The sequence below is a fragment of the Crinia signifera genome, chromosome 9, assembly GCF_055691185.1.
Source record: "Crinia signifera chromosome 9, ASM5569118v1, whole genome shotgun sequence".
Taxonomy (NCBI): Eukaryota; Metazoa; Chordata; class Amphibia; order Anura; family Myobatrachidae; genus Crinia; species Crinia signifera.
The window spans coordinates 44,864,266-44,999,362 of record NC_139225.1 but is presented as its reverse complement, the minus strand read 5'-3'; the positions used below and the strand labels follow the sequence as shown (position 1 = coordinate 44,999,362).

At 44.4% G+C, this 135,097-nt stretch overlaps 4 protein-coding genes across 4 annotated transcripts in view; 2 read left to right on the top strand and 2 right to left on the bottom strand.

The window, feature by feature from the left end:
* Positions 1-20,938: 20,938 nt before the first annotated feature.
* On the top strand, positions 20,939-63,823 carry GLA (galactosidase alpha). The gene is made up of 7 exons (XM_083159029.1): positions 20,939-21,282; positions 30,043-30,217; positions 32,333-32,510; positions 41,837-41,928; positions 53,636-53,797; positions 57,541-57,738; positions 63,250-63,823. The coding sequence occupies exons 1-7, from the start codon at positions 21,104-21,106 to the stop codon at positions 63,505-63,507; spliced, it is 1,242 nt and encodes a 413-aa protein (XP_083015155.1). The 5' UTR covers positions 20,939-21,103; the 3' UTR covers positions 63,508-63,823.
* Positions 63,824-93,197: 29,374 nt separating this feature from the next.
* RPL36A (ribosomal protein L36a) lies at positions 93,198-99,962 on the bottom strand. Its single transcript, XM_083159028.1, has 5 exons — positions 99,820-99,962; positions 99,329-99,434; positions 96,616-96,683; positions 93,404-93,526; positions 93,198-93,271 (listed from the first exon to the last, which is right to left on the bottom strand). Exons 1-5 carry the CDS (start codon positions 99,820-99,822, stop codon positions 93,251-93,253), a joined length of 321 nt encoding a protein of 106 aa, XP_083015154.1. The 5' UTR covers positions 99,823-99,962; the 3' UTR covers positions 93,198-93,250.
* A 22,004-nt stretch (positions 99,963-121,966) lies between these two features.
* On the bottom strand, positions 121,967-127,486 carry MARS2 (methionyl-tRNA synthetase 2, mitochondrial). The gene is made up of 4 exons (XM_083159027.1): positions 127,280-127,486; positions 126,899-127,186; positions 126,011-126,345; positions 121,967-124,439 (listed from the first exon to the last, which is right to left on the bottom strand). Exons 2-4 carry the CDS (start codon positions 127,128-127,130, stop codon positions 123,315-123,317), a joined length of 1,692 nt encoding a protein of 563 aa, XP_083015153.1. The 5' UTR covers positions 127,131-127,186; positions 127,280-127,486; the 3' UTR covers positions 121,967-123,314.
* The window catches only part of AIFM1 (apoptosis inducing factor mitochondria associated 1), a 130,413-nt gene continuing 122,271 nt past the window's right edge, over positions 126,956-135,097 (top strand). The window contains exon 1 of the mRNA XM_083159026.1: positions 126,956-127,618. Within this exon, the coding sequence (XP_083015152.1) occupies positions 127,534-127,618 (85 nt within the window). The 5' untranslated portion in view covers positions 126,956-127,533. The remainder of the gene's footprint in view (positions 127,619-135,097) is intronic.

Here is a 135,097-nt window from a genome sequence, read left to right as displayed (position 1 = left end):
CTTGCTAGATGCCAGGGGTTGCATGCACAGTGCCAGGGCCACATAATACCATCCCTAATTAAAATCATACAAATTAACTCAACTATATGGGACAGCAAACATTTAGGGCATGGCTTTGTGGAACAGGGGATTATGCACATCAAAATTAGAATTACACATTATGCCACACACCATAGTGCCCATTACACATTATGCCACACACCTTAATGCCCATTACATATTATGCCTCATACATGCCACTTACCTACATGCCAGGAGTTTCTTGCTAGATGCCAGGGGTTGCATGCACAGTGCCAGGGGTTTCATGCACAGTGCTAGGGGAGAGAAAGACGGAGGGAGAGTTATTGGGAGAAAGAGTGGGTGAGAGCAATGGGGAGAGATATTAATAAAGGGGATGAAAACAGCAGGCATTTGAGTAAAAGAAAGGGTTTGCTTTAATATCAAGGCACCAGCAGCATGGAGGGAACTCCAATACTCAGGTCAGTGGACTTGCAGCAGTCCACTGACTGCAGGTCCTGTGGTTAATGGAGGGGGCCTCTAAAGATGAGCGATGGATTCCCGTCCGCGCTGCTGCACTAAAATTTCAAATTACCTGCACTTCTGCTGCTCACCCGCTCCAGGCTTCCTCTCCTCCCGCTCTCCCAACCCACTCCACTCACCCTCATCTTTTGGCTCCTCTTGTGGGGGATGTGGTGCAGCCCCCATGCTGCTCATTATTTGTATCCCCTACTGTCGGGACCGAGCAGTGGCGGGGGGGGGGGATGCGGAGCTTGTCATTTCTTTCCCTGGCTGCAGGGAGCGAGCAGTGGCAGGGCGGGGGGTGCGTGCAGCTGCCGGGCCGCTCGTTATTTATTTCCCTGGCTGCAGGGAGTGAGCAGCAGCGGGGGTGGAGGGGGGAGGAAACAGCCTCCAGACAGTTTATAATATCTATGGGAGGGGTTTGCGGCTACTAGGGCTCCAGACATGAATTCCAGTGTCCAGAGGGGAGCAGCTGTGCTGCTGTTGGTGGGCAGATGGAGGCGAAACCGTTCCGCCTCAGATCTGAACTGATGGAACTCAGTTCCGCCCCGTTCCCGGCCCACTTTAACCCCTGCAGCAAATATTTGCAAACAAATAATTCAATGTTGCAGGCAGCAATGTTATTATTAGAGACAGGATTATATGCAACAAAAAAAGCTCGAAATATGCATGCAAATATGCATGAAAAATACTTAAAATCTGCATGAAAATCTTCAAAATATGCAAAATAAAAAATACAAAATATATAGTAATTTATGGTTTTTTATTTAAATCAGCATACAATTAGTAAGCAGTATATGACCAGCAGTAAAATATATATTTATAATGCCCCCAGCAGTAAAATGGATATAATACCCCCAGCAGTAAAATGGATATAATGCCCCCAGCAGTAAAATGGATATAATGCCCCCAGCACATAAACGGATATAATGCCCCCAGCAGATAAATTGATATAATGCCCCAGCAGATAAATTGATATAATGCCCCCAGCAGATAAATTGATATAATGCCCCCAGCAGATAAATTGATATAATGCCCCCAGCAGATAAACTGATATAATGCCCCCAGCAGATAAACGGATATAATGCCCCCAGCAGATAAATTGATACAATGCCCCCAGCAGATAAATTGATATAAGGCCCCCAGCAGATAAATTGATATAATGCCCCCAGCAGATAAATTGATATAATGCCCCCAGCAGATAAATTGATATAATGCCCCCAGCAGTGACACAAATACTCTACTGCACTGTAAGTGCCAGTAACACTCACCGTTGGCCCACTCTCACTCTTGTGTGGTTGAGAACACTGAGAACACTAGTGTACACGGCTCCGGCTTCCAGCACCCGGCTTCCAGCACCCGCACGGCGCGCAATGCTTTCCCGCGTGTCAGCAGAGGCGGGCAGCCTGTCAGCGCGGCGGGTGTGGGATGAAGCTGGAAGAGCTTACACACTGCACTGTTTAGCAGCGTATCAGCTCTTCCACCCACATCCCACCCCCCCGTCGCGCTGACATGCCGCTCGCTCAATCCTTTCCTCTGATAGGCGCTTCTGTCAGCCTATCAGAGGACTCGGCTTACAGATAGCAGAAAAGCGGGCAGGAAGCTAGGGTAAATGCTAGGGGAATGGAGCCGACGATCAGCGTTCCACCGGCAACCTGTCAAAATATGCACAGGACATTTAGGTGAAATATGCAATTACTACAGAAAATCGGACAAATATGCAAATGCATATGCAAATGCATATAATCCGGTCTCTAGTTATTATCAATACTTGCTACATTTCCCAAAGTGTATAGTTACTAATGTTATCTATAAATATCTCTTATCAAGCATTTAAGCACATACACGCCCATATATGGAACTAGCCATGTCCTTTGGGTGGAGCATAACACACCCCCTTAATGGGGCACTGTGCAAAATTCTACTGACAACTACAGTATAAATTACCTGAAACTAGTTTTCAAAAGTAGGCAAGTATGCCCTAGGCATAGCCAAACTAAGCAGATGCCTAGGGCATTTGGGATGCCTAGGAGCAAGCATGCTGAGCCTAGGGCAGGCTCAAAGTGCCTTTGCATGGAACAATGTGTTTTTAAAAAAAATGTGGGCGTGGCCACAGATGGTCTGTGATTAGACCACGGCCTTGTCTTCGCCTGGGCCCATACACTTGCCCTGACTACTTTCAGCACATCATTATGGTGCTGCTGCATTGCCTCTCAGTTCTCAGCTTCCACTATCAGTTTTGTTTTATTACAATAAAGCTTTGTTTATACCTGGGGGTGTGCTGAATTTGAGGAGATGAGTCAGGCAATGTCAGAATTAATGTCAATATATTACAGTATATTTGGACATAATTGTAGTTAATAAATCTATATGTACAGTATTAAGATCCATGTCATTTTTAGATATAAAGGGCTAGATGTAATAGCTTACGACTTTTAGGGGTTTATTCTAGTTCATTCTTTCTGACAAAATCCTTCTTAGATGGACAAAACCATGGGCACTGCAGGGGGGCAGATGTAACATGTGCAGAGAGAATGAGGTTTGAGATATATATAGTTTGCCCCTTTCCCCGGGGCGACAATGCCCCAGCGCATGCACCGTGTCATCTGTTCACCGGCAACCAAGTCCCGAATGTTGCTATAGCACACGCAATGCAGTTTTCCGGACGCCAGTCACTTAAGGCTAATGCTGGAGGCTATTTATACCCCTTCCTGTCCTGGTCACCTCATCTCTAACCCCTGATGAAGTCCCATTCTATGGATTAAAGGGACGAAACCGGTTGGGCTAACACCTCTCCATCCCCGCTGGCATCACAACCAGATAAGCTATTGAATAATATTTTCAATGTACGGGTCCACCCATACTGTTTTCCATACATATTTTTTATAAGTATTTTTTATTATCATTTATCTATACTGTTCTAAATAAATACATTTTTTTTATATAAAACAATATTACGCTATGAGTTCTTCCCACTTTGGGAGAATTTTTTGGTTTTAAGGGCCTTGGAGGATACCTGCTGGAAACATCACCTGGTCACACATAATCCCAGTGTGAGTTTCATGATATTTAAACCTTTTTACTTTTCTCGCAAGGTGACCACTATGTGCATTTTAACCTAACCACAAGGTGGCGTTGTTCACCAACTAATTTCTTATGCACAAGCACTTATAATATTAATAATTTGTCCACAAAGTCACTTCATTTATCTCTCTCGGGGCAAATGGTAACCTACTCTCCGTATCACTTCCCTCATGTCTGAAATACATTACTGAGACGGACAGAGAGGAACGAGGGAGACTCCTTCAAGAGAGAGATACTGCTACATGCAAATTTCTTGCTATTTACTGGAATACGCAGAATATAAAATCATTTTAAGGATTGTTGTAGCATCAACTGTTTGCATTTGAAAAAAACACTGAAGGCGCAGAGGACATAACACTTTGCACATGTACTTTTCTGTCCTACGGAAATTAGGACAACTTTGATGACCTCTGGCGACACAGCACAAATTCTGGAGTGTTTTTATTATAACATTATCAAATTATTGTTAATGTCACGAATTTACATACTGCACCATTGTCAAATTTATCACTACACACTGGTATAACACTAAGTGAGTGAAAGCGCTAACTGTGCACCATAGACCACATATATATATATATATATATATATATATATATATATATATATATATAGATAGATAGATAGATAGATAGATAGATAGATAAGATGTCGAGCGCCCCACACTCGTCGGGCTTAGCTTTTAAGTAAAAATAATCACATAGACGCCATGGGCTTTAGCAATGTTTTGGTGGTTTATTCCTGTCCACAGGCTTTTTACAAAACAAATGCAACATACAGCTCACCTTAATACCTTCACCGTTTGGTGCACCCACCTCCCTCCATTCACCTGTATCTTCCGGGAACGCCTCCCTCTCCTTCCCTCAGCTGACCCGGGTGAGGTCAGGCAGAGTCAGCGGCTGCATCAAACTGTGTTACAAACAAGACATACTATGAAAAAACAAGTGAAACAAGACAAACTACATGTAATAAAAGAGCAATAAATGATGTTAGCTGTTGAATACTAAAACACGACAGTATATTGCACGATAATAAAAAGAGTAAACAAAATCTCCCAAACAAATCTATAAAAAAATGTTAATGTTCAAATGGTCATTTAACCCCTTAGGTTTTAAAGTATCAAGAGTATGGATCCATTTGGCTTCATATCTGAGTAATTTAAAATGCCTGTCTCCACCTCTATTGTCGTCAGGAATATGATCGATGATCATACAGTATGTGGAAGATTGGCTAGATTGTGCCTAGCCTCTACAAAATGTTTGGCAATCGGTTGGTCCACCGTTTTGCCATTGATCGCGGCTCTAATAGAGGATCTGTGCATCCCCATGCGCTCTTTAAATGTGCGCATGGTTTTGCCCACATAATTAAGCCCACAAGGGCATTTTATCAAATATACCACATATGATGTGGAGCATGTTACATTATATTTGATATAAATTTTTTGATCTGTGTAGGGATGGCAGAAAAATTTACCAACTATCATATGGCTGCAGATAACAAAGCCCACACATTTATGGCACCCCACAAATTTCCTGGAAGGTATGTATAGTCGTTGAGTGACATCGGTATTGACTAGCCAATCACGAATGTTCTTGACTCTTTGATAACAATTTCAAAATTTTAGAATGTTTCAAACTCTTGAACTCATCTTGTATCACTGCCCAATTATGGTTCGTGATATTTCTTGTGGATGTGGAGATGGTTTAACCCAATTGATAGAATCTACCTTGGTTTGTTGGGCTTTTTTAGTTTTTTTTTTTTTTTAAATATTTTTATTAAGGCACTGTGCAATAAAGTACAATTTTTAGACACGCAGGTCATGTTTCGTTATTCATCTCAGTCAAACAAGGTTAATGTCATTATACATTTGTTAACATGGTCTGATGCTTTACCATCTTGTGGCAGAGTATTTTTCAGATTTTTACAATAACAGGTCAGGTGATCAGCATGACAGTACTAATTATATGTAACAGTTGAGATAGGCTATATCGTTCTGTGACAACCGCCTGTGTCTATAATACAAACATATCGAACTTGTATTTAGTATAACATATTTCCAAAAATAGATACAGTTTTGTAGTAGTTAACTGAAATTAATGTGCTACTCTCTCCCCTCTCCCTCCAAATCCCCCCCCCCAGGTCCCCACCCCTGAACGACAAGAGATTTGGTCACATCCCTTCAATTACAATGGGAGGGTCATTGGCTGCTAGGCGTAATAAGTACCAGGATGTGTTTTGTAAACTTTGGTGGATTTGTTGTCTCATATTTGCTGATAGTGTGGTAATGTAGCTTTCCCACACTGCAAAGAATGCGTTAATTTTGTGTTCCTTGTCCAGGCTGACTTCTATCCAATCCATCCTGAACAAGTGAAACAGTTTACATTTAAATAAAGAGAACGTTGGAGGTGCTTGAGAAATCCACTCATGAAGAATGGTTTTCCGGGCAGCTGCGCTAATTGCCAGTAGTAGACGTTTACTTCCCCTCGAAGTCCTCAGAGAGGGCGGGACAATGCCAAGAATTGCCCAGTCTGGTGTAAATGGGATGTAGTTGACTAGTGATGCTTCCGCGTACTGTTTGATCTGTAGCCAAAATGTTCGGACTACTGCACATGACCAAAAACTATGGTATAAATCTGCGTATGGTTCCCCGCATCTATAGCATGTATGGGATGTGGTACGACCCATCAGGAAGCTTCTATGTGGGGATAAATATGCACCATGGAAGATGTTTAAAAACATTTCTGTGTAAGTGGTAGAGGATAAAATTTTGCAGGATTTTACAAGTGCTTTAAGTAGATCTTCAATTTCATAGTCCGGGAATTTGGACAACCATTTTGACATTCCGCTATTTAGTTTTGTGTAGTCTAAGTCTGTTCTAAAGTATCTATAATAAAGGGAAATGGCTTTTTGTAAAATGGGGGGTTTATTTAATAGTGCGTCTATTGGGTTTATCCAGTCTTTGTTAGAAAAGGATCTGATTACCGATGATATGTAGTGCCGCGCCTGCAGAAAGGCCAGGGGATACGCCTCTAAGGTGCCAAATTTCTCAACTGCGGATGTAAAGGTTAAAGCCTGTTGTGAGTCCTTGTCAACTAAGCAGCCCAGATTAGCTATTCCTCCCACTCTCCATATCGTGAAGGGGTATGAGGCTAGCCCATTTTGGAATTCAGGGTTGTCAATAAAGGGAAGCAGGAGGGATTTGTGAGAGTTCAGGCCTGCTTTATGTCTAACCCAATGCCAGGTTCTCTTGACATTCCATAGTAGAGGGTTGCTTTGTAAATGTGTTGGGACTTCTTGGTCATGGAGATGTAAAAAAGACACCAGACTGCCGTCTTCTAGGAACTCCTTTTCTAATGTGGTGTTTGCGTAATTGTTTTGTCCAGAGACCCAGTCTGCGAGGTATCGAAACATTGCAGCATTGTTGTAAAGCTGGATGTTTGGGAAACCCATCCCTCCATTTTCCTTCGTTTGCTGCAACTTTACCAGACTGGGCTTTAGTTTTTAAAGAATCTTCCCTGGAGATTGCATCAACTCACACCCTTGCTGTTTGAATTATCCCTTCATTATAGCCTCTATAATGGACATATCATCAAGTATAGACTCAAGCACATCTGGATTACTTGTAATTCTTGTAATTAATTTTGCTCTCAGAAATTGAGAGAATGGGAGACTACGGATTGTGGAGGATGGATGAAAGCTATCAGCTCTTAAAAGTGTGTTTTTATCGGTAGATTTAGTGAATAAACTAGTGATTATTTTAGTGTCCTCTAAGGTGATTTTTACATCCAAATAATTAATAGTTTCCAAGCTCATAGATGACATGAACTTAATTGGACAGTCTAATTGATTGATGTGGTCTAATAAACTCATAAAATCATCATATTGATCTGTCCAAAACAAGATCACATCATCTATATAGCGCTTATAATACAACACTTTATCTCTCACATCTCTGTTCAGGAAAAATTCTTTATCGATGTGTGACAAAGCCATTAGCATATGTTGGGGATACATTAGATCCCATAGAGACCCCAGTTAATTGCAGGTAATATTTACCATTAAAATAAAAAAAGTTCCTTTGCAAAACTAGTTCCAATAATTCTAAAAAGAACTTGGGCTCTGGACCTTCATAAATGGGATTGTCAGTAATTAATCTTTCTATGGCTAAAAGGCCATCTATATGTGGTATATTGGTATAGAGGCTGGTGATGTCCAGCGTAACCAGCCAGGTATTAGCTGAAACATCACCAAGCTCTTGTAACGATAGTAGAAGATAAGTGGTGTCACGTAGATATGTTTCACCCGCCTGGACACATGGCTGCAAAAAATGGTCCAAGTTTTTGGAGATGTTGCTATACAAAGAGTCCCGTGCAGAGACTATAGGGCGTCCAGCGTCACCATATCCTTGTGAATCTTCGGGATGCTCTAGTCTAGTAGACTGTTTTAAAAAGTCTAAGTGAATACAAGGACATTTGCATTAGACCGGCTGATAAAGGTGGCGCCGTCGTTGTGATGGACATTGATAAGTACTGTGAAGAAATTTACAGACAATTGAATGACACCAAAGTGTACTCTCTATTACAAGGCAACCCTTCAAAATCCTTTAAAAATTGAATTGATATTGTTTTGACTAGAGCATATGAAAATAAAATTATTGATCAGGATACTCTAGATTTTCTAAAAGTTGATACTCCCAGGGTACCTTTAATATATAAGCAAAAATTAGTAAACTGTGCTGTGCTCTGTGCCCTTACTAACAAGGAATGTATAGTGGCGAGGTGTGCAGCACTCAGCGCAAGAAATCACCAGCATTCAAATGTCATAAGTCATCAACGTTTTATTCAGTATTTTTTATTTATTTATGAACAGTTTCTTATATAGCGCATACTGTACATATTCCGCATCGCTTTACAGAGAATATTTAAACATTCACATCAGTCCCTGTCAGGGGTTAAAGTGAGGGGGAACTGGGTGTAACTAAGTTGAACCACCTCTAATGGTGAGGTGGAACATTTTATCCTCCACATTGGCCCTGCACAGTAAATCTCACAGAAACGCATTCTAGTTTACAAGGGGGAGCCAAAAACCCTACCACTGGCCCAGTCTCTGCCTAATGAGGGGAGGGGGTTTAATTAGGTGGCATAGAGAAATGAGTTCCCCCACCTCTGCATGACCACTTTATGCCCTGGTCCCTGTACCAGTCGAGTATATAATCTATATTCCATACCACATATACATGCACACACAGACATTCTAGGGTTAATATGTTGGTAGCAATATTTTTTTGGGGTCTGTGGGAGGAAACCAGAGTACCTGGAGGAAACCCACACGGGGAGAATATACAAACTCTGCACATAGCCATGGCGGGAATCGAACCCATGACCTCAGTGCTGTTCTGCCAGTATATATACACAGTGTAGTTGTAACTGGGTACTAACAGGCAGCGGCACTCAATGGGTTTTCAAAAAGGTGTATTTGTAACTCTCCAACGTTTCGGGGACTAGCCCCTTTGTCAAGGTGCAGGAACAACAACTCAAGTGAATAAACATCAAACTTATATAGGGTGACATTACCGTGAGGCGAGTTCAGTCTGACGCCGGGGAGCCCGCTGCCGGAAGCCGCTACACCAGGAAGGCGGAAGCCGGCTGTCAGATGGTCTGAGCTTTGCGTGTCAGTGTCATAGTGCTGGACCGCAAGCTGTCAGCTCTGTAAGCGGTTCAACGGAAGCGTATGTCTGGCGCCATAGAACAGCCTGGTTTGATACAAACAAACAAAGTGGAAAAAACTGTCATATATAGTATCACATAAAAACATGTTCTATCACAGCTGTGTCATTAAGCAAATCTTATTTAAAAACATTTATTATAAAAGCCCGTGGTGTTTGTGGTCTGAAGTTAATTTAAGACAGCCGATTGGCTGATGTATCAATCGTGTATTTGTCGTGCAAATCCTGGTTTCTAAAACAGCCCCATTGAGCGTTTATGTTTGAGTTAAGAGTGTCTGAATAAATTCAGAGTGCCATGGATGGCTAGGTCCGGATCCGTGTGCATATCCTGATGTATAATGTCTAGCTATTGTATGTGTAGTGTGTTCAAATGTTATGAGGATCACAGATGAAATTACAGAGCTTCACTACTAGTTGTGCCTCTAGGATCATATTTTAAATCGTGAAGCAAGTACTCAAGTATAGAGGATTGGTATCTATGTCTATATCCGATGGATGTGATATAAATCTACATGTCAATGTCATTTATGTCTGTGTGTCTGTTCTGTAATCTTTATGTGACTCTGGGCACATGATCAGTCAAGATTTACTGATAAAATGAGTCCACCCAGATGGATCGACACATCTATGTGTCGACAGTCGCACTTTTCACTTTGGATATAGGCGACAGATTTGACTGTCGATATAAAGGAATGCGAACGGCAACTGAGTGATATTGAGGTCTATGAGAAACTCAGCAAAGACCCGACCGACGTATACAAGAAAGCACTTGACGTACGTCTGACGAGAGCACTAAGAGAAGGACATATCAATGAGCAACTTCAAAAGGCACTTACTCAAGAAAACCCTACTGTACCAGTATTATTTACCCTTCCTAAAATTCATAAGAGCATGCACAATCCTCCTGGGCATCCTATAATTTTCGCACAGAACTCAATATTCCAACCCATATCACAGTTTTTGGACAGTATACTTCAGCCCCTCATCTGCAAGCAGTCCACATACATCAAGGATACGACCGACTTCTTGAACACCTTGAAACAAATTCCTAAGGTGACAGAAGATGCCCTACTCTGTGTTATGGATAGCCTCTACACAAGTATCCCCCATGATGAAGGCTTGAAGGCTATGGAAGATTTCCTTACTGACAATCACATGCATGCACTGAACTTGGAACTCTTCCTTGACCTATTGCGGATGACACTTACGAAAAACGACTTCCTTTTTAACGGATGTTATTATAAACAACTTGCTGGATGCTCTATGGGGAGTAATGTGTTGCCATCTTTTGCGAACATTTTTATGTTCAGGGAAGAAAGACTGATGTTCCTGGAAAACCAAAGGGCAGAGGGAAGAATTCTGACATTTACTCGCTACATAGATGATTTATTTATGGTATGGAGAGGTAGTGAGGAGGAACCTCATGGCAGAGGTCAATGGGAGAGAATCCCCAATCAAGTTCACCTACCAACATTCCAGGCATGAAATCAGCTACCTAGATGTCTGTGTAAGCATAAGTGATGGGAAGATCGAGACGAGCTTATACACTAAGCCAACCGATAAAAATAACATCCTAAAAGCTAATAGCTTTCATCCCATGCCTTTGAAGAAAGCCCTTCCCAAGTCCCAAATGCTACGTATGGCGAGAATTGTCAGTGATGCAGAAAAATTACCGGACGCCCTTGACACAATGGTCGACAAATTCGCCCAAAGAGGCTATGATAAAAAAACCTTATTAAGGCAGAAGGAGGAAGTCATTAAGATCCCCAGGGAAACCCTACTGATACCCAAGGAGAGGTCAGCGGTTGAAGATCACAAGAGTGCACATGCCCTTCCATTTGTATCCAAATACAACACTGCCAGCTATGTATTGCCGAGAGCATCTAGAGCCCTATGGCCGATTGTTAAAACGGATGAGAGCCTGCCCGCTCTGAAAGATAAGACCCCCCTCATATGTCACACTCGGGGAAGGAACCTAAAAGACATTCTGGTACATAATGACATAACGGGCTTCATGTCCAATACAGGAACAAGCACAAATAACTTTTTGAAGAAGGCTGTTACAAGTGTATAAACTGTACAACTTGTCAACATATGCTGACGGGTCCAAAATTCATCCATCCTGATGATGGCAGGACGTTCCCCATCAGACATGTAGTAACATGCACCACTACACACGTGGTGTATGTAATACAATGTCCGTGCAAACTTCTATATGTTGGCAAGACGGTGAGATCACTCAGGACAAGAATGGCTCTACACAGGTCAGCGATCGGAACAGCTCTGGCTGGAAAAGAGAATGACCAACCAGTTGTGAAGCATTTCGCTCAGAAGTCGCACAAACTGACCGATTTAAAACACATGATCCTAGACCATATCCCGGAAACCTTGAGAAGGGGAGACAGAGATGGGGCTTTACTCAGGAGAGAAACCACCTGGATCCATCGCCTGAATACAATCAAACCCCATGGCCTTAATGACAAACTCTCTCTCAATGTCTTCCTCTAAAGGAGAGAACATCTCCCCCTTGATAAGACTCATATTTCCACCAAAGACGATCCACCTTGACCATTGACTATTTGGACTTATCCCACTTAGTTATTACATCAGAGTATTCCTACTCTTTTTCATCTTTTCTCCTTAGACCTATGCTCAATGAGATTTAATCTTGCAAATGCTGTGTCCCAATGGGCCGATCTTGGTGTGCTTTGTTTTCTTCTTCCATCTTTCTCGCTATCCTGTATTTCTCCATTTGAGTGTCCATTGATATATATACCCATGTTGAAGTTCCCAGGCCGGTGTCTAACAAATGGGCCTACAGTAGGTAGGCCAATCGCAGTGTGCTTTGATTTCCTCTTGATCTTTCTCGCTATCCTTTATTCTTCTATTTGAGTGTTTATTTGATACATACATGTCCAATTGCTTGTACCAATTCCAGTTGAAGGCCTAAGAAAACGGGCCCGGACAGGCCTATCATAGTGTGCTTTGTTTTCTTCTTAATCTTTCTCGCTATCCTTTATTCTTCCATTTGAGTGTTTGGTACTTATGTATTATCTGGGCTCCCGATTTTTTTCATTGCATGCCACTACTTAAGGCATGCAATGCAATGCGATTTTTCATTGTAAAGCATACAATGCAATGCAATGCAATGCGATTTTTCATTGTAAAGACCTGATTTTTAATTGTATAGTCAACCATGAGTGATTTCATACCCCCACTATCCAACTACGCATGGAGTTGACTTTATATAGTGTGGCGAGCACAGCGAGCCATCGAGCCCGAAGCGTGGCGAGCGCAGTGAGCCCCGCGAGGGGACGTGGATAACTTTACATGTATTCTGCGTCCGCTTGCCACGCTTCGGGCTCGGTGGCTCGCTGCGCTCGCCACACTATATAAAATCAACCCCATGCGTAGTTGGATAGTGGGGGTATGAAATCAGCCATGGTTGACTATACAATTAAAAATTGGGTCTTTACAATGAAAGATCGCATTGCATTGAATTGTATGCCACTATATTGCATGCGATGCGATGCATTTAAAAAATCGGACGCCCAGATAATACATAAGTACAGAGTGTTTTTTGACAGATATATGTCTAATTGTATGAAATATGTATACCAGTCTAATCTGGAAGGATTATATCAAAGTCTATTTTGATAGGTGTTCACAGAGACAGGCCTAAATAGGCCAAACGTAGTGTGCTTTGTTTTTCTCTCTGCCTTTCTCGCTATCCTTTGTCTTCTAATTTGAGTGTTGATCATAGGTGTGCGCACATTGAGTCTTATGGGTGCACAGGCACCCCCTAATGCTGTGCCCACCCTTATGAACACCTCCCTACCAGCAATACCTTTTACCAAAGACTTTTGCTTTTTAGAACTGTATTCCATTGAAAGAAGCACCCATCAGTCAGTTATGTGTGTTTTGCATTGTTACTTGTACCAGCCCATTGACATATCACTACATATCATCCATATATATTTTTTACTTTATTTGCATGTATTATTATACTGAGAGCCATTTTATATTGTAGTGAGTACCAATAGATGATGGTAGACATGCCTGATTGACACTGTTAGACACACCCAATGGGCGGTGTTATACATGCCCAATATGTGGTGCTTGGACGGTGCACTCCCTAATAAAATGTGCTGCGCACGCCTATGGTGTTGATAAGATATATACGCCCACAAATATGTGATATATATGCACCTTCAAGTACATACACATTTCCCTGTGCATACAATATTGTTGAAGCCCCGTAACATGGGCCCACTGCATAAACTGGTCCTGACAGATCATCTGTAGTGTGCTTTATTTTCTCCTCTGCTCTTTCTTGCTATACTTTACATTTTCCCATTTTATGTGCACAATAACATTCTCTCATTGATAACTCACACCCATAGCAATATTGAGGGGTTAACAATGACATACCGTACCTGTCGCCTATATCCAAAGTGAAAAGTGCGACTGTCGACACACAGATGTGTCGATCCATCTGGGTGGACTCATTTTATCAGTAAATCTTGACTGATCATGTGCCCTGTTAGACCCAACGTTATGTGTTGGGTGTGCTATTTCAACACATGAAGGCAGAGTCACATAAAAATTACAGAACAGACACACAGACATAGATGACATTGACATGTAGATTTATATCACATCCATCGGATATAGACATAGACACCAATCCTCTATACTTGAGTACTTGCTTCACGATTTAAAAGATGATCCTAGTGGTGAAGCTCTATAATTTCATCTGTGATCCTCATAACATTTGAACACACTACACATACAATAGCTAGACATTATACATCAGGATATGCACACGGATGCGGACCTAGCCATCCATGGCACTCTGAATTTATTGAGACACTCTTAACTCAAAGATACACGCTCAATGGGGCTGTTTTAGAAACCAGGATTTGCACGACACATACACGATTGATACATCAGCCAATCGGCTGTCTTCAATTCACTTCAGACCACAAACACCATGGGCTTTTATCATAAATGTTTTAAAATAAGATTTGCTTAATGACACAGATGTGATAGAACATGTTTTTATGTGATACTATATATGACAGTTTTTTCCACTTTGCTTGTTTGTATCAAACCAGGCTGTTCTATGGCGCCGGACAGACGCTTCCTTTGAACCGCTTACAGAGCTGACAGCTTGCGGTCCAGCACTATGACACTGACACGCAAAGCTCAGACCATCTGACAGCCGGCTTCCGCCTTCCTGGTGTAGCGGCTTCCGGCAGCGGGCTCCCCGGCGTCAGACTGAACTCGCCTCACGGTAATGTCACCCTATATAAGTTTGATGTTTATTCACTTGAGTTGTTGTTCCTGCACCTTGACAAAGGGGCTAGTCCCCGAAACGTTGGAGAGTTACAAATACACCTTTTTGAAAACCCAATGAGTGCCGCTGCCTGTTTGTACCCGGTTACAACTACACTGCCTATTGGACCCGGAAGATACCTGGGAATCTGCCACCTCGAGTTGGAGTGCCGAGCCTGAAACAAAGTTTATATATATACACACACACACATATATAGATATATATACAAAAGACAAAGGTACCCAAAAATCCGCGCCCCGGTAGAGAACAGCAGCAACTCTGAGAGTCCCCCGTTAGCTGAGACCCAGAACAATAGAAATACAGAACAGGAACAGAGTGCGCTAAGAGTGAAAGTACACAACTTTTTCCACAATATAAAAATTTAATAAAAGCCAACAATACGGCTCATACAAGATACAGAGTTTAAACGGTCATATATTGGAATCAATTGACAAAATCTGTGATGGTTCAGTACAACAGCAGGCCCTACCATCTACTAGGGCATGGTGGGAGAATAAAATAGTGTGCCGAGAGTGGCAAGACACTGTGCCCCGAAGCGAGCGATGCAAGGGGATGCGGTGTACTTCAAACTGTGTCCATGTTGACTGTGTTGACACTCGGGGCAAAAAACAGTAAAAAAAACCATGTCGACCTTTTGACTGGCGACCTTTCCCATGTCAACCTAATGCTTGTGTCGACCTAATATCCTGTCGACATAGACCCATGACAACCTAGACACATGTCGACCTTGACCCATGTTGACCTAACCCCATGTCGACCTTGCTGCCTGTCGACCTAGTGGTGTCGACCCAATGCTTGTCGACCTAGTTGGTGTAGACCTAACAACCCACACCCTACTATATGTATGGATCTGAGCCCTCAAACATCGCAATTGATCAGAGAGTACAGTAGCTGCCTGGAGGAAGAGACAGGAACCTTACCATGAAGTGGGAGATTGTGAGCTTAGAAGTACAATACTGTTTCTATTATGTCTGTGTATTTATTTATTATATGTTTAACCTTTTCCTGACCACTAATCTTATTTAAATGTTTGAAAGAGCCTATACTATAGACCATCTGTACTGTTAAATATCAATACTGTGTTCCATACAGTATCCAGTGTATAAAAAGACCAATTTTCAGGGCTATTACCGCTCACGTACTTTAGGCCTTTATTCAGATCTGAACGCAGTACTAATTTGTTTTCAAAACGGGTAAGACCATGTGCACTGCAGGTGGGGCAGACGTAACACGTGCAGACAGAGTTAAATTTGGGTGGGGTGTGTTGAAACTAAAATCTACTGTAAATTGCAGTGTAAAAATAATGTAGCCAGTATTTACCCTGCACAGAAACAAAATAACTCACACAAATCTAACTCTCTCTATACATGTTACATTTGTCCCACCTGCCAGGGGCAAACGCAGGATATTCAGAAGGGGGTTTCCAGTGGGGCGGACCAAAGCACGGAGACGGACACTTAGGTGACCCAGTATATGCCGGGTCAGTTTAAGGATTATAGATAGACCAAATGTATATAAATAATAATATATATATATATATATATATATATATATATATATATACATACATACAGGGGCATCAACAGCAGTGATGCCCAATGTATTGGGGCCCCTACCGATTCTCCAGCGTTAGGGGTGGGGGAAGCTTTGATGTCCCGCAGGTGGTAGGGTGTATTATATCAACCGTTCAGCATGTAGGGTCTGAATCAGTAATTTCCACTAATTACCCCTTAACTGCACAGATGGTGGGAGATGGGGTGGGAGAAGGGGGCATTGGGCTGAATGAAGGGGCCCTGATACATAACTTCCAGGGTGGTAGAGGACGTTTAATATGCAGAGGAGGGGTGTATAGTGGAGTGGGCTTATTATTCATAATTTTCTGGTGGGAGGACAGCTTGCTTGACTGCAGATATCTCCAGTTCCCGGAACTGGATTTATTAGCTTTTAATGGAATTAGAATCCCACCTACCAAATGGTATTGGGGACTAGGGGATCAGAGTTCAGCAGGCAGAGCAATCTGCCAATGAGAATATAAAACTACATACCAGGTGTGTGGAGCTGGAGCAGATGCCGGAAGGCTGATATCTCTGGTTCTGGGAACAGTAGAGACAAGCTACTAGTGTCTGTCAAAGGCAGAGAGTCCCAGCTTTTTTAATATACCCTCAGAAAAACTCTATGTCAGACGGAACCTGAAATATCTGACTGGGAAGAGCAATTAACAGTCTTGGATGGGGACCACTGCTTTGAAGTCAGATATCTCCGGTTCCCAAAGGCCGATTTTTAAAATTCTTGTACCCATGTAAAGAGGGGATCCTCAGCTTTCAGCCTAGGGCCCTTAGACTCCTAGGGGGGGTTCTAGGTACTCAGAAACCCCCCCTGCGTGCGCTACTGCCTGCAGTGCACATGGTTTATCCCATTTTGAGAACAAATTTGCACTGCGATCAGATCTGAATAAGGGCCTTACTCCAATGCCCTGGAAAATTTTGGGTTACATTTGGAAACCCCCTATAAAAATCATGTGTTTGACACTGAAAGCTGTGACCAATTTAAATTGCCCAAAAGTTACGTGGTCTCATCTCAATTATTGATGGAGTAACAAGGGGCACCGGTAAGTCGGCCTCTCCATCCGTACCGCAATGCCTTCTAGCCTTGTCTCCCAGCAAAATAATTGCACTGATTACAGCTGGTACCAGGGCTGCCAAGAGAAATCCTGGGCCCCGGCACAAAAGCTTCACAGGGCCCCCCTGGAGGGGCGAGCTAGAGAAAAGGGGTGTGGCCATATACCCTTTAAGGAACACAATAGTAAACCCCTTATACTTGCTCCTTACACATTATGCTACATGGAGTGAGACAAAATTCACATTATAATACACGGAATGACACAAAATTCAAATTATGCTACACGGACAGAGACAAAATTCACATTATTCCACATGGATTGTGGGGACGCAGGGAAAGAGATAGTGGGGACAAAGGTGCATAGAGAGGGAAGGCGGGGCGCAGGGACAGAGATGGCGAGGGCGCAGGGACAGAGACAAAGTAGGCTAGAAGGTAATTTCTATGTAAGGGATGGCAACAGAAATGTTGGGGCTGGTACTCCGTACACCAATATCACAGGAGCCCCCTTAGCCCAATTCGACCCCCCCCCCCTTTAAAGCAGAGGGTGGATTTGAAGGGAATAATAAAATGTAATATATATATATATACTTATATATATATATATATATACACACGTATATATATGTATATATAAAATCTATCCAGTTATCCAGTCACAAACTAACTGCAGCACAGGGGTGAATAAAAGAACAACACCTCCCCCCGCCCATTGAACCTTCAACATCCAACTCCAGTGCCCCTCCCCCCACCACCCCCAGCACCTTCAATAAATTCAATTTGCGATTGTACACTCTTTGCTGTCTGCAGCCTGAGGAGGAGCGCTCATAGAGTTGGAGCTGATGGAGCTGCCCGGGTGCTCCGATTGTATGTATATAGCCTAGTGGCAGCAGTCGTTTTGTATGGCTCCTGCCCCTGTACCATCTCCGGTCCAGTCACAGGTAAAATGTACCTGTTTCCCCCCCTTTAGGCGTCTGTGGCTGGTACAAAGCTCGTATGTAGAAGTACACCCCGGCGCAGGGACGGTTTCCACTGCACCGGAGTGAAAGGAACGGTTAGGTGGTGCCGCCCCCTGCAGCCGGGACCAGTGTACTCGTGCGGTCACTGGCCCTGCTGCTGGTGGCCCCCAGACACAGCGGTCGACAGCGGGCGTGGAGGCAGCGGCAAATCCCCACTGCTGCTCCACGCAGAAAATGGCGGAGGACCTGCTTCCTCCAGGATACAGGCCTCGCCAATCACATTGCGGCAATTTGAATTTGGCGCCAAGGGGGAGCCAATCACAGCTCCCGCTCTGGCGGCCAATGGGAAGTGGCGTCGGCTAGCCAATCCCTGCTCGCCACGTCATAGCCCCGCCCCCAGTGCTGGTTTGAACTAACCAGAACCTGGAGCGTGCAGGGAGTTGGGCAGCCGGAACCAGAGCAGCAGGAGCTGCCGCTGGAGAGGAGAAGACGGCGGAAGCCCCGGAAGGAGGCAGGCATGTGTGGAGTACTGCTACATGCTGCCGCCCGCCGGGTGAAGTGCATAGCGGCGGACGCCAGAAGCCGGGCACAGTGGGGTGCAACGCAAAAGAGCTTGCCCCGGCACACGCTGCTCCGGTGAAGACTCCAGGAAGCCCGAAGGTGGTGAGAGACACCCCACCTCCGGTGAAGACGGCCCAGCACGTGTAGCTGGACCAGGCCACTCCAGGACACGCAAGTCCACACGTGGCCCCACTAGACCACCAGGTGTTTGGGCAGTAGGCCCAATTCAGGCACTAGGCCTGTGGTGCTGGTAGTCAGGCAGTAGGCCCGCGGGCCATTAAAGGGTGTTGAAATTGGGCATTAGGCCCATATAGTCAGGCATTAGGCCCAATGGGGGTTGGTTGCATTAGGCCTGCATAATCGGGCACTAGGCCCATGGGTAATGTTATTGTTTGTCTGGCCCCTTCCAGGTTAGGTGACGCCTTCAGGGCCATTGGTGTCTTAGGCCCAGACCCTCCTAGGTCTGAGGCCTCTCTCACAAAATCAACACAGGGCTATTGTGGCGCGGCTGGGAGCAGCCAGAGGGAGGTAAGCCCTCACCAGTGTGCTGGGGCAGTGTTGTCTTGTTTGCATTGTACTGTTTTATTTGGCACTGTGTATTGTATGCTGTACTTGGGTTCATGCAAGTGTGTCCCTGGGCAAATCGCGTTCTGTCCAGGTTGCGCGACGTTGGGCCGTGGCATCGGAAGATCCGGCGCTGGGTCGCAGGTTGCGCGGACATTAGGCACCAGGTTGCACGAGGCTAGGCCGTGGCATCAGAAGATCTGGCGCTAGGTCGCCGGTTGCGTAAGAAGGCTTCAGGCCGCAGGCTGCACGGGCATTAAGGCGCAGGCGCGTTTACGTATTTCCCTGCTCTAGGGAGCAGGAGGTTACTTGGGCTCGTTTCCAAGGTGCCGGGACCAGCGTCCGCTACGCATCGAAGGACAGGTAGACTGGTGAGTATAAATTGTGTTGCATCTGTGTTGTTTGTGCTCCTTCCCCTTCCCGGAGCGTTTCCCCACCCGATTTACACCCACCGTGTTCCGCAAGTGGGTGTAGCCAGTCTAAGGCCATTAGTGCCTGTGATGACCATCCCCTCCCCCCATAGTGGGATTCTCTACCCCCGTTTCGCCTGCAGGTAGCGTCACATCGGAGTCCAGCGGAGCAAGAGGGAAGTACCTGGACCATCGTCGTCCCAAAGGTAAGAGACGGGGGGGGTAGCGAGTTGCAGCGAATGTTGGCGCAGGATCCGCCCCCTGTGCCTCTTACAGGTACAAAGCCCTGTTAACCAACCTTGTTCTAGCTACATAACTCCCATTCTCTACTCCCTCAACTGGCTGCCTATAAGATCTTGAAAACCCCATGTCGACTTTTTGACTGTCGACCTAGACCATGTCGACCTAATGCTTGTGTCGACCTAAGGACCCTGTGCCATGTTGACCTAGACCCCTGTTGACCTTCCAGTATGTCGACCATCTTTAGGTCGACTAACCGACGGTACCCCTTCTATAATTTCCTTAAGTTTCTCCATGCTCTCTGAAGCTTCTGAAAAGCTTTTCTGTACTTCATTGATTCTGTACTGTATTACGTTCATTCTATTTGTTAAGCGCCTTAAATCCTAATGGATAAAGAGCCTATATAAATAAAATTATTATTATTATTAGTTTTATTATTATTATTGCTGAGGTGTAAAGTATATGCATTTTTTTTTCATTTGCTCCCAACTACTCTAAATCAACCCTTTTAAGTGGATTACAAAACATACATCACACACCGTTTGTGAATTTAAAAATCCATATCACACAATGCTATATATGGAGAGCATTCCATGCAAGTTTATGTATATACATTTTATATACAAGTACTGCTGAAATGTGTAAAGAAAAAGCCCCTTTGCACAAAAAAGTAATCGCATTCTAGAAGAGCAACTTTATACTAGAGTGAACGTGTTTCACATGGTTGAATTGCTTAATACTGTATACTCCTACCAGTCATGTCATGTGATAACAGTAAATAAGAGTCCTTTACCACTCTGAAAACTAGCGTCTACCTCCATTAGGTCACATGTTAGTATTTCTTCACTTCTTCCTGTCTTTTGGGCCACTCATTTGGGATTGGTTAGATACCGCTGCTGCTCATAGCTGGATGGATGTTAAATATGCAGTGGGTTGGTTCTATCCAGGAAGCTGTGAACTGATTAGCTGAGCTTCTCGACTCATACACTTGTAGTGTATAAGAAAGTAATAGGTTTCTTGCAGGACAGTCTATAGCCGTGCACGTTGCAGCCTGAAGGAAGGACAGATGGATTGTAAAGCACTGAAATCTACTTTGACTGTAATAATTTTCGGTGCTGCATTATGGCCTGGAGATTTACTTGCTCTTAAGAATGGTTTGGCACTTACACCTCCTATGGGCTGGTTACATTGGCAGAGATTCTTGTGCGAGACCAATTGTTATCTGAACCCTGTTAATTGTGTTAGGTAAGGAAACAACAGCTGATTGAATGTTTAAAGCAGGACAAATGAGGAAATAGATGCCAATTGTATTATGCAAAACTGTAAAAAACCTGATTGTTGCATGTTTACAGAAACTTTAGCGTTTTTAATACTTTACAATGAAATTAGGTGAACTCTAATTACTATAAAAAAAAAACTGTGAATCGTGTTTACTGTATATACATAAACATTATGGGTATATTTACTAAAGTGGTCAGAAGTGGAGCTGTTGTTTATGTAGAGAGAGAGCACGCCAAGGAGTAAGAGCGAACATACAGTATTTAATTTTTTTTTTAAATGAAAAGACAGTCTTTTTTTTCACAGTAAAAAGATCCTGGACTGCTTCATGAAGGTGTATTTAACCCAAACCCTACCGTCCATTGATGGATGTGATTAGGATACTGTGTTGAATTAAGGATAGGTGATTATATTTTTACCCCATATACAACTATCTGCATGTCCTGCTATATTAAGGCAAATCTATTTTTATCAATCTTTTTTATTGTGAAATAAAATACTTTTTTCATTAATTCGTGGTGTTCTGGCCCATATATGTATGCACTTGGGCCTTATTCAGACCCCTCTGCAAACCATTACTGGCATGCGCGAGCACTTAAACTGCGGTCTCGCTGGAACCACAGTTTAAGCAGCAATGGGGGTTGTAAGGCAGCGTTTTGTGGGAGCGGTCCGGACAATGGCTCAGGTGGAGAACCATGGCAGCTGCGTGAGGTTACACATAGCCGGCCATAGGGGCAAACGCAGGATTTTCAGAAGGGGGTTTCCAGAGAGGGGCGGAGCAAAGCACGGAGATGGACACTAACGTGACCCAGTATATGCCGGGTCAGTTAAAGTATTATGTATATAAATAAGAATAATTATATATATATATATATATATATATATATATATATATATATATATATATATATATATATACACACACACACATAACATCAGTGTAGACCCCTGGGCATAGCAATGTATTGGGGCCCCTACCTATCCTCCAGCGGTAGGGGTGGGGGTGCTATGAGCGGAAGCTTTGATGTCCCGCAGGTGGTAGGGGGTAATATATCAACCGCTCAGCATGTAGGGCTCAGTAATTTCCACTAATTACCCCTTTACTGCACAGATGGTGGGGGAAGGGGGCATTGGGCTGAATGAAGGGGCCCTGATACATAACTTCCAGGGTGGTAGAGGATGTTTAATATGCAGAGGAGGGGTGTATAGTGGAGTGGGCTTATTATTCATAATTTTCTGGTGGGAGGACAGCTTGCTTGACTGCAGATATCTCCAGTTCCTGGAACTAGATTTCTTAGCTTTTAACGAGAATCCCACCTACCAAATGGTACTAGGGACTAAAGGATCAGAGTTCAGGAAGCAGAGCAATCTGCCAACGAGAATATAAAACTACATACCAGGTGTGTGGAGCTGGAGCAGTAACCAGCTGCTGGAAGGCCAATATCTCTGGTTCTGGGAAGAGTAGAGACAAGCTTCTAGTGTCCATCAAAGGGGGAGAGTCCCAGCTTTTTGAATATACCCTCAGAAAAACTCTGTCAGACAGAAACTGAAATATCTGACTGGGGAGAGCAATTAACAGGCTTGGATGGGGACCACTGCTTTGAAGTCAGATATCTCCGGTTCCCCAGGGCCGATTTTTAAAAATCTTGTACCCATGGAAAGTGGGGACCCTCAGCTTTCAGACTAGGGCACTTAGATTCCTGGGGAGGGTTTCGGGGTACTCAGACCCCCCCCCCCCCGTGTGCTACTGGGAGCTGCTTTTACGATCCCTATACGCAAAAATGCATGTGGATCGTAAAAGCAGCTCTTTAGCACTTTGACAGATAGGAGGAAGCCGGTGTTTGGGGTGGAACCTGACATTTTCTGGGAGTGACATAAAAAAACGCAGGGGTTCTTAGGGTGGATCTATGATGTCAGTGCTGACCACTGTCAGCCTGATTCAGTCAGATGAGCAGAAGGTGATTGGAGAATAGATGCCATGCGCATGCATACAATGCAGGGAGGGAACTGGGGATTGCCCAACTGCAAGGGGAGTGCTGGGCATGCCCCAAAATTGATGCAAATGGGGGTTGCAGTGCTAAGTAAGTTTTATACATATAGTTATAGGAAAACGTCTCTTTAGATAACACTATACACTAAAAACTCTTGAAGGGGCAGGCTCTTACATCCTAGCAGCTGGGCAACTACTTTTCAGCATGAGAGATCCCTATGCATCGTGGTAAGCAGAAGTATGCAGCTCCTTAAATACTAATTTCAAAACCGGGATGTACTAAACCCACTCTCTCATCTTGTAATTGATGCATATGCAGAAGTAGGAGTGGCTATTCCTAAATACCCTGTTCTGCATTGCACTCTTCATATGACCTACCTATAAGATTGTACTGGATACAAATGATTGATTTTCTGAGCTAAATAGTAATTTCATGTACATGAGAGTACAGTATATATAAACAAAACCAAAATCACTGTTTAAAATGATTAAGATACCATGTTCTGCTTTGAATTCTCTCTATCTATCTCTCTCTATCCCTGAGACTGCACTGGGCCCAAATTATCGATATTCTGAGCTAAATATTTATTTTAGGTACATGGGAGAACATACAAACCCCACACATAAATTGCTGTTTAAAATGTTCCTTTTTTAGAATTTTTCAGTACATATGTACAACAGGGACCTTATTCGGTACTCTTTACCTAGCACGGCGCCCATCGCGGGCATTGAATGCACTAAAAAATCGGGTGCGATGCGACCGACGCGATGCCCGCGATTTCCCATAGGGAACAATGTTAAATGTCTCAATTGACCCGATTTTCCTGTTCAATGCCTCAATTGACCCGATTTTTCCATAGGAAACAATGTTAAATGGCCCACAGAGGCCAAATAGGCACCCTGAAGTGTGAAATGGCCCCCACAATTGTTAACGCCACCCCACGATCAACGTGAACCCGAAGCGTGGCGAGCGCAGCGAGGGGCGGTGGTACGCGTCCTACGACCTTTTCATACCCCCACTATCCACGTCGGTGTGGAGTTGAGAATAGAATAGTGTGGCGAGCGCAGCGAGGCCCGCGGATACCTGTGAAGCCTGCGAAGGGACGCGTTTACCTGTGAAGGTATCCGCGTCCCCTCGCCACGCTTCGGGCTCGGTGGCTCGATGCGCTCGCCACACTATTCTATTCTCAACTCCACGCCGACGTGGATAGTGGGGGTATGAAAAGGTCGTAGGACGCGTACCGCCGCCTCTTGCGGGCTCGCTGCGCTTGCCACGCTTCGGGTTCACGTTGATCGTGGGGTGGCGTTAACAATTGTGGGGGCCATTTCACACTTCAGGGTGGCTATTTGGCCTCTGTGGGCCATTTAACATTGTTTCCTATGGAAAATCGGGTCAATTGAGGCATTGAACAGGAAAATCGGGTCAATTCAGACATTTAACATTGTTCCCTATAGGAAATCACGGGCATCGCGTCGGTCGCATCGCACCCGATTTTTAGTGCATTCGATGCCCGCGATTTTTTTACCCGCGATGCCCACGATCAAAATCGTGGGCGCCGTGCTAGGTAAAGAGTACCCCTTATTCAGATCCGTTCGGCCCCTGTGCTTTCGCATGGAGGACCGATGTTTTGCGTCTGCGCATTTGTGTTTTTGTGCATGTGCAGACACCCATGGCGAATATTCGGTTTGCCTTGTGCACGCATCCTACACTGTGAGCGGGGAATGGAAAAGGGCGGGGGCACCAGGCAGCCCCATTAGCATATGGGAATGCCCAGTGTTTTATTGGTAACCAGCCCAATATTCCTGTACCATTGGTACCCAGCCCGATACTCCAGCACCATCGGTAACCATCCCGAAGCTCAGAAGGACAAACCAGCCCAATGTTCCAGCACCATCAGTAACCAGCCCGATGCTCCAGCACCATCAGTAACCAGCCCAATGCCCCAGCAGCATTGGTAACCAGCCGGAACCTCCAGCACCAATGGCAATCAGCCCAATACTCCTGTATGATTGGTTCCCAGCAAAATCTACCATTATTTGTGCATACACAACCTCAGAACCCACAGCCTGAAGAAGGGAGACTCTGGTAGAGGGTCGTGATCTGCCCATCGGGTACAGCAAAGCCCATAGTCCCTTGCTGGACTTCCTGGTCAAAACCACCAGCGGTTTTAGATTATGCACCTCATCTCTGGCATATGTACCATTAAATCAAGTTCCTTCAGATCTGTTATCCATCCCTTGTCTACAGACCCACTTAGGTCACAGCCGGGAACACAGCGCCCCCCTCAAACCTGACGGTATTGTTGCCTTTCATACTGTTTTTTTTTTATTAATCTTTGTAGACAAAAAAGAATGAGCATGAAAAGTGCCAGATTCTATGGAAGTTACAAACCATGCGCCACAACAATGGCAGCGAGATTGGAGTAGTACCACAAATTCCACAGAAAAATAATGAGAAGCTTCAAAAAGAAAATGTGAAGTCAAGGAACAATGCCAAGGCAAAGAACAATGGCCCTTATTTTGATCTGAGCGGTACGGCCCGCGTGCGGCCGTACCGCCGATGTTTACACTCTGCACATGCGCAGAGGTCACTCTGCGCATGTGCAGGGGAATTCGCCGAGTAAAAAATTTAGACGCCGCAAAGGGGGCGTATAGGGGTGTGAGGGGCTTAATAGCCTCATTACCCTATGTATACGCCCAGCGTTTCATGGGCGTTCCCATGCAAACGCGGGGCGTATGCATGGTAATGAGGCTATGACGCCAGTGATGGGGGCGGAAAGCTGACATCGCCGGATGTCAGCTGCCCGCCCCAATACAAGCTTTCACACGGACGATTGTCCGTGTGCTCTAAGCTTGCGTGAGCGGGGGGAGCGTGCGGCCCTGCCTTCGATGGTCATCGACCATCGAATGCAGGGGGCAGCTCCCAACATGGTGGAGGCGTACGCCCCGCCATTTTCATGCGGATCGGCAGCCGTCCGTGTACGGACGGCCGTGCCGATCCGTCTTGTAGGCGGGGATTCGTCTGGTGCGGTCGGAGCCGCATATGCGGCTCGACCGCACCAACCAGAATAAGGGCCAATGTTTTGGACATGAAGTATGGTTAGATACAGGTCCCACAAAATGTATCTGTTCCTTCTTTTGCATATCAAGAAGTTGAGCCATCATACATGGAGACTACAGTGGTCTTCCATGAAACCCTGGTGCTACAGGAGGTGACAAACACTGCTAATTTATTTATTTATTAACAGTTTCTTATATAGCGAACACATATTCTGCAGCGCTTTACAGAGCGTACAGTATGTGCCTATGCACATCCTTGCTGGCGGGTCGCCAGAACGTACGCGCTGGCGACCCACCAGCAGCCTCGCCAGCGAGGAGACTGAGACGCGCGTGCGTCTCACGCGCACGCGCGTCTCAGTCTCCGTCGCTAGCGTGGCGGAAACCCTGTCCGTCTCCGCCTCAGGGAGACGGGGGGGGTTAGGGGGGATGCGGGCAGGCGGCGGGGACCCCGGGTTACCGCCGGCAAGCCGGCGGGGACCCGGGGAAACGTTTGGAAGCGCCGTCGGAAGGGGGCGCGCGCGCCTCTCGTGCGCGCGCGTCCCCTTCTCACGATCGCCATGGCGCTGGCGGGGGATGGCGGCTGGCGACGCCAGCGCCATCCCCTGCAAAGATGGGAACAGACCCATCTGTATTTGAACATTCACATCAGTCCCTGCCCCAGTGGAGCTTACAATCTATATTCCCTACCACATTTACACACACAGTCATTCTAGGGTTAATTTTTGTTGGAAGCCAATTAAGCTACCAGTATATTTTTGGATTGTGGGAGGAAACCGGAGTACCCGGAGTAAACCCACACAAGCATGGGGAGAATGTACAAACTCTGCACAGTTAGGGCCATGGTGGGGATCGAACCATGACCTCAGCCCTGTGAGGCAGTAATGCTAACCATTACACCGTCCGTGCTGCCCCAATGAAGAATTTTTCATTTTGGATCTTGTTGCCACCCCAGGGCAACACATGGGAGCATTCTCCCAGAAGAAAGCTGGATTTCACCAATGTGGTTACAGAAGTGAAGGACTGCCAGTTTACCTGTGCAGGTTTGGTGAAAGTTCGGTAAAAAGCTGGATGTCACAATCCTGTCTGAATCCTGTGTATCTGGCCTGTCATTCTGCTATTCACTTCTGTGTATTCCAGCCATTAGACTGCAATCATGCTTCCTAGAGAGACTATGCTTGCTAGTAATTAACACCTGTGGTAGTCCTAGCTCTGTGTCAGATCTTCTGCTGCCAATCATGTGTAGTCTGGTTCCCTGTCATAATTGCCCAGCCAATCCCTGCTTCTCAGTGGGTACAGTGGGTATATGTATGCTGGAAAATCCAAGACACATTGATAGCAGTAGTTCATTGCCTAGCTCCAGTCGATGTTATAACCATCGTTCCTGCATTTGATGTTCCAGCCATTGTTCCTGTATCCAATGTTCTAACCATCACTCTCAAGCATCCGATGTTCTCAATGACATCTCTATTCATCTGTATTCCCAGGCAGCACCAAGTAACGTACTCTGCCCTCATCATGGTTACTGGCTTTTAGCCGCATCTTCAAACTGCATCAGTGCGCTGCACTGCACGTGCATACGTTACTATCTGCCAGTTGCCAAGTACAATGTTCTCTGTTATCATCTGCTGAGCTTTAATAAACGTGATTGTACTTTTACCATTGTCTTCTCCATGCTCATCCTGCCTCTGGGTGCATTACAGTGCAATTACGTGTGTACATGTCCAAAGGTCTAATCAAGCCTCCCCGATTCAAACATCGGTCCGAGCCTACGCCTGAGGCCTTCAGGGCTGACTCAGACCCCAGGCGTGACACTCCATTGACAGGAGCATGGCTCCAGAGTTTTCGGATGACGAACTCACTGTAGACAAATGGATCCTTTTTTTTCAGATTTTGCGTTGGGGGCAAGAGGTCATGTCCCTGTCGTGAGGGAGTCCCTAAAGCAACCTGATTGGTGAATGCATGGTGGGGCTGGGATCGTTTGGTCTACAACAACTAGGTCGACATGGGTCTAGGTCAACAGGACATTTAGGTTGACACAAGGTTGACAGTCAAATGGTCGACATGTTTTTTTTTTACAGTTTTTTTACCCGAATGTCGACCCTGTCACCATGGACACAGTTTGAAGTGCACTGCATCCCCTCGCATCGCTCTCTTTGCTCGCAATGCTTCAGGCACGGTGCCTCACTATGCTCAGAACACTATTTTATTCTCCCACCATGCCCTAGTGGATGATAGGGCATGAAATACCGACTGTCACCATATGTCGGCTCAAAACACAGTGAAAAATCAATGTCGACCTTTTGACTGTTGACCTTGCCCATGTCGCCCTAATGACCTGTCAACCTAGACCCATGTCAACTCATGTCGACCTTGCTGCCTGTCGACCTAGTGGTGTCGACCTAGTTGTTGTAGACCCAATGGCCATATCGCGCACGGTGCTAGGGGGGCAGAGAAAAGACCATGAGGGGAGAAGCAGGATGAGAACCAGCCGAGGAGAGCGGATGTGGCATAAACAGAAGACAGGGAAGAGCAGCCTGGAGCCATAGGGTGGAGGGCCTGCCAGTGAGAAGGAGAGCCCCATGTCAGCCGGAGACCTGCCCGCTCTTTCAGCGCAGTGCATTGCAGAGGAGACAGAGTTGCCTGGAGGCTGGAGGGGGGGAGCTGGTGGCACTGCAGGACGGTAGCGCAGCCAGGTGACGGCAGTGCTGTTCCTCAGGGTCAGAGCAAAGGAGAAGCAACCCGCTGGGAAGGATTGGGTGAACAAAGGACGGCCGCACCGCAGACGGGACTAAGACAGCCACAGAAGGGGAAATGCCACTCAACAAGACTAGGCCTGCCGCCTGATCAAGCAGCCATGGGGGACTGGAGCTGCGACCAGGAGCCAGAAGATGTGACTGGCAGGAGCAACAGAGGGAACAGGTAGTTGTCACTCTCTCACCAGGCATCCCTGGCCTACAACAACAGTGAGCCCCCTAGTAACCATCCCCAGCCATAGTCCCCTTAAAGTACCACAGTTTGCACCTAGCAGAACTGTAGCCCTCTTCAGTAAATCCTGTGATTTATGCCTGGTCATGGCACATTTGGGTGGGGGAAGAGGAGATTTTGGGTAGAGCTACTGAAATCAGACTGATTTACAATCACCTCTATGACAAGAAATCCTTTCTCCTTATTGTGCAACCTGTACTGCAGGACTTGAACCTCCATACATGGTACACAGTACCGCCTTGTGGACAGTGGTGGTATTATGCCAGTATAATACTAACTTACAGTTATTACTGTCACTTGCTGTGGTGTTTTAAAAGCGCGAGCCATGCAAGAGGACATGGTGCTATGTTTCAATGTCGACATTCAGGACAAAAAAAGTGAAACACCCCTTGTTGACCTTTTGACTGTCAACCTTCCCCAAGTCGACCTATTGCTTGTGTCGACTTAATGACCCTGTCGACCTAATCCAAGTCAACCTTCAGTCATGTCGACCTTCATGAATGGGTACCTTTAATCATGTCGCCTTTATGCATGTCGACCTAGTGGTGTTAACCTAATGCTTCTTGACCTAGTTTGGTGTCTATTCAATGATCCATACCCCAAATATAGGTAAGTATAAATCATTCCAAGAGCAAAAAGAAAATAGTTTTCAAAGCTATAATGCTCTTATCTTTTTTTTGTGTTTTTCACAGTGAACAGCTCTTCATGCAAATGGCAGATATGATGGTATCAAATGGATGGTTGAATGCTGGATATAAATATCTGTGTATTGATGACTGCTGGCTGTCTCCAAAAAGAGATGTCAATAACAGGCTACAAGCTGACCCCATTAGGTTTCCTGGAGGCATCAAAAAACTTGCAGATTATGTGAGTTTCTACAGTATCTTCATCTTCTACTTGTCTGTTTGAATATTTAACTGATCATATAGATAATGTGGGGACAGCGATTTATCTACTTATTTTTGCGAGGTCCTTATTACATACCTCCCATGATCGGGGGGAGTGCCCTATGATCATGGAACTCCTGATGTTTTCTATAGCAACCAGTCAGATTCTAGCTAGTATCCTCTAGAACAGTGGTTCCCAACCTTTTTTCTCTCCCGTACCCCTTGATTAGGCTTTTCATTGATAATTACCCCCTCCTCTCATTTTGAAATATGGACAGTACTTAGCGGTATGCATGTCCTTATATTAAGGAGGAGCGGAGGAGTAGTATACAGCAAGGAATCATGCCCTTCTGTGTCTAGACACTGGTTGTGTATTATCTCCAGCATTCCCGCTAACACCGGTAGGATTAATGCCGCTGCTTTCTCCACCTTTGTCAGTGCTAGGCGGATGACTGCTGACGTCTGAGGGCAGCATGGGAAGCTCCCAGTGGATTGCTGGTCAGGCATATGACACAACATGGTTTGTCTCCATTGCAATGGGTCTTCTTCAGCCATCAAAAGACCTTTTCATCGTCCGCCATTACCAATATTATTTTCAAGTACCCCTAACTGGTCTGCAGAGTACCCCCAGGGGTACTAGTACCCCAGGTTGGGAACCACTGCTCTAGAACAGGGGTGGGCAAATGGGCCCTCCAGCTGTTGAGGAACTACACATCCCAGCATGCCTTGCATCAGTTGCAGCATAATCAAATTGCCAAACTAAGGCAAGGCATGCTGGGATGTGTAGTTCCTCAACATCTGGGGGGCTTCTTATTGCCCACCCTTGCTCTAGAAGGTGCTAAATAAATGATGAGTATAATTTGATCGTTTCTCTCACTTCTAAAAACTCACTCAACAAATAGTGACTGTTCCGCGAAAATCATGACAGTTGGGAGGTATCTTCATCGAGTCCTGGTGATGTCACTGAACGATATTGTTTACCAATATCGTTTTGTGTGTATGCTAAATTTTATTTTTATTCTGGTTATTTTGCAAGGCTGCGAATTCACAGCCTTGCGAGTCTACCAAACCCTGCCTGGCCAATGCCAGGCTGGCCCCCGTGAAGCGTGTGTTTGCACGCACCGGCTGAAAATGGATGCTTATAACATAAACATCCATATGCAGGCTGCTGGGGAACACCCACATCATTCCATGGTCGCTGACCATTTAATGATGTGGAAGGCACACGCGCATCTAAGGTTGCTCTGAGGTAACCTTAGATGTGCGTGGGCATTCTGAAGGAAGTGGGCAGTCAGCTGACATCCAGTGATGTCAGCTGACTGCCCCAGGCGCCCACATCACTGGGCAATTTCCATGGGAATGCTCCCCGGCCTTCCCAGTTTGTTCGCCATGGCCGCACGCATCCTGCGTCTGCACATGTGAAGAAATGTATCTGCGCATGCGCAGAAGCAAAACATCGGCCCCATGTGGCCGATGCAAACAGACCAGAATCAGGGCCTTATTTTGGTTCATTCTTTCTGACAAAATCCTTCTTAGATGGACAAAACCATGTGCACTGCAGGGGGGCAGATGTAACATGTGCAGAGAGAATTAGATTTGGGTGAGTAATTTTGTTTCTGTGCAGGGAAAATACTGACTGCTTTATTTTTACACTGCAATATAGATCTCACTTTGAAGTAAAACCCCACCCAAATCTAATTCTCTCTGCACATGTTACATCTGCCCCACCTGCAGTGCACATGGTTTTGCCCATCTAAGAAGGATTTTGTCAGAAAGAATGAACCAAAATAAGGCCCTAAGGTCCTTTGTCCATTTGCTAAAAAGGTCTTTATAACTACCATGGTCCACAAAATACTGTAAGTATAATAGTTCATAAGGCATATTCATTCTTGTTTGCATATTGAAGCTTAATAAGCACTGACCCTCAGCTGTCACTATTAGAAAACAGAAAGAGAACCTAATAATATAACTACAATAACTAGAAGCACAGGAAAGACAAATACTACTGAGGCTTTAGAGATTATACTGTAATTTCACCTGAAATAGACAAACTACAACTCTGATTGCTAGTGCATTGTTTTGTCACCAAACACAGGTTCATGCTCGTGGGCTACTGCTTGGAATATATCAGGATGTGGGTACAAAAACATGTGCAGGATATCCAGGAAGCCAGGGTTTTTATGAGTTGGACGCACAAACCTTTGCCGAATGGGGAGTGGATCTACTAAAATTTGATGGTTGTAATTATGGGACTCTGGACCAGCTGAAAGATGGTGAGAGTCACATATTTTGCTTGGGTTATTATAGTGTATTACTGATGTCTAAAAATCAGTTGAAATAAATTCTTTATTAAAAATATTAATACTTTAATGGTTTATTACAGTGTTTTTCAACCACTGTGCCGTTGCACACTAGTGTGCCTTGAGCTGTTCTCAAGTGTGCCCCCAGATCTGGAGATGCCCAAACCAGTTTACAGCCATCACCAGTTCAACTGTTATTTACTGGTCTCTTCCTTTCATTTAAAGGGCCAATGTATTTTATTTGTGTTACCTGTGGGGACCAGTGTGATTGTTTTTTATATGTGGGGCAATAGGTTTTTTTTTTTCCTGTGGGGGTCAATGTGTTTTGCCCTGTGGGGATCTCATGGTGTGCCTTGGCAATTTTTAAAATCTTATTTAGTGTGCCGCAAGGTAAAAAGGTTGAAAATCACTGGTTTATTAGGTCGACATTATCTAGGTCAATCACTATTGGCTGATGGTAAAAAGGTCGACACATGAAAAAGGCCAACATTGATTTAGGTCGACACTGACAAAAGTTCGGCATAAGCAAAATTTTGACATAATTTTTTGGTGTCGAAATCTGCTGACATGGACACTGATATCTCACGTCCCCTTACATGGGTTGCAGCGCACGCCATGCTTCAGCATGGTTCCTCGCTGTGCTAAGCATAGTATTATAGTCTCTAAATCTATGCCCACAAGCAGGTTTAACCCCTTTCCGACATTTGACGTACATTTACGTCATGGTCGGGATGTACTTCCCGACACATGACGTAAATGTACGTCATGACTTCAAAGTGTCACCGCGTCTAGAGACGCGGTGACAGAGGGACGATGTCTGCTGTCCCTGACAGCAGACATCTTCCCTCATTGCCCAGGGGGGGCAGCGATGCCCCCCGCCATGGGCGATCGCTGCGATTGGCTGTTCAAACGTGAACAGCCAAAAGCAGCGTTTACTGTGTGATGTGCATAATTTTGACTCTGCTGTCCCCTAGTGTCCAAAAAAATTAAAAGCAGGTTGAAATAATGATGTAATAATAAAGTATAGATATGGTCTTTGTTAGTTATTAACTATTTTGAGTGGTATGATTATTTGTCTCACAAGCAGAAAATGTAACATTTTGCGGTACTTGTTTCCTAGCACGGCCACAATCTTGTGGATCGTGTACCTTTAAGTTAAGGTACACGATCCACACGATGGACCCGATTTCCTTTGAAATCAGGTTCATTTTGCCGGCAAAGGTACAAAATCGGGGGCATCGCGTCGGTCGAAACCATTAACATTGGTCCCGACGCGACCGACGCGATGCCCCCGATTTCCCCATAGGCTTCAATGTAAAAATATTTTTTAACATTGAAATCGTGAGGATCGCGTCGGTCTTGTGCCATTATAATGGCACAAGATGAGATGGACTTGATCAAGTCCATCTCACCTTTAAAAAAATGTGAAAAATGTGAAATGGGCCAATATGACCCATTTCACATTATAGATGTCCCCGTCGTCACCCCACGATAGACGCCAACCCGAAGCGTGGCGAGCACAGCGAGCCCGCGAGGGGCGGCGGTGCGCGTCCTCCGACCTTTTCATTCCCCTACTATCCACGTCGGCGTGGAGTTGAGAATAGAATAGTGTGGCGAGCGCAGCGAGCCACCGAGCCCGAAGCGTGGCGAGCGCAGCGAGCCCTGCGAGGGGACGCGTATAACTTCACAGGTATACGCGTCCCCTCGCGGGGCTCGCTGCGCTCGCCACACTATTCTATTCTCAACTCCACGCCGACGTGGATAGTAGGGGAATGAAAAGGTCGGAGGACGCGCACCGCCGCCCCTCGCGGGCTCGCTGCGCTCGCCACGCTTCGGGTTGGCGTCTATCGTGGGGTGGGGTTTACGTCGTTAAATTTGGGGGTCTAGGGAATATTTTACATTGAATCCAATGTAAAATCGGGTCCCAGGGACCCGATTTACATTTCATTCAATCAAAAAATCGGGTCGAAAATCGGGTCGGTCGCGCCGATCGCATCGCATGCGACCAAATCGCATGCGATGCGATCGACCCGATTTTTCCGACACGACCACCCCGATGTAAATCGGTGTGGCCGTGCTAGGAAACAAGTACCCATTTTGCAAATTGCAAAATGTTCAATTTTTATACGACATTTTGGTATTTTTCACACAAAAAAAAAACTGTATCGACCAAAATTTATCACTAATGTGTCACGGGAAAACAATCTCAAAATCACTGGGATAAGTTAAAGCAAAAAAAAGGGTACTCTTTACCTAGCACGGCGCCCATCGCGACCATCGCGACCATCGCATGCACTAAAAAACGGGTGCGATGCGATGCCCGCGATTTCCCATAGGGACCAATGTTAAAAATCAGATTGGTCGCGATTTTAGTGTTAAAAGTCAGATTGGTCGCGATTTTTACATAGGAATCAATGTTAAATGGGCCACAGAGCCCTAATAGTCCCCCTGAAGTGTGAAATGGCCCCCACAATTTTTAACGCCACCCCACGATCAACGTGAACCCGAAGCGTGGCGAGCGCAGCGAGCCCGCGAGGGGCGGCGGTACGCGTCCTCCGACCTTTTCATACCCCCACTATCCACGTCGGCGTGGAGTTGAGAATAGAATAGTGTGGCGAGCGCAGCGAGCCACCGAGCCCGAAGTGTGGCGAGCGCACGCGGATACCTTCACAGGTAAACGCGTCCCCTCGCGGGCTTCACAGGTGTCCGCGTCGCCACGGACACCTGTGAAGCCCGTGAGGGGACGCGTATAACTGTGAAGGTATCCGCGTCCCCTCGCGGGGCTCGCTGCGCTCGCCACGCTTCGGGCACGGTGGCTCGCTGCGCTCGCCACACTATTCTATTCTCAACTCCACGCCGACGTGGATAGTGGGGGTATGAAAAGGTCGGAGGACGCGTACCGCCGCCCCTCGCGGGCTCGCTGCGCTCGCCACGCTTCGGGTTCACGTTGATCGTGGGGTGGCGTTAATAATTGTGGGGGCCATTTCACACTTCAGGGGGACTATTAGGGCTCTGTGGCCCATTTAACATTGTTTCCTATGTAAAAATCGCGGGCATTGAGCCAATTAACGCTAAAATCGCGACCAATCTGACTTTTAACATTGATCCCTATGGGAAAATCGCGGGCATCGCGTCGCACCCGTTTTTGATTTACCCGCGATGCCCGCGATTTTTTACCCCCGACGCCCGCGATTGTAATCGCGGGCGCCGTGCTAGGTAAAGAGTACCAAAAAAAGTTATCCCCACTTAAGTGATACCTGTCAGATTTGAAAAAAAGGCCTCTGTCAGGAAGGCAAAAACATGCTGCGTCGGTAAGGGGTTAAAAAAAAAGGTCATGAAAAACTGATGTTCTCCTTTTTCTATATTGACTGTTTTCATGTCAATCTCGACCTTTGTCAATGTTGGCCTTTTTCATATGTCGATCTTTTTATTGTCGACCAATAGCAGTCGACCTTTTGGCTTTCGACCTAGACACTGTCGACCTAATGAATAGAAAATGATTAATACAAGCACCATTCTCTCAGCATTGCCCTAAATTCTAGTAGCTCAAATTTTTTTTTTTCATTTTCTTTTGCCCTTATCATCATTTATTTTTGAATTTTTTTTTTTTATTTTTTTTTTTTTATTGAATCATTAGCATCATTACATAGTTAACATTTGGTCAATACACATTGAAAAGAGCTCTGGCATGATATATTTCAAAATGTATACAACCCAGTACTGTATTTATACATACATTCAAATTATAATTTAGTGATTTATGACTCAGATGTGTGCCAAATAACATGCTATGTATATATGGAGCCACCCTTGTTCATCCCCAGCGTTCGCCATATTTCACTAGCTGCCGAATGCTGGCACTGGGTGGGCTGACGGATGGGGACGTGTTCGCCATATTTCACTAGCTGCCGAATGCTGGCACTGGGCGGCGGTGGGTGGGCTGACGGATGGGGACGTGTTCACCATATTTCACTAGCTGCTGAATGCTGGCACTGGGCGGCGGTGCTGTGGGCTGGCAGCTGGCGGACATCACACCGGGAGCCGCTCTAACGAGAGCGGCTCCATCTATATTACAGAAGTGTCTATCTTGTAAAACAAGGTAAAAAAAGTAGGAATAAAATACCTGTGCATCGGCTGAAAAAGATGCATTGCTTCCAACAACTTAATTTTCTGATTTACCTAACCAACAGCCCGCATCCTAAGACTAAACTATAAGTATTCAAACCAAAAACTCCCCCCTAACCCCCTCAAGGTGAAATATACAGATGTATGCATTATAATAGTGCTGTTAAATAACAAAGGGTATGATTATTAGTAGGATGATCCATCCAGTAAGAACAAAGGCTAGAAGGTGGGGGGAGGCATTTTATTGTTGAGGTCCCCACTCCCCCAGGAACCTCAGAGTTGGGGGACCTTTTATAAAGTGTCCCCCGGCTGTGGTATTACGCCACTGCTGGCTGTTAGAGGGTTGGAGGAGATTTTAAACTAGGCAATGGGGGGGGGGGGGGGGAGGGGGTAGCTAGATACTATGGGACCTGTAGTGAGAATAGTGGGATTGTGGGTAAGAATCAATTTGGGGGAGGGCAGCGTTACAGGCAATGTTCGGGGTACTAATAAGGGTAATATTGAGGGTAATTCTCAGGGTGCCTCAGGAAAGTCATGTAATAACTGTTATGTTAGGTACTGTACAGATGATCTTAGAGTATGGGAAAGCGTGGACTATTGGGAGGGCTGTAGAGAGTCTTTGAGGGGGAGGTGGGTACGAGGAAGTTAGTAAGGAATACAAATAAGTCTAGGGGAGAAATTAAACACAATGTTAGGGACGTTACTAAAAATAAACATAAACTAAAATGCTTACTGGCTAATGCAAGAAGCTTAGCAGGTAAAATCGGGGAACTAGAAACTGTGGTCACTAGGAACGATTATGACATTATTGGTATTAGAGAAACCTGAATCGCACAACTGGGCATTAAACATGAAAAGACAGGGAAAACTAGAAGGGGCAGGGGTATGTGCCTATATGTAAAAAATGCCTATATGTAAATAATAACTTAACATCTTGTGAGAAAGAAATGAGCACAAGCACAGAGGAAGAGAACACTGAGGCCATGTGGGCAGAGATAACCGACATAAACAAAAAACCTAATAACAAAATTTGGTACTTATGTAGTATCTGGGCTGCTGATTTTCTGATTGTATGCCTTACCTTAAGGCATACAATCAGATGCGATTTGGCGCGATTTTTCGGCAAAATCGCATCCGATATCGCATTTGATGCGATTCGATGCGATTTTGCATAGGATCCAATGTTAACAAGGTTATGTTCATTTCCCCACTATCCAAGTGGGCATAGAGTTGATTTTATAAAGCGTGGCGAGCGCAGCGGAAAACATTTTACGTAATCCGTGGCCACTCGCCACGCTTCAGGCTCGGCTTTATAAAATCAACTCTATGCCCACTTGGATAGTGGGGAAATGAACAGGACTATGTTAACATTGAATCCTATGGAAAATTGCATCAAATCGCATGCGATATCAGATGCGATTCGATGCAATATTTCCGACCCGATTTTAAAATCGGGCGCCCAGATACTACATAAGTACCCAAAATTCTAATAGGGGTATGCTATGGACTGCCGAACTTAAACGAAAGGGAAGAGTTTCTTCTTTTAACCCAAATCAAACAATCATCAGATCAGGGGCAGGTACTAATTATGGGGGATTTTAATTTACTGGACATTAATTGGAAAAACAAAACCTGTAAAACTGAAAGAAGCAGTGGGTTCCTAAGCTTATTCAAAGATCAGTTTATCGCACAAATGGTAGAAGCTACAAATCGTAATAAGGCACTATTGGACTTCGTATTAACAAATAACATAAATTCAGGGCCTTATTCTAGTTCACTCTTTCTGACAAAATCCTTCTTACTGTAGGTAGACAAAACCATGTGCACTGCAGGGGGCAGATGTAAAATGTGCAGAGAGAATTAGATTTGGGTCAGTTATTTTGTTTCTGTGCAGGGTAAATACTGGCTTTATTTTTACACTGCAGTATAGATCTCACTTTGAAGTAAAACCCCACCCAAATGTAATTCTCTCTGCACAAGTAACATCTGCCCCACCTGCAGTGCACATGGTTGTGGTTCCCAACCTTTTTTTCTCTCCCGTACCCCTTGATTAGGCTTTTCATTTATAAGTACCCCTCCTCTCAATTTGAAATTTCCACAGTACTTATGAGTGGAAGTGAGCAGTATGCGTGTCCTAATATTAAGGAGTAGCCGTGGACTAGTATATGGTCAGGAATCAGGTCCGTCTTTGTCTGGCCGCTGGCTGTGTTTTGTCTCCAGAGTTCCCACTAACGCCTGTAGGATTAATGCTTCTTCCACCCATATCAGTGCGGGGCAACTGGTCACACAGTGGCTCTCAGTGAATTGCTGGTTGGGCAAAAGCACGAGTAGACGCTGATGACGCTGCAGATGGAACTGGAAATGACACAACGTGGCTTGTTTTCATGTCAATGGTAGACTTCTTTTGCCATTGGGAGACTTTTTCTTCTTCCGCCATTACCAATATTATTTCCAAGTACCTCCAACTGGTCTGCAGAGTACCCCCACGGGTACTAGTACCCCAGATTGGGAACCACTGAACTAGAATAAGGCTTTTAGTCTCAAACACCAAAGTAATTGAACATCTATTTTTACATTTACATACTTTTGTGGACAGAACCATGCTCAAATTCCCCTACCAGAAGCAGGTCTATTTTTTTGGTGATTTCGTAGTCATGATAGGTGTGCGATTTGAAAACATGCACCCTATTACATTTGCTCAGGGCTGGCGCCACCACTAGGCAGGACTAGGCATTTGCCTAGGGCGCCGGCCACTGGAGGGCGGTACCGAGCCGCCGAGGTACCAGAAAGCATCCCTTCCTGCCCGGCGTCAATCAACGCTGCCCCCCGCACGCCGCCCACTCCCTGCTGCGGGGATTTCAGTGAGGACGGAGAGGACTCGCAGCACCCGGAAGCTGTACATCGCAGCAGGTACAGCGCTCCGGGGGGTGCGGACGCCCGCCGCAGTATCGGCCGCAACCCCCACCCCCCCACCGTGCCGCAGTAAGTATTGTCCGCAAACTCCCCCCCCCCCCTCCGGGCGGGCGGCGCAGGGGGGTTTTGCCTGGGGCGGGCGGGGGGCTTGCACTGGACCTGCATTTGCTAGTTTGATGTTTTGTATGGGAAAAAATCTGGATGCAATTTTTGGTACTTGTTTCCTAGAACGGCGCCCATCGCGGGCATCGCATGTACATCGCATGCCATTATAATGTCATGCGATGCCCGCGAATACGAGCCCGAAGCGTGGCGAGCGGACGCGGAATACATGTTAAGTAATCCGTGTCCGCTCGCCACGCTTCGGGAGCGTGTTCCGCGTCCCCTCGCGGGGCTTGCTACACTCGCCACGCTTCGGGCTCGCTGCGCTCGCCACACTTTCTATTCTCAACTCCACACCGATGTGGATAGTGGGGGTATGAAAAGGTCGCTTCAGGTTGACGTTGATCGTGGGGTGGCGTTAACAATTGTGGGGGCCATTTCACACTTCAGGGTGGGTATTTGGGGTCTGTGGGCCATTTAACATTGTTCCCTATGTGAAATTGGGTCAATTGGGCCATTTAACATTGTTCCCTATGTAAAATCGCGGTAATCGCGTCGGTCGCATTGCATGCGTTTTTTTGGCCGCATGCGATGCGACCGACGCAATTTTTTCCTTGCATTGCCTAAGATCAAAATCGTGGGCGCCGTTCTAGGAAACAAGTACCCAATTTTTTAACTGCCAATCTTCGGTCATGGCAAAATATGTGATTTATACCACAATTCGCACCCTATTACATTTGCAATTTTTGGTAAATGTGGGAATTCTACGCAGAAGCGCCGGGAAAGGGAGGGAGGAGGGAGCCGCCGGGACCTGATGGATCCCAACGATTCACCGCAAAGGACAACTCTTAACGCAAGAGCTGTCCTTTGCCATAATTATCGCATATGTTAGAGCATATGCGATAAATATGTATGCAAAGGGAGGCGGAGCTGGGGTGCAGGTGTTAGAACATCCTGCCCAGGGTATGCTATCACACGCTGTGATCAAATTCAGATTCAGAACTCTCACTGTTAATCTTTCTTCTACTTTACACCTCAGTGCTGTTGTCTTCCCCAATCCTTACTACTGTGCATTCTCCCATTTGTGCTAGTCTGTATTTCCTTATATGCACATGTCTCTCTTTCCAAGGGATGTGTGATAAGGTGGCTGGGTATGGCTAAGATCAGAGCCACATTTACGCACAAATACATGAACTCAAGTATTCATTGTATACATCATACAACAATGCAGCAGTTTATACTAGGGATGAGCAGGTTCCGGTCTCTGAGAGCTGAACCCCAACCAAAATTTCCCGATCCTACCAGACTTGGATCCCATAGCGAGGAAAAATGTAATCATCCCTCTGGCAGATTCTTAAATGCACAGGAGTGCTTGTACAATTTAATATCGCATAGGATCGCATGCCAGCAAATGGCATGCGATGCGATATTTCATTGTACAAGCACCCATGCCATGACATGTGATGGGTGCTCACAATGAGATGTAACCCCCAGTATCCACGCCATCCCGAAGCGTTGCGAGCGTACCTGCAACCTTTTCATACCCCCACTATCCACGTCGGTGTGGAGTTGATTTTAGATAGTGTGGCGAGCGCAAATCTTGGCGTGCGGGCGTGGAATACATGTAAAGTAATCAGTGTCCGCTCGCCACGCTTCGGGCTCGTCTTGCGCGTCCGCTCGCCACGCGATGCGCTAGGTGGCTCGCTGCGCTCGCCACACTATATAAAATCAACTCCACGCCGACGTGAAAAGTGGGTATGAAAAGGTCGGAGGAGGCGTACCGCTGCGCTTGCCACGCTTCAGGTTGGCGTTGATAGTGCGGGTGGCGTTGACACTTGGGGTGACACTATGGAATTACATTGCAAGCACCCATCTGTGTGCTTGTACAATTAAAAATTGAATCGCATTGCATGCCGCAATATTGCGTGCGATGTGATGAGTTGTCGTACGATGGAATCGTGGGCGCCGTGCTAGGAAACAAGTACCCAAAAAAAGTGTTTGGAAATTATTTTGCACTGAATGAAATAGTTTATCATTATGTTTCCCTTTTCTTGTTATACTGTATGTTGAAAATGCCTTCTAACATTTTAAATCATACAATAATTAAGTGTTTACCACATCCAGCAAGCCCTACATTCTTTTTTTTTTTCCCTTTGTAGGTTACCGTCGTATGTCTATAGCACTGAACCATACAGGTAGAAATATAGTGTATTCCTGTGAGTGGCCATTGTATGCCCAACATTTAGAAAAGGTGAGAAGAAATAGTGATAATAATTATTTTTGTATTATTTTACTTATATAGTACCAACATTTGCCATTGGGTTTTAAAAATATTACTTTTAACATATGGCTTAGATGGCACTGCATATGGTGACACCGGGACGCTTCCGGCAGATACCCACAATTCGTAGTAATACATCAGAGCCTGATGTTATATTTTCCCCATCCACATATATTTGTGCATTTATTGCTAAATCAGTATCTCTATCTATTGTATTTTAGAATGGACCCTGAGTTACACTATCTACATAGAATAGCTTAACCCGGAACTGATTACCCTGAAGTAACATCAAAAGTCACCATTTTTATTATTAATTCATAGTGGTTTAGCTATTTGGTTTATCATTTTTAAATTATTTATGTATGAATCGTGTTTTTGAATCTATTATTTACAACAGACAAGGGAATTGATTTTCTAATGAGTTTATTGCACACGAATTGAATAGGGTATTTATACCTGAGACTTGGCTTCAACAAGTCGCCTTGCTAAAACTGCCTCTTGATCGTAGCGAAACGCGTTGGTGTTTACTTGGGACCTGTATACAGTGATTTGGACATTTACCTGCTTATTATTCTGGACCTGTGCTACATTTCCTAATTTGGAGTACCATCTTTACCTGGATGTCAGCCATATACTAAAGAAGCATATAAACAAGATGGGACACCCAAATCATTTGCTGCATATAAAGAATGTAATAAGAAATGTAAAAATACAATCAAGATGGCTAAATTAGAGACTGAATGTAAAATAGCTTCAGATAGCAAATCTAATCCCAAAAAAGTCTACAGTTTATATAAAAGGAAAACGTTAAAGAAGGAAAATATTGGCCCACTAAAAAATAAGCAGGGTACCCTGGTAATAGAAGGAAAAGAGAAAGCAGAATTATTCAATTAATTTTTTTGCTTTGGTATTTTCAAGGGAAGAACCTTCACAGATTAAATGCTCGGCTCTTTGATTGCTACCAAACTACATATTTGATTGAGGAAATAGTCAAAAATAGATTACAGAACCTAAATAGTAACAAATCTCCTGGCCCGGAGGAAATGCACCTTAGTATACTAAAATAATTGAGTTCTGTCATAGCACTACCATTATATCTGATATTCGAGGAATCAATAAACTCGGGGACGTATCAAGGGACTGGCGCATAGCTAACGTAGTATCCATATGGAAGAAAGGTAGCAAAACAAACCCTGCAAATTACAGCCTTACATCCATTGTGGAGAAAATTATTAGAAGGAATAATAAGAGATAGTATCCAAAATTTCTTAGAACAGGAGAAAGTGATAAGTAAGGCTCAGCATGGGTTCGTCAAAAATAGATCATGTCCGACTAATTTTATTAGCTTCTATGAAAAAGTCAGCAGGGGGCTGATTTCGCTAAAGCTTTTGACACAGTGCCTCATAAAAGGTTATTAATGAAACTAGGTCATTTAGGGTTAGGAGATAAAATTTGTAATTGGATTAAAAACTGGTTGCACAATGGCTTACATTCCAGCTGGGGTAAAGTCCAAAGTGGAGTCCCGCAAGGTTCAATATTGGGACTCACCTTGTTTAATATATTAATTAATGATATTGGAAGTGATATAGTGAGTAAAATTGCAATATTTGCGGATGACAATATTGAGTAAGGAAATTAGCTCAGGAGAGGATGTGAAAACACTACAAAGGGACTTAAATAAACTGGAAAGGTAAAAAATGCAGTTTAACTTTGATAAATGTAAAGTAATTAATTATGGGAATAAAAATGAACAAGCTACTTCTAGGCTAAATGGAGTTATTATAGGGAATTCTGCTGTAGAGAAGGACTTAGGGGTCATCATGGATGAAAAATTGTCTAAATAGTGCACCGTGCAGCAGCAAAAGCAAACCAGACACTGGCATGCATTAAAAGGGGAATGGATTCAAGGGATGCCAATGTGACCATGCCTCTTTACAAGGCATTGGTGAAACCACACTTGGACAATTGTGTTCAGTTCTGGCACTGCATCATAAAAAGGACATAAATGAATTGGAACAGGTACAGAGAAGGACGACTAAGCTATTAAAAGGTCTCAAATCACTAGAATTCAAAGATAGGTTAAAAGGCAGGATATGTTATTACTGGAGAAATGGAGGTTGAGAGGTGATATGATTAGTATGTTCAAATACAGGATTGGGAATCATATGGAACTGGGAGATGATTTGATCACTAACAGGCCTATAATTAGGACACTCAAGCATGTACTGAGGTTTGAGGAAAAGATATTCCGAACTGAATTAAGAAGAGGATTCTTCACCATTAGAGCAGTAAAATTCTGGAACTCATTGCCGGTGGGGGTGATTACAGCAACTACTGTTAATGAATTAAATCAAAACTGGATGCCTTTTTGGCCACTAAGGGAATCCTATAGATATGACTTATTGAAGTCAGTAGTTACAAGTTAGATAGGTTGAACTCGATGGACTAACGTCTTTTTTCAGCCTTAATTACTACGTTACTATGACTTGCTTTAAATCAAATAAACCACCGTTTGGATTGCACACCACCTATGGCACTGTCGTGATTCAAGGTCTGAGAAATAGTTACTTGCATTCCAGGTGTTTCTCTAGGCTTGCTCAGAGACTGTCATCCAGGTCTGCGCTGTGGTGTTCCAGTGTCCAGCTGGTGCCTGGTGTGTGTGCGGTCAGCGTCTCCTGTGATTCCATCTCAGCGGGCACCGCTGAACACAGTCTGCAGCCTTGTTTTTCACACACTCTCAGCACTGGGCCTTCTCTCCATTACAGGCCTCAGGCCTTTCCACACGCACACCAAACATCACTTTAGTCTCCAACATGGGCACGGCCATCTTGGTTTGATTCACAGGAGTTCCTCAGCCAATCCTGAACTGGCCATTCTGACATCACTCTGCTACAACCAATCTACTGCACTCTCTACATATAAATATTCTGAAGCTGGGCCAAGCAAACAGTCAGTGCAATGATTTCCTTAGGTTAACAATGTCTCCTTTTACCTCTGAGTGTTTCCTGCTTTCCACAGCATCTTGGGCTTACCATCTTTCTGCAGCATGAATCCTTCCAGTGTCCATACTGTGAAATTGCCGTGGCTATACCTAGTCCAGCACAAACATCATTGTTTCCAATACCAGTGATCATTTATCATTCCTGCTACCTTCACTGCTTACTTGTACTATTACCTGCATGAATGTCAGTACCATCTCCATTATCAGCCACCACTCAGAGTCAGCATTGATACTGTCATGACCACTATCTCAGCTACCCTGGCTCCCTGTGCTGTCCCGGTCCTACAGACCTCTGATATGCTACCCTCTGTCTTGGTGCTCACCTCTGCTGCTGATACCCATGCTGGCTGTCTGTGTTCTGACGCTCTGTCACCACCAGGTGACAGCTGTGGTGTGCAGTCTCCTGCTGTGCAGGCTCTGGGTGGCGTGAGGCATGGGCCACCATGATGGTGTCCGTGTCATGTTAGGCCTCTGGCTGGGAAGCGCCGGCTGCAGCACCTTCGCGTTTATTCTCTGCCGGCTGATTTCTGTCACTGCATCTGGTGGCGGCCATCTTCTTGGTTGCTACAGCCTATGCTACGTGGCTCCAAAGTGTGAGGTCACATGTACAGCCAATCACCGCTCAGCTCTACCCTTAAAGTCTGACTAGCCGGGCCAGACCGGCAGTCAGTACAATGATGTCTACCCGCTAACATCATTGGTCACTCCTGGCTATCCCTGTAGTATCCACTACAGATCTCCTTCGCATCCTGGTGAAAGTCTTTGCTGATCTCCCTGCTGATCGTCCACTGCTCCACCATATCATCACAGAACCCTCTGCCGCCTATTAGGATAGGACAAGGTTAACCCCCAAAGGGTGTCATCTTTTTCCTTCATTCCTGATGGTTATTATCCGTGGTCGCATCTCTGGTCCTACAGCTATGATCTCACTCAACACAGATTCAGCTGGACTTTATCTTCTTTTTCACCCAATCATACAATCCTTCATACAATCATTCAACCATCCAATTCTTCATCCAATCTTTCTTCAATCATCCAATCCTGCAATCATTCAACTACCATCTTCAAGCTCTCCAATAAGTACTGTTTATTATTGCCTTCTTTCAGTTTATCAATATCTACAGTTCTTCTTTATGCCATCATTCATATCTTGTACTGCAGTATATTTATTAAAAAAGGTTTCATTTTATCCAATTGCTTCACTCCAATCTGTTGTTCATGCAACAGCCCTACATTAAAGCACCCAGCCTCTGTTACACTCCAGCTGGTGCTTCACGAAACGTGACAGTTTGTACTGACTCCATGGATTCAGCATTGGGACAGGAGCGAGGAGCTGCTCCAGTTCAACAACTGGCGGCCCGCCTGGATCAACAGAAGGCTGCTCAGGAGCAAGTCATTCATGCCCTCCAAGGTCTGTCCAAAAGACTGGATACAATTCAAGCAACACTGCAAAAGGGCCAAGGGTCAACAACCACACCGGCGCAACCGCCTAGACCCATATCTCCAATGACTGGAATTACAGCTCATCTTCAACTTGCTACTCCAACTAAATTCGATGGCAATCCAAAAAATTGTAGAGGCTTTATTAATCAATGTGAAATTCACTTCAAGCTTCAATCCTCATATTTCCCTACTGACCGTACCAAAGTGGCTTACGTAATATCTCTCCTCTCCGGTTCTGCTCTCAATTGGGCATCTCCCCTGTGGGAAAAAGCAGATCCACTCTTAGCTGACTACTCTCGTTTCATTTCCACCTTCAAAATCATCTTCGATGAACCAGGCCGACTCAGCTCAGCTGCAACTGAGATCCTTCGCTTACGTCAAGATTCTAGAACAGTAGGACAGTATCTAATACAATTCAAGATATTGGCAGCTGAATTGGCCTGGAATGAGGAAGCCTTTCTTGTGGCCTTTATGAATGGGCTCTCTGACAAAATCAAGGATGAGCTTGCGGCAAGAGATTTGCCTTCCAGATTAGAGGACCTGATCTCTCTTTGCACAAAAATTGATCTAAGACTCAGAGAGAGAACTCAAGAAAGGAATCGAACCACTCCCAGTTCATCTTTTCATGTTTCTAAACCTCCACCACCACCAGCGGAGGAACCTATGCAGGTTAACCGCTTCAAATTGACTCCAGATGAACGCAAACGTCATCACAATGAACGTCTCTGTCTCTACTGTGCCGATCCCCAGCACTCCGTTGATTCTTGTCCAAAGAAACCGGGAAACGCCAGAACCTAACCTGTAAGAGAGAGGGCAGGTTAGGGGTTGTTATCACCTCTTCAAAAAATAAAGACTGTATTCTTCAAGTATCGTTGCAAGTCCAGACAATTGCCGGTTCTCCTAGATTCTGGAGCAGCAGAAAGTTTCATCACCACTGATGTTGTTAAGCGTTGGCATCTACCTACCACCCCCCTCCAGCGTCCAGTTTATCTTACCGCTGTAGACGGAAGCCGTATACTAGGTGAGACTGTCACTCTGCAAACTCAACCACTAACTTTGCAAGTCGGACTGCTAAGTTTTGAAAAAATTCAGTTCTTTGTCATTCCCAAGTCCTCCTACCCAATCGTGTTGGGTCTCCCCTGGTTACGTGCCCATAATCAATTGAGTAACATCCCAGGTCCAAGCCTGGGGTGCCACTTGTACCAAGTCATGTCTCAAATCCGTGGTACCTACACGTCAAGTCTCCCTTCAAATTCCTGAAGTGTTACCTACTCCCTATCAAGACTTCTCTGATGTTTTCTGCAAAAAAGATACTGATAAATTACCTCCTCATCGTCCATGGGACTGTTCAATCGATCTAATACCAGGAAAGAACCCTCCTCCGGGTCGCACTTACCCTTTGTCTTTGCCTGAGTCGCAGGCTATGTCTGAGTATATACAGGAAAACCTAGCCAAAGGATTTATCCGCTCCTCTTCCTCTCCTGCTGGAGCCAGCTTCTTTTTTGTCAAGAAAAAGAGGGTTAAGACCGTGCATCGATTGAGGGTTAAACAAAATTACCATCAAAAACTGTTACCCATTGCCACTCATCACAGAACTTTTTGACAGGATCAGAGGGGCTACCATCTTCTCAAAATTAGATCTCCGAGGAGCTTACAACCTTATTCGCATTCGTGAAGGAGACGAATGGAAGACTGCTTTTAATACCAGAGATGGACATTATGTATACCTTGTTATGCCTTTCAGCCTGAGTAATGCACCGGCGGTTTTTCAATCTTACATGAATGAACTTTTTCGTGATCTTCTGTACAAGCATGTTGTGGTTTACCTCGACGATATCCTGATATTTGCCAATAGTCTTCAGAAACATCGAGAAATTGTCAAGGATGTGCTTTCTCGCCTCAGGAAGAACCTCATTTTCTGCAAATTAGAAAAATGTACAGTATCTTTGAGGTCTCATCCATACCCTTCTTTGGGTATATCGTATTAGGCTCCGGTCTGGAGATGGATCCAGCTAAAGTTGAAGCAATCCAGACGTGGCCTCATCCTCACACCCTCCGAGGGGTTCAGAGATTCCTCGGATTCTATAGCCAACTATTATAGAAAGTTCATCAAAGGCTTTTCTACTATTGTATCTCCAATAACTGCTCTTACTCGAAAGGGTGCCAAACCCTCCAACTGGGATTCAGAGGCTTCTAAAGCTTTTACCCTGCTCCAAAGAAAAGTTCATCTCAGCACCAGTTCTGGCCCAACCAGACGTCAGTTTACCTTTCACCCTGGAAGTCGACGCCTCTGCTATTGGCGTGGGGGCTGTGCTTTCCCAGACTAATACTGACGGACAGTTACATCCATGCAGTTTCTTTTCTAAGAAGTTTTCTCCAGCTGAACAGAACTATGCTATTGGGGATCAAGAACTGCTAGCTATCAAAATGGCCTTAGAGGAGTGGCGGTATCTACTCGAGGGGGCAGCCCATATCATTAACATTATCACTGATCATAAGAACTTGCTATACTTGAAAAATGCTCAGTGTCTCAATCCTCGACAAGCCAGATGGGCGTTATTCTTTTCCAGATTTCATTTTAAACTGTCTTTTTCTCCTGGAGCAAAAAATCGCAAGGCAGATGCTCTGTCTAGGTCGTGGGAGACTGAAGAGGAGTCCAAGTCATATGAGGGAAGTCCAATTATTGATCCTCTCGCTTTTGCTGCTACAACTGTACAAGCATCAATTCCCCCAGGTAAAACCTTTGTTAAACCAAGCTCAAGGAAGGTAATTCTGCGTTGGGCTCATGATTCCAAATTCTCCGGTCATCCGGGGATTCAGAAGACCTACGAATTCCTTTCTCGAAGGTACTGGTGGCCTGCCCTAAAAAAAGATGTTATACCACCATATGGGTGGTCCTAGATCGTTTTTCTAAAATGGCTCATTTCATACCGTTTTGTGGGTTACCATCAGCTCCAAAATTAGCAAATCTTTTCATCAAGGAGATCTTCAGAACCCACGGGCTACCGAAATAAATAGTTTCAGATCGAGGGGTACAGTTCGTCGCAAAATTCTGGCGAGCTCTATGTAAAGTCCTCAAGATTCAACTTAACTTCAGCACAGCCTACCATCCACAATCTAACGGCCAAACGGAGAGAGTCAATCAAGATGTAGAGACTTTTTTATGTTTACATGTTTCATCTTCCCAGGATGACTGGGTCGAGGTGTTACCATGGGCCGAGTTTGGTCATTGCAATCAGTACCACTCATCTTCTTCTTCTACACCTTTCTTTGTTAATTATGGCTTCCATCCTAGGGTTCCTGACTTCCAGCGGCTACCATCAACATCTGTTCCAGCGGTAGCGTTAACTCTCCATCAGCTTCGTCAGCATTGGAAGAAAGTCAGGAAATCATTGTTGAAAGCTTCACAGAAATATAAGAAATTTGCTGATAGAAGGAAAAGAGCTATTCCCACATTGAGAGTGGGTGACAAGGTATGGCTGTCCACTCATAACAATCGTCTTCGTGTACCATCGATGAAATTTGCACCCCGTTTTATCGGTCCTTTCCCGATACTACAGATCATCAATCCAGTTGCCTATAAGTTAAAATTACCACATTACTTAAGGATTCCGAATTCATTTCATATTTCATTGCTTAAACCTTTATTATTAAACAAATTCCATGCTGCTCTTCCCAGGTCTCCCAAAGTTTTTACACACAGGGGCATTGAATATGAGGTGGCCCGAATTCTGGACTCTCGTATTAGGTACAAGCGTTTACAGTACTTGATCGATTGGAATGGCTATGGGCCTGAATAGAGATCCTGGACCAATGCGTCTGAAGTACACGCCCCCAGAATGATACAGGACTTCCACAAGAAATTTCCAACTAAACCCAAAGAGTGTCCTGGGGCCACTCGTAAAGGAGGAGGTGCTGTCACGACCACCATCTCAGCTACCCTGGCTCCCTGTGCTGTCCCGGTCCTACAGACCGCTGCTGATACCCATGCTGGCTGTCTGCGGTCCGACACTCTGTCACCACCAGGTGACAGCTGTGGTGTGCAGTCTCGTGCTGTGCAGGCTCTGGGTGGCGTGAGGCATGGGCCGCCATGATGGTGTCCGTGTCATGTTAGGCCTCTGGCTGGGAAGCGCCGGCTGGAGCGCCTCTGCGTATATTATCCGCCGGCTGGTTTCTGTTGCCGCATCTGACGGCGGCCATCTTCTTGGTTGCTACAGCCTATGCTACGCGGCTCCAAAGTGTGAGGTAACACGCGCAGCCAATCACCACTCAGCTCTACCCTTAAAGTCTGACTAGCCGGGCCAGACCGGAAGTCAGTACAATGATGTCTACCCGCTAACATAATTGGTCACTCCTGGCTATCCCTGTAGTATCCACTACAGATCTCATTCGCATCCTGGTGAAAGTCTTCGCTGATCTCCCCGCTGGTTGTCCACTGCTCCACCATATCATCACGGAACCCTCTGCCACCTATTAGGATAGGACAAGGTTAACCCCCCCAAAGGGTGTCAACTTCTTCCTTCATTCCTGACGGTTATTATCCGTGGTCGCATCCCTGGTCCTGCAGCTACGATCTCACTCAGCACAGATTCAACTGGACTTCATCTTCTCTTTCATCCAATCCTTCATCCATTTCTTCATCCAATCATTCAACCATCCAATTCTTCATTCAATCATCCAATCCTGCAATCATCCAATCATCTTCAAGCTCTCCAATAAGAACTGTTTATTATTGCCTTCTTTCAGTTTATCAATATCTACAGTTTTTCTTTATGCCATCATTCATATCTTGTACCGCAGTATATTTATTAAAAAAGGTTTAATTTTATCCAATTGCTTCACTCCAATCTGTCGTTCATGCAACAACCCTACATTAAAGCACCCATCCTCCGTTACACTCCAGCTGGTGCTTCATGAAATGTGACAGATACCACCCTTGTCATTGAATACCATTGTTTACTGTCTTTATCCGTGTCTGTTAGTGGTACCAGCTTGAGCTACATACTTACCTGCAGTGCTCACTCCATATTCTTCACCATTGTTGGCTTACATCGACTGAAGTTGAATGTTGGTTAAGTTATTATACTTACCTTAGTCCTCCAGTCTTCCTGTGACTTCTTCAACACTCACGCGTTTGGATCTCCTACTATGCTTTCAGCGGTTACCATTGTGTATATGCTGTCCAAACTAATTAAAGAATCCAGTTTTTGTTTCACTCCAGCCTCCGTTCAAAGTCACCCCTCAAATGTGACCATTTGCACTGACTCCATGGATCCGGCCTCTAGACATGATCAAGCCCCGGAACCTGTTCAACATCTGGCAGCCCATATTGAATAACAAGAGGCTGCACATGGACAGTTCATACGTGCATTACAAGAATTGTCAATAAGGTTGGATAACATTCAAACCACCTTACAAGGTGATCAAGGTACTGGGGTAGAGAGAGACTACTCCACCTCCAGTGCAAAGAGAGACTACTCCACCTCCTGCGGCTACGTTCATCTCTAACTTGCATTTACCTACCCCCACCAATTTTGATGGGTCATCCAAAAACTGTCATGGTTTCATTAACCAGTGTGAAATCCACCCACCAGCCTCACAAAGATTGCTTACATCATCTCACTTCTGTCTGGTTCTGCATTAAATTGGGCGTCCCCGCTCTGGGAAAAGTCAGATCCTATAGTCTTCTTTCCGCCGCATCTTTGACAAACCTGGGCAAATTACTTCAGCATCTACAGACATCCTCTGTCTACGATGGGGGTTTAGAACTGTTGGACAATATCTAATCCAATTCCAAATCTTGGCTTCAGAATTGTCATGGAATGACGAGACCCTTTATGCAGCTTTATGGAACGGTCTGTCCGATCGCTTAAAGGATAAGCTAGCTACCAGAGACATACGTCCCAAGTTGGAGGATTTGATTTCCCAGTGCAGTAAAATTGACTTGCGTTTCAGAGAAAGCGCTCAGGAGAGAGAGAGAGATAGATCCGCAGTTACCAAAGTTCAGTCGGCATCCCTATCCTGATCTCCCCATCCACCTCTGCAAGATGAACCAATGTAGATTAATCGGTCCAGATGATCACCAGAGGAGCGCAGGGCCTGCAGTCTGAGCAACTCTGTCTATTGTGCCAATCCAGCACATGCAAGCGGCCAGGAAACTCCAAATTCTACATCACCAAGGAAAGGTTCAGCTAGGAACAATTAATTCCTCTCCATCTACTAAAGACTGACTGATTACATAAAGGAAAACTTAGCCAAAGGCTTCATTCGTCCATCATCTTCGCTAGCAGGTGCCTGATTCTTCTTTGTATAAAAGAAAAATGGTGGCCTACAACCTTGCATTAATTTATAGAGGACTCAATGACATTACAATCCAAAATCATTATCCTTTACTACTGATTACTGAACTGTTCAATCGCATCAGTGGAGCCACCTTGTTCACTAAACTGGATCTTCGAGGGGCATACAACCTTATTTGCATCAGAAAGGTTGAGGAAGACTGCATTCAACACCAGAGATGGTCATTATGAGTACCTCGTCATGCCCTTTTGACTAAGCAATGCTCCTGCAGTATTTCAGATTTTTTGTTAACAAACTGTTTAGAGACTTGTATTATACAGTGCCATCATGTCGTTGTATATGTAGATGACATTCCAATAATTGGCAACAGTTTAGAAAAACACCGCCAGGTGGTCAAAGAAGTACTGTCCTGTCAGCAGGTTAATCATCTCTATTGTAAGACTGTGGTGTGTATTCAAAGTCAAAACTATTCACTTTCTGGGATATATTGTCTCGGGTTCAGGTCTTGAAATGGACAGGCAATTGGCCAGGCAGTGGGTGATGCTTACCTGCTCGCTAAGCAGCGAATATACGCTGCCTAGCGAGCGGCTCTGAATCAGGTCCTTAACTCCAACAGGCTTTAAACTGAAAGAAGATTTACCAAATAAAACATACCCCTTCATTTTAAATCATCCTCTGTCCTAAATTATGCCTTCTCAAAAAATTGCACTGTCCAATGGTTCTGCATGTCCTAGCCAATGTCCTCTATGGGAAAATTCCATTTAATCGATTCAGCTTTTAAAAAAAGGCACAACTGTTCCCTTATATTTTTTTTTCCCGTAATGGCCACATGCAGAAAAAGTAATCACCGGGATGATTTACCAGTTTTTTCATAAAAATTTCCTACAGTATATTCATTATTTGATAAAAATTTTCCCCATTTACCATTTGTAGGTCAACTATTCAGAAGTTGCCCAGTATTGTAACTCATGGAGGAACTTTAATGATATTGAAGACTCTTGGGTAAGTGTGAAGACTGTGATAGATTTCACCTCTGCTTTGCAAGAGGAATTGGTTCCTGTAGCTGGTCCAGGAGCTTGGAATGACCCAGATATGGTGAGTAAAATGATTAGCACAGAAACTTGTTTAATGCATGCAGATGTTAAATAATTAGTTGTTTTTCATAGAGCCATGCCATGCCCTGATAATGAATGCACAGACCAGGGCAGTAGAGAACCTGACCGGGCCTAGGTACTTTTCAGGGGTGTGGCTTATTTGTGGAAGGTGTAGCCGTGCACCCTTATGATACAGAAAAATAGCACTTTAAGCACACTGCAGGTCAGCAAATAGCAGAATGTGCTTGGTTGAAAAGAGCTGCTGCAGCTACTACTGCAGGCTGGGCCCCTCCATCAGACCTGGGCACGGGTAATTAGTACCCCCTTCCCCCCTTTATCGGCTCCACTGGGCAAGACCTAAAAAGAGGGCACGTCTTCACCTTTTACAATTAAAAGTTAAATATTAATAATTGTAGGGGAGGGTATCTGCTTTCTACCTCGCTTGTAGGAAGCAGGTCCCTCCTCTTGGTTGGCACCATCTTCCCATTGATATTTGGCAACATGACGCATGTGTACTAAAGAGCAAAGACTCTGGCTCAGTTCCACAGTCTTTGCTTTTAATGTATCGGAGCGATCTTCATGAAGATATCACTGAGAAGATGGTGATGGCCTTAAGGTAAGGTATACTTGGGAGGGGCTGCAGCTAGTGTCCGATTTTTTATTTGGTATGTGAGAAACTGGCCTATGGGCAGCAGGTTGTTTGCAGGGCCGCAATACACCTGTACAAGACCGCACTCCAAACCAGTATTTCACATATATAAAGTATACTGTATTAGGTGCACAGTCTGTAAAAGTAAATATCCACACTCACCCTAGAAATAGTAGAGCCGGCACACAGAGTCCAAAGTAGTTTCATTTTAGAGCATGGAGAATGTACAGTACAGTTTTTTCACACTGTATATGTATATATGTGTGTGTGTGTGTGTGTGTGTGTGTGTGTGTGTGTGTGTGTGTGTGTGTGTGTGTGTGTGTGTGTGTGTGTGTGTGTGTGTGTGTGTGTGTGTATATATATATATATATATATATATATATATATATATATTTTTTTTTTATATATATATATTTCCATGTGGTAACACACACTGATCACAATGACACAGGGCACACAGTTTGTCCTGTGTCATTGTGATCAGCGTGTTACCACATAGAAATAAAAATATACTGAATATAGACTGTGCACCGGCCACTTTTTGCGTTTTGAGTTCTAATGAGTTTTGCCAAAACACCCCCTAAACGTTTTGGGTTCTGATTTTTAATTTTTTTTGTAAAGCATAAAAACTGCAAAAATCGTATAATTTTTTTTGTTTTTGCTCCTACGCTATTATTAACCTCAATAACATTCATTTCCAGTCTATTCTGAACACCTCACAATATTATTTTTAGGCAAAAAGATTGCATTGAGGTAGCTGGATAACTATGCTTAGCCACACAAGTGTGCGGCACAAACACTAGACTGATACGGAACACTTATCATCACCACTGGACTGATACGGAACTCTTAGCATCAACCCTGGACTAATACAGCACACTTGGCAGCGCCCCATGAATTATGCGGCAGACTTGGCTCAGCCCTGGAATTATACGGCACACATGCAGGCACCTTTAGACTGATACGGGACACTTTGGGACGCCCATGGAATTACACTGCACACATGCAGGCATCCCTGGACTGATACGGCACACATGGCGGCAGACAAGGCAACATTCCTGCAGTAAAAATAAGAAAAACTTTTATTCTTGTAATTTAAAAAAAAAGAGAAGCACACCTGGAATTATATGGCAGACTTAGCAACACCCCTTGAATTATACGGCACTCTTGGCTCACCCCTGGACTGATACAGCACATTTAATAGCCCTTGCAGTAAAAATAAAAAATAAACACCTTTTTTTTTCTTAAAAAAAAGGGCATCTCCCCTGGTCTGATACAGGACACATGGGAGCATCCCTGGACTGATATGGGAGACATGGGGGCACCCTTATAATTATATAGCACACATGGGGGCACTCCTGGACTGAAATGGCACTACTAGGCACCAGCAGACAGGTAGTATATATAGAGAATGAGATACGGCAGTACTAGGCACCAGACAGGCAGATACGGCAATACTAGGCACCAGACAGGTAGATACGGCAGTACTAGGCACCAGACAGGTAGATACGGCAGCAGTACTAGGCACCAGACAGGTAGATACGGCAGCAATACTAGGCACCAGACAGGTAGATACGGCAGCAGTACTAGGCACCAGACAGGTAGATACGGCAGCAGTACTAGGCACCAGACAAGTAGATACGGCAGCAGTACTAGGCACCAGACAGGTAGATACGGCAGCAGTACTAGGCTCCAGACAGGTAGATACGGCAGCAGTACTAGGCTCCAGACAGGTAGATACGGCAGCAGTACTAGGCACCAGACGGTAGATACGGCAGTACTGGTCACCAGACAGGTAGATACGGCAGTACTAGGCACCAGCAGAATGATATTATAATAATTGTATTGCAGTAGGTACTGGTTGGCAGGGCACCAGCAGCCTGGAATTTATTACAGCACTGCAGGACAGGTATTATTTATTAATTAAATATTATAGCCTGGGTACTACTAGGTACCTACCTGTCTGGTGCCTAGTACTGCCGTATCTACCTGTCTGGAGCCTAGTACTGCCGTATCCCATTCTCTATATATATTTACTACCTGTCTGCTGGTAGGCAGTAGCATTATCAGTGGCACCAGTGGACTAAGTAGGTACTGGCAGCCTCTATTCAGTGCAGGCACTAGCAGCATCAGTGATATATATATATATATATATATATATATATATATATATATATATATATATATATATGTTCAATGGATGAAGGTGCGGCGACTATTGCTCTTATACAAAATAAATATACTAATTGTGCTAGCCTGCACTTTTAAGAAATAAGTCACTTGGTGATAATGTGGGCCTGAAACACGATGCGTACCAAAATTCACTATGGATATAATTAATAAAAAATTATCAACGTATGTATGTAAAAAATAAATACATTTATTGAACAGATTGAAAAAAGTTCTTTAAAAACAGACAAAGTAGTTAAGAAAATTCCTATCCTAAAACAATTCTTCTAAAAACAAATTTAAGGTGCAAAGAAAATAGAGTAGCTTATCTTTTTAGATGAGGCAGGAGGGCTATAGTGTCCAAACGCGTTTCGTCCTTCTGACTTTATCGCTCTCTGACTGATGAGACACACAGTACTCTCTTTGAATTTAAATCTGGTGAAGACATCAGTCGGATAGTTTATATATCCATCCTGAATTTTTGATATCCTGCCAGCCTACACCCGTTTCTAGGGTGTTTGATCCAACTCTGGTACAGGTTGAGTATCCCTTATCCAAAATGCTCAGGACCAGGAGAATTTTGGATAACGGATTGCCGAACGACGCGTGCGGCATCTGGCTGCAGAATAAGCCAGAATAAGGTCCCCTATTCGCATTGCTTTACTTTACTTTGCATGGTGCAACTAGAGGGATATATTGTATGTGGACACATCTATATGCACTTATTACAAATGTATGCAAATACGTCACCTATTGTGCATTTTTTTAAAAAGCAGAGGAATATTTAACTTTACAGTAGATTTTCTGTTAAAATATTTATTTATAATTCTCTTACCTAAAATTCATTAATTTCAAAACATTCTTCAACATGTTACTGTCAGTCAAACCTTTATACTGTACTTAATTATACATTTTCTCTCTCTCAGCTTGTCATAGGTAACTTTGGCTTGAGTTGGGATCAGCAGGTTACCCAGATGGCTCTATGGTCAATTATGGCTGCACCTTTACTAATGTCTAATGATTTACGTGATATCAGTCCAGAGTCCAAAGCTCTCCTCCAGAATCAAGAGGTGATCGCTATCAATCAAGATTCTCTTGGTGTACAGGGATACAGAGTTTTAAAGGTATTAGAAACATGATACACAGTAGAGATTGTTATTTCTAGAATTAAGATTGTGTCCGCAGGCCATCTTCTACTAAGTGCACCTTTGAGCAATTAACTATTCAATTCCAATGCCACAACTTTTATAGAAAGAATAGAGTAGGTACTGAGATGCCCTTCAACCAATACTGATGTTGTTATTATTATTATTATTATTATGTTATTTGTGAAGAACATACATAGTTCATGTTTCACAAATAACAGACTATGCACAAACAAGATAATAACCAGCCCAGATCCTGGTTTCCCACATACAGGGAGGGGGGGGGGGGGGGGGGGGGATTGGTGGGGTTCCCCCATATTTAAGAAACCAGCACCAGGTTTATTTTGGACTATTTTTGGTTCCAAAAATACAAGTGACTGTATTTTGGAATTAACACCGGGCTCCAACAACCAGCGGTGTAATGCCACAGCCGGGGGGCCAGTTTTTACACAAGGTCCCCTGGCCGAAACATTTTCACCCTGGCTGCTCCGCCCTGGGTGGGGTAGCTGGGGGAGTAGGGACCCCCAATAAAGCCCCCCTCCAGGTTTTGACCAACCAGGGTTGAAGGCTGGTGCTGTCTTTAGCACCCTTGGATGCAGGAATTTAGAGAACCACAAGTCCCAGCATGCGGGGCATTAATCTGCCTGCTGAGACTTGGAGTTCCACAGCATGACCAATGTACAAATAATTACACACATACACATATAGCACAGTACAACTTTAATATCAGACATGCAGACACACATTCATACAATATACATACATACATACATACATACATACGCACTTGGCCCTGCTCTCCCACAGGTTAGTCCCCTTGTAGTAATCCATGGTTTCAAAAACTAATTTCCCGACCCAATGCACGAAGATCGGCTTGTGTGTATACTCACTCTCTTCCCCAATACTGAGGGAAAGCCCAGTGACGTTAATCACTTCCCTCAACCAATCTTTAATGCATCTGTCTCAATGGAGGATGTTCTGTTGAGCTTGGAAACACGAAAAACCTGTGTTTCCTGGACATCCAACAGTGATAAATAATTGCGGGCTCTTTTCCATTGTAAAAAAAAAAAAAATTCACAACATGCAGCCAAGCGAAGAAAACTCTCCATGATATACAGATATTATTATCAGTCTACAGAAAAGGAGAAGACCTCACATAATCAACACAGGGTGCAAAGGCCAGATTAGACTTGCCAAAGAGTAATGGCATGTTCCTCTATGGCTTCCAATGGCACTGAGACATTGATCATGTGACAGAAGACAGAAACAGATGAATTTTGAAGTGTGTAGAGCACAGGTTCTCAAACTCGGACCTCAGGATACCACACTTCATGTTTTGCAGGTCTCCTCACAGAATTGCAAGTTAAATAATTAACACCACATGTGGATCTTTTAAAATATGTCAGTGAGTAATGAATGCACCTGTGCACCTGCCGGTGACCTGGAAAACGTGAATTGTGTGGGGTCCTGAGGACCGAGTTTGAGATAACCTGGTGTAGAGGTATACTGTATGCTTAGATTTGGTGAAAATAACCCAGGAGTTTTTAAAGCATTGCATTGGCTGAGACAGTGATTGATCTCAGCTTGATTGAGCATGCATTTTACTTGCTGAATACATTACTAAAGACAGAAAGACCCACAAACAAACAACAACTGAAGACATCTGCAGTAAAATACTAAAGTTAACTAATGGTGTGTACACAATTGTACAATGTGCATGAGATTTTGACTATATAGTCAAAATCTCATCTAGATCGCATGCAGATTGTATGGGTTTTAACCCTTGCGATCCCGATGCGCGCACCCGTATCGCAGCCAAAAAGTTTTGGCTGCATAGACTATATAGTGCAGATCTGCACTATATAGTCTAAATTGTATGCAGATAGTCTAAATTGTACAAGTGGTTTTATAGGTGTGGGTATTGTGTGGCCTGTAGAATTTGCAAGTCAGGGTTGCCTACCTGACCGTCTCCTTCAGAGAGAAAATGCTCTGTTCCTAGACTTCCCTGGTAATGTACGATTGCCATCACCTGTGGTGAAACGCCTTTCTTATCAATTACCTAGCTCCCCACAGGTGATGGTAATCATACATTACCAGGGAAGCCCAGGGACAGAGCATTTTCTCCCTTAGGCCGGTTTCACACACTCCGGCTCCTGCCGGACGGTGAAATCCCATACGGCCAGGGAGCCGTGCCGCACACACTAGTTTATCATGGAAGGGATGGCCACAGCCCGGCAGCCGTCCCTTCCAGTGGCGGGATCCGGCTGCAGCCGTGCGGCCGGGTCGTGGCCGTTCCGTGTGAATGGACACAATAGTGTCCATTCACAACTAATGTGTGCGGCACGGCTCCCTAGCCGTGCGGGATTTCACCGTCCGGCAGGAGCCGGAGTGTGTGAAACCGGCCTCAGGCCGGTTTCACACACTCCGGCTCCTTCCAGACGGGAAATTACCGCACGGCTTAAAAGCCGTGCCGCCCCTACAGTGTGTGATGGACAGCTCTGTGTCCATTCACACTGGACGGTCATGGCGCGGCCGCCGGGTAGCAGCCGGATCTTGCCTCTGCAGCGTGCGGCTGCCATGCCGTGGCCGTCCCGTTCTGCCCATTCAGTGTGGTGTGGAAGGCAATGGGCGCCTTCACACACCACGGAAATTGCCGGATACTTACGCACGCCCCCATGTGACAAGTAGGGCGGGCGTACACCCCGTCAGACTGGACATGCCAGTCAAACTGTTTGGACCCACCCCCATGTGACGAGGGGGCGGGGCCACAGGATCTCCAAGCCGGACCATGTGAAAGGTCCTGAAATCCGGCTAAAAACCGGACAAAGTGGGTCCGGCTTTTTTCCGTCCGGTCAAAACCGGAGTGTATGAAACCAGCCTTAAGGAGAGGATCAGGTAGGCAACCCTGTTTTAAGTGTGACAAGTAAAAGTGAGCATTTTTCATAAAAGGGTCATGCATATACCATTAAGGAATTAATGTTGCCGTAAAAAGGTGTATACTTTTTGGAAAGTGATTGTTCTAAAGATAGGCACTCCTAACTGGAATTCCTGATTTTATGAGGCGCATACAAAAGAGATTCCAGAACGTTACATGTCTTCACAATAAGACACATATAAATATTTCAGAATAGTTGTTTCTATTTCCTAAATCCCCCTACTCTCTGATGGCGTGTAGTCTCTGGTATTATGCTAGAGTCTACTGTGAATGCGCAGGTCTCTGGGAACATAGGGCCTTATTCTAGTTCACTCTTTCTGACGAAATCCTTCTTACGGTGCGTACACACCGGGCAATATATTGCAAGCAATATATTGCTCAGCGATCATATTGCTCAGTGTGCCGTTTTCATCTGCGACCAGAGATGGTCGCAGATGAAAAGGTCACACTGCCGGGAGAAGAGGCAGTGGAAGACGCTGGTCGAAAGGGGCATGCTCCTCCGACCAGCGACCATTCAGGGACTGAGAACGGGAGCACGCACTCTGCGATTTATCGCCGGTGAACACTCCCATCGCTGGCAATATGGTCGCTCAGCAACCATATTTCCAGCGATATTTGCAATAATCTCCCCCGTGTGTACGCACCTTGAGATAGACAAAACCATGTGCACTGCAGGGGGCAGATGTAAAATGTGCAGAGAGAATTAGATTTGGGTGAGTTATTTTGTTTCTGTGCAGGGTAAATACTGGCTGCTTTATTTTTACACTGCAATATAGATCTCACTTTGAAGAAAAACCCCACCCAAATCTAATTCTCTCTGCACAAGTAACATCTGCCCCACCTGCAGTGCACATGGTTTTGTCCATCTGATGCTGTGTACACATGGGGGCAATAGGGGCTGAAATCGCTGGAAATATGGTCGCTGGCGACCATATTGCCAGTGATGGGTGCGCGCTCCCGTTTTCTGCCCAATTCTAATCGCTGGTCGCAGGAGCTTGCTCCTGCGACCAGCTGATTACCTCTGCGGCACCGCCGGCTGAGGTTCCTTTTCATCAGCGACCATCTCTGGTCGCTGATGAAAAGGGGACACTGAGCAATATATTTCCCCCTGTTCGTACGGGGCTTGAAGGATTTTGTCAGAGTGAACTAGAATAAGGCCCATGGGAATAAGAATAAGGCCCATAGCTGGACAAAACCATGTGCACTGCATGGGGGCAGATGTAAAATGTGCAGAGAGATTTAGCGTTGGGTGAGTTATTTTGTTTCTGTGCAGGGGAAATACTGACTGCTTTATTTTTACACTGCAATATAGATCTCACTTTGAAGAAAAACCCCACCCAAATCTAATTTGCACATGTTAAATCTGCCCCACCAGCAGTGCACTTGGTTTTGTCCAGCTAAGAAGGAATTTGCCTCTAAGAGTGAACTAGAATAAGGCCCATAGTGACAGTGCTTTGTTTCCGGGGACATACTGTATCCAGTGCGCATGCGTAAATCACTCAGAAATGGCCACAGCAGCCATTTTTCAAGTGATTTGTGTCTCCGGAGTGCAGTGTGTGCGGCATGGGCCCCCTGGACCCAGAGGCCAGTGTGCACCACACAAACTGCACCTATTATATAATGCTTATACCCTAGGTAATTTTATAGTAGTTGTATATAGTAGTTTATCCTGACCTGACTGTTAATTCTTAATAATTCTTAATAATTCTTAATTCTGTTTTTTTGCTCCTTCCTTTCTTTTATAAATGGGTAGGAGAGTGGTCCATTGTATTTAATGATACATTTTGTACCAACTATAGTACTATGCCTGCTATAGTCCAGATAGATATGCCTTAAGTCAATACAATTAATTGATTATGTCTACATTCTGGTATCTGCTCTGGTAGTTGGGAAGCTATTAATAATATACGGAGTATCACTGTCATAAAAACAACACATTACGCTATATATGATGTGGTTACATTCAATTTGCTAGATTCAGCTACTATTATTATTATTATTATTACATGCCATTTAAAATAGTAAATGAATGCCAAGACGGTGAAACACTGGGGGCAGTCACAGCTTCTGTTCGAACATAGGCAAAGGATAGTGGTGAACAGCGCTAGTTTCACTGAACAGACAATAAACACAGATTTAATAAATTCAGAGGGTTCATTTATTATATAAAAATAAAATGTAGGTATTCCTAAAAAACATTTTGTTCATGAACAATCTGAGGGGTGGTCTGGGGGTGCACGGACCAGACATACCGCCTATCTATAAAGCACTGCCCGGCTGTCAGACTCTCCAGTATGGAATGTGGGCGGAAACTGGAGTACCCGGAGGAAATCCAAGCAAGTAAAATCTGCACACAGTTAGGGTGATGGTGGGAATCGAACCCATGACCTCAGTGCTGTGAGGCAGTAATGCTAACCATTACCATTAACCATCCGTGATGCCCTAGATAACTATCGTGTAACCACAGTTGTTGTAACATTTTCATTAATGTATACATGACTATGTAAATGCCACTTAATATATAATAACAATATCTACCACTACTGTACTTTCAGGTGGATAGTTTTGACCTATGGGAGAAACCACTAGCTGGAAGGTCTTTAGCAGTTTCTGTGACCAATCGTCAAGAGATAGGTGGTGCACGTTATTTCCTGCTCTCACAATCTATGCTCTGGAAAGGATTAGGTTGTAAAAATAAGTGTTATGTGACACAGTTACTACCCAAAAGGTATGAATATGGATACTTTAATACAACTTGCACTTTGGCACTGCTGGTAAACCCCTCAAGTACTGTGTTGCTGAAGTTGGAATAACAGGAATACAGAATTACAGCATATCACCAAAAATATGGATGGGTGAGATTGACTGGTACATTAGAACACATTTAATACATTATTTGGTACTTGTGTATTATCACAGCACCCCCGATTTCTATCGCAGGGCATTGTACAACCACAAAATCGCATCGCATGCCATATGATCGCATGCGATGAGACGCGATTATACCCGATTTTTAATTGTACAGGCACCCAGACCCGATTTTACATTGTACACCCTCCCTGATGGGTAATGACAATGTTAAATGCCCCCCCATTGTTAACGCCACCCCACTATCAACGCCAACCCGAAGCGTGGCGAGCGCAGCGGTACGCGTCCTCCGACCTTTCATACCCCCACTATCCACGTCAGCGTGGAGTTGAATTTATATAGTGTGGCGAGCCCGAAGCGTGGCAAGCGCAGCAAGCCCCACAAGGGGACGCGTAATACTTGTGAAGTATTCGCACGCTTCGGGCTCGCTGCGCTCGCCACACTATATAAAATCGACTCCACGCCGACGTGGATAGTGGGGGTATGAAAAGGTCGGAGGACGCATACCGCCGCCCCTCGCGGGCTCGCTGCAATCGCCACGCTTCGGGTTGACGTTGATATTGGGGTGGCGTTAACAATGGGGTAGCATTTAACATTGTCATTACCCATCAGGGTGGGGATACAATTAAAAATCAGGTCTGGGTGGGCATTTAACATTAAAATCGCATCACATGCCATTATAATGGCATGCGATATTAAAATTGTACACTCATCCCGGGAAAGCCTCAAATCTGGTCCATCGCATACCTTAATTAGTGGTATGCGATGCGACACGACGGACGCCGTGATAATACACAAGTACCCATTATTTTTTTTATTTTTGAAAGGGAATGTGGGTGCTATGTCTTGTGGAGCTTAAGAAATTAACTGTCTTTTTGTAGAGTCCTTTACTGAAAAATATACAATACTTTGAAAAGTTTTAATCAGGTTTTTTTTAATCAATTAACAAAATACAAAGTGAATTGGAAAATTCAATAAAGATATTGTTAAAAAAAAAAAAAAGTGAATGAACAAAATCATTAGTTGGTGTGACTACCCTTTACCTTCTCTAAACAGCATCAAATGTATAAGTACACTTGCGAAAAGTCAGGGAGCTTGTAGGATTATAGTAGGGTGTATAATCATACCAAACAGGTGTTCATGATAATCATTTTCATATGTACAGTAGGTTGAAACAGTAAATAACTGAAACAGAAACAGCCGTGTAGAAGGCTTAAAACTAGCTGAGGAATAGATACACTTTGCTAGGACTCACTTTGCTACAAAAGGTGAGGTTATTTCATGTCCCAGGCAAAGATGTTAAAACAGACTTGGGTTTTAAGATGTGCTGTTAAAGCTCTTTTGAAGAAGCACAAAGAAATGCACAATTATGAGGACCATAAATTAAGTTGTCAGCCAAGGAAACCTAGTGCAACAGAAAAGACACATCATGCTTGCTTCCCTTTGAAATCAGCTCAGAACTTGCAGAAACCAGTGGGACCCAGGTACACCCATCTACTGCCTGGCCTAAGTGGTCTTCATGAAATAATGTATGCCAAAAAGCCATACTTTTGAAGTGGAAACAAAGCCAAGTGACTCAACAATGCATGAAAACATAGGAACTGAGGTGCAGAAAAAATGGCTGCAGTTGCTCTGGATCGATGAGTCAATCTTTTAAATATGTGGCAGTAGCAGAATGCAGCAGTGGCGGATTAGCCACAGGGCGAAACATTTGGGGCCCCCACACCTGCCACCCCACTGCTGCGTGGTTGGCATGCAGTGGGGTCTGGCAGTGAATGGTCGGGTAGAGCTGGCGGACAGGGGCTCCCTGCAGAGTATGGGCCAGATTCTCTAAGCTTCAAAAGTGATAAAATAGAGTGATAGCCAGCCAATCAGCTCCCGTCTGACACTTTTCAAACACAGTCTGTGACATGGCAGGTAGGAGCTGATTGGCTGGCTGTTTATCACTCTCCATTTTATCACTTTTGAAGATTAGAGAATCGAGCCCTATGTGAGATCAGCGGCGAGGTCCCTGCGGTGGATGGGAGCTGACTTCACATACACCGCAGGGACCCCCTGCCCGCCAGCGCTACACAACCCAGCCTTGCCAGACCCCGCTGCATTCCACCCACCAGCGGACAGGGGGTCCCTGCAGCGTATCTGAAATCAGCAGCGGGATCCCTGCGGCGGATGGGAACTACTAGTCCACTGCAGGGACCCCGCCGCTGACTTCACATATGCTGCAGGGATCCCCTGTCCGCTGGTGGGTGGAATGCAGCGGGGTCTGGCAAGGCTGGGTTGTGTAGCGCTGGCCTCAGTGGGGGAGTAGGGGGGCCCCCACAGACCTTAATCCGGCCGTGTAATGCAGTTCTTCACTGAAGGGCTGGATAGTGGTACAATAAGGAGTGTTTGCAGGCAAAAGTTAAGTTTGGTTGAGGTTCCTTGCAAGTTTGGTGCTGCATTTCAGCAAATGGAGTTGGGGTTTTGGACACGATTGATGTTGTCCTGAATGCTGAGAAATACAGGCAGGTACTTATCCCTTTATTAGGGAAATGACTGGCTCCAAATTTATTCTGCAGCAGGATACAATTGCAAATAAAGAGTCAATATCATTCAGAGTACAGAAGAATAAGGCGTCATGATGTGGCTCACAGATCTCTGATGGCACCATTATTGAGTCTGTCTGGAATTACATGAAGAGACAGAAGGATTTGAGCAAGCCTACATCCACAGTAGATATGTGCTTAGTTCTCCTAGATGTTTGGAACAACCTCCCTGCTGAGTTCCTTCAAAAACTGTGTGAGTGTACCTAGAATAATTGATGATGTTTTGAAGGTGGTCATACCAAACATTGATTTTTAAAGCATTCTTACATTAGCACATGTGCACCAAAAAATGTTAAGCACGTATTGTTACATCAACTGGGGCTGATAATTTTTAGCTCATTTGCTAAAAGGAGGTGGGAAGGAGATATAAAAGTGAGGGAAAGTTAGTAAAGTTGGCCATACACTACTGTGACTTCTCGATCCCCCTTGAGTGCATGTGTACCTTTGACATGTTATGTATCGCATGCAATCACTGCTGGGAGGGGGTCTGAGTCTAAGGTCAGACGTGCGACACACAACGGATCAGAACAGATGTCAAACATATCGGATATGGCCACTTTTCACCTGCTTTCTCGGCCCGGTGACAAATTGGACTAGTGTATGGGGGCATTTAAGGCTGTGTGCATTTGGCTGTATGCTGCAATATATTGTAATATTTTGTTAGTATTGTGATAGTACATTGCTATTTGCAACCAAGCATATTTTTTTATCTTTTAGACCAGTGGCTCTCATCCTCGGTCCTCAGGATGCACGTTTTTCCAGGTCACCTGGCAGGTGCAAAGGTGCACTCATTCACTGAAACATTTTAAAAGATCACAGGTTGAGCTGATTATTTCACCTGTGAATCTATGTGGAGACCTGGAAAATGTGCACTGTTGGGGGTCCTTTAGGACCGAGGTTGAGAACCACTGTTTTAGACGTATATCGTATATGAATGGCTTACTGTGCATTTAGTACTACCACTGTCTATTCACCTCCGGAATATATTAGCTGTTCTCTGTTGGAATACAAACAACAGTGTCGTAACTACACTGCCACAGACCTCGCGGTGGCTTGGGGGAGACAGCACCAATGGGGTCTGCGGGGAGCGCAGAGCTGCTGCTGTATGCTGTTGTTGTGCCTGTCACTCTGTCTGCCTAACAGACAGTGGCGCCAACAGCAGGAAGCCTCTCACTCTCAGACCCACATATTTGTGGGGAGGCAAAACCTGTCTCTACCTCCCTTCCTCACAGCGTCAGCACAGGCAGGAACTAGGAGGAGTTTCTGTGCACACCCACAGCCTCCATCTGCACAGGCTGGTAAAGCATCCTCCCTTTCCCTGCTTTCTGTTTCCTGCTTGTGAAAGCACTTGTCTCATCCCCAGAACACCAGTTACTGAGCCCTCCACTTCTACAGGCTGCAGCACAGGAGCAAGAGAACACAACAATAAGGTTAACCGTTTCAAACTCTGGTTTTCTACAGTGGGATGCGAGTGGGAGGCAAAACAGTCAGTGTCTATGTCATCACATGTCATAAATGGGAGGCATGGCTTGTGGGAGCATTATTCCCAATATGCCATGCCCCCTCTCAGTGTGGTCCCTTTTCCTGGTGGAGCTATGGCTTCGCCCCACAGAAGACTTAATTCCTGCAGTGTAAGGGGCAGTATGGTGTGTGGCCTATAGAGTAAGGAGCATAATGGTGTTTGACATATAGGGTGAAATTGAATGCCATCTGAGTCCAGCGGCAATGCAAGATGTCCTCCGAACTCAGACGTTTTATTAAAGGGGAATTAACTTACAAGGCAAAACAACGCCTTGTAAGTTAATTCCCCTCTAAAAAAAACATACAGCAGACATCTCGCACTGCCGCTGAACTCGGCAGCATTAAATTCAGCCCATAGTGTAGGATGCATTTAGGTGTGTGTGGTATAGCGTAAGGTTAATTACAGTGTGTCATATAGTGTAAGGGGCATTACAATGTGTGGCTTAATATGTAAGGGGCATGGGGGGGGGGCAGAAACTTTTTTTGGGGAGCAAAGATGTATAGTTCCTCCACTGACAAGCAAGTACACATACTACATCCGCATATGCTACCCTTGCCTAGCTGAATGAAGCTTATATAATGGCCAGACCTACAAAGTAAAATGTACTTTGTTTATACTTGCATCTTAGACCCATATCACCCATCTTATTCGGATCCCAAATCCCTATACTAGCTTGCCAAGATATCTACACATTTATGAAACAACAAAAAGAAAATATATAAAACTTGGTTGTTCCTGCCACATCTTCATGATTATACATAGTTTTTCCCTTGTATGGAGCCAGGGTGCATGCCAAATTGAATCCGGCTGGGAGCAGGTGAGGGTACACTACTAGAGTTGGTGACTTTCTTCAATCTCTAAGATAAAAATGACATGTTTTTGAAATGTTCTTTTTTTATTATTATTTTATTAGCTTTTGAAAATTTCACACCCCCCCCCCCCCCCCCAGTTATTGATAGATTTAATTGTAATTCTGTGTGTAATCAGAAAATGTATTTCATTGTCAATTTATTTGCTTGTTTTGTATGGTTTCTTTAGTAGTAATGAGCACTCTAATGTATTATGGTGTAAAGCAAGTTTTAAAGTGAGACATTTAAAATCATTTTGGAAAAATTATATTAAAAAAATTAAATTCCAATATATATAACTCTGTTATGAGATTTTTGTTTTTTGGGAGCAGCCACTGCATGTGGGGAATGACAGTCACAAACTAGCATTTGTGGTACGGCGTAGAAGCGAATATCCACTCTATATCCACCCTATGTCAATTGTTCCCAAACTTTTTAGAATCATGGTACCCTACAGGGGCGGATCCAGGATAAAATGACAGGGGGGGCACCATGATAAAAGAGGGTTTAGGTGGGGGAGGGCCAGTGTTAGTGGTGCCAGTGTACATGCTAAGAGAGCGGCAGAGAGAGGGTGGCAATGGGATTAAAAATAGGCCCTGGCATTTAAAGTACGCAGGCCCACCATGGCAACAAAAGTGAAGGAAGCAGTTGTGCGCGCGCCGAAGGCGCACTCTGGAAAAGGGAGTGTGGCCACTCAACAGGGGGCATGTCCTTGAGTGTAGTGTACAACACCATATACAACTTCTACACATTATGCAAGAAAATACTAGACCCCATTATACTTGCCCCTTACACATAATGCCACACGGACTGAGCCAAAATTCACATAATAACACACGGATTGAGCCAAAATTCACATAATAACACACGGATTGAGCCAAAATTCACATAATAACACACGGATTGAGCCAAAATCCACATGATGCCACACGGATTGAGCCAAAATCCACATAATGCCACATGGATTAAGACAAAATTCACATAATGCCACACAGATTGAGCCAGAATTCACATAATGCCACACAGATTAAGACAAAATTCACAATACGCTTCATAAACAGGGACATTGTCCACCAAAGGCGCGCATTAAACATTTACACCAGGCATGTCCAACGTTGGCCCTCCAGATGTTGTGAAACTACACATCCCAGCATGCTTTGCAATAGTTTTAGCATTCTCTAATAGCAAAACTGTGGCAAAGCATGCTGGGATGTGTAGTTTCACAACATCTGGAGGGCCAACGTTGGACATGCCTGATTTACACCATAATGTCCATTGCACGTTAAGTTACACGGCATGATGTCCATTATGTATTATGCCAAACACCATAATGCCTATTAAAAATTATGCTACATACAGTAAGTGCTGCTTATCTACATGCTCATTGCCAAGGGTTCCATGCTCATTGCCAGAGGTTCCATGCTTGTTGCCATGTGGGATTACATGCTCATTGCCAACGGGGAATACATGCTCGTGGTAAATGGGGGACAGCCACCGCCAGGCAGAAGTGATAGCCACTGACAGTGGCAGAGCCTGGCTGTATTCCGAGCACTGCAGGTCCCAGCTATTTGAAATAATACCCATTTCACACCAGAAAATGTATTCCCAGGTTGGCCCCTTTTACACCAGCCTAGTCCCTGCATTTTCTGGTGTGAGGGGGAGAGAAAACCACCCCTCCCCCCCTTTAACCAGTTATCTCATTTAACCGGCTATATCTTCGGAACTAACTGACCCATTTACATGAGACAAGTATCATATTGAACAACTTTTGAGTGGGCTTTGAATGATTTTGGTCCAGTGAAACTGGAACTTTTGGTTCCAGAGTAATCTGCCCTCAAAGAACATGAACAGCCATGAAATTACATTTCAAAAAGAAAAAAAAATCGATTTACACGCTATATCTCTGGAACCGATTGACCGATATGGACCATCCTGGTATCATATTGAAGGCCCAGCGATTTGAAATTGAATGACATCAACCACAAGCTCCTGTGATGCCAGGGGGGGAACTGGCAGCCGTCGGAACTGGGTGGGGGTCGGAATTGACGGGTCCCATATTATCCTATGGGGAAAAAATGTTACAGCTTTGCCAGGCGATATCTCCGGTTCCCGGGGGGCTAGAGACACGGGGCTGGGCTCGTTGGAAAGCTCTGGTCTTCATCTACAAATTGAATGACAGGTGGGGCACGTGCCCGGGTGCCCCCCCCCCCCCCTGAATCCGCCACTGGTACCCTAGAGCAGGCATTCCCAACCACGGTCTTCAAGGCACACACACAGTGCAGGTTTTAGTGATATCCAGGCCACAGCACAGGTGACTTAATTAGTACCCGAGCGATTCTGATTAAACCATCTGTGCTGAAGCCTGGATATCACTAAAACCTGTACTGTTGGTGTGCCTTGAGGACCGTGGTTGGGAATGCCTGCCCTAGAGTATCAGAATTTTCTTCTTTAGGTTCAGTTATGTGATGAGGGACAGTTCTCGCTTCTGTTTGTCCACATATTTTATGCTTGGAAGCCACAAGCACTGTTTTTTCCTGTTGTATTCAACATAAATAATTTTAATTGGTCCAGGACCACCAACCCAGGTCACACCTGTGAATGCCTTGAGGCACCCCAGGGTGCCTAGGCACACAGTTTGGCATACACTGGATTATGTGGTTGTTCAGTCTTCCTTTCTTCTGGCAATAGAAATCTTGGGGCCCTGTACAGTGATGTCTCCCCCCACAAGTACTTACATACATATGTACACACGTATATAGTTGTACCCAGGGCTATTTTTCAGTAGGCTCCAGCAGGAACTGAGGCCCTTATTCTAGTTCACTCTTTCTGACAAAATATTTCTTAGATGGACAAAACCATGTGCACTGCAGGTGAGGCAGGTGTAAAACCCCACCCAAATCTAATTATCTCTGCACAAGTAACACCTGCCTCACCTGCAGTGCACATGGTTTTGTCCATCTAAGAAATATTTTGTCAGAAAGAGTGAACTAGAATAAGGGCCACAGTTCCTGCTGGAGCCTGCAGAAAAATAGCCCTGGCTATACTAAACTCTTAAATACCCCAAACAACCAATGGTCATAGAACACAGGACTCACCTATAATAACTTAACTGCAACAAATTTTTAAAAATTCACCATCCAGGACCATCTGAACGGAAGCGCTGAATGTCACGAGCCCCAATCACAGATCGGACGGAAGTGACAGAGGCGCACTAACCAGGCAGAAGTGACAAACTAAGGGCAGACAGCACTGTGCACCTAGTATAACATCTGGGCACAATAGATAGCCATATAACATAGGGAAATACATCACAGTAAGGGCAGAAGTGCAAAACACTGTATTGGCGAACGTCCATAAGCGATGGATTAGCTACAATTAGAAAAATATTCATATAAAAAGTAGGGGTACATAAGAAAATAATTATATATATATATATATATATACAGTATATATATATATATATATATATATATATATATATATATATATATATATATATACATACAGGTTGAGTATCCCCCCTTATCCAAAATGCTCGGGACCAGGAGAATTTTGGATAACGGATTATTCCGTATTTCGGAATATTTTAATATTTCAATGATGTATTTTGAAGTATCTTGCATTGATGCTGTATAAACACATAATATACACACAAATATATTTTATTACAACATAAAATACACACAAATATATTTTATTTGTTCAAAAAAACAAGATTTCAAAACGTGAAACTAAATTTGTGTACTATCTCAGCATTGAATTTGAATGCCAAGCAATCATTGTCTTGCACATATATAGTGCCAGTTACATATCATGTCCCCAGTGATGCTGTTACAAATGTCCCCAGTGAGTTTTTAGCAAAAAAAATAAATAAATTCACTTTCTGAAATGTCTGGTTTTCGGAATAATTCGGATAACGGATATTCGGATACGGGATACTCGACCTGTGTATGTATATATATATATATATGTGTATATATATATATATATATATATATATATATATATATATATATATATGCGCATTACAGACATAGTAATGAGACCAAAAGTGAAAAATAAATTATGGAAAAAAAAATGTTGAAAACCAAGATATGTAAATACATTGGAAAGAAGGAAAAATAATAAGGAAGAAAATAAGGCAACTCAACACCACACAAAGCAGGTAAGTAAATGTATCAAATATAGCAACCAAAAGACTGATTGGTACTTATGTAATATCTGGGCTCCCGTTTTCCTTATGAGACCGCGGCCGCTCGCCACGCTTCGGGAACGGTGGCTCGCTGCACTCGCCACACTATATAAAATCAACTCCATGCGTAGTTGGATAGTAGGGGTATGAAAAAATGGGGTGCATTTAACATGGGAGCCCAGATAATACATAAGTACCGACTGATTTTCATTCAACCCATTTGGTGTAACACTAGTGAGGCAGTAAATGCAAAGGCATTACCTTTGTGAGAGGGCTTTATCACAGTAAACACCTCTCCGAAAAGGGGCAATGTGGTCAATGGGCATGAAACTAAAGTTAAGCATAGTATATTTACAAGAAGCAAAATGATGTGCAACTGGAGGAGTAGTTGCATCTATTGTTATCATGGCTTTTTTAATAGATGAACAATGTGCAGCAATACGTTCTTTCAAAAGCCAGATTGTCTTACCAACGTAAATCAGTTTGCATGGACAAAGAATAATATAAATAATGTAGCAACTAACGCAATCCAGATGATGTCTGATATTGTGAACAGTGCCATTTTTCGGATCTACAAACTTATTTCCCAGGCGTAGGAACCGACAGTTGACACATCCTCAACATTCGAAGACCCCTATCCTGGGTTGCAACCAGGTTGAGTTCTTGATAGGTCCAATATCAGAGGTATCTATAGAGTCTTTGATATTCTTACTCCTTTTATAACAGAAAAGAGGAGCTTTCTCACAGTAACTGGCAATTATGTTGGTGGTTTGCACAATATGCCAATGTTTCAGTATGGTGGTTTTAATATGTTTCGATACAATTGAAAATGTCTAAGAAAAAATAACACTGTAAAATGGTCTCCTTGATCTTAATCGCATTGTAGCCCCATGTAAAAAAAATGTGAGCCATTTCTTTCAAAGCCAATAGAAGGTTTTACTTGTTGGAGGTAATCTGTACCACTCTGAACAATTTGGAGAGTGGAAGGCCTTGTGTCAAAGGTTGTGGGTAGAAACTGTCCACCAACAATAAAGTGTTTTTATCAGTCTCTTCCCTAAAGAGCTCAGTCTATAAATCATCACCTAATTTGGTCACACAAACATCTGGGTAACTAATGAAAACTTCACTATAATAAAGTGTAAACCTGATAATGGTGTTGAGTGCATTAAGATCATCAATGAATTTTGTGAGAGGTTTGCCTTCACCAGTCCACACCATAAAGAGGTCGTATATAACGAATGTAAAAATGGATAAATTGAGAAAAGAAAATATGTGACCTAATACAGTATGTTGTTGTTCATACATATACAGAAATAAATTAGCGTAAGATGGGGCCATATTGGACCCCATCACTGTTTCACATAGCTGTTAAAAGAAAGAGTTCTGAAACAAAAAATAAATATTTTTCAAAACAAAATGCATCAAAAGTAATAAAAATTGAACCGTAGGACTTCTATAGTGTGGACTGGTGGACACCACATCCATTCCCTCATTATGACCAATATTGGTAAACAAACTTAAGCTATCGAGGGTGACCAATAAAGTCGGGATGCCGGATGGCTGACAGACAGGCAGGATTCCGACAGTCATTACACTAATGTCGGAATCCCGACAGTTAAAACTCGGACACTAGGGGTCCCGATGGCCACCGGCTATTCTCCCTTGTGGGGATCCACCACCCCCATAGAGGGAGAACAGAATAGGTGGCGAGCATAGCGAGCCACTGTGCCCGCAAGGGGCTTCGTTGCGCTCCCCACACTGTCTGAGTTCGGGAAGTCAGGATCCCGATGTCGGGTTAATGACTGTCGGGATCCCGACTGTCTGTGTGCTATACCACACCCTAAACTCGAAGGAGGTAAAGTTCCAAAAATCAGAGGAGTCTTTCAAAAAATAATCCATGTTCTGGACAACCGGCTGAAGCCAGAAATCTATCAACTGAGAGACAGATTGGTACAAAGATCCACAAGACGAAATGATGGGCCTACCCAGAGGCTGCAAAATTGTCTTGTGGATCTTTGGCAACACATAAATAAGGGGTACTCTAGGATGCGTTTGGGTCAAAAAATGATAAGTCCCATGTTGATAATGGCGTCAAGCTCTTTTTTATACGCATATGTAGGGTCATACATTAACATCTTATAGCACTCCATGTCCAACATCTGTCTTTCAATTTCAGCGATATAGTCAAATTATTTTAGTATGACAATGCACCCCCCTCCCTTTATTAGACAATGTTATTGTTGTCCATACGCTGAAATCTGTAGAGATCAAAATCAAAGGGTTGTTGTTTAAACATTTGAACAAAAGATAAGCCCTTCCTTAAGACTGCCATCTCTGAAGAAGTAGAAGTATTATTAGACAAACTAAATACAACTAAAGCTGGGTACACATATATACAATTGTTGGGCCGTTCTTCCGTTCTGGGTCAGACGGCCGTTCAATTGTATATGTGTGTACGCTGTCCCGTACGAGCGATAAACGGCAAAAAACTGTCTTGACCGTCCATACTCGGTCGGTCGAAGGTTCTTTGCTGTTTAATTTTCATCCGACAGGACGGCCCCATATCGGAACAAAAGTGCAGTGTGTACGCACGTTCGATCGATATGCTGCCGTCCTTGCGACTATACTGCCAAAGCTGGAACGCCCATGTGGGCGTTCCATAGCTGCATAATCTCTCCTACAGATATAGTTACACTATAATAATTACATTGCATTCAGAACGCACACATGAATAAATCATGTGTGGAGGTGACAGGGTTAATGTAGTTCACGGAGCCGCGGCTCCGCTGCTCATGATATATCAGGCTGTCACAACATAAAGGAATTTGAGAGGCACAAGCAGACAGACAATAGCCCTTAAAATGAAGGATAATACAATGCACAGTTGCTAATATTTCAATATGCATTACATAATGTGACACACACGGATCACCAAACTTCTATAAAGCCGGGTATGCGACTAGTCAGTTTGCGGTAGTCACCCTGCCAAACTTCTATAAAGCCGGGTATGCGAGTATAGTCAGTTTGCGGTAGTCACCCTGTAGTCGAATACCCGGCTTTATAGCAGTTTGGCAGGGTGACTACCGCAAACTGACTATACTCGCATACCCGGCTTTATAGAAATAATGAACTACAATAGTTACACTATAATAAGTACATAGATTCCATTCATGAAGTTGTAATGGCTGGACGAACATGCATATAGATGTAAATGTGTAGATGTAAATGTGTAGCAGCAAATGATATCAGAAATAAAAAGGGGAGATTTATGAGGTGAATATACTGAACACAAGTTTATTTTATCAGTAATAGTGCAATGTTACAATGTTGTCAAAACAAGTCTAGATGGTAACAATTGGAAGCAACACATGTAACAATGTTAGAGAAAAGGGTATGTGCACATATAATGTCTGAAAATGGTGAATGTTAATGTGGCTATTACAAAACAATATGCATTACATAATGTGACACACACGGAGCATCAAACTGCTATAAAGCCAGGTATGCGACTACAGGGTGACTACCGCAAACTGACTATACTCGCATACCCGGCTTTATAGAAGTTTGGTGCTCCGTGTGTCACATTATGTAATGCATATTGAAATATTAGCAACTGTGCCTTGTATTATCCTTAGCCATTTTAAGGGCTATTGTCTGTCTGCTTGTGCACATTATATGTGCACATACCCTTTTATCTGATACCCCTTTTACACCGCCGAAAAATCCGGGTCAGCGGCGGGTCAGACCCGGATCCTCGGCGGTGTAAATGGGGGGTATCCGTGTCCATTTACACGGGTCCTCTACCCAGGTCCTGACCTGGGTAGAACACGGATGGGACCTGTGTAAATGGCGGTGTAAATGGTCCCGCTGCGGGTCCAGGCACCCGCAGCGGGTCCACAGCGTGCAGCGCTGGGGAAGCTGTCCCCAGGTGCTGTGGGAGGAGGGGGGTCCCTGCGGCTACTGAGTGGAGATGGGGTACCTGTCAGCGGCCTGCCTGACTATCTATATATATATATATATCTATATATCTATATATCAACAAGGAAAGGCAGGGCTGACCCAGGTCTGCGACTAGTCAGTTTGCGGTAGTCACCCTGCCAAACTGCTATAAAGCCGGGTATGCGACTACAGGGTGACTACCACAAACTGACTATACTCCCATACCCGGCTTTATAGAAGTTTGGTGCTCCGTGTGTGTCACATTATGTAATGCATATTGAAATATTAGCAACTGTGCCTTGTATTATCCTTGGCCATTTTAAGGGCTATTGTCTGTCTGCTTGTGCCTCTCAAATTTAACTGCGGGACCAGACCGGCATTTCTATACTGAAGTTTGGTAGACGCGTACTCCGTCACTTTTGTTTAGGTTCTGTACTCACGCCTCTTTGTTTTGGTATGCCCTTAACCCAGCCCATTATGATATATCGTGTCAAAAGCCCAAATCGAGAGAGTGTGTACGGTGGTACAATCTTTTTCTTGCGACTGTTTGGACGGGAGTACATCGGACGTCGCAAGTAAAATTGTACAGGTGTGTACGCGCGTGATCGGCTGTTGTTTGTGGACGGTCCGACGGGAGTACAGTCGGCCAAACGGTTGGATTGTATATATGTGTACCCAGCTTTAGTCTTTTTGGATTTGATTTTCTCCTCTATTGTGTTTATTGAGTCATCCCCTTCTGCAGGGTTTCCTTCTGCAGTGTTCTTGTCCCTACTTCTGAGTAGGTAGAAGTGAGTGACAGGTGGCGGCGCTGCCCGCTCGGCCATAGGTGCATAGGGAGGAAGTGGAGCACAGTGGTGTACAGTAACTAATACTGCAGACCCCGCCTCCACCACCCACAGTATCCCCACACCCGCCACTCCCCCACCCACACTTCCACCAACCACCTTCTACCACCCATGGCACCTGACCCTCACCCACTCAATAAATGCGTTCACAGGTTAAGGGGGCACAGCCCATTACAACAGTGTGAAGAGTGCCCATAGGGCACAATGAATCATCTAGTTGTGTAATATTTATTTACAAAGCATTTATCTATGCATGCAAAAAAAATCTGTTGCGTTCGCACAGTATGGGGGTGATTCAACCCTAACTGCTCGTTAATGAGCACTTGCTCCCACCAGCACCGTGTGCATCCCCTCGGTAACATGCGAGTGGATGTGTCTGAGAACACAGGGGAGAGAAAACATTCGATGGTATTGGCAGTGAAGGTAAATTTGGCCAACAAGTGGTAAAAATCTTTGCATAGACATGTTGTTTGTCACAACTCAACTCCTCTGTGGATGTCTCCCCAATGTCCTGGTCTGACCAATCGGCAGTGATTTTAGGAATTCACTTTCAACTTTTACACTAACATTGCTGCCGCAAAAATTCCCAGTATATGCGAGTATACCTGGCCAATAAGGTTGATTCTGATTTCATAAGCATCTTCTTTTCAAATTATATAATAAATCTGGGTACTTATGTAGTATCTTGGCTGCCGATTTTCTGCTTGTATGCCTTACCTTAAGGCATACAATCAGATGCGATGCAATGCGATTTTGCATAGGATTCAATGTTAACAAGGTCCTGTTCATTTCCCCACTATCCAAGTGGGCATAGAGTTGGATATAAACCTGTGGCGAGCCCGAAGCGTGGCGAGCGAACGCAGATTTCTTAAAAAGTATTCTGTGTCCGCTCGCCACGCTTCGGGCTCGGTGGCTCGCCACAGGTTTATATCCAACTCCATGCCCACTTGGATAGTGGGGAAAGGAAAAGGACCCCTTTTTCCCATTGAATTCTATGTTAAAATGGACTCAGATCATTTTAACATTGAATCCTATGGAAAAATCGGGACCATAGCATTGCATCGCATAGCATACGATTTGGTCGCATGCAATGCTACCGGTCCAACCCGATTTCTAAATTGGACGCCCAGATACTACATAAGTACCTAAATCTGATATTGTGCTGTGATCTGAGTTCAGAGAACACATCTCTTTCTGCGAGCTGGGAAGTGCACAAAGTCAAATTGTGGAGTGCTTATCAGTATAGCAGCTCAAATGGCCAATGGGGTGTGGGTGGACCCAATTTAGGTCCACATGCATTAGGGTTGACCACTGAAATTGACAGGCCCTATGTTGACACCTAAAATAGGTCAACATGGGTAGTGTTGACAGGGTTGGATGGTCGACACAAACATTAGTTTCTCCCTCTACTCCAGTAATAGGTGCCGATTTATGTTTTTGCTGGTGGGTGCTCAAGCAAAAATTAAAGGGGCGTGGCCAACAAAAAATACCAATTTATATTACGCAGCAAAGTTGTCTCTAATATTAAAATTACGGCAGCAGTGCCAAATAGATAAATGCCCCCACAGTGCCAAATACATAAATGCACCCACAGCACCTGTGCCAGCGACGAGGGAGGGGGAGTGCAGTGGGACACAGGCGGGTGGGCCACTGCTGAGCTAATCAGTCAGTGTGCGCTATGCATGCTGTGCGGTGCCGGCGTCGCCTGCCCCATGTGCCCGTATTACTGCGTGGACTTGGAATACTCTTCCCACCGTCCCAGTATACTGTTTCCCTATTGGCGGGTCCAGTAATGTGGGGGCTGCAGCCGCAAATTAGCAAGTTAATACAGCAGTCCAGCAGCGGGACTCGGAACCGTGGGTGTTCATCAATTTCCGTGACCAACTCCTAGACCAAATATTCCTTATAAAAAAAAATCCAGAATCAAATATTAAATTAAGTCAATTGTGTTTATGTTATACTTAAGTTATGCAGTGAGGGACAGGATTTGCTTCTATTTGTCCACATATGTTATGACTGACAGCCACCAGCGCTGGTTTTGCCTGTTAGACTGACCATAAATAATTTTAATTGGTCTTGAGCCACCAACCCAAGGTACCCCTGCAAGGTCCTGAGGCACCCCAGGGTGCTTAGGCACAGTTTGGGAAACACTGCTCTATGCTTTAGTGGATGATAGGGCATGAAATACCACCTGTCAGCACATGGCTCAAACAAAAATGTGAAAACCTCATGTGGACCTTGCCATTGTCAACCGAATGCTTGTCCACCTTCCAACCATGTTGACCTTAGCCATGGCAACCAATTTTAGGTGTCGACTCAATGCATGTCGACCTTAATGGGGTTGATCTAATGACAGTATCCAGGCCAAGGAACAAAACTAAATTTATTGAACAAGAGTCCAGCATTACCTTGCTCACTAATGCTTTCCTGAAAAATGTATATAGACTTCACCCTTAAAGCAAACTACCGTATACCACTTTCCTCCGCTCCACCTAATCCTCTCCCCATCAATCCTCTCCCCCTCTCCTTTGCTCCTAGGCTTATACTCGAGTCAATAAGTTTTCCCGTTTTTTTGGGGTTAAATTGGGTGCCTCGGCTTATACACGGGTCGACTTCTACTCGAGTATATACGGTAAATCAAAACACTGTGTGGGCTTCATCAGCAGTAATATGAAAGTGGTGAAAAGGCAGACTCCTCCCTTGCTCAAAAACATTGCTTCCAAAAACCCCTAACAGAATTTCCACAGAAAAAAAAAACCTGCAAAAAAATAGTTGTTGCTTCTGATAATTTTACTCTGGCCTCTCTGATCTTCCCTCCAGAGCTCTCTCCTCGGCCCTTATTTTGATCGGCACGGTACGGCCCGCGTGCGGCCGTACCGCCGATGTTTTTTGTCTGCACATGCGCAGAGGTCATTCTGCGCATGTGCAGCCCCCTTCGCCGCAGACGGATTTCGTCCGCCGCAAAGGGGGCGTATAGGGGCGTGAGGGGCTTCAGCCCCTCATTTCCCTATGTGTACGCCCCGCGTTTCATGGGCGTTCCCATGCAAACGCGGGGCGTATGCATGGTAATGAGGGCATGACGCCCTCATTACCATGACATGGGGGCGGAAAGCTGACGTCGCCGGATGTCAGCTTTCAGCCCCCTTACAAGCTCCCACACGGACGATTGTCCGTGTGGTCTGAGCTTGCGGGAGCTGCCGCGGCGTGCGGGCCTGCCTTCGATGGTCGTCGACCATCGAAGGCAGGGGGCAGCTCCCACCATGGTGGAGGCGTAGCCTCCACCATTTTTGTGCGGATCGCCAGCCGTCTGTGTATGGACGGCCGTGGCGATCCGTCCGGTGGGCGGCCCTTGGTTTGTGCGGTCGGAGCCCCGTGTGCGGCTCTGACCGCACCAACCAGAATAAGGGCCCTCATGCTGCACCAATTGTTATTTAGCATATTTTCTGGACTGCAGTAATCTTCCCTAATTGTCCCACAGTTATTCAGACCTGATCATTTTTTTTTGCTAATTTGCAGAGCCCTGCAATCAGATAGCCACCGCCCTGCCAGAGTAACATCCTGCCCTGTGAAAGAATGCAAAATGCTTGCGAAAATATCGCAGATCGGCAAATACCTGCAAATCCATTTGAACGCACTTACCTTCAAATGATTTTCTGAGTGTGCAAAGTCTGTGCGTAACCCAGGACCTTCTTGGCCAGTGCGATAAAAACAGGCTTATCGTGGCCATAGCTGATTTCACACGCCCTTCCTGAAATCACCTGAGCACACCAGCGTGTTTCCTGGCACTCTTAAGGAATGGCTGGTTTCCACCACCGAACACCAGCTTCCTGTCACTCATCTTGCCTTGAAATACTCGTTGGTGCCTAGGCATACTGCTTGTGAACTACAGAATTATATTCCACACACAAAATATCCTACAATAATTTTCTACAGCATATTTAGTCATTTCAAGATTTATCATCTAATTTACTGCATGAAGTAGTCTGGGGTTGCTCCAAGGTAGGTAGCTCTTAGTTCAGATATATCAAGTAAGGAGCCATTATCATGTGGCTCCTTGCTGCTTAATCGTAGACCCAATTTAGGATAACGGTGGTGTGGGATACGGTGGCCCTGGACTGGGTGGCTTTAGTGCGGCATGCCCCTACATTCTATTAACCCCTTCCTGACAGAGCCAGTTTTTGCGTTCCTGACAGAGCCCTTTTTTTCAAATCTGACATGTATCACTTAAGTGGGGATAACTTTTTTTTGCTTTTACTTATCCCAGTGATTTTGAGATTGTTTTTTCGTGACACATTGTACTTCAAGTTAGTGGTAAATTTTCGTCGATACAGTCTGTGTTTTTTTGTGAAAAATACCAAAATGTCGGAAAAAAATGGAAAATTTTGCGATTTGCAAAATGTTAAATTTTCTGCTTGTGAGACAAATAATCTTACCACTCAAAATAGTTAATAACTAACATAGACCATATGTATACTTTATGTTGCCATCATTATTTCAACCTCATTTTCATTTTTTGGACACTAGGAGGCTTAAAATATGAATAGCAAATTCTCAAATTTTCAAGAAAATTTCAAACACTGATTTTTTTAGGGACCAGTTCAGTTCTGATGTGACTTTGAGGGACTTGTATGTGAGACACCCCCATAAATGATGCCATTTCAAAAACTGCACCCCTCACAGTATTCAAAACAGCATTTTGGAAGTTTGTTAACCCTTTAGGTGTTTCACAGGAATTAAAACAAAGTGTAGGTGAAATTTCAAAATTTCATTTTTTTTGCAGATTTTCAATTTTAATACATTTTTCTAAGGAACACAGCAGATTTTACTAGAGAAATGTGACTAAAAATTGATTCCCCCAATTCTTTTGTTTTCATAAATATCCTATATGTGGCCCTAGTGTGCACGTTGACCAAACCACAGGCTTCATAATAGAAGGAGCACCTACTTGATTTTGGAGCCTCCTTTTTATGAGATTATTTTTTAGGCACCATGTAGGTTTCTAGGCACCATAAGATGCTAAAAGTTTGGAACCCCCCCACAAGTGACCCCATTTTGCAAACTACACCCTTCAGGGAATTCATCTAGGGGTATAGTGTACATTTCAAACCCCCAGGGGTTTCACCAATTGTGGTACAACTGGGCTGTGAAAATGAAAAAAATTTATTTTTCATTTTCACAGCTCAGTTGTATCAAAATTGGTGAAACCCCTGGGGGTTTGAAATGTACACTATACCCCTAGATGAATTCCCTGAAGGGTGTAGTTTGCAAAATGGGGTCACTTGTGGGGGGGTTCCACTGTATGGGTGTTTCGGGGGTCATTCAACCAGAATCTGTGCTGCAAAATCCAAATATCACTCCTTCCCTTCTGAGTCCTGCCATGCACCCAACTGGTATTTTTTGGTCACATGTGAGGCATTGCCGTACTCGGGAGAAATTGGGGCACAGATTTTGGGGTGCTTTGTCTCCTTCATTCCTTGTGAAAATGAACAATTTTGAGCCAGAACTGCATTTTTGTGTAAAAAAATGTAATTTTTTACACAAAAATGCAGATCTGGCTCAAAATTTTTCATTTTCACAAGGAATGAAGGAGACAAAGCACCCCAAAATCTGTGCCCCAATTTCTCCCGAGTACGGCAATGCCTCACATGTGACCAAAAAATACCAGTTGGATGCATGGCAGGACTCAGAAGGGAAGGAGTGATATTTGGTGGTGGAATGAATGGTGGGTGCTATGTCGCATTAGCAAGACCCCCGAAGCACCAATACAGTGGAACCCCCCCACATGTGACCCCATTTTGGTCACCAGCTTTGGGAGGGGGGCTGGCGCTGCGGCTGGTGGGGGGTTGGGAGGGGTGCTGGCGCTGCGGCAGCCGGGTGGGTGGGAGGGAGGGGGGGCTGCCGGGTGGGATGGGGGGGGGCTGGCGATCGGTGGTGATCGGTGCTGTACTTAACAGCACCGATCACCACCGATCACTGTGTTACCGAGCGGCTTAGCCGCCGGTAACACAGAAAATGCTGCAATTGGCTGTTCACATTTGAACAGCCAATCGCAGCGATCGCCGCGAGGGGGGATGTCTGCTGTCAGGGACAGCAGACATCTCCAAACTGTCACCGCGTCTATAGACGCGGTGACAGTTTAAAACCATGACGTATATATACGTCATATGTCGGGAATATCTTTCTATATATATATATATATATATATATATATATATATATATATATATATACACACACACATATATATATGTGTATATATACATATATATACATATATATACACACACACACACATATATATATATATATATATGTGTGTGTGTGTGTGTATGTGTTTGTGTGTGTATGTGTATGTGTGTGTGTGTGTGTATGTGTATGTATGTACATATATTTTTAATTTTACTAATATTTAACTTTTTTTGCAGCTTGATGCTGCTGCTGCGGGGGGGAGGGGGGAGGAGGGCAGCGCTGCGTGCGCTCCTGACACTGCCGGGGGAGCTGCTGCTGCTGCCGGGTGAGTGCCCGGCGGGTGCGAGGGGGGGGCTGCACATTGGTGGTGATCGGTGCTGTACTTGACAGCACCGATCACCACCGATCCCTGTGTTACCGAGCGGCTTAGCCGCCGGTAACACAGGAAACGCTGTGAATGGCTGTTCATATTTGAACAGCCAATCACAGCGATCGCCGACCGGGGGGGGGCACCCCTGCCCCCCCTGGGCGGCGAGGGGGGATGTCTGCTGTCAGGGACAGCAGACATCACCTAACTGTCACTGCGTCTATAGACGCAGTGACAGTTTAAAGCCATGACGTACATGTACGTCAAATGTCGGGAAGTACTTCCCGACCATGACGTACATGTACGTCAAATGTCGGGAAGGGGTTAATACTTTACTTTTTTTTCCTTTCACACACTATTTCTCTACTATTTTAATTACATTTCATCTTTTTATTTTATCTCTCTCTCTCTTTAAATATAGATTCGGCTTCCTATTACTAATATTTTTTAACACTATAGTATCCCAATATACAGAGAAGCCTTGACGTGGCTTGGGGGCATATCATACACCTGCGCAGGTAAATGTAACCAATATCTCTGAATTCTGTTATCATGTAATGTTCAAGATAAGATACTAATACCATTCAGTAAGTTGAGGGAAACAATGTTATTTTTTTACTTACTCAGTATTAACCCCTCCCTCATGCACCTAAATGGTATTACTGAACTAATTGAGCATCTACCACTATCTGTATGTATCATCTAATTTACCACAATTTACCACTTTGCAGTAACTTTGTTGCTATATCTATTCAATACAAGCTATACATTGTATTCACTAGATGTGGGGCATATTTTGCAAAGGCTTCTTTAGCTCAGTTTCTTTTTCTGTAATTTAAATATGTTTACCTATATTCAGACCATCCATAACCATATATTTTTTAATTTATTAACAGTTTCTTATATAGCGCATACATATTCTGCAGCGCTTTACAGAGAATATTTGTATGTTCACATCAGTCCCTGCCCCAGTGTAGCTTACAGTCTATGTCCACATGTACACGCACTCAGACATTACAGGGTTAATTTTGTTAAGAGCCAATTAGCCTGCCAGTATATTTTTGGATTGTGGGAGGAAACCGGAGTACCCGGAGGGTACGGGGAGAATATACAAACTCCGCACAGTTAGGGCCATGGTGGGAATCAAACCCATGACCTCATCGCTGTGAGGAAGTAATGCTAACCATTACACCATCAGCACTGCCCCAATTAGATGTATGTATATAGATTAACTAGATTGCGCCAATATTTTTGGTGAGATTGTTGATACACCCCAGGGGCCTGATTCTGGTTCACTCGCAAAAGTAAATTCTCTCTTTAATGGGCAAAACCATGTTCACTATTGCCAGCGATTGGATTGTGCACCGGCGATAATTAGCCGGGTGCACGCTCCCGTTCTTAGCCCCCTTATGGTCGCAGGAGCTTGCTCCTGCGACCAGCTGATGTGGCTCCCCCCGGCAGAGGTTCCCTTTCATCAGCGACCATCTCTGGTTGCTGATGAAAACAGGACACAGTGATATATCGCCAAACGATATACCGCCCTGTGTCTACGCACCTTTAGATTCGGGTGGGGTTTGTACTTCAAACTGATATCTATATTGCAGTGTAAGAATAAAGCAGACAATATTTACCCTGCACAGAAACAAAATAACACCCAAATCTAACTCTCTATGCAAGTTACATCTGCCCCACCTGCAGTGTAGCATGGGTTTATCCATTAGAGCATGGGTCTTTAAACTGTGGCCCTCCAGATGTTGTGAAACTACAACTCCCAGCATGCCTTGCCACAGTTTTAACACTCCCTTATAGCAAAAGTGTGGCAAGACATGCTGGGATTTGTAGTTTCACAACATCTGGAGGGCCACAGTTTGAAGACCCATGCATTAGAGAATCAGAATCAGGCCCCTGGTGCCTGCTGCTTTTGCAACATTTTTGCATCAACATACCCTATACCCCAATTCTTAATTAGTACCTGGCCTGAAATAACCACTCCTGTACATAAGATGATTAGACCATGCACATTGAAGAGGTTCCTTTCCGACACTCTTAATCAAACAGAAATAAAGGGATTTTTGTAAGAACTTACCGTTCGAATCCCTTTCTCTGATATGGTCCTGGTGACACAGCTCAACACTGGGATGTAGGAGGGTCCGAAGGAGCCAGGCACCTATCCTAAAGCTTTTAGAGGGTAGGCTCCTCCCCTACTGCATCCCGGACTCTTCAGTTCAATCTTTCAAAGCCACTGGAATACATTAACTCAGTACAAACGCCTGCACATATTATATACACATTTTATAACAATAACTGTTAACTTTAACCATTTTAACATGAACATCATGAAACTTCTGGCATACTTACTGAGCGTAAGGGAGGGATCGCTGTGTCACCAGGACCATATCAGAGAAAGGGATTTGAACGGTAAGTTCTTACAAAAATCACTTTTTCTCTTTCAATGGTCCTGGTGACACAGCTCAACAATGGGACGTTCCAGAGCCGGTCCTTTGGGTGGGTACGCTCAGGTCTGCAGCTCTCAGCACTGCTCGCCCGAATGATGCGTCCTCCGACGCGAACTCATGGAATCTATAGAATTTGGCAAAGGTATGAACAGATGACCAAGTGGCAGCCCTGCAAACCTGCTCAGCTGTTGCCCCATGTCGAACCGCCCAAGAGGTGGCAACTGACCTGGTGGTATGCGCATTTATTCTGGCCGGCACAGGCCTTCCCACTTTGGTGTATGCAAAAGCTATCACAGATCGCAACCACCTAGCAATAGTCTGATTAGATGCAGGCCAACCAATTTTATGTATGTCATACAACACCAACAAGGTGTCAGTCTTTCTGACACTCTTAACTCTGTCCACATAAATGCGTAAAGCACGCACAACATCCAAATTCCTCAACTTGTCCCTTTTCTTAGAACCCTCTGGGGGTTGAAACACAGGTAGAATTATCTCCTGATTTAAAATGGAAGGCAGAGACTACCTTCGGCAAAAACTGAGGCACTGTCCGAAGAACTGCCCTGTCGTCATGAAAAATTAAGAAAGGAGATTTGCATGACAAAGCTCCTAACTCTGACACCCTCTTAGCTGATGCCACTGCCAACAAGAACACCAGCTTCCATGTGAGAAACTTAAGGTCCGCCGACCTCAAAGGTTCAAAGGGTGCCTTCTGAAGGCATTCCAAGACCAGTGACAAATCCCAAGGCGCCACTGGTTGTTTGTATGGAGGTTTCAACCTAGATACCCCCTGTAAAAAAGTCTGAATTTCCGGTAAAATGGCTATCCTTTTCTGGAAATAGATGGACAAGGCCGAGATCTGTACCTTCAATGACTGAAGGCTTAGGCCCGATGAGAAACCATCTTGTAAAAATTCCATCATTTTAGATAACTTAAAACGAGATGTGTGTGACTTCCGTCTCTCGCACCATCGAATGTAAGTTTTCCAGACTCTATAATAATTTGCTGAGGATACAGATTTCCTGGCTTTAATCATAGTGTGAACCACTGCGTCAGAAAAACCTTTACTTTTCAAAATGGCGATCTCAATAGCCAGGCCGTCAAAATTAATCGAGCTGAATCCAGGTGAATGAATGGGCCTTGTCTTAGAAGGTCTGGCCTCAGAGGTAGACGCCACGAGTCCACAGACAACCTCTGAAGCCTCGAGTACCAGGACCTCCTTGGCCAATCTGGGGCCACTAAGATCACCGGAACCGCCTGCGCCTGTATTTTCTTTAAAAGTCTCGCCAGCATTGGTACTGGTGGAAAGGCATAAAGGAGATTCCCCTCCCAGGGGATAGTCATGGCATCCACCGCCTCCGCTAGTGGATCCCTTGTTCTGGCATAGAACCTGGATGCCATCAGGTCCACATCCGGAGTTCCCCACTTCAAAGTGATCTGCTAAAACACCGGAGGGTTCAAGCTCCATTCCCCTTCCTTGAGCTCTTCCCTGCTCAGGAAGTCGGCCTCTATATTCTCCACTCCTGGTATGAATATAGCTGATACAGCTGGAACATTCTGTTCCACCCACCGGAAGATTCTGGACACCTCCCACATGGCCAATTTGCTGCGTGTACCTCCCTGGTGATTCAGATACGCCACAGCTGTGGCATTGTCGGTCTGAATCCTTAAAGGGAGGTTCTGTAACCTGTCTCCCGCCAAGGAAATCACTTTCCAGACAGCCTTCAGCTCCAAGATGTTGATCGGTAGAGCCGACTCCTCTGTAGTCCACAAACCCTGCAGCCTGAGGTATTACATAAGCCCCCCCTGGCCATCTGCTCAGGGACACATTTTTGTGTACACACATTACAAGCGCTCAGTGCAATAAGGGCTCCCTCCCCCAAAACCACAGCATGTTGCTCAGACATGGTGAAAAGTGAACTACACAGTGCATACAATGTACAAGCGATTATACAGTTTCAATGCACTCAGTCACTTAGCTGTCTGTCGGTTTCAGATGCGGGGAAACGATGCCCAGGAAATCCAAACACTCTGCCAGGATCTGTAAGCCAGCTCAGCTCCGCTGCAAGCGTTCTGAAAGGCGCCAAACACAGAGTGAGGGAAGAGACCAAAGTCCCTGCTGCTGCGGGGTCCGTGACTTTTGGCGCCAACCACCCCCAGTCAGCCGCTCCCTTGGTAGGATTTCCTAGTTCCAGTATCTCCCCCTCAGCTGGGGACCACTTGGAACATGCCTGTAACAACACTGCTGTCCTCTCATATAGGAGCTCAGTGTGTAAGCTCCGCAGAAAATTGCCGCCGCCATCACGGAGCGCCTGTCCCCCATGATCCCCACCTAAACGTGAAGCCGGTTTCAGGACACTCCGGAGCCCAGGCAGCTTCTTAAAAGAAGCTGTAAGCGCTGCACAGGAAGGCCAGACAGCGTCTCCCTTGTGCACAGTGAGCTGACAGGACACGCTTCTGTCAGTTCCTGCTGCGCTATCAGTGTGAGGATTCACTATGAGAATCCTCACACTGTGCCTACCTAGCTAGAGTAAAATTATTAAAACAATAAAATTCCCCTAACTACTCTAATTCTTCAGCTGCTCCTGCAGCCCTTTAGAATAGCAGAGTCCGGGATGCAGTAGGGGAGGAGCCTACCCTCTAAAAGCTTTAGGATAGGTGCCTGGCTCCTTCGGACCCTCCTACATCCCAGTGTTGAGCTGTGTCACCAGGACCATTGAAAGAGAAATATAGACATACATATTCCTCCAGCGGGCTAGCTGCGTTCGCCACGCAGCGGGCCCGGTGCCACGCTACGCTCGGCACACTTAATTATTCTCCCTCCGAGGGTGTCGTGGACACCCACGGGGGGGGAGAAAGTGTCGGGATTTCGGCATTCAGGATTCTGAACGCCGGGATCCCGACCGCCGGGATTTAAACTGCATCCCGAAAAGGGAGCAGAAAAATGTAATGATAAATGGAAATATTATCTAGCATACTTGTCAGAACACTTCTCATCTAGTATGCAGATATTTGAAAACACCAAATGTTCACACCTGAGAAATACTTATATATACATTTTTGGTCTCATTGCCCATTCTTCAGTGGTGCAATATTTTCTTGGTCCGCATCTGGCACCCTCTCCTGCACTTCCCTTTGGAATGATCTGGGACTGGACATGATTAGAGCCGACAGTGTTCACCAGGAAGTGCTATCCATGCTTGTCATTTGGTTATTTTATGTTTTTAAGTGTATTTTATGAATAAATTGTTATTTTAGATGCAAAAGTATTGCCCTATGTGGGGATTCTTTATTTTTTAATTAGGCTGTTGAACTATTCAAAAAATAAAAATCGAATGAAGATCAAATAAAAGCCTGTTTAAACAAAAAGGAGGTTGTACTGTTCTGGTCTGTTTTTAAACAAATGCCTTTTTGTCATTTTTATACATGGTGTTATATGCATGTCTGAGGAGTGAAGGCCTTGCATGTACACAGGCAGCACTGCTGCAAGTTATTGCACAATTGTTTAACCACTTTTTTTTCACATTTTTGTCTAAAAATGCTTTTACTTAACTTAGTGTGAAGCTATTTCAGCGTACTCCAGTGCAAGTAAAATTTGACTTCAAATTAACTAACCAAGATTCATGGTCTTCAGCAGACAGTTCCTGCTGTTTAACGCCTAAAAGCCATCTCTTGAAATCAGACTCTTGATCAGATCGATCTAGAACTAGTTGTTGCAGGGGGATTCAGGACCGAATCCCGGCTGTCGGGATCCCGACAGCCGAAATCCCGACAAGGGGGGGGGGGGGGGACGACGTGGATCGCCCCCCCCTGCAGGCTCGGTGCCTCGCTACGCTCCGCACACTAATTTATTCTCCCTCCGGGGGTGTCGTGGACACCCCCGGAGGGAGAATGTGTCAGGATTTCGGCGTCAAGATTCTGAACGCCGGGATTTTAACTGCATCCCGCTACAGCTTCCTTACGTAGTATAAAAGAATTTCACCAAAGCCCATCTATCTGTATGGGCTAACCTTAAAACATCTGCAAGTTTTAATTATTATGTAGTGCAGTTTCGAGGAAGGTTTAGGTATATTAAACATCGGCCTATCTCGTATTGGACCTGCACCATAATCCTTAGTGGATAAAGTTGATCATTGGCATGGCTGATCGTGCATGAGTGTATAAAGCGGGGAGGAATATGGCACTCGGGCATGTACCAATGTGAAGCAGTGTTTGCTAGCTGGTACTAAATATATGTAACATATGCATGTTCTAGTACATTCCATAGTAGAGGCTGAAAAATTACAAATGTCCATCAAACTCCACCTTGTTAGTGTATGATCCATTTGCTACAATCCTTTATATAAAGTTGTGTATTTAATAGAAAACTGATTGTTACACATATATATATTTTTTTAACCAAATATAGGTCTGTTCAACCTTAAACCTGTTAAATGTATTTAAGTGTGCTAGAGAAGGTAGATGTACTGCACTCACCCAGTGGGTGTGCTTTTAGGCGCTGCTTAGTCACAGTGGTGTTCCAACCCAGTTTGGTCATAGGTATAGAGATGAACAGGCTGAAACCCACCCTTTTCTCTCCACGTATTTAAGTGTGTGCCTGGCGATGCCACCTCACCAGCAAGAGTTCCACAATTTAACTACCCAGACCATAAAAGTTTTTCGTTCTAAGGGTACGAAATCTACTTCTCTAGAAGAAACACCTGCCCATGTGTCCTAGAGTCCTTCCTCAAAGCAAAAAAGGATGCATGACCGTTCCTTATATTTGCCTGATGTACAAGTATGTTAAGCACGTCTCCCCCTTAAATGTCTCTTCCAGCATAAACAACCCCAGTTTGTCCAATTGGTCTTCTCCAACCCTTTCATTAGTTTTGTTGCTCTTTGTACTTTTAATTTAACAGTTCCGAGTGTATCTTTTTGGAGTGCATGGCTCAGAATCGTACACCAAATTCCAGATTTAGTCTAACCAATACTTTGTATAGAGGTAGAATTACATTTGAGTCCCCAGGCTAGTATCATGTTGGTCTTATTTTCTGCTACCTATATAGATTGTAAGCTTGTGAGCAGGGCCCTCATACCTCTGACTGTCTGTAAATACCCAGTTTGCTGGGTCAAGGTCTCCTATTGTGGAGTTAATATGCTGTGCTATATAAGAAACTGGTAATAAATAAAATACATGACAGTACTACACCCAGTTTGTCGTCAATTTAAACTCCTAGATACTTTTCAAATTCAGATTTACTCAATGCCACTTGGGAGACCCTACCAGTGTGCAAGTTATAACCGAAGATATATAACCTTCCATTTATCAACATTGAACCTCATTTTCCAAATTGCCCATTCTAGTTTATTTAGATTGCTCTATAGCGGAGACATCCTTGGTTTTAATTACCCTGCTCAGTTGTGTCATCACAAAGATCAGTAACTTTGCTGAGTATACCCATCCCCTGTTTTGTTAATAAATGTAAACTAAAACAGGCCCTAGCACTGAATGCTGTGGCACTCCATACAAAAACCCCAACCCCGCTCCTGAGGAAGGTACTAGTGCTAAGATGTTAATGTCAAAACTTAGTTCCCAACCTGCGCTCCCAGCTGCACAGCCATTGGAACCTCGGTAGCAGACTCTCCCTTGTAACATTGGTGACTTACTAGGGAGGTTATTCAGACCCGATCACAGAGCACATTGTTTTTGCAAATTGACAAAACCCAGTTGCACTGTATGTGGGGCAATGTAACATTGTGCAGAGAGAAATGGGGTACACACAAGGGGGCAATTTCTATGACTGGACAGTGCAAAAATAAAAGCATGGACAGCTCCATCTGTATACACCTGGCAATGGCGATGCATGGGCCTGACTAGATTTATACTGCATGCAGTATATATAGTCAGTGGTCTCTCACCAGAAAACACTAGCTGTGACAGATCGCTCAGCACACATCGCTGTGTGCTGAGCGATTTGTGCGTATCTGCATAGTTGAGCAGAGAGACGCACTGACCTTGTGTACAGGGCTTTCGCTTTGAGTAAGGTGTGTTCAAACTAAAACCCAAGTTGCAGTGTAAAAATAAACACAGAAATAACCCACGCAAATCTAATGGGGCATAAACCCTTGGCTGGATTTTAAGCTGTTTTCTAAGCAATCTGTGCTTAATTTCTAAGCAAAGTATACCCCTGAGCGATGGCAATGTGCAGTCCATTGCATGTTACATCTGTCCTACCTGCAATGCAACCTTGTTTTGTCTATTTGTTAAAAAAAATTTTTGCAACAAGGTCTGAATAACCCCAGACAGAAACACTGAGAACTGCTTGGTTATCAAGCAACACAGGAAGCAGCAGCCTCATACCCAAAAAATGTTTTACATTTGTTCCATAGTTCTGGTATGTTGACATACCCCCAAATTACCCATTCAGAACACTAGTAGCCAAGGTATAGAAAAATGTAAAAAGTTTTACATCCAGTTAAGGACATGAAACTGGTCCATGTTACTCCACCTTAACTACTTTCATAAGTACACAGTATGATTTTACACAAAATGTTTAACACAAAGACTGCCTTTTGTTAAATATCATAAACTTCTTTAATTCCCACTTTTGGACAGCAATCTCTTAACAAAAGGATGTTCCTCCTGCGATATGACCAATTCAGCCAATTGTACCAGTCAAATTGATCAGCATAAATAAGGACTACCAGACACCTTTGTAAATACCAGGATAATTCGTATTTATTTGAATTCTGACTTTGCAAGAAACTAGAACTGGATAACTTGGCCCTAAAAAAAAAGAAAACAAAATCAGCATTAGTGAGAATTAGCCTAAGCTGCACAATACACAACTACTTTACAGATGTGCTTGCTTTAGAGTATTCCACATCATTTAAGTATTTCATAGATTAAGTGACTCACCTTTCTCTTCTTGTCTCCTCCAAGTTCAAAGTGCTTGCATCTCTTAATTGCCAGCATCCTCTTGGAACGGCAGTTTGAATCAACACACTCCAATCTTAGAACAATCTTTTTTGTGGTCTTGGCCTATATAAAAAAAAAGATACAAACTTGACTGTCTAGGTTGCAAACCGCGTAGTAAGTGATAAAAAGAAATAAAAAACAAACACCCATGCGAAGGAGGCCCCGCAAAACCTCTAAAAACAGATTTGTAAAAATAGGAGATAAAAGTAATGAGGTGGTGCAGAGTAGAGCTAGAATTGAGTACCATTGCAAGTAGTATAGATGGAATTGGGAAAGAATAAAAAGGTTTTCAGCAGTATTAGCCCCTTCAGTGCCCCACTAGGCGAGTTTTCTGGGGGCATGCTCCATAAAAAAACCACCACTAACTCCCAGGTCCGGGCAGCACCGCTGAACACTCCCATCACCCACAGCCCAGCAGGAGGGAGCGCAGACAGTGGTACTCCTGAGAATTTTCCAGTGTGCCCAGGAGCATAGCCTGGAAAAATTCTCAGAAGTGTCACTGAAGGGGTTAATTGAGTAGACAACGATTTAGACAAACTATTAGTTAAAATTTAACAAAAACAGGAATTTAATGAAAATGCTGAAATTAGCAATGTCATGACAGCATTGAATAGGGCCCGGCGGGCATCTCCCAGACGGGAGATGGTCGCCGGAGTTTGAATATTCCCCTTAAAATGGCCAAATAGTAAAACTGTAGCAGGGCATGCAGGGATGTGTAGTTCAACATCTGGAGTTGGAAGTTATCCATCACTGGTCTATAAAATCCCCTTACACTTATTTCTCAAGATGACCTTGAAATATCCTGAAATAAATGAGTATATTATACTCAGCATGAGGTCACAACTCCATGTTGCTGCCCATCAGGCCAATTACTTTTCGGTACTTGTGAGTTATCTGGGCGCCCGATTTTTTGATTGTATGCCTTAAGTTAAGGATATCGCATCGCATGCGACCATCGGATGCGATGACCCGATTTTTCCATAGGAATCAATGTTAAAATGGACTGAGTCCATTTTAACATGGAATTCAATGGGAAAAAGGGGTCCTTTTCATACCCCTACTATCCAAGTGGGCATGGAGTTGGATATAAACCTGTGGCGAGCGTAGCGAGCCACCGAGCCCCGCGAGGGGACGGTATTCCGTGTCCGCTCGCCACGCTTCGGGCTCGGTGGCTCGCTACGCTCGCCACAGGTTTATATCCAACTCCATGCCCACTTGGATAGTAGGGGTATGAAAAGGACCCCTTTTTCCCATTGAATTCCATGTTAAAATGGACTCAGTCCATTTTAACATTGATTCCTATGGAAAAATCGGGTCATCGCATCCGATGGTCGCATGCGATGCGATGTCCCGATCCGACCCGATTTAGAAATCGGGCGCCCGGATAACTCACAAGTACCTACTTTTCTAATATCAGTCTGATGCAAGGAGTCTGAAAAGTCTAATTGGTCGGTTATCCTCCCAATGCTGCCATGTATGTGCTGTTTGCTGACTACACATGTTATCTGATGACCTTCTGCAGTAACTTGCTGGGGTCCTGTAATTATTTTTATTGCCTGATTGGGTCCCAGAGCAAAATAGTTTGAGGAACCCTGGTTAAATCATTCAAGCATGCAGTATATATCTAGTCAGATTGCTTAGCAAAAAAACAGCAAGTCAGTTTTAAGAAGCGATCCAAGCCATCCTCACTCCTGTAATACCCACCCCTTATTTAAATAATTTTATTTTTGCTCAACACAAATCTCCCATACCAAGTCACTCAGAAGAATTGTCACTGGTGTACACCCCTTGAGATTTGTGCTAAGATTTTGACTAAATCAAAATCTCTTGTGTACACAGCGGACGATAGCGATGCACAGCCCTGCAGAGGCCCCATGACCCAGCCAAATAGACAGTGCAGGCAAGAACCTTGCCTGCTGGGGAAGGAAGGATGTAGTTACCTGTCTGACAGTTTAACTGACATCTTGATACACACAAGGCTCAGTTGAATATAGCTGGGAGCAATTAATGCGTTTACACTGCTTCAGTGTGTATGGGAGATAGACTGAAACTCTCCCACACAACACATCTCTTGCTCTAATCTCACTTTGCATATGCCCCATTAAACTAAAATCCTTGACCAATTTCAGATCACATTTTAGGAAGTGTGAAGGCTGTGCACATTATTATGTTTTCTACAACATAAGAAACAAATGTAAGTGTGCACACGCATTGGAAATGCTTTGTAGGCTTTAATCAGAAACAAGAGTCTCTGCATTACAGGGTCAAAACAGGGCTGACATGGGAATTCTAAAACCAAGTTTGGTGTATGTATATCTATATAAAAGAAAATCTTAGTTGAGAACACAATAAGCATCTTAACTATATTAAATGATGTGCATATTAATTAGTTATTTATATAGCACACATACTGCAGCGCTTTGCAGAGAATATTTGAGCATTCAAATCTGTCCTGCCCCAGCGGAGCTTACAATCTACATGCACCCTTCCCTGTAAGGTGACTCCATGCTAAAATGACCTGCCCACTGCTTTGTTGGAGGTGCTGGGTATGCCCAAGTAGCAACAGAGGGGGCTGGAAAACCCAATAGTTGTAATGGTGGGGCTGTGCCCCTCACCAGCAGGTCAAGTCCATTTTTCATATGCAAACTGCATTGCCCTGCTTCCTAGCAGGAACTATACAACATGCATATCTACAGCTACCTATAAAAAACGTAAACCCGTTCTATTAAAGAATGTAATTACAGTCCCTGCTGAGGTAATGGTCAAGCGTCAAACACTTGTCTATATTATAATAAAAATATTACACAGGTATTTTAGGTTAAGATCTTAACTGCATTAGAAATCTGTGATTTTATGGACATTTTAACTACACAGTACTCGATTAATGGGGGTCCATATAGTTAAGAAAATGGGTTATCAAGCATTTAAGCAAGCGAAAACCTCCTTTCAAGTAACCCAAGATAAAAGATTATATGTGGTTATGTCCATGAATGGTATATTAAACATACAAAACTGCTGCAGTAAAAAATATATATTGTGCAATATTTACACAACAGCCCTTACCATTGAAACATAAAAGTTGAGAAAAAGGTCTTTATGCACATTTTCATCAGCACAAAAACATATAGATCATAACTTAATCATATACTCACTTTCTTCCGAAAGATAGGCTTGGTCTGTCCACCATAGCCGCTTTGTTTACGATCATATCGCCTCTTTCCTGGAGAGAAGGGTTGCCATTAAATAAAAGTTCTCACAATTGTAGCAATCAGAGTAAACTGAATACAAAGTAAAATCCTACTTTTTTTTTTAAATACAATTTCTTGGAAATGCTCTATGGCATCAGTGGGTTAGTGATATGAAGGCTTTTCTGAGCGATCTCACATAATTTAAATAAATTGTTCAGAAAATGCCTCATCGCTGTGTGCATAGCGATTAGTTACAGACCCATGCATCAGTATCTGCCGCAGATGAATAACCAGCACCCAGGTTATTGGTCAGGGCCAGTGTTCTCAGAACACAACCCCTGAGACATTGCTCAGCATACAGCACTTAGTGTTCCCTCTAGGGCGGCGCTGCGCTTCGCCGTGCACACAGCCAGGGCAGGCACCATGCTGTTTTAGCGAGGCGCTGCTAGCAGGGTGCAGCGCCCTGCTAAAACAGCCTAGCGGGAACACTAAACACTGTGCTGAGCGACCAGATAGTTCTAGCATCGCTCTCCTCAAGAGGATACAACTTTTGGAAGAAATGCTGGGTTTTCAAACAAAGTTGTGTTATGTTTAGAAAAGATTGTCCATTAGGCCTGTAGTTGGGTAAAGGTGCCCATACACTCTGCATTTCCACCATGCGATGTGCTCTCCCGCGGGCATCTCAAAGAGTATGTGCTGCAAATACTTTTTGTACTGCCTCCTGATGGCATGCAATGCAGCCCATAATAAAGGGTGTGATCATCGCACTGTGTATTGGCACCTTTTCTCTTCTTGCTGATGTGATTTAACAAAAAAACACACCTTTCAGGTTACACACTTCAAAGCTACCTATTCTAGCAGTTAAACTAGGCAAAAGGCATTTAAAAAAAAAAAAAAAAAAAAACCTCTTGTGAGCCAAAGAACATTTGTTTAATTATCTTTAGGGCTTGACAGAAAGGTTGGTGGAAGCAACATTAAAAGATTCTAAAGCTGGGTACACACCTAACAGCTTTATATGTCCAATCTGTCTGGTGGGAACAGAAATCTGGTAATGTATGGGAGCAAATGACAACGAACCATTTGCTCCTAGACACTAGAAAAACAATGGGCAATTAGAAAATTTGTTAAATCCATTTGATTTAACAAGTTTATCCATTTTCCAGGATCTGGGAGCAAATGGTCATAGTGAATATCTATACCTTTGTTTCACCAAGCAGTCACAACTTGTAGAATGGACCAGATTTTGTTGGTCAAAGTATGCAAGTCTCCATACAATGATAAAACATTTCCTTTGAACTCACACAGGCTGTTCCGCAGATGAGGGCAATTTGGCACTCATTTGCCATAATCAGTCATAATCTGGTGAAAACTAGCCCAAATTGCAATAGCCTTACTTATAGGTGCCCATACATGTTACAATTATTGAATAAAATATTGTATACAATATCGCATCTCAGTTTTGCGATAAGATGAGATCTAGTACAAGTATGTGCTGCACATACTTTTTGTACTAGATCTTATCGCAAAACCAAGATGCAATGTTGTATACAATAATTGTACCGTGTTTGGGCACCTTAAGACTACATTGTTTCTATTCACTGCCTCCTAGGGCGAGCAGCCCAGTGAATAAAAAAATATTGCCAAAGTTGCTCACCCATCATTGACAGACCCAAATTTGCTACTCTACGAGGAGGACCGAATAAATCCAAATAGGTATAATGTGACTTGTAAACATGGAATGAAACTTATGTACACAGACCACATACACAGGAGAAGAGATACAGAAGTTATGTGAAAGTAATACCCCTTTTACACCAAGGAATAACCCAGGTTGGACCCAGGTCAGCATTGGTGTAAAAGGGGCCAACCCAGGGCCAGAAACACTGGTCTCCTACCCAGGTCCTGACCAGGGTTGAACCCGGGTCGTGGGCGGTGTAAATGGTCCTAACCCAGGTTGGGACAACTGGGTAGTGCTGGACGCCTTTCCACAGTGTGCTGCAGTGGCAAAAGACAGCAGCCAGGAACGATACGGGCAGTGCACACAGATCATAATTGGATGCAGTATAATTTATATTATTTTTTTTGGGGGGGGGGGGGGGGGGAGCACATGGGAGATGCTGAACTTTTATACCGCTATGTATGCTTGCGAACTGATTAAAACATTTTGAAAAATATTTTACAAAATAGACAAACCAACATTTTTCAATGCTAACTTGTGATGTATTTTAATTCATTGAGGGAATGTTGGATGGCAGTTTATCAGTCCTAAAATGGACATTTTTAATGTCATCCATAGGGAAAAGCAGTGCTGACCCAGGTTCAGTGTAAATGGCGCAGACCTGGTTCACAGTGCTGTGCAAATGGGGTATGAAGCTGGGTCCAACCCTGGAAACTGTTCAAAGACCAGGGATTTTGTTGTAAAAGGGGTATAATAAGGGTATAAATAAGACTAAATATAGCTATATGGAGAGAAAACACACACACACACACACACACACACACACACACACACACACTTAAATTCCCTCACAAGAACTATTTTGCAGATAACATGTAAAGGTTCTCTTTGTTTAAAAAAATATTTAAAACATTTAGATGCATTATGTTTAATTGCACATCAATCCTACATCATATCCAAATGAAACTTCAAGATCGAACATATATGCAATATCCTTACCTTGGGCATATAGAGAATCTTTACCCTTTTTGTACTGGGTGACTTTATGGGGTTGATGCCGTCCACATTTCTTACAATAGGTCCGACGTGTCTTCGGGACGTTCACCTGTAAAGAAAGTAAGAAAGTAATTTTGAAACAGCGCCTAAAAACACAGTTCAAGCAACAGACAGAACTAAGAATCATATACGTGTACCCAATGGGCATGTAATAATAATTAACATGACAGTTAGCATTAAAACGATGCTCCGAACCAATAAAGAACGATCCAAAACAGGCACCAGATTAATCCGCCGCATATATGAATTTGTGAGGCCCAAGTATCCATCCACACAATACACTGCAACCTCTTCCCTATTGATAACAGTATTCTGAGAAATTCAGACGTATATGTGCAGACTGAATGCTGCGAAGTTAAACATGATCACTGCGAGCCAACACCATATCCAAAAACGGTGGATGACACCAGATTAAGAAAATGCATAAAACTCACCATCTTGCGAGGTGTCGTCCGCTCAAGAAAGAACGGAAACAGGAAGTGAGGTTATAAATATACAGCGGGACACCATAGAGAGCAAAAGGAAAGCCAGTGTTGTACCCTTGCAAGGCGTGTTCTGTGCTGATAGACGGGTACTCTCTATTACTTGGAGGACCGTTCTAGTATAGTATACAGAGAGACTCGCTTGTCTTGTTACTGTGTACTGTATGTACGCTGCTGTATTGGTGAGAGATGTGAACTAGTAGTGAATCTAGAGATCAAGACATGAACTTTCTGACTGTGTAATTATTGTGCAGTCTCAGTTCTAATCTTTATTATTATACTACTGATTATATTTCCGAATCTGTTGCTGTAACATTTACGCCAGCTGGTAATCCTGCTTTATTTTATTGCGAAGGACCCTGTTGATAAAATAGTACGTTGATCATGGAATGTATCGAAGTGGTTAACACACTCAGGGATGTGCAGTCAGACCTTCAGCTGTCATAATGATTAAAATAAGATATTTATAACAGATAAATATCTGATTTGTACTATTCTAATCATTTGTGTCATTAAAAAGACATGTGGATGGGAGAACTCTGCATCCCCCTGACAATAACAAAGTGGCTGGAGGGGGTATGGATCATTAGGTCACCAGCATTATGGTCGACATACATTTAGATCGACATGCAGAAAGGTTGACATGGGTAAGGTCATTGGGTCGACATGGGTAAGGTCGACATTGAAAAAAGTTTTTTTTTTTTACCGGAATGTCAACACAGTCAACCTAAACACTAAAACATAGCACCTCGTCCCCTTGCCATGCTTCAGACACGGTTTCATTCTCCCACCATGCCCTTGTGGATGGTAGGACTTGAAATACCACCTGTTGGCACATGTTGTATCGACATGGACACCGAAACGTAGCGCCACATCCCCTCACATGGGGCCTTATTTTGGTTCACTCTTTCTGACAAAATCCTTCTTAGATGGACAAAACCATGTGCACTGAAGGGGGGCAAATGTAAAATGTGCAGAGAGAATTAGATTTGGGTGAGTTATTTTGTTTCTGTTCAGGGTAAATACAGACTGCTTTATTTTTACACTGCAATATAGATCTCACTTTGAGGTAAAACCCCACCCAAATCTATCTCTCTCTGCACATGTTACATCTGCCCCCCCTGCAGTGCACATGGTTTTGTCCATCTAAGAAGGATTTTGTCAGAAAGAATGAACCAAAATAAGGCCCATGGCTCGCTATGCTTTGGGCACACTATTTTATTCTCCCACCACACCCTATTGGTTGGTAGGGCATGAAATACCGCCTGTCGACACATGTCGTGTCTACATAGACACTGAAACATGCCATCTTGTCCCCTTGTATGTCTCGCTACACTCGCTATGCTTCAGGCAGACTATTTTATTCTCCCTAGTGGCTGGTCGGGCATGAAATACCGCCTGTCGGCACATGTCGTGTCTACATAGACACTGAAACGTGCCATCTCGTCCCCTTGTATGTCTCGCTACACTCGCTATGCTTCAGGCACACTATTTTATTCTCCCACCACGCCCTAGTGGATGGTTGGGCATGAAATACCGCCTATCGGCACATTTTGGCTCAAAAAAATAATACAAACACATGTCGACCTAATGACCCTGTCGACCTTACCCATGTCGACCTAATGACGCTGTTGACTTAATGACCCTGTCGACATAACCCATGTCTACCTCAAGTCATGTCGACCTTAAGTCTTGTCGATCTAAATGCATGTCCTCCTAATGCTTGTCCACCATCATGCTGGTGACCTAGTGACCATATCCCGCTGGAGGGGGGTAGGCTGTTAAGTTTTTGTCAGGAAAAGACCATTAAAAAAATGGGATAATAAGGTCAACAGTCAAAGGTCGACATGAATTTTTAAAATATTTTTAAAAAATTACTTTTTTTCATACTTTACTATCCAAGTGGACACAGGGGAGGGAGAATATGTGCTGAGCGTAGGGTCACAATGCCTGAAGCATTGCGAGCAAGCCATGCGAGGGGACGCGGTGCTACGTTTCAGAGTCCATGTCGACTGTGTCGACATTCGAGACAAAAAATGTGAAAAAACCCCAAACGTGAGTCAACCTTTTGACTGTCGGCCTAACCCCTGTCGACTTAATGACCCTGTCGACCTAACCCATGTCGACCTAAATGAATGTTGACCAACATGCTAGTGTCCTAATGATCCACACCCAACCCATCTTATTGGCCCCTTTCCAATTTTATCTGACCCTTTTTTAACCTTATAACAACCTCATAAACTATTTGATCCTTAGTGCTTTGTAAGGATATCATTGTCCATCCCAGTCTGTTAGCCTCTGATGCCTCCTATGGGAGGTCATTCCACTAATCCACTACCCTTCATGTGAAGTAAATTTTCCTCAAATGTCCCCTAAACCCTGCTCCCTCCAGTTTCAGTGCATTTCCTTGTAATCTATTACTTCCTTTAAATAACATACCTACCAACTGTCCCGCTAAACGTGGGAACATCCCGGTTTTTGGGTATGTTCCCGTGTCCCTCTGGGGCCGCAATTGTCCCGTGGTGGTGGGAGGGGGGGGGGAAGGGCAGTTGGGAGTCCCTCCCAATCTGAAGAGAATAGATGCTGTGCGCATGCACCAGAGTGGCGAAAAACGGGGGCGCGGCCTCAGGATGCGCCACCCCGTGAGGCCACACCCCCTTTTCGGGCGCGCACACGGCTTCACCGCACGTGTGTCCCGATCCTGTCATAGGAAAAGTTGGGAGGTATGAAATGTTTCCCTACTGTACTTTGTACAGTACCTTGATATATTTAATAGTTTCTATCATGTCATTCTTTTCCCCTTTCTGTATGAGGAACAAATCAGTCTAACCTCTACCCTAATGGGCCCTAAACACAGAGCGATATTCAGCCACTTTCTGCGTGATTTTACATAATCAAAAGTCCCAAAGTCCCGTCTGATCCCGGCAGCGCAGGGCCTCAGCGCCCCAGCAGTGTAGCGACTGATGGTGCTCCGGGTGAGCTGGAACAGCGCTCCCTGGGCAGTGCACGGCTGTCCCAGGGCATGGGGGTGAGAGGAGCTGCAATGTGCTCTACTCACTGCCAGCTGCCTGCTGCCTGTGCCTGCCCCATCCACCTCGAGAGCCCAGGTGAGGAGGAGGAGGGTGACTGGGATGATCTCTCACACTTTTCTCCCCCTGAGATGCCTTGCTTCCTTCTCCCCTGAGAGGCCCAGCATCCCTCTATGCCCTGCTCCCCTCTTCTGAGATACCCAGCTCCCTCCTCCTTTCTGTATTTCTTAGTTTATTTCTAAAATATTAGCTATAATTATATCTCTGTATGTACATTTATCATATGTATATTATTATCACTATAGTTATTCTGTCATGACTTCAAATTATTCATCATTTTTAATAATAACCATCTCGTATTTCTATATTTATTGATATTTACATTTATTTACATTTATTATTTTATTTACACAGAGCCATGTACTCTGGTGCACACTCACTATAATACTTGGACTTTTTTCTTAAAATGAGGGAAGCGATAACACCTGTTAAACTCCGCCCCTCACCTCAGTATAAAAATACCCCTCTGAGTCACTTCTTTACACAGGTCACTTCTTTACACTTGGCTCTGTCAGGTGGTCACTGAATGTGCAATATGGACACTATTGCACCAATGTTTATATGTCACACTGACTGTGTGACATATGACACTCCCCCAGGCTTTATTCCAACCCATTATTTAAATTAAGAGATTTTAAATCTCTCATGCTGAATCTCCCATTATGAATTTCTGGCACATATCTCTCTGTGTGTAGGCCCAATATCTGTGATATTCAGATTAAAGGAAATCTCTCATGCTGAATCTCCCGTTATGAATCTCTGCCACATATATCTTTGTGTGTAGGGCCCTTTAGGGGATGTAACAGGTATAAAGAGTATTTGTGGCTAGTGTGGATTATCACAGTGATAAAGACAACTGAGGGCCTTATTTTGGTTCATTCTTTCTGACAAAATCCTTCTTAAGGGCCCTACATACGCAGAGATGTGTGCCAGAGATACATAACGGGAGATTCAGCACAAGAGATTTCCCTAAAAACGGAATTTTCAGATAATGAGCCACACACACACAGATTTGTGCCAGAGATTCATAATGGCAGATTCAGCATGAGAGATTTCAAATCTCTCACAGAAACTTCAGGGAAATAAAAAAAGTATTCAAAATTTTAATAAAGGGGTTGAACTAAAGCCTGGGGGAGTGTCACCTTCTTTGTCATTATTTATATATACAGTATATATATATATATATATATATATATATATATATATATATACACGGAATCGGTACATCTGTCAGAATGAACTTAGGTCTACAGTCATTAGGTCGACCCCATTAGGTCGACTGGCAGGAAGGTCGACCTGATTTAATGTCGACATGGGCCAAGGTCGACAGGACTTAAGGTCGAATTTGCATAAAGGTCGACATGAGGAAGGTCGACTGGCCATAAGGTCGACATGGGTTTTTCACTGTTTTTTTGTCCGAATGTCGACACAGTCGACATGGACACAGTTGGCAATGAGAATCGGACCCTCGCATCGCCTGTCGGCACATGTCGGCTCAAAAAAACAGTGAAAAACCCATGTCGACCTTATGACCAGTCGACCTTCCTCATGTCGACCTTTATGCAAATTCGACCTTAAGTCATGTCGACCTTGGCCCATGTCGACCTTAAGTCAGGTCGACCTTCCTGCCAGTCGACCTAGTGGGGTCGACCTAATGACTGTAGACCTAAGTTCATTCTAATAGATGACCGCTTCCCCTATAAAATGCAGTATAGGCGCAAATCAATGTGCGCTGGTGGCCCAGCGCACATTCACTTGGAGCGGGCACCACACAGGGAGAGCCGGATCATCTCCATTATATATCTATCTATATTGGTGGCAGTGGTTATATATATATATATATATATATATATATATATATAGGGAAGGCTTGTTATTGGTGGCAGTGGTTATATATATATATATATATATATATATATATATATATATATATAGGGAAGGCTTGTTATTGGTGGCAGTGGTTATATATATATATATATATATATATATATATATATATATATAATTAGGGAAGCCTTCTCATTGGCGGCAGTGGTTTTATTATATAGAAATAAATAGGGGTCATTGGTGGCAGTGGAGCTGCAGCAGCAGGGGGACGTCTGAGCGGGCAGGCGGCTTGAAGTATATCGCCGCCCGAGGAGGACAGGTGACAGGGGGACCGGGAGTTGCTGCGGGTAGGCAGCAGATTTGTGGAGTGTTTTCCCCCTGCTCCGTCTCCGTGCGGCGAGCAGGGGGAGGGGGGAGGGAGCAGGGGGAGGCGGTGGGGCGGCGGGTCTTTACTGTGCTTACGTGCGGCGAGCAGGGGGGGGCGGCGTCCGGCGTGGCAAGGGGGGCGGCGTTGTGGGACATCAGGGCGTCGCTCAGAAGGCCCTGCTCATCCGAGGCCACATATGAGCAGGAGCTTCTGAGCGACTGCTCTTGATTGACGGGCAGGTCCGTTCTGAATCTTGTGCAGATTCAGAACGGCGGGGGCGCGCATGCAAATCGCTGTGTGGGCTATACACACAGCGATTTACATGCATTTTCAGGCATTTTCTGAGTGATTTAGTAAAATCGCTCAGAAAATGCCTGAAAATTGTGCTGTGTGTGGGGCCCATTAGATGGACAAAACCATGTGCACTGCAGGGGGGCAGATGTAACATGTGCAGAGAGAATTAGATTTGGGTGAGTAATTTTGTTTCTGTGCAGGGAAAATACTGACTGCTTTATTTTTACACTGCAATATAGATCTCACTTTGAAGTAAAACCCCACCCAAATCTAATTCTCTCTGCACATGTTACATCTGGCCCACCTGCAGTGCACATGGTTTTGCCCATCTAAGAAGGATTTTGTCAGAAAGTATGAACCAAAATAAGGCCCTGAATGTCAAACCACATTGGTGAGATGGAAATTACTATTTTGGTGACCTGAGAGAGTGAGGTGCACAATACAAAAACTCATGGGCCCTACACACGGACAGATTTGTGCCAGAGATTCATAATGGCAGATTCAGCCTGAGAGATTTCAAATCTCTCACTGAGGGCCAGATATACAGTACTAAGCTTCAAAAGTGATAAAATGGAGAGTGATAAACAGCCAGCCATTCAGCTCCTGCCTGACATTTTTTAAAGTCTGTGAAATGGCAGGCAGGGGCTGATTGGCTGGTTGTTTATCACTCTCCATTTTATCACTTTTGAAGCTTAGTACATCTGGCCCAGAAAGTGTTTAGATGACTTAAGGGAATATTTTCTTGGACAGGTCCTGCTAACCAAAATACGGAGTACAAAAGCAGTAGGGGTCTCCCGTATTTTGTAAACAGCACGGGCTCTTGGACCAGTCCTGGTTTCCAAAATATGGGGGGGAAATGGAGTAGGGGTCCCCAATATGTTGGAAACCAGCACCAGGCTCAAACATCCATCAGGGTAATGCCACAGCCGGGGGACACTTTTTATATAAGGTCCTGTGGCCAAAGCATTAACTCTATGGCTGGTCAGCCCAGGTCCGGTCCCCCCCCCCCCCTCCGGTCCCCCCCCCCCCCCCTCCAGGACACCACTGGCCCGGGCTGAAGCCCGAGGCCAGTGGCGTAAGTACTGTAAGGCAGCTCCAGCTGCCGCTTGGGGGAGCGAGCAGCAGCGGGGTCTGTGTGGGCGCCGGCACCCGCTTGACGCACTGACATGCTGCTGCCTGCCGCTGGCTGAGCACCAGAGGCAAGACAGCCGCAGGCATGACAGAGATGACAAATGCCCCCACTAATTCAATTGACTGTACACAGAGCCGTCTATTGGCTACTGTGTACAGGATGGTCTCTCTGCCTCTCTCCTGCTTCAGCTTCTCCATTGCATTTGATGTTATCACATCACACGCTGGGGAAACACGCTGGAGAGGAGCCGGGGGGCACAAACTTTTTGGCAGGGGGGGGAGCAAAATTTATAGTTATGCCACTGCCTGAGACTGTCCCTGACACCCATTGGTGGCTAGTGGCCTTATAAATAAGCATTGGTGGCCAGTTTAATAGTGTCCCCCCACAATCAAATAAACGTTAGTGATACAGTGTCCCCCAAAACATATAAACATTGGTGATACAGGGTGTCCCTACTACCCCCCCCCCCCCCCCCCCAAAAAAAAAAAAAAATATAAAGCTGGAGAAAAAAAGGGAGGAAGGGAGGAGAGAAGGAGGGAAGCAGGCTACAGAAGTCCCAAGTCACAGAATGTGCACCAAGGTGTCTGTGATTGATCAGCGCATGTGGGGGCGTGTGAGGGAGCGGTGGCTCTGGCAGCTGCAGCGTGTGATGTGCCGGGTGTAGTGTGTACAGTGGGTGCCGCCGGCATCCAGATGTGTCGCAGGGGACCATGGTGGACAGCGTATACCAGACCCGCTCCCTGGGGTGACGGTGGAGGGGTTTCAGGGTTAGCAGTCCAGCGTGCCAGCGACGTCAGGGGGGTCATTGGGGTGGTGTCCAGTGGGGCTGCAGTCACTCAGAAGGCTATGCTTATCTGCCCGCGGCCATACATATGGGAGATGAGCTGGAGCTTTTGAGCCACTGCTCTCAATTGACCGATGGGCAGATTCAGAACGGCGGGCCACGCATTTAAATCACCATGTGGGCTATACACACAGCAATTTACATGCGTTTTCAGGTATTTTCTGAGTGATTTATTAAAATCGCTGAGAAAATGCCTGAACATCGCCCAGTGTGCGGGGCCCATTACAGACATTGATGGTTGTTGGGAAAAGTAAAACAGAACAGATTTCCATTTCTTTCTTTTTGGCACGCTGAATGGATTTTAAAATTACTTTATATTTTTTAAATGTATCCTCATACAGATTGAGTATCCCTTATTTTTTCCCTAAATGCACTAATGTGTGCATCTATAATTGACACTAACTGACTCAAACTATGTTTCATGTTTTGAAACCTTGGAGCCACTTCAGACCTGTTCATACTGGTCCAAATTCAACCCCATTTTTGAGGGTGGGGGGTCTGCCCATTCATGACCCCCTGAATGGGCAGACCCCCTTGGAGTGTATCACACTTGCCGAGGCCTTCTTGGAGCAGGCAGCTGACTTAACATGATGTCAGCGCCCGCCCCTTGGTAAAAATAAAAGTCAGTTTAGACTGACTTTTTATTGGTCGTCGACCATCGAATGATTTCTCTCCCCTTTGAGCACATGCGAGCGGATGTGTTCTTGTACACATGCCCTCGCATGCTAGCGTGGGGATGCGGGCAGCTGGGTGGGGCGGAGCTGACCTGTTTGCTAGGCTTGCGAGTATACGCAGCCAAGCAAACAGGTCTGAATCAGGCCCATTGTTTCATGCAAAAATAAAATATAATTATGTGTATTTCATGTGTTTGTGTTTTTACAACATAAATGTATTTTGTGTTCACACATGGGTCCCGTCCTCAAGTTACCTCATTGAGGGCCTTATTTTGGTTCATTCTTTCTGACAAAATCCTTCTTAGATGGGCAAAACCATGTGCACTGCAGGTGGGGCAGATGTAACATGTGCAGAGAGAATTAGATTTGGGTGGGGTTTTACTTCCAAGTGAGATCTATATTGCAGTGTAAAAATAAAGCAGTCAGTATTTTCCCTGCACAGAAACAAAATAACTCACCCAAATCTAATTCTCTCTGCACATGTTACATCTGCCCCCCTGCAGTGCACATGGATTTGTCCATCTAAGAAGGATTTTGTCAGAAAGAATTAACCAAAATAAGGCCCTGAATTATAAAAATATTCAGAAATATCCGTTATCCAAATGCTTCTGGCTCTGAGCATTTTGGATAAGGGATACTGGCACTGAGAGGTACTGCAGAGAGGAATGGACGAAACTGCCGAAAGATAGGTGTACCAAGCTGCGGGGGGGAAATTTACTAAGATGTGTATTGTACTTCACATGTGATGTTGCAACCAATCAGATCCTGTCTACTATCTTCTAGATTGTGCTAAATAAATAAGTAGATTCTGATTGGTTGCCCATAGCAACATCACATGTGAAGTAGAATATACATCTTAGTAAATTTCCCCCGTGAAAAAGACTTGAGGCTGTAATTGCTGCCAAAGGTGCATCAACAACATATTGAGTAAAGGCTGTGAATACTTATGTACATGTTATGGTTTTTATAGTTTTAATACATTTGCAGAAATCTCCCAAAAATTTGGGAAGAAATTATTTATTCCATTTTGGAATAAAGCTGTAACATAACGAAATGTGGAAAAAGTGAAGTGCAGTGAATAGTTTCCTGAGGCACTGTGTATGTGTGTGTGTGTGTGTGTATATATATATATATGTTTTGATAAAAGCCGCAAGGCTGAAACGTCAACGTCAACGTCAAGTTTGGCTCCTGTTTTCTTTCTTAACACCGTCCTGAGTGCCGCGCTACACCCCCGACTATATATATATATATATATATATATATATATATTGCCCCTGGTAATGAGTAAGTAACCCCCTGGAAATGGGCATGCACTGTAGAATTATAGAATCACCTGATACGTTAAGTAAATAAAAAGTTAAACTGACAAGATGTTTGCATTAGGGGATCGGAATTGGAGAGATCCTGGTATTTTGAGTTAAAAACGCCATGATTTGAATCCTGGGATTGGCATCTCCAATTAAGATGTGCATGCACGCATCTGTTTTCATCCTGGGCAGCACTGAGCACTAGTACTTAAGAAACATAGAATTTGACAGCAGATAAGAACCACTTGGTCCATCTAGTCTGCCCTTTTTTAAACATGTTACCTCAAACTATATTTGATCCTTATTTTTTTGTAAGGATATCAATATGCTTATCCCAAGCATGTTTAAATTGTTCTACTGTATTTGACTCTCCCACCTCTGATGGGAGGCTATTCCACTTATCTACTACTCTTTCTGTGAAGTAATTCTTCCTCTTCCTCTCTCTAGGTTCAGTGCATGTCCTCGTGTTCTGCTGCTCCTCTTCCTGTGAAGAAATGTCTCCCTCCTGTACCTTGTTAAAACCCTTGATATATTGGAAAATTTCTATCATGTCCCCCCTTTCCCTTCTCTGCTCTAAAGTATACTTAGATGAGATACTGACCCTGATCAGGAATAGGTCATTCATCTCTGCAAGACTATGCAGGGACAGTATGACAGCCCATAACATGAACCCACTGGTGTACATGGATGTGACAGCTGACAATCAAGCGTGGGCCAAATTGTTTGGGGAAATACTAATCCTTCTTTGTCCTGTGTTTGCAGCATTGCATGTAGTGTCAGTGTATTCTACACTTCCCATTACTGACCCTGTTGCCGCATAGCTGCTTTGCGTAATTAATGCTTTGTAGGAAGCTATTAGTTCAGAAAGTTGGCTCCGGTGTCTGACACTAGTCCTGTAGTATAATACTAGAAAGTAGCTAAGCCTTGTGGAAAGTGGCAGCAGAGGGCACAAGGTAAGCTTCTAATGCTGCCCATACACTTGTGAGATATTGCATGCAATCATTCGATTTCGACCATATCTGGCATTTGTATGCACAAAATGTGTACCATTCGATGCGATACGCAGGCACGCTGGTCGAATGTTGGATCTCAAGTTCTTATGTGTTGCACATATTTATCAAATTGCAGGAGCAATTGCATGTGGTTTTTAACCAAATGCGATGCTCGAATGCAATTCGCTGGTGGGCGTGGAGGGAACGCTTTTTCAGCGGCGTGGGGATGGGGAGAGGGGGCCGGAGCGACCGTTGGTGGTGTGGGAGACGGCAGGCAGAGGGCAGCGTTGTAGCTGTAGCTCTAGCGGGCGGAGGTGGTCAGTCAGCAGTTGCGGCAGCAGTGTTTAAACACTGGGCAGCCCTCTGATTGGCTGCCCAGTGTTTAAACACTTCTGCCGTCACCGCTGACCTCCACAGCCTGCTAACGCTACTATGGCGGCAGAAATATTTAAACACTGGGCAGTCCTCTGATTGGCTGAGCTATCTCAGCCAACCAGAGGGCTACCCAGTGTTTAAACAATTCTGTCACCACCGCTGACTGACCATTGCCGCCCGTTAGCGCTACTTCTTGCGCTACATAACGCCGCCCTCTTCCAGTCACATGCCATCTCAAGATGGCATGTGACATTGGGTGCTGTAAAGGGGGCACTTTAGCACCACAAGATGCGATCGGGTTCGATGGACATTGCACTGCGATGCTGCATCCAATCCAATCGCACAAGTGTATGGGCAGCATAAGTATTATCTTTCAATTTCCAGTATTTGTCAAAATCGATCAATCTCGGGGTTGATTTTTCAATACCACATCCCAGGATTGAAAAAAATTAGTTAGTTGCCATTAACTCATACAGAAGTCCCAAAAAGGATCAGAATACAGGATGCTGTGTCAAATACCGTAGACTAAATAACGGTAAAATGCTTAGAACTTGCAATACATTGATGATCTGATAGGTTAGGCCAGGCATGTCCAAACTATGGCCCTCCAGCTGTTGCCTTGCCACAGTTTTTCCAATTATGGAATTCTAAAACTATGGCAAGGCATGCTGGGATGTGTAGTTTCACAACAGCTTGAGGGCCACAGTTTGGACATGCCTGGGTTAGGCAGAGCACAGAACATATTCACCACTGATTCAAGTGTTAATGGTGATTAACCTATGACCAGAGATACAATATGTGAAAAGCGCAGGTTACGTAATGTGTCCGCAACTGGCTTACCCTTTATACCTAACTACGTGCGAACAAAACGTAGCGCAGCGTAGCGTACCTATTAATTGTATGTTATACAGTTAAGAACCAATACCTTGATAAGAGATCTCTTCGCAGGACTTTGTCTCTAATTCTGCGAATATACTTTAAAGGACAGAGTCCGCAATGTACCTTATCGCTATTATGCGAATAACCAGACACGACCACTGAATAGAAGTAAGGAGGTTAGAACTCCATAAAAAGGTTGTATTAAAGTCCCTAATGGACAAAAGGGGGTTACAGAAATAAGAAATAAACAGGTATAACAAGTGATACAATATACTAACAATGAATGCTAACAAACTCTGCTAAGGGGAAAGAATACAATAATACAAGACACAATCAGCCAACGATACTACAAAGATAAATACCGTGAAATGCAACCGTTACCCGTCTCACTCTAGTATGCGAAGCGCAGTCCGGTCAGAGCTCACTATCGTTCAGGAATGAGCGATAGTCCGGTAAGAAGGTCCAGGGAAGGTAATTGTGCCGAAGTGACCGAGCCTGCTCCGGGTCGCCTATCTTATAGGGTCAGAAGGGGGAGGTCAAAGGCCATTCTCATTGGTCAGAGATCATATGTCCGGTCCACTGTGATTGGAGGTTAGACGCTGTACCTGGTCTGACCAGGTGCAGGGGAGTGAACTTTAAGAGTCCTTTGTTTGGTGGTTTCGGCGTCAGCAAGGATAAGAACCGGTTTTATCTGGTTTCCTTTGTTAACTACTTACAACAGAAACTGTCTCTGGGATATGGAATATGTCCATAACTATCGGACAGTGTACATTGCGAAATATTCGCAATGACCGGAATACTTCGCATAATGAGCTGAACGGAACGGTACTAAACACGATATAGACAGGTGTGTGCAGGGCTAACTAAGCTATGTGTGGCGTTCTAAACCTTTTAACTATATTTCATTTCGTGTAAGTGTGTTATTATGAATTTATGTGTGATAGTATGTCTACTCTTCTGGTCCACATTGTCACACATACTCGGGTATGGTAACTTTATTTGCGCAACTCTGCGAACCAAAATGGCGGCCATACTATCACAAAATGGCGTGTGTGCACCTAGACTTCAACAGTCCACCCTTTAACAGTAAATATAAAACTGTTACAATACAAAACATTTCACACGACAAAACAGAAATTCATAATCCTAACAGAGAAATTGGGATACATGAAATAAACATATAAGGGGAGTAAACCATCTGCTCTCGGCCGATCCAGGATCATGGATAAACGATGGGCCGCATTTATCGAACAATCTACTCAGGGTCACGAAGGATAATGTACAATTTTGGGATAAAAATAAAAACAGGGGTGGTTACAACATATACACGTTCACAAATATGATTTCTTTAAAGGGAGGTGGTTTCGATTTTTGGGTCATATACCAAACCCTGGTCTTCCACTGTATCTCTCGTTCTTACACTCATGATTTCGGTACGTTTTGCCTTTCCCCGGGTCACCACCTTTAAACATTTGAACAATAGCACAAAGACTATGATGGCACCACCGATGCAGAGAAGGAGTTTTCCTATGCTAGCTATGATCCCCTGCGCCCATTCTCCTAAACCAGAGAACCAGTGCATTGGATTCAACCAGGAGGTCCATTCGCTAACTTTGTTACCTATTTCTGCCAGGCTGATATTATGTTCCCTTCTAAATTCCCATTTAAGCTGAAGAATCTCATCCATCCGGTGATCGATGATTTCTTCTGGGTCTTCAGTATTGTTGGTGATATATGTACAACATTTCACCCCAAACTGTGTAGAGAGGGTGACACAATATCCTCCTGTCATGGCTGTCAGATAATTCAACACCATTCGATGTTGGACTAGCTCTCTTTTATACGCTTGCAACTCCTTCCCAGTGTATCTAAAGGTGTCATCATAAATCTCAGTGATGTTATCTACCAAGCTGGCTAATGCTTGTATGTATTTAAAATTGATAACTCCTCGGGCGGTATGGGTGATATCTAATGCAATGAGGAATTGGATACCGAACGACTCGTGTATCATTTCAGAAGCTAGGGGTTCTTTTCTTATTGTTAAATCCCTTTTATGGATTTGGTCATAATGGGTATGAGTGTAAGGAGGAGAAATACCTCTGTGTATGTTCATCATCTCATCGTGTGTGAGGGTCATCACTTCCGGTAACACTCTGCCTAGATAACAAATACCAACGTAGTTCATGGAGAGCCATTTGTACGCCCTTCTACCACAAATATAATAAACATCGTCAGGGAGAAAATAAGGGACAGAGTATTTCATTATCTTGTCACACATTATCCATAAGAACATCCCCGTCCCCTGCTCCCTGACTCGTTCCTCACATGTTTCTGGCTGTAGGATCATATTACAGTAGCCGGCTGATACTCTGCCGGCCATCATTTTACTTTTCTTCACCGTGTAAACATATTTATAGTGTCTTCCACTGGTTCGGATTTTTAACAATAATTCTTTATCTATGGGCTCTCCATCTGGACGCTGGGAGTAAGTTATTGTCTGGTTTTGCCATGTCACTTCCCAAGTACCGATTGTTCTGGAACTTGAGAAGTTCATACATACCAGGGATTTATCCACTTGGTATGGGTGTAATCTAAGACTAGGGGACCTGGTATACAGGTATCTCTTATCCAATGGCCTCCCCTTATTTAATACGCTTATCTCTGAAATATTAAGCGGATATGGGACTAGGCCTACACTACTCCTTTTATGTAATACTTGTGAACACACCCAGCATTCTGTTTGGTTTAAAACCTTACCCACTAATGAGTGGTAATCACTCAAGGGATGTCGGCCGGTAGTTGCCTTACTGGTCGACTGACATCGCTGGATGCATCCTTCTTCCATTTTAGGTTGACAATATCTACAGACACAGTACTCACCAGACAATAAATCATCACATAACCCTTGAACTACGTTTTCCTCATACCTTTTACCTTCTCCTGTCATGGGCAAAGTGTCAAGCTGGTTTAGGGATTCTACCTCACCCATATCTGGGTCCATTATTACACTGTCAGAACTCCGCTCCGATCGCTCTAGAATGTGGCAGCCACCGAGTATTTTAGGATGAAGAGAAGAACACAGAAAGAAAACAAAGACATATATGCATAACTGTGAACCTTTTGCTTGGAGTCCTTCCATCATCTCTACCAGGGGACTTTTATTTTGCTCTGCTTCTTAGACCTTTGTTCGCTCAGGTTGTTCGACCTTGGCTGCTTCTCAGTGTTCCCGAAACAATGCTTCTAGCGACACTTCTTCTCTCTCGCTCTCTGCACACTGGGATTCTGGGTTACTGGCTTTCTTGCAGTGGGACGAATGTATCCAAGTCTCTCTCTCTGCGACTTTAATTGATGTAGTGCTGGTCAACAAAACTTGGTACGGTCCTTCCCAACGGTCTATCAAACAACCTGAGCGTAAGAAATTTCGGATCATAACAAAGTCTCCTGGTTTAAGATTATGACAATTCTCGGTAGGCATATCAGGGTTCAGTAACTTCAGCTGCTTTTGTTGCTCCCTTAGCTGTTTGTTTAGCTTTAGGATATACTGTACAGTTAACTCATTGTTACATTTTAGATCATCCTGTGGGTCTATCATGATGTGTGGCTGCCGACCAAACAATATCTCGAAGGGGGACAAGTTGAGCGGAGTCCTGGGAGTGGTCCTAATGCTATACAGCACAATAGGCAATGCCTCTGGCCATAACAACCCTGTTTCAGCCATAACTTTACCCAATTTGTTCTTAATAGTACCATTCATTCTCTCAACTTTGGCGCTCGCCTGGGGACGATATGGAGTATGAAGTTTACTATTAATCCCCAGGAGTTTACACATGATTTGGAAGACCTCTCCTGTGAAATGAGTGCCTCTGTCACTCTCAATGACCTTTGGGATACCATACCTACAGACAAACTCCTGACATATTTTCTTTGCTGTAAAAGTAGCAGTGTTGGAGGCAGCGGGGAAAGCCTCCACCCAACTGGAAAACATGTCAACACAAACCAATACATATTTCAAATTTCTACAGGGTGGTAACTGTATGAAGTCGATTTGTATTACCTGGAAAGGGCCTTCTGTAGGAGGGATGTGGGATGGCTCTGTTGGGATGGCTTTTCCAACGTTCTTCCTCAAACAGGTGAGGCATGACATTGCCACTCTACCTGCTTGAGAAGCGAACCCTGGTGCACACCAGTAGGCCTTTACCAGCTTGCACATACCTTCCTTCCCAAGATGTGTCAGCCCATGGGCCGCCTCGGCTAGACTAGGAAGGTATGCTCTGGGGGCCACTGGTTTCCCGTGTCCATCTCTCCAAAGTCCGGTGGACTCTTGGCCACATCCCTTCGACTTCCATACTGCTCTTTCCTGTGGGGAACACAAATTCTGCATGTCTATCAGTTTGGATGTGGATACCATGTTCAGTGTACAAAGGTTGGTGGGATGGGTAAAAATATTTACAGGGCATGCGGCCCTTTTCGCTGCCTCATCAGCGCGGCTGTTACCAAGTGACACCGGGTCTTTCTCTGATGTGTGAGCTTTGCACTTGATAACAGCCACTCTGTCTGGAAGCTGGATAGCTCCCAGAAGTCTCCTAATGGACGTCGCATGCGCCACTGGTGTGCCAGCCGCCGTCATGAAATTTCGGAGGCGCCATAGGGCTCCAAAATCATGGACTACTCCGAAAGCATATCTGGAGTCGGTATATATGTTCACTGATTTCCCTTTAGCCAGTTCACATGCTCTGGTCAGTGCCACCAGTTCCGCTACTTGCGCTGAGTGAGGTGGTCCTAAGGGTTCAGCTTCCACAATACCTTCTCCATCTACTACCGCGTAGCCTGTGCAAAGCTCTCCTGTCTCCGTCTGTCTATGACAGCTACCATCTGTGAATAAGGTTATGTCTACCTCACTTAATGGGCTGTCGCTTATGTCAGGACGTGCTGTGAAGGTCTGATTCAGGTAGGTCATGCAATCATGTTTGTCCTCACTCTCACTAAACTCTGCTTTACCATATTCAGCAACATTTCCATCACCCTCCACCCTTTGTGCCTTGGAGGGCACATGAGGAAGAAATGTGGCTGGGTTTAATGTGTTGCATCTTTTGATGGTAATATTTACTGGGGCCATCAGCGCCAGTTCCCACTTAGTGAACCGTGCTGAGGACACATGACGTGTTTGGGCAGAATTTAGGAGAGCAGAGACAGCATGGGGAGCATGAACAGTTAAATCGTGTCCCAGCACTACGTCCTCACTCTTACTTACTAGTTGTGCTATTGCAGCCACACTTCGTAAGCAAGTTGGGAGTGAGCGTGCTACTGTGTCCAGCTGGCCACTGTAGTACGCTATTGGTCGGTTGGCATCACCATGTTTTTGTACAAGCACTCCTGCCGCACACCCACCTGATTCAGTTCCGTACAGTTCAAAGGGTTTCCCATAATCTGGCATTCCTAGTGCTGGGGCCTTGGTTAGGCTCACCTTTAGTTCCTCGAAAGCCAGCTCAGATTCCTCAGTATGAGAGACCCGATCAGGCTTAGTTGAGGAAACCATCTCTTGCAGTGGTAATGCCAGAATAGAGAATCCTGGGATCCAATTGCGACAGTATCCACACATGCCTAGGAACGTACGGATCTGATGTTGGGTCTGTGGCAGTACCATGTTCTGAATCGCTTGGATTCTGTCGTCGGTGAGGTGTCTCAGCCCTTGGGTAAGACAGTGGCCCAGATATTTAACCCTGGTCTGGCATAATTGCAGCTTATCCTTTGATACTTTATGTCCTGTCTCTGAGAGATGCATCAGTAGCTGTCTAGTGTCATCCACTGATGACTCCAGTGATTCAGAACACAACAATAAGTCATCCACATATTGTATCAGTATCGAACCCCTCATGGGTTGAAAGGATTGCAAACAATCATGCAAGGCCTGGGAGAAGATGCTGGGGCTGTCTATGAACCCCTGGGGGAGTCGTGTCCAGGTATACTGTACTCCTCTGTAAGTAAAAGCGAACAGATACTGGCTGTCAGGATGCAAAGGGACGGAGAAGAACGCTGAACACAAATCAATGACTGTGAAATGAGTACAGTGGGGTGGGATTTGCATGAGGATGACAGCTGGGTTTGGCACTACGGGGAATTGGCTCTCAACTACCTTGTTTACCCCTCTCAAATCCTGCACTAGTCTGTAGCCCCTCCCCCCGCTCTTTTTCACAGGAAAGATGGGACTATTGGCCGTGCTGGAAGTTCTAACTAGGATTTCTTGTTGGAGCAATCGTTGGATCACTGGAAATATTCCTAGCTCAACTTCAGGTTTTAAAGGGTATTGCGGTATTTTTGGGGCTATCCTGCCTTCTTTTAAGCGGATTTCTACTGGAGCTACATTTGCCATTAGCCCAGCGTCCTGTCCATCTTTAGTCCAAAGGGAACTCGGTATTTGTGCTGTAATTTCAGCTACCCTAGATGGATTTGATTCTACAACAGTGGAATACAACATTAGCCTCTGAGGACTGTCCAGCATATCTTGCACTTCTTGTGTAAGATTTTTAGGAGTATCTAGGAATACCCCATCGGGAGTGCAATAGATGACACATCCCATTTTACATAGTAAATCTCTACCCAGGAGGTTAGTCGGGGCCGCTGCAGCCAACAGAAAAGAGTGTTTGGTATGCAGAGGCCCGATTGTAACCTCCGCTGGTTTCGTCAGTGGGTAATGTTGTATTTTTCCTGTTACCCCAATTGCCGCTACTGATTGGTTAGTGAAACCCAAGTGAAGAGGAGTGTTGAGAACAGATCTGGCCGCCCCTGTATCAACCAAAAAGGTTTGTCTTACTCCAGCTATATCAACCTTCACCTGAGGTTCCTCTCCAAGGTGTTGTGTTAGTCTAACTGGCTGTAGGATACAGGTATGACCTGTTTCCTATGGTCTGACCTGGGTTGCCCTTAGCACAGTGTCAGCCATCAGATGGGGAGGAGGCATGTTGCGTGACCTGTCTGTCTCCTCCCATTGTCTAGGGGCTGGGTATCTCCGTGTCTCACCTTTGTGAGATTCCCATTCTCGCTTATGTGTTTGGTAACTCCTGGGGTTTCCTGCCCTACAATGAGCTGAGTAATGACCTTCCCTATTGCAGTTGTAACAGATAATTGGCTTTCTACCTGTGTCCCTGGTGTTTCGTGGTTGGTATGCAGCTTTGTTTGGGGCATTAGTAAGGGCTTGGATGCTAACCATCATCAGTTTGTCAGTTTGCAGTTCCCTGTGCTTCTTAATGTTGCGGTCGTGGTCCACAGCAGATTCCCGTAGGGCATCCACTGTCATTCCACGCCAATTTGGAAAAGAAGTTTGGACTCTGGCTCTCAGGTTTTCCCTAAGCCCTTCCACCAGCACAGAGACAATCATCTCCCTCAGGTGGGGGTCGTCCTTAGGCTCGGAGACACCAGTGTACTTTGATACCTCCAGTAAGGCTTTTGTAAAATAATCAGCAGCAGTTTCGCCATCTTTCTGTTTGATGGTGAAAATCTTGCTATATTCTACTGCCGCAGGAAAATATACTCCCAACTGTAAGTTAATCAGGCGTATATTCTCCTGGTTGATCTCATCATTTATCTCCTTGTCCACTTTCAATCCACTATCCTGAATGAATTTCGGGATGTCAATGTGAGTGGGGAGACAGGCCCTCAACATGATTCTCCAATCCTTGTTGGTGGGCTCATCAGAGTTTCCTAGATCCCTTACAAATTTCCGGCACACTGCCAGATCTTTCCTAGGATCAGGGAAATCTGTAATGATGGACCGCAGCTCTAACCGTGTCCATGGGTTTAGCATGGTCATCTTTCTGGTAGGTATCACACCCTCTCTGTCTGCCTTACCATAGGGAACCTCCAGTGTGCGTACAGGGTATGTTTGTACCACATTCGCATTACTGGGACCTGCTTGGGAGTCATTTGTGTCTGTGCTGTGTGGTGCATCATTACCTGAGTCCAATACTATGCTGTTAGCATCAGCCGTCTCCTCCTCCTGTGCTGGGGCCTCAACAGCGGGTTGAGCTTTTCCCTCAATCATATTAATTGCATGAGAGACGGCCAGTGCCAACAGCTGCTCGTTTTCCTCTCGGGTTTCCTTGTAAGGGGATAAAACAGGGTACAAGTTAGTAACAGGTACATTATTACTTAGGTCTTTCTTATGAGACATTAACCCCTTCGGCACATATGGGGGTGGGGGAGCTGATTCTAGTGTGGCAGCGGTTGCATTTGCATTTTTATTGTGGCTGATTGCATCAGGTATTGCTAGACCTCTGGTTCCCCATTGTTCCTGTCCTTCCTTCTGCCACAATTTAAGAATATTTATATGCTTCACTCTCTCCTTACGACTGGAGAGTAGGCATATTTCATCTTTTACTGCCGATAAGATTTCTGGATCGAAGCTACCAACACTGGGAAATTCTAACTTGCTGCCTTGTGTCATTTTTCTCCATTTATTTTGGTAAACAACTGCGAGTTCACCGTGCTTCCTGCACATAATAAAAGCAGCCGATCCTCTTGGCCGGCTTGCTTCCTCCCTATCCTGCACGTTATCACAGCGTGACCCGTTATTACCCATAGTTACAGGAATAAACGTTCACAGCTTAATAGATATCGGTGGGTTATTACTTATCTGAGAGCTCCCCAAACACTCACTTCTACAGCTTCCTAGAACATCCCACAGTCAAGCAGGTGCGAAGGATACGAGGTATGATACTCAATCACCAAGTCTTTCAACTAGCAGCGAACTTCTAGCCAACTTGCTTGGCGCGGCACAATTTTTCCAGGGTATAACAAACTTGCTTTCCTATACCCCCAAAAATCGGATTTCTAAAGTAGCTAATCGGAAACAAGTGCGTTCCGATATATCTTCTTGTACCCTCCTAGCGGAATCAATTCCACTGAAGGGGCAGTTCCTATGGGCACGTCGTCACGTGAACCCGGTCCTAACTGGACTGTCCTACACTGCGCTGAGTCGTGCCGTCACACACCCGTTCGCCTCAGTTATTTTTCACACTGGGCGCTAGTTACACCTTGGTCTTATGCTTATTTTTGAAATATTTCTGTACAGAAAATTTTTCCCAGGCCGGTAGCTTTTCACTAGATACTTATGCAGGTATAAATCCCTTATAATAAACTATAGGAATCTATTAAAATAATGCTTGAGTTGCTTGCTTATGAGAAAATGAACAAAAAGAAAAAGAAACTTATTTTCTTTTATTAATCACCGCTTCATTCGCAGTATATTACTATACTGTTTAAATGAAGCTAGTGGTTTAATACTGTTCACCTCTTAATTCCTATGTGTGCTGCGTGTGCAGTACCAATGAACATCCACGTGTGTACATGCGCTGTTCACAGGCCGCCGATGAATCGGCCACCCACGTGTTCTATAGTGTATTTGCAAGGTTGCACTCGGGTTTCGCTATACGCAGTAATTGCGCCTAAATGTGGAATAAATCCCTTAACTCCGTCCGAAAGTTACGTATCAAGATGCGAAATAAATCCCGCACTTAATCCGTAAATCCCGTACAAAGATGCGAAAATTTCCCGATATGGGCACGTGCGCGCGCACCTTGCGTAATACACAATAGACGCTTTACGTTACTGCAAAAGGCCCAGGACTTGTCGCCACGTGGCGGAGTCCCTGTTTTTGCGGTAACTAACAATAAACAATTATAGTTTTTGCACAGAGGGGATCCTCTATGTACTATAATAAACACAGATTCCACGTGTGCGAACCTTATCGCACGTGGTACATATACTGTAATAAACAAGCAACCCAAGACACTATACCCCGTTAAACTACTTGTGGCAGGCAGAAGTACAGTTTACTAAACACTTAGGTATGATATACTTTAAAACACGTGGCTTTCACCTATTGTACTCCGGGTTCAGCGCTAGCACTTCCCGAACCCCGCACCGCCGCGGACCCGGCCTATCCAGCAATGGATAATACTTCCACCCTTTTGCTGGTATAGGTCGGGTCGCACGCCTGGTACTGAGTTCTGGAATGTGGAGCGGACGGACGTGCCCCCAATTGTTAATGGTGATTAACCTATGACCAGAGATACAATATGTGAAAAGCGCAGGTTACGTAATGTGTCCGCAACTGGCTTACCCTTTATACCTAACTACGTGCGAACAAAACGTAGCGCAGCGTAGCGTACCTATTAATTGTATGTTATACAGTTAAGAACCAATACCTTGATAAGAGATCTCTTCGCAGGACTTTGTCTCTAATTCTGCGAATATACTTTAAAGGACAGAGTCCGCAATGTACCTTATCGCTATTATGCGAATAACCAGACACGACCACTGAATAGAAGTAAGGAGGTTAGAACTCCATAAAAAGGTTGTATTAAAGTCCCTAATGGACAAAAGGGGGTTACAGAAATAAGAAATAAACAGGTATAACAAGTGATACAATATACTAACAATGAATGCTAACAAACTCTGCTAAGGGGAAAGAATACAATAATACAAGACACAATCAGCCAACGATACTACAAAGATAAATACCGTGAAATGCAAGCGTTACCCGTCTCACTCTAGTATGCGAAGCGCAGTCCGGTCAGAGCTCACTATCGTTCAGGAATGAGCGATAGTCCGGTAAGAAGGTCCAGGGAAGGTAATTGTGCCGAAGTGACCGAGCCTGCTCCGGGTCGCCTATCTTATAGGGTCAGAAGGGGGAGGTCAAAGGCCATTCTCATTGGTCAGAGATCATATGTCCGGTCCACTGTGATTGGAGGTTAGACGCTGTACCTGGTCTGACCAGGTGCAGGGGAGTGAACTTTAAGAGTCCTTTGTTTGGTGGTTTCGGCGTCAGCAAGGATAAGAACCGGTTTTATCTGGTTTCCTTTGTTAACTACTTACAACAGAAACTGTCTCTGGGATATGGAATATGTCCATAACTATCGGACAGTGTACATTGCGAAATATTCGCAATGACCGGAATACTTCGCATAATGAGCTGAACGGAACGGTACTAAACACGATATAGACAGGTGTGTGCAGGGCTAACTAAGCTATGTGTGGCGTTCTAAACCTTTTAACTATATTTCATTTCGTGTAAGTGTGTTATTATGAATTTATGTGTGATAGTATGTCTACTCTTCTGGTCCACATTGTCACACATACTCGGGTATGGTAACTTTATTTGCGCAACTCTGCGAACCAAAATGGCGGCCATACTATCACAAAATGGCGTGTGTGCACCTAGACTTCAACACAAGTTAGCTGTATTTACAAACACCATTGTTCAAAGAAGACATTTATCATGCCATTTGGCTTGTTCAAATTTACAACAATGCCTTTTGGAATTAGTTGTGCAATCTACTCTGGTAGTATGGTGAAATCTCTAACACCCAGGTGTGTCACTTATTTGTAATTATTCTATGCCTTAAAAATGGCTTCTATCTTCAACAATCTGTCTGCAGTTAGAAGTTAAAAATTTAAATAAATTGATAACTGATTTCACCATCCAATACAGCTGAAAAAGCATTGTATGAAAATTCAGTTAAAATATATATATATATATATATATATATTTACTTCGTTCCACGGTTTTATAACAAACATTTGTGCTGTGATTTAACATTTTATTAATATCTGCAATAACACATACAGTCTATAGAAAACTAATTTTTCAAATACAATATTCTCTTTAGTTCATATATGTTTTATCCTATCAATCTCCAGTCGGGGATACAAGAGACCACAATCAGGACCTAGAGCTTGACCCTGGAAGCAACATTTTTGCCCCCTTGCAGCTGTGAAAAATTGGTTTCCTTTGAGTGTTCTATAAACATTGGCAACACCAAGCCTATCTAAGATTGTTTTAGCCAAGCTCGGAACTGCAGGCTGCAGGAGGGTAGCATAAAGTCTTAATGCTTCAAGGGTAAGATACAGCACAGAATGCCCCCAGGCCTTCTCTTGTTCCCCCCCTTTAAGCAACTTCCATGGGGCCTGACTTTGGAAGAAGGCATTTGAACATCGAACACGACCATCAATTGCCTCCAGGGCTTTGTGCACTTGGAATAAATTCATAAATTTGTCTACCTCTCCTGGGAGCTCTTGCAAAGCTCCCAGTAATCTCTGGAGTTCATCATTTGCAGAGGGTGGCACATTCATATGCTGATAATGTGGCCAGGATTGCTGTGGATTAATAGTATTTGCCGTGCAGCGGTTTAAAAGCCCACCAAGAGCATCAGAAAGCTCAGAGTTTAGCAGCGTGCATACTGTGTTGTGTGTAAAATCACAGTCTCGGTCAGGTGAGCCATTGCGAAGCAAGAAATATCGTAATCCATCTCTTGTGTACTGCACAATACATTCTGCAGGATCTACCACATTCTGAAGGCTCTTTGACATCTTAACTCCTTCGCAAGTCCAGTGAGAATGAACAAACAAATTTGAAGGTGGGGGAAGACCAGCAGCTATTAAGAAAGCTGGCCAGTATATGGCATGGAATCGCAAAATATCTTTGCCAAGGAAATGTGTGGATGGGCCCCAAGGAAAAAAAGAATGATTTGGATATCCTGCAGCTGTCAGGTAATTTACTAGGGCATCCAGCCAGACATATATAGTATGAGATGGGTCAGAAGGCACAGGGATGCCCCAAGATACACGATTTCTCTGGCGTGACACAGAAAGGTCTGGTAGTTCTTCCTTCAGCCATTGTTGTACTATGTTAAGGAATGGGGAAGGGCGGATTGGGTCTGTTTGAAGCCAACAAAGAAGTTTAGGGCGTAGTGAAGATAGTCGAAACATGTAATTTTCTTCACTCATCCACTGTACCTTAAAGAAAAAAAAAGTGCAAGTTAGGTGAAAAATAAATAAAAGGAGGAACAGAAAACACGTTAACACTGGGCATAATGTGAGAGATATTATAAAAAAAAAAATATATAAAAATCTATCCGGTACTTGTTTCCTAGCACGGCGCCCATTGCATCGCATACCATAACACAAAATATCATATACGATGGTATGCGATGCGACGCGAGGTTGTACAAATGGCATAGGATGCGATCGTATACGATTTTTTATTGTACAGCCACCCTGATGGGTCCTTACAATGTTAAATGGCCCCCCATACCCAACGCCACCCCCACGATCAACGTCAACCCAAAGCGTGACGAGCGCAGTGAGCCCGCGAGGGTGGTGGTACGCGTCCTCCGACCTTTTCATACCCCCACTATCCACATCGGCGTGGAGTTGATCTTATATAGTGTGGCGAGCGCAGCGAGCACGAAGCGTGGCGAGCGCAGCGGAATACGAGCCCTGCGAGGGGATGCGCAATACATGTAAAGTAATCCGTCGGGCTCGGTGGCTCACTGCGCTCGCCACACTATATAAGAGCAACTCCACGCCGACGTGGATAGTGGGGGTATGAAAAGATCAGAGGACTCGTACCACCGCGCTTCGGGTTGGCGTTGATCGTTGATTATATATAACTATCAGTAGGGATATCTTAATAATTTGAATATACAATTTAAATGTTTAGAGAATGTAGTAATATGTGTATTTGTGTAGTGTGTGTTTTACTGCAAGAATATGGGCTATTGTGTAGAAGACCGTACTGTACAGTACTGAAGACAGAATGCACATATTATGGGTGTAGATCAGTTGGTCACCAGCAAGTTGTTAGACAGTCATTAGGTCAACATGCATTTAGGTGGACATGTGTCTAGGTCAACATGCAAGAAGGTCAACATGAGTCTAGGTCGACAGGGTCATTAGGTCGACAGTCAAAAGGTCATTTACACTGAGCGGCTTTCCCCATGCCCGGTGCAGTCAGCAGAGAGAGGGCGGCTTTGCATAGCGCAGTGCTGCTGGTATTACCAGCAGATGAACAGCTTTCCCGCCAGGGCATACACACTGGGCGGCTTTGAGCTGAAAGTGGCTTTCAGCTCAAAGTCACCCAGTGTGCATGGGCCTTTATTCTGTAACATTTGGGGATTGCAAAAAAGGTGTGAATGCAGTCTTTATGCTACTTTGCTATGAAAACTAGAATACTTTATATAGCACTTTTAGCTATTATTATTCTATGAGAATGTTAAAGGCATGCTTAAAATTTTACTTATTGACAAGTTATATATGACCTACAGTATGTAGCTTTATAGTGCGCAGATTGATATTAATGTTTTGAGATGTTCAAAAATAACAGTGCAGTAATTCACATTTTTTCAGGACATTATAGGGCCATTCCATGAAAATGAGAAAAAAAATGTCCCAAATGTCTCCATAGTGTCTAATACAGAATTATCATTAAAAATAAATTTGCTAAACGCAATAATATAACTCATAGGATTATCTTTTACATTGTAGTTAAGATTGTTCAAAGTTCCATTGTGCATTCTTTGCTTTACCTCGTGTCCACTTTCCAATGATACCCGTTTTTTGTTGCCTTCCAGGTCTTTACGCTCTGTTGTTTGTTCCTCACTTAAGAATGCCTCATCAGAGGTGCAATACCAACCCTGGTATGTACCTTTATAAATATATCCATTTTTTTCCAAAGTCTTCCAGAATTGACAGACTGCTTGTGCATGGCGAGGTTCTGTTGTACGCACAAAATCAGTATAGGAGATGGCCATTGCATCAAATATAGTGCGAAATTGCTGAGAAACTTTTGTACATAGTTTGTATGGTTCTGTGCCCAAAGAAACTGCAGCTTGCTGTACCTTGATACCATGCTCATCCGTACCTGTTCAAGGAAATACATGCATATATTCATCATTTTTTTTTTAATTATGTAGTTAGATTTACAAATCATGAGACATAGAAATTAAGTTAAGTTATCTGCTCAGAGGTGTATGTACATCAATGCTCTACTCTAAAGGTGCCCATACACAGTGCAATGATCGCACCCGATATGGGCTGGATAGCAATGCAACGCATACGTTTTGAATGCAATTTGCGTGCGATGCGATCCGAGGGCAGTACCAAAAGTATGTGCAGCACATAGTTTTTGTACTGTGCGATGAGATGCCCGCATGAGCGCTCATCGCATCGCAATTGGCACCTTTATACAATTCATCAGACTGCTCATCCCCATTGGGTCTAGTGCCTGGAGGATAATGATTTCTAGTCTTTCGTATTTAAGCCCCTGATATGTCTATTAAAATAAGTCCTACAGTGGAAGCTAAGTAAAAAAGGTGGAAAAAATTAAAACACCAAAAATCTTAATTTCCTGTATGACTAATTATAAAGTAGTTGTTACGTGCTTGCATACAGTGTTTATTCAGCGTTTATCTTACCAGTGCTCAGTGTCGTGTTCCTCCCACATAAAGCGGAGTACCGGTGCTGCACATCAGCCAGTAGAGCAGAATAGACGTGTCCCAGGTGTGGAGCTGCGTTAACATAGAATATCGGGGTGGTGAGCAGATGGGGCCTTGCCCCGGCGTCTCCGTACCCGGCACTTCTCACAAGCGGTAACAAGCTGCTCCGTCGCAAACTACGGACACTTCGCCATTTACCAAAACACCACATTTTACCAATGGGCTAATCATAAAGTAAATGCTCGATTCTTCGATGCTTGATTCAATCTATATATATAGCGTAAACATAATACAGAATTCAAAATACTTGCTATTTACTAAGCTTCACATGGACCATAAATCGGTGATTCAATACTCGACCTGCTGTTACGAGGAGCGATACCATTTATGGTTCGGTTACCGGGGAGCAAGTTAAGCACTTTGCTTGTAAAATACTTAATTTGCAGAGAGCGGTGATTACTTTGACAGCGTTCTTGTCAAAAACACACGTTTCCAATTCCAACCTTGCCGCTTGCCCTTATTAAACATGGCTGCGCTCTGTTACCCACACCACCGGAAATCGTAGGGAAGACGAGTGACGCCGGACGGTGGCAGTGTGACTAGGTTATGCTGTTATGGCGCTCTCCAGGGTTGTCTTGCTAGGGCTTCGAGTTGTCCATGGCGGAGTTCAGACTAAGTGCAAGTTGCGGTCCAGGAGCAGTAAGTACAATAACAGGGTCTGGGAAGCTTTCTGCTTTTTAGTTACTGTGATGCCTCATGATTTATGAAGTTTGTTGCTGATGTATTCGTTTGCCCTTCAAGTATATCTATCTCTGTTATCTGCTTAGAATGAATGCTGCCACCTGTTTTTGGATTGTGACTAAATAGTGGGATATTGTAGGAAATGTAATACTGATTATTAGGGGACTTTGGCTTCACCAGCTTAGTGCAATATACAGAAAAAGTTTGTGCCAGCAATTAGGGGTCTATTTTAATTTCCCTGTATTGGCAAGCAATGGAATGTTTAAAGTGTAACACTAGCTAAATGGGTAACAGGGGGTTTATTTTATATTGTTTTCAGTTTTGTTTGTTTTAATGTTATTGGCATATCAGCAATGCTGGGTACACGCTTATAACGATTGTCAGTTCCATTGGACAGGCAAAATCTGTAGTGCTGTTGGCGGACACACACACACACACACACATACATACACATTGCGGCTCGTCTGATTGTCAGTTCCATTGGACAGGCAAAATCTGTAGTGCTGTTGGCGGACACACACACACACACACACACACACTGCGGCTCGTCTTTTCTCCCCAGCCTCTGCACAATTGTACACTTGCTGCTGAGACTGTGTGCTGCAGTATAAAGGGCCCAATACCCAAAACAATATGTTTGACCCCGAAGTCTGATGAAATTTCCCTTGAACTCCCCCTGGACCTTCCTGGGAGTGATTCCATCCAATTTTGTACTTTGCTTTCTTTTTCGCAAATATATCTCATGCGATTGATCAAACCAAGATAACTCCCCTTAAATATATCTTATGGTATACAATTGTACCATAATGTAGCCAATACACTAGGGCCATATTGCATACAATCCTTCATTTTCGACCGCATCTGTGGGATAAATGGAAAGATTGTATGCATGAATAGTCAAATGCAATCGGCGGTGGGTGGTGGTGGAGCAGGGACTGGTGCCATGGAGCGCAGCGCTGATGGCGGTGCTCAGCAGCAGCAGAATTAAAAATGGGCAGCTCTCTCGGCTAATCAGCAGCTAGGCCATGCTATTTATGCTGTTTTCATGCATTGTGATATGTCGTTGGAAAGCTTATGACTTTCTGAATACAACTATGGCAGCTGAAAGCACTGCTGGCGCGGTCCCAGTAAAAAAGGGGCATGGCCAAAGGGAAGGGGAAAAAATTGCAGGGGTTGTGGGCTGTGTGCTGGATCACAGGCTGCTGCTGCCTCTCTCCCCCGCTCAGCACACTGCACATCATGAACTGAGCGGGGGAGAGAGGCTATTCTGTTGCGGCAGTCTCACCTCTCTACTCCCACTGCCCGGTCTCTGCAGTGGAAGAGAGGGGGCCAGACTCCTCCAACAGGCCACGGTAAAAGCTTTTGTAGCTGCTTGGAGAAGTTTGGGGCTGCTTTTGGGGGCTCGAGAGTACTCCTGCAGAGCAGTTCAGCCTGAAATTTCGAGTCATACGACCGAAGGGGTTAGAGGCCTATAAAGGTCCATTAAATGAAAAACATTTTCACTTCTGAGAATTGCATAGGCATAAACTTTTGGCCTTAAGACTTGGATATATCTGATGGGTTGCATTAGGGAGCTAGAGGGACTGGAAATGCCAGTCAAACTTCCTATGACATATCGCATGCACAATTCTGATAAGATCGCTGATTAGGGGCTCCTATCCGACATTCACGGACCGCGGATCCGATGGAAAACACAAACGATTTGACACTTTTTAAATTCTATATCTTCCCGAAACATCGAATAAAATTGTTGTAGTGAATGAGGGGCTTAATTCCTGTGGTGTTATATGCTGCCAGTACTTGGACTATAATGCTGCTGTGCCCTGTAAAAAAGGTTGCTATTGTCCTGTGCTGTCCTTTGCTGTAAAAGGACACACACTGCACTGTGTGCTTTGTGTAAGTTGAATTTTTACCTCCAAATAAATGCAGGGGTTCTCCCATGTGCTGTGTATGGGTGCTCTGCCCTGTGTTCACTCCATTTAAAAAGTAGGTACTTGTTTCCTAGCACGGGGCCCATCGGGTCCATCGCATATCTTAACTTAAGGTATGCGATGGGACCAAACTGACCCGATTTCGAGGGTTTTTTTGAGGTTTCCCGACAAATGTAAAATCCGGTCCATCGCATGCCATTATAATGGAATGCGATGCGACCGACCCGATTTTACATTGTAAGCATTGTACAGTATGTAATGTTAAATTCCTAAGGGTTTTTTTGAGGTTTCCCGACAAATGTAAAATCGGGTCCATTGTATGCCATTATAACCTTTTCATACCCCCACTATCCACGTCGGTGTGGCGAGCAGACGCGTAATACCTGTGAAGTAATGCGCGTCCCCTCTCGGGGCTCGCCACGCTTCGGGCTCGCTGCGCACGCCACACTATATAAAATCAACTCCACACCGACGTGGATAGTGGGGGTATGAAAAGGTCGGAGGACGCGTACCACCACCCTTCGCGGGCTCACCGCGCTTCGGGTTCACGTTGATTGTGGCGTTAACAATGGGGGGGGCGGGACTTCCGGTTCCGGCGGGCATGTAGTGAGCCGCAAGCCACAGCAGCTCCGTGGACGGTGATCGGGGCGGCACCCCAGGATCACCGCTGAGCGGTCACACACGAAGGACTGTGTCCCCATACCTCCAGGAACAGTCCCCGCTGTATGGAGAAGTATTTGTCTCCAATGCCAGGACGCCAGCAGCAACGGAACACGATCCAGCCAAAAATCAAGATGGCGGCCGCAGCAGCTAAGACGCCCAGAGCGGGGCGCGCGGACCCATCCAGCCCTCAGATGCCTGCACTCCACTCGCAGATGACTGATACCCACATCAGCAGCCCTCTCACCCCCACACCAAACCAGGACTGCGCGGAGAACACAGGACAGCAGTCTGCAGCCTCATACCAGGAGATGGTAAGAGCAATAAGAGACACTATCACTCCCATGTTTCAGCAGCAGGCAGACACATTTTAAGTCCTCTATAGAGGAACTCAAAGGACACTTATCTCAGCTCACCCACCGTGTATCCCACAATGAATCACAAATAGGGACTGTATTCCATGAAGTGCAAGAATTAAAAGCACATAATGATGCATTACAAAAATCCTGTCATATGATGACTAATAAACTGGACGACCTCGAAAATAGGTCAAGAAGGAATAACCTGAGGCTAGTGGGGCTCCCAGAGGCGGTAAGGGGACAGGCACTGCAACACTTCATAAGGAACACTTTGCCGGAATTGCTAGATGTGACCACTGACTGCAGCGATATGGTCATAGAGCGGGCACACCGCCTAGGCCCAGAGAAGGAAGGAGCTGGTAACAGACCCAGAGTGGTAATTTTCAGGACATTAAACTATCTACATAAAGAATTGATGTGGGCAGCTTCCCGCAAAGTGAAGGGCCTGATGTGGGAAACACATAAGTTACACCTATTCCAGGACTACTCAGCTGAGGTCACCAGGGCCAGGCGGGAGTTCTCAGTGATCTGTACCCAGTTGATACGAGACAACAGGAAATTCGCGCTAATGTACCCGGCCAGATTACGGCTGTTTGAGGACGGCAACTTTAAAGATTTTTCTACACCGGGAGATGCACAAGCGTATTTAAGAGCCGGAGAAAGAGATAGCCCAACAAGAGAGTAAATGGAGCAGTTACTAGAAGTATTGAGACTATGTATAACCACTGAGGGGTGGAGGACCGGTAATTTGGGCTAAGAAATACAAATAATTGTAAAGACTCATCTAGCGGGGAAAATCCGCAAGATATGTGAAAAAGTCAGATGTTACACCTTTGATTCGTTTTGCATAGTCCACACAACAAAACCTAAAGGAGGGATACATGGACTTATGTGTAGAGATTTTTGTTTATTTGGAATGAATATTGGGGTGCCGACCCTTGTCGTTTGTCCGGGACGTTTATAGCAGATTTGATGTGCTCTGAAAGGAGCCTTTTTTCCCGGAAGTCCGAAGACAGGCAAGATATTGCCGAGGAGAAAAGTTTTCTCCGAATTTCTGTGTTTAGTTATGACCCTAGGAATGGGGTTGGAGTTACCAGTTTGTGTTTTACTATGTTCTGTAGGGGTTGGGGATGTTGGGGGAGGGAGGGAAGGGCAGGCAGGAGGGAGGGGAAACAGGTCTTGGGGCGATCTTGCAAAGATATACTAGAATTGGGATAGGATGACAGCTATGAGAGTATGCTCGTGGAATGTCGGTGGGGTGAACTCTCCTATAAAGCGTAAAAAAATACTACTGTATCTCAAAAAACAAAAAGCAGATGTTGCCTTGTTGCAGGAGACGCACCTCACCGACACAGAACATGCAAAATTGGGATCGATGGGCTATGTTGTGGCAGCTTCTGCCTCCTATGGATCTAAAGCGAGAGGAGTTATTATATTAGTCAAAGCCAAATTAAATGCGCAGATCTCCACGGTATACGTAGACCCAGAGGGCAGGGTGATCATAGTGAAAATGCAAGTGAACAAGGAACACTATGTCATTTGCAATTTATATGCTCCTAATTCCTCCTCAAAGCAGTTTTACCGCAAACTAATGTCTAAACTTTATGCACACTCGGATTCAAGACTGATTCTGGGAGGTGATTTTAATATGGTGGCCAACCCATTGATGGATAGGTCGTCCTGCCCGAGAAGGCCCCCTTCACAACCAGCAATAGATATCAAATTTATTACAGAACAACTGCATTTAATAGACTGCTGGAGATTATTATACCCTACAGATAGAGATTATACGTGCCTCTCAGCCGCACACGGTACATTGTCACGTATAGACTACTTGTTGACCTCCTCTTCCATGATGTCGGATATTCTGGATGCTGGTATAGAATCAATCTGTCTATCAGACCATTCTTTGATCTGGTGTGACATAGCCACATCGGTTGATACGGGAACACACCGCCAATGGCGATTCCCAGCGTATCTGTCCACATCCATCAAGTTCCGCAACATGTTGGAGGCAAAATGGGAGGAGTATATACACAACAATGCAAACCAGGACTCAGACCCATTGTTACTATGGCAGACGGCAAAAGCAGTTTTAAGGGGGGAGATCATGTCCTTTGTTGGCAAATATCGTAGAGACAGAACAACACTTATTCAAAAAGCACAGGAGGAGCTAACCATGACCTTCGCACACTACGAAACACAGGCCACTGAGGAACATAAACAGAACTATGTTAAGGCTAAAACTCATTATGATTCACTATTAGCAGTAGAGGCCACGAAGTGCATGTCCAACTCCACATTCCAGTTCTACACGCATGGCAACAAAACAGGGAGATACCTGTCTAATTTATTTAGGGGAACTAGAACTTCGGCCGTGGTGGCTTCTCTCAAAACTCCTGAGGGAGGCATAACACATAAAGGAACAGAAATTTTAGAAGTCTTTAATAAGTTTTATACCCAACTATATAGTCAGGATCATATTGATAAGGCCAAAAAGGAAGAGTTCTGGGAAAAGGTAAGGCTGCCTGGGATCTCGGACTTGCAAAAGGAAAATATAATAGCCCCTATCACAGATGAAGAGGTCAAACAAGCCATAGGCATGTTGAAACCCTTAAAAGCCCCAGGGCCGGATGGCTTCTCGGGGGAATTTTATAAGATCCTGGCCCCAAGAATTGGGGAAACATTGAGAAAGGTATTTAACACCATAGTAAAGGGCACGCGGGTGCCATTATATTTCAATTCTGCTATTGTCAAGGTGATACCTAAACCGGGGAGGGACAAGGAAGATCCGGGAGCTTACAGACCGATCTCCCTATTAAATGTTGACTACAAGTTATTAACTAAAATTATAGCGGAGAGGCTGAAATTTATCCTGCCACAGATAGTAGACCCAGACCAAACTGGGTTCATTTGTGGTAGGCACTCAGTGGTAAACGTTCGTAAGGTTTTAACAGTGATTCAACATGGAAGGGGGACAGAAAGCCCAGGTGGCCGGGCAATTGTGTCTATGGATGCGGAGAAGGCCTTTGACCTGGTCACCTGGGACCATCTATTTGAATGTTTAACTAGATACGGATTCCCGACTCCTTTTGTAGATCTAATTAGGGGTTTGTACTGGCACCCGCGGACCCAAGTAGCCTGTAATGGATATGTCTCTGAACCGTTTGAGATACAGAGGGGCACCAGGCAGGGATGCCCCCTGTCCCCCCTACTGTTTGCCTTGGTCCTGGAGCCACTGGCGGTTGCCCTGCGCGACAGCCAGGACTACAGAGGAATAGACGTGGGAACCACGACAATGAAGATATGTCTTTTTGCCGATGATATGCTTTTGTTTGCCTCAGACCTGAGAAATTCGTTGCCAGCCATTTTAGATTTGATCATAGCGTTTGGCTCATTTGCAGGCTACAGGATCAACGTGGGCAAGTCCGAGGTCCTGAGGGTAGGGGGTCCAGACGAGATTTGGGAGGGCTCCCCGACATTAGATAAATTTAAGGTCACAAGGGACTCAATTAAATATTTGGGCATTAACATACCAGGAGATTTAACTAAATTATATCAACTAAACTTTACCCCTATAGTAGACAAAGTCGTTGCCATGCTGGAGAACTGGAATAATCTGCCACTGTCTATGATGGGGAGGGCAGCAGCCTTACAATCCATAATATTCCCAAAGCTGTCATATTGCATCCAAATGTTACCCATAAAGCTAACAAAAAAAGATATAGCTAAATTAAATACTAGTTTTTTCAAGTTCCTATGGCAGGGAAAGAAACCAAGAATGGCTAGACACAAAACATTTATAAAAAAGGCAGAGGGAGGGTTGGGAATCCCAAATATTGTAGCATTCACTCAGGCGGTGTTCCTAAGATATGTTCTAGACTGGTTACACAATGGTCAATCCTACACGCATAAGGCTTCAGAGGAGGAATTGGTAGAGCCGTACTCGTTGGCGGCGCTGCTGCATTTACCACGAAAGGACATCCCTGCGATGGTTCTGCAAAATATACTATTTAATGACACCTACGGGATGTGGACCCAGGTAAATAAAAAACTAGGTAGAAGACATACTGTTACTAAGTTTATACCATTATTGGGTAACCCAGCATTCCCTGCGGGAATGAACACGGCAGGATACCGCAGATGGAAAGAAAAGGGAATATTGACTATAAAAGATGTGTTTGATCCGGGAGGCAGGGTGATGTCATTTCAGGATATTAAGGATAAGTACTCAATCCCAAATAGAGATATGTTTTTATATTTTCAGGTTAGGCATTACATACAATCGCTGTCACCCCCCATGGTAAACCCTGAACAACCAGATGCCTTAAAGTCAATATTTGTACTAAGCTTAACTGGGCCTTTCAGACTCCGATATATATATACAGACCTTCTCCCGGTACAACCGGAGAAGATCTGGACTGATGCCATTGCGCACTGGCAACGAGACATACCAGAGGTGACTGAGATTGACATATTTCTAAAAC

Excerpts from the sequence above, each read along its gene's own strand:
- RPL36A (XM_083159028.1), bottom strand. Across the intron at positions 96,684-99,328 it reads AGATTCTCTATATGCCCAAG|GAAAGAGGCGATATGATCGT; the intron begins GTAAGGATATTG and ends CCTTCTCTCCAG. Across the intron at positions 93,527-96,615 it reads AGCCTATCTTTCGGAAGAAA|GCCAAGACCACAAAAAAGAT; the intron begins GTGAGTATATGA and ends TTTTTTATATAG.
- MARS2 (XM_083159027.1), bottom strand. The coding sequence starts at position 127,130 with ATGTGGTGTTTTGGTAAATGGCGAAGTGTCCGTAGTTTGCGACGGAGC. Across the intron at positions 126,346-126,898 it reads GAACACGACACTGAGCACTG|GTACGGATGAGCATGGTATC; the intron begins GTAAGATAAACG and ends TTCCTTGAACAG. Across the intron at positions 124,440-126,010 it reads CATTGGAAAGTGGACACGAG|GTACAGTGGATGAGTGAAGA; the intron begins GTAAAGCAAAGA and ends TTTTTCTTTAAG.
- GLA (XM_083159029.1), top strand. The coding sequence starts at position 21,104 with ATGGATTGTAAAGCACTGAAATCTACTTTGACTGTAATAATTTTCGGT. Across the intron at positions 21,283-30,042 it reads AACCCTGTTAATTGTGTTAG|TGAACAGCTCTTCATGCAAA; the intron begins GTAAGGAAACAA and ends TGTTTTTCACAG. Across the intron at positions 57,739-63,249 it reads AGGGATACAGAGTTTTAAAG|GTGGATAGTTTTGACCTATG; the intron begins GTATTAGAAACA and ends CTGTACTTTCAG.